Genomic DNA, 144,179 nt, shown 5'->3' on the forward strand with positions numbered 1-144,179 from the left:
CCTGGCTCCACAGCAATCCATCGCCATTTGACAGAGGGACAGAGCAGGGTGTAGTCACAGGCTGATTAGAGCAGGGACAGAGAATATACCTTATTCTTCATCCAATTCTGATAACAATTCTGATAACAATTCTGATTAATATTCTGATAACAATTCTGATAATAATTCTGATTACAATTCTGATTACAATTCTGATAACAATTGATAGAGAAGAGAGGAGGATAGAGGAGTCTTTTTTTTCAATATTTGGCACTACAAGTGCTTTAAGGTGTCCCCCATTCTTTTGCATTAATATTTCTGGCTGTCAAAAGTCCTATTTGTCAGCAGTCTCCAAAAATAATTTTTAGCACTCCCAAGTGCTTTTGGGGTGTCCCCCATTCTTTTGCCTTAATATTTCTGGCTGTCAAAAGTCCTGTTTGTCACCAGTCTCAAAAAATAATATTTAGCACTCCCAAGTGCTTTTAGTGTGTCCCCCATTCTTTTGCATATTTCTGGCACCAAAAGTCATATTTGTCAGCAGTATCTAAAACAATTTGTAGCACTACAAGTGTTTTGGGCTCATAATGGATTCAAAGCAGTCCACATATGAGCAGAATCAGCAACCAGGTTCTGTCACCAGTCCTGATGGTAGTGTTCCCAGTACGTCATCTGGGAAAGGCGATGTCAAACTACACAGTCTTTTGAAATCAGTCCAAAAAACACACACCAAATTTTTTTTTACTGTGTTGAAGCGAAAAAGAAGTGTAACTGAGGAAAAGTTAAGTGCAGATAAAAAAAAATTGCCAATATGCCCTTCTACACACGCAGTGGCAAAGAGAGAATGAGGCCTTCACCTTTGTCTATTAGTGGCAGATCAAAAAATGTTACTGGACCTACAATTGGTGCACAACTACTGTTATGCGTCAAAGCCAAGCTGCAAGATAACAGTAAGGCATTAGAGGATAATGTTTGCTCTGAATCACAAATGACACCAATCCCTGTGGAGAGTCCATCCAACAGTGGGATGTCTAATCGTGAGCATTCTGTTAGTGTACCCATAAAGAGGGACCCTTTCAGCAGTTCTGCTGATGTGTGCCTGAGCAGCCCGAGTGTAGCCGGTGATACCCAAATTGAGGATGCCACTTTGGAAATAGAAAAGGATGAGGGGGAGATTTGTGGAGGTGATGAGGGTGCTAATGAGGATGTTGATGAGGATGAGGTTGTTTGTGTCAGTCCTGCAACAGTGGCAGCAGTTCTGGCACGTGACAAGAAAAAGGCCATTGTCATGCAAGGCTATAAAACCGATCCACTTCTTATGTGTGTAATTATTTCTACCCCAATCCAGACAACAACTGTATAGCCATTTGTAGTGTATGTCAAGCCACAGTCAGTCGAGGGAGGGACCTTAACCATCTTGGAACCTCGTCTATGTTACGCCATTTGACGAGAGTTCATAGCAAAGTGTTGGGAAAAGCTGAAAATTCTTCCAAAAAAATTACAAGCACTCCATCATCAGCTAGGACCCTCCGCTCACCGACATCCCGGCGGCTACAAAATACACCCACCACACCATCCACATCAATATCCTCAGTAGTGCTCGGAGTTAGCCCTGCATCCCAATTATTAAGGCTGGATGACTCTTGCACTATTATTGATTCCTCTGAAGAAAGCGTTAGTCCCACTGCTGCTGCTGGGGGTGAATCGTCAGCCCAGAGGAAGGCCAAGAAAAAAAGCAGTCCTACATTTCAACAATTAACTGTGAAACAATCATTTGCTAGGGGAAGCAAATATGACAGCAGTCACCCAGTCACAAAGCGAATCACAGACGCCATGGCTGCCATGTTAGTGTTAGATCTGCGTCCAATATCCACAATAAACGCAGCTGGTTTTTCACAGTTAATTGAGGTTTTGTGTCCGCGTTACAGAATTCCATCGCGACACCATTTTTCCCGTAAAGCTATTCCACAACTATACCAAAAAGTGTGTACAAATGTAGAGATTGCGCTTAAAAATGCCATTCTGCCCACTGTCCACTTAACCACAGATATGTGGACAAGTGGAAGTGGGCAAACCAAAGACTATATGACTGTGACAGCCCACTGAGTTGGTCATTCACCTTCACCAGCAGGAACAGCAGCAGCATGTACAGCACTACGTAACATTTGTCACAGGCAGGCCACTCTTTGTATCACTGGCTTCACTAACAGGCATACAGCTGACAATTTTTTACGCAAACTAAGAGATGTGATTGATACATGGCTTATACCACTTGGATTCTCCCCAGGATATGTCATTTCTGATTACGCCAACAATATAGTGCGAGCATTACCGCTGGGTGATTTCCAGCACATTCCCTGTTTTGCTTACACCATAAACTTGGTGGTGCATAGCTTCCTACGAACTAACGTGAGGTGCAGGAGATGCTTTCGGTGGCCCGTAAGATTTCAGGCCATTTCAGGCATTCGGCCACAGCATGTAGGAGATTGCAGCAGCTCCAAGAGCAGTTTAACTTGTCCTGCCACCAACTTAAGCAGGAGGTAGTAACTAGGTGGAATTCCACCCTGTACATGCTGCAGAGGATGGAGGAACAGCGCAAAGCCATCCAAGCGTATTGCAAAAGCCATGACATTGGGAAAGGAGGGGACATGTATTTCACTCTTGCAGAGTGGGGAATCCTTTCAGTGCTGTGCAAGGTGCTGAAACCATTTGAAGTTGTGACATGTGAAGTGAGTGCAGATTCTGCTAGTTTGAGCCAAGTCATTCCTTTAAGTAGACTATTGGAAAAGCAGCTTGAGAAACTGAGGGAGGAGATGAAAGCAAGAAATTCCGCAAAGTATGTGTCACTCACCGGACCGTGAGTGCCTCTTCCCGGACATTTAGGAACCGTGGCCGTCCACCATCCTGAGGGTCTGCGCATGCGCAGCCCTTTTCTATACTTCAGTGTATACCCCTTTAACTTAATTGGCAGATCAGGCAACCTCCCTATATTAAGCACCTGTGGTCACTACCACGTTGCCTGATCTTGGAGTCTCATTCCTCATGAGTCTCTGAAGGTGTTCCTGTATTACTTGTGTATTCAGTGCTGCTGATTCCTGTGGTTTCCAAACCACTTCTACTACTGTGGTTCCATACCACTTCTACCATCAACTGTGTCATCATGACTGTTTGCTGATTCCTATCCGCTGCCTCCGTGCACTACAGTCTTCTACACCACTTCAACGTTATTTTATATCTATGTGACTGTTTACTCATTGCTATCCGCTGCCTCCGTGCACTCCAGCTTTTACCTCACTCACCTGCTTCTCATCAAGTCTGTTTGCTGATTTCTATCCGCTGCCTCTGTGCACTACAGTCTCCTGCTTGCAACTCGCCTGTGTTCAACATCGTGACTGCCAGCTGACTGCTATCCGCTGCCTCTGTGCACTACAGTCTCCTGCTTGCAACTCGCCTGTGTTCAACATCGTGACTGCCAGCTGACTACTATCCGCTGCCTCTGTGCACTACCGTCTCCTGCTTGCATCTCGCCTGTGTTCAACATCGTGACTGCCAGCTGATTACTATCCGCTGCCTCCGTGCACTACACTCTCATCTCATCTTTGCTGTGTCTTCCTCGAGACTGCCGCTTTTCATTACCATCTGCTACACTTCGTGATCTACAGCTCCTGCCCTGCGCTGCACTCCTGTTTCCCATCGCTGTTGGTTCCTGTGGTTGCTACTGGTTACCTCCGTGTGCCGCTGAGTCCTGCCGCTGTGGTCAGCGCTATCGTCCATCTCCTGCTGATCCACTCTCCACGCCTTCACGTGTTCCACTGGCCTCTACCCTCCTGTCAGCATTGGATTTGTATCTCTTCTACTACCCTCTGCTGGATCATCTCCATTCTCCTGGGTTTCCTATGAGTCCAGTTCCACGTGTTGCTGACTCCTGTGGATTCGTGTCCCTGTCGGTCTACTCACCTGTGCGCTGCACCTGCTAGACCGCTGCTTCTCCTATCCAGGGACTTCCTATCCAGTCGGCCTCCAGCCGCTCAGGTACCGCTGCAATCCCATCTGACTGCTACTGCTGAACCACGGTATGCATACTTCTCATTGACTGTGCTGTGTATTGCATATCTTGCTGGACTGTGTTTGGTTCTCTCTGGAGTCTGCTATCCGCTGAGTCTATTGCCATCATTGACTGTGTTATCATTGTGCTGGACTACTTCAAGAGACTTTCTAGATTGCAGACCTGATCAGTCATTTACATATATATATACCTATATTGTGCATATTACTGTGGATCGTGTATAAGGTGCCTGTGTATATCCTGTGTTGCAGTCTTCCCCCGTGCACCTCCTCACATATATATGCAGTGGTACAACTTGCTGATGTCAGACCACTGATCCCTGTTTCCGGTATCACCTGTTCCATTATCCTCTCACATAGCAGTGGTACAACTTGCTTCCGCAGACCACTGACTACCTGGATACCTCCACTTGGATTCCATTCCTTCACTCAGACAGCGGTACAACTTGCTACCCGCAGACCGCTGACTCTCATCACCTCCTTGTTTCTGTTGGACATTCCTCCTCACTATAGCAGTGGTACAACTTGCTATCGCAGACCACTGACTACCTTCACGTGTCCTTGTCCATACAGTTCCTTGTGTATCATTACCTCATTATTACCAGTGTTGCTAGTCATAGACTTTCCTGAGCATCTCATCGGTCATCATTTCATGTTCCGTGATCACCCAGCTACCAGAGTACCCTATTACCATCTACATTGCTCTGGTAAGCCTACCATCTGGTGATCCCTGGGTAAAGACTCCTAGTGCCCGTGACAGTAAGATCAGGCCTGACAGACCCAGATGTGGAACCTACCGCCAAAGAGATGCTGCAACATCTGGTTAGCCGTGTGGAGCAACAGGATGCCCGCCAACAGCTGTTACTTCAGTGTTATCAGTCATTAACCTCCCAAGGAACATCTGGACAGACTGTGACAGCTACTACTGAAGCTCCTGTGCTTTCCTCCGTTTCCCCATTGCCATCCCAGGTGTCTATAGCTTCCACGCTTCACCTGCCTACTCCGTCAAAGTACGATGGAGACCCCAAAACTTGTAGGGGTTTCCTTAACCAATGTTCAGTCCATTTTGAGCTCCAACCTCAAAATTTTTCTACCCATCGTTCCAGAGTGGCCTATCTTATCTCCTTGTTTTCAGGACAAGCCCTGGCTTGGGCCTCCCCTCTGTGGGAGAGGAACGATCCAATATTACAAGATAGTGCCAAATTCATTTCTACATTCCGAAGTGTGTTCGATGAACCAGGTCGTGTGACCTCCGCTGCTTCCAGCATCCTCCGTCTGCGACAAGGATCTCATACTGTAGGCCAGTACGTCATTCAATTTAGGATCTTAGCCTCTGAACTTCAGTGGAACACTGAAGCCCTAGTTGCCGCCTTCTGGCAGGGGCTTTCCGATAAAATTAAAGATGCACTGACTACCCAAGAGCTTCCTTCGTCACTTGAAGATTTGATCTCTCTATGCCATCGTGTTGATATGAGATTTCGTGAAAGAGAGGCTGAGAAAACAACTTCTGCTAAAGCACCTTTTCGCTCTAACCCTCAATTTCGTCCAGTGTCACCCGCTGTGATTCCCATGGAGATTGGACGTTCCAAGTTATCTTCTGAGGAGAGGAAACGAAGAGTCAAGAATAGACTCTGTATCTATTGTGCTGATTCCACTCATGTCCTCAGCTCCTGCCCTAAGAGATCGGGAAATGCCAGGCCCTAACTAGTTCTGGAGAGGTGAAGTTAGGGTCCCTGGAGTCCTCTCCATCGTCTATGAAATCTAAAGTCTGCGCTTTTGATGTGACTATTTCCTGTGCTACCAAGACCTTTGAGTCACAGGCATTGATTGATTCCGGAGCAGCAGGAAATTTTATTTCCAAATCGTTAGTTAATCAATGGTCTCTACCAATGATTACCTTAAAAACTCCCATTACTGTGACGGCTATCGATGGATCACGTCTCATCAACGGTCTCATCACCCAGAGTACGTCTCCAGTAACCCTTCAGATTGGTGCTCTGCATCATGAAGAGATATCGTTTTTAATTCTTCCTGTTACGACAAGTCCGATTGTCCTAGGCCTTCCATGGCTTCAGTGTCACTCTCCCCAGATTGACTGGCGCACCCCTCAAGTCACGTCTTGGGGGCCTGAATGTCACCATCATTGCCTTTCCCAAGTCATTCCTCTCAAGGTACAGCAAGCTTCCATTTCAGCTATTTCACCGGGACTCCCTCCTCAATATGCTTCATTTACCGATGTTTTTGATAAAGCTCAGTCTGAACGTCTTCCTCCTCATCGTTCTTGGGATTGTCCGATTGATCTTCTTCCTGGCAAGACTCCTCCCAGAGGCCGGGTCTATCCACTCTCGTTACCTGAAACTCAAGCTACATCTGAATATATACGGGAGAACCTCCAGCGTGGGTTCATTCGACCTTCCACCTCGCCCGCTGGAGCTGGGTTCTTCTTTGTCAAAAAGAAGGATGGATCATTACGCCCTTGTATAGATTTTCGTGGACTCAATGCCATTACTATCAAGAACCGGTATCCCATTCCGTTGATCACTGAGCTATTTGACCGCATCAAGGGAGCCCGTATTTTTACTAAGTTGGATCTTCGTGGTGCTTACAATTTAATCAGAATCCGTTCCGGTGACGAATGGAAGACGGCGTTTAACACCAGAGACGGGCATTACGAATATCTGGTAATGCCTTTCGGGCTATGTAATGCCCCCGCTGTTTTTCAGGGCTTCATTAATGAGATTTTTCGGGACTTATTATATGTATGTGTCGTCGTCTACCTGGACGACATATTGATTTTTTCACAGGACCTGCCTTCTCACCACCAACATGTGGCAGAAGTCCTCTCCAGGCTACGGAAAAATTCATTGTTCTGTAAATTAGAAAAATGTTCATTCGAATTACCCCAGATTCCATTCTTGGGGTATATTGTTTCCGGAGTTGGTCTGAAGATGGATCCTGACAAAGTAAATGCTGTACTACATTGGCCCCAGCCAACTACTCTTCGTGCCATCCAGCGTTTTTTAGGTTTTGCCAATTACTATAGACGCTTCATTCAAGATTTTTCTTCCATTGCATCTCCTATTGTGGCCCTGACTCGTAAAGGGGCTAATCCTAAGCAATGGTCTACTGAGGCTATTCAAGCCTTTCAAACATTAAAAGAGTCCTTCTCTTCGGCTCCAATCCTTCGTCAGCCTGATGTGACACTCCCTTTTTTCCTAGAAGTAGATGCCTCTAATGTGGGCTTAGGAGCTATTCTCTCCCAACGCTCGGAACAGCAAAAATTCCACCCTTGTGCCTTCTATTCTCGGGGTCTCCTACCCGCAGAGAAGAATTATACCATCGGAGACAAGGAATTACTGGCTATCAAAGCCGCATTAGAGGAATGGAGATACTTGTTGGAGGGAGCTCGCCATCCGGTGACGATCTTCACGGATCATAAGAACTTGTCATATCTCCAGTCTGCCCAATGCTTGAACCCTCGTCAAGCAAGATGGTCTCTTTTCTTTTCCCGTTTTGAATTAATAATTACCTTCAAACCAGCTGCCAAGAACAAAAAAGCTGATGCCTTATCTAGAGCCTTTGCTACGTCCTCTGATATAGAAGAGGTTTCCAACCATACCATTCTAGACCCCAAATGTATCTCACTGGCTGCTTCATCCACCAAAACGCTACCATTTGGGAAGACCCTCGTGCCTTCTACTCTAAGGAGGAAAATCCTTTCGTGGTTCCATGCCTCTCGTTTTTCTGGACATGCCGGTGAACACAAGACTTTTGAGATCCTCTCTCGAAGTTACTGGTGGCCTTCAATGAGGAGAGACGTCAAAGAGTTCATTGCTTCCTGTGAATTATGTTCGCAATTCAAATCCTCCCGCAGAACCCCAGCAGGGTTGCTGCGACCACTACCCATTCCGTCCAAACCATGGACCCATATTAGTATGGATTTCGTTACTGACTTACCACCTAGTAAGAACCATAACACTATTTGGGTGGTAGTGGACAGATTTTCGAAGATGGCTCATTTCATCCCTCTGTCTGGTTTGCCTTCCTCGTCTATCCTGGCTGAACATTTCATTAAAGAGATCTTCCGTATCCATGGATGTCCATCTGAGATTGTGTCTGATAGAGGAGTACAATTCGTGTCCAGATTCTGGCGAGCCCTTTGTAAAACCTTGGGCATACGATTAGCACTCTCATCTTCTTACCATCCACAATCCAATGGACAAACCGAACGTGTCAATCAAGATCTTGAGACTTTTATAAGGATATTTTCATCAGCCAATCAAGACAACTGGGTAGAGTTACTCCCTTGGGCTGAGTTCGCCCATAACAACATGTACCATGAGTCATCATCCAAAACTCCATTCTTTGTGGTCTACGGTCACCATCCGTCTTTTCCGGAATTTCCTGCCCTCCCGCCCACCCAAGTTCCTGCGGTGGAGACTGTTTGTCAGACCTTTAAAAATATCTGGTCTCAGGTTAGAACCTGTTTAAAGAAGACATCTGTCAAATATAAATCTTTCGCTGATAAGAAGAGGCGGGCTATTCCACCACTAAAAATTGGAGATCGTGTCTGGTTATCCACAAAAAATATTCGTTTGAAGGTTCCATCCATGAAATTCGCCCCTCGTTTTATTGGTCCATATAGGATCATTCAAGTTATCAATCCAGTATGTGTGAAACTCCTTCTTCCTAAGAGTCTTCGGATTTCTAATGCCTTCCATGTATCTTTGCTCAAACCTCTTATTATCAACCGTTTTTCAACTCCTCCCTCAGCTCCGCAGCCAGTTCAAGTCCATCAGGAGGAGGATTTTGAGATTACCGAGGTACTAGATGCAAAAATTTCGCGAGGAGTCCTTCACTTCCTCGTTCATTGGAAGGGCTTTGGTCCTGAGGAGCGCTCTTGGATCAAAGCTGAAGATCTTAATGCTCCTGCCCTTTTGAAGAAGTTTTACTCCAAAAATCCGGACAAGCCCGGTTCCAGGCGTTCTGTGCCCACCTTTAAAAGGGGGGGTACTGTCACTCACCGGACCGTGAGTGCCTCTTCCCGGACATTTAGGAACCGTGGCCGTCCACCATCCTGAGGGTCTGCGCATGCGCAGCCCTTTTCTATACTTCAGTGTATACCCCTTTAACTTAATTGGCAGATCAGGCAACCTCCCTATATTAAGCACCTGTGGTCACTACCACGTTGCCTGATCTTGGAGTCTCATTCCTCATGAGTCTCTGAAGGTGTTCCTGTATTACTTGTGTATTCAGTGCTGCTGATTCCTGTGGTTTCCAAACCACTTCTACTACTGTGGTTCCATACCACTTCTACCATCAACTGTGTCATCATGACTGTTTGCTGATTCCTATCCGCTGCCTCCGTGCACTACAGTCTTCTACACCACTTCAACGTTATTTTATATCTATGTGACTGTTTACTCATTGCTATCCGCTGCCTCCGTGCACTCCAGCTTTTACCTCACTCACCTGCTTCTCATCAAGTCTGTTTGCTGATTTCTATCCGCTGCCTCTGTGCACTACAGTCTCCTGCTTGCAACTCGCCTGTGTTCAACATCGTGACTGCCAGCTGACTGCTATCCGCTGCCTCTGTGCACTACAGTCTCCTGCTTGCAACTCGCCTGTGTTCAACATCGTGACTGCCAGCTGACTACTATCCGCTGCCTCTGTGCACTACCGTCTCCTGCTTGCATCTCGCCTGTGTTCAACATCGTGACTGCCAGCTGATTACTATCCGCTGCCTCCGTGCACTACACTCTCATCTCATCTTTGCTGTGTCTTCCTCGAGACTGCCGCTTTTCATTACCATCTGCTACACTTCGTGATCTACAGCTCCTGCCCTGCGCTGCACTCCTGTTTCCCATCGCTGTTGGTTCCTGTGGTTGCTACTGGTTACCTCCGTGTGCCGCTGAGTCCTGCCGCTGTGGTCAGCGCTATCGTCCATCTCCTGCTGATCCACTCTCCACGCCTTCACGTGTTCCACTGGCCTCTACCCTCCTGTCAGCATTGGATTTGTATCTCTTCTACTACCCTCTGCTGGATCATCTCCATTCTCCTGGGTTTCCTATGAGTCCAGTTCCACGTGTTGCTGACTCCTGTGGATTCGTGTCCCTGTCGGTCTACTCACCTGTGCGCTGCACCTGCTAGACCGCTGCTTCTCCTATCCAGGGACTTCCTATCCAGTCGGCCTCCAGCCGCTCAGGTACCGCTGCAATCCCATCTGACTGCTACTGCTGAACCACGGTATGCATACTTCTCATTGACTGTGCTGTGTATTGCATATCTTGCTGGACTGTGTTTGGTTCTCTCTGGAGTCTGCTATCCGCTGAGTCTATTGCCATCATTGACTGTGTTATCATTGTGCTGGACTACTTCAAGAGACTTTCTAGATTGCAGACCTGATCAGTCATTTACATATATATATACCTATATTGTGCATATTACTGTGGATCGTGTATAAGGTGCCTGTGTATATCCTGTGTTGCAGTCTTCCCCCGTGCACCTCCTCACATATATATGCAGTGGTACAACTTGCTGATGTCAGACCACTGATCCCTGTTTCCGGTATCACCTGTTCCATTATCCTCTCACATAGCAGTGGTACAACTTGCTTCCGCAGACCACTGACTACCTGGATACCTCCACTTGGATTCCATTCCTTCACTCAGACAGCGGTACAACTTGCTACCCGCAGACCGCTGACTCTCATCACCTCCTTGTTTCTGTTGGACATTCCTCCTCACTATAGCAGTGGTACAACTTGCTATCGCAGACCACTGACTACCTTCACGTGTCCTTGTCCATACAGTTCCTTGTGTATCATTACCTCATTATTACCAGTGTTGCTAGTCATAGACTTTCCTGAGCATCTCATCGGTCATCATTTCATGTTCCGTGATCACCCAGCTACCAGAGTACCCTATTACCATCTACATTGCTCTGGTAAGCCTACCATCTGGTGATCCCTGGGTAAAGACTCCTAGTGCCCGTGACAGTATGTTGCCCTTGTCGATCAAGTATTTAATTCGCTTCACAATGATCCTCAAGTTATTAAGATCTTGAGCTCGGATCAGTACCTTTTGGCCACTGTGCTTGATCCAAGGTTTAAGACCTACATTGAGTCTTTGCTTCAAAATGAACGAGATGTGAACTTTTGCAAGGAGCTATTGCTCAGCAAGTTGTCCGCTGAACTGGGCCTTGGCTTGACGACGTGTCCTCCTTCAGTTTCTCAAACAGCTGCTGCTCGTTATAAATTGAATTTTCCCAAAAAAAGCAGGGAGGACGCAGAGGGCAGACCTGAACAGTTTAACATCTGGGCTGGTTTGAAGGATTTTTCAAAGAACTGTGTGACCTTGCCCATAACTCCATCCAATATGAGTATTAACATGCAAAGGATGGTGAAGGATTACTTTCAAGAGGTAATTGATATGGAAATATCAGACAGCCCGTTTCCTTACTGAGAAGAAAAGCAGGCCATGTGGAAACCCATGTACAAACTTGCTTTGCAATACTTAAGCTGCCCACTCTCCAGTGTGTACTCTGAACGAGTGTTCAGCACAGCAGGGAACAGGGATCACCGTAGAAGGTTACTTTCCAAAAATGTGGAGAAAATGATGTTTATAAAAATGAACTACATCTTCCACAAGGAAGGCCTTCACCATCCAAGACATCCAAGCACTGACTGTTCTCTAATGGCGGATTCAAGCGGCGATGAATTGATAGTCTGTGATGATGACGTACACACTGATGAGGGTGAGGATGAAGCTGAAGATGATGACGATAACATCTTTTTAAAACTTTCTATTTAAGTGTAGGGTGCAATCTACCCCCAAAGAGGAAAGGGACTTGGGACATTTCCATATCACGTACCGTCTTGAAAGGCTGCTGTTTGGGCAATTTCTCCTTAAGGGTAGGGTGTCATAGACAGAGTGACCCCAAACTAGCTTTGTCCATTTCTCTTAATATTGTACAGTCTATAACGGCTGAATTTTTTTGTATTTTATACAAGTAAAGGGGGTCCTAAAGAGACAGAAACCAAACTGGCTTTCTCCATTTCAATTAATATTCTACAGTCTATAACGGCTGAATTTTTGGGTATTTTCAACAAGTGGAGGGGGGCCTAGAGAGACAGAATCCAAACTGCCTTTGTCCATTTCTATTAATATTGTACAGTCTATAACGGCTGAATTTTATTGTATTTTCTACAACTGGAGGGGGGCCTAGCGAGACAGAAACCAAACTGCCTTTGTCCATTTCTTTACATATTTAAGTATAAGTGTAGGGTGTAATATACATCCAAAGACGATGGCTGCATTGCCAATATGCATAGATAGAGAGGAAGACAATCTGGTTTGTGTGTAGAATTAATGAAGGCCTACCAGGAATGAAACAGTTTTTTGGATAATTTATTAGCTTACGAATTACATTACTTATCCAAGAAACAGGTGGAGCACTAAATTTGGTTATTTTAGGCCCAAGAACATTGATTTTTAGACAAAATAGCAAAAAAAAAAACAAACAAAACCAAAACACGCAATGACGGTTTGGCAAAACCAAAACCAAAACACGGGAGTCAGTGAGCATCTCTAGTCAGTATACATAGGGTTTATTGTGGAATTGCTTATAAAATACTATGAAAAGGTTAGGAACCATTTAACCTCAAAATATCTATTGCACAAGAAGTTAGATCCATGATGTGTATGGTTACTCAAGGTGACTTCCTTGTTTCATTTTGTTATGACACACCCACTATTGTTGAAAGTTTATAAATTAGCCTGCAGCCCATTCATCAGTCTCGCGCTCTCTCTGAAATGAAAATGAAGGAGCAGGTTGTATGTGAACTGTGCTACGTATACTACAATTGCTGTAACTGGAAAATGTAATAAGTAAACGTCTAAATCCACAATTGGAATGGCCAATATACATTTATTCTAGAATATTAATTTAACAAATGGGGGCTACATCAAGGGATTTTCTCAGCTTTCTGCAAATAGATTTACATTTTTTGGCCTACCAACAGAGAGTGGAATCATCAAATTTATGGCAGCATTTTTGCTAGAAGGCCGAAAACTGCTCATGGCTGGAAGTTGATGAAAGAATTCTGGGATATTTACGGCAAAATCTTGTTCAGAAAAATGTATTCCAATTGTGGATTTTGTAGTAAAAATGTAAGTTTCAATTTAATTTCATATATTAAATTGTTCATGCTGTCACAAATCTAATATTAAGTAGGTCAATACATATACCAAATATAAGATATAAGATATAAAATATAAGATCTGATGTGCCAATCAGGAAAACTGTATTGTTTGATGTGAAGTGTATTTTCATGACTGTGTAATGTGTGAATTTGAAAGTACCAATAGACCTTACTTTAAAATAGCACTGTAATTGTAATAAGCAGTTTAAGTTAGGATTAGTTAGAGATTCCAAGATGTTTACTACCAGAAGAGCCACAAGGATCGGCCATGTTTTAGGAAAAGCATGGTGAAGATGCAATGATATATTGTGCAATGTATAAGACACTTTTCCTTTTGTTGGTATATTTGATAACAATATATTGTAAAGTATAAGAGCTACAAGTGTGTAAAAATACTCTTATTTAAGTTATTGTACAGGTAGAACTTAGAATTGGGACAACATGAAAAATGAGGAATTTAAAATGAGCGTGAGTAAGGATGGTTGGAAAGAGAGTGTGTTAGAGAGCATGTATCTGGAACGTTAGCTTATTAATACTGCTGCTAAATATGACTTTTGACAGCCAGAAAAATTAGTGTTTCACACTGGGGAATATGGGACACCCCAAAGCACTTGTATTGCAAAATATTGTACAGATAGATACTGCTAAATATGACTTTTGGCAGTCAGAATAATTCTTAAATTTATCTTCTTAACAACATAATAGTGATGATAAATAAGAAACAATACTTAAATTTTGGAGGTAGATGTTAGGATCACTTCATTCAGATCTTTCCTCCAATATGTGATGACATAACATGAAAAATAAAAATAAAAACACAGCATAGTGTGATATAGTAACAACAGATGACGTGGTGAATGTGAGGTTAACTTCAATCCAAAGCTTTCTTCTTACGTGAATCCACTCACCAACTACAAAGTATAAATGTGCCTTGATAAATTACAGATGGATATCTTAAGGTGTCTTCACCCAACTTCTTATGTGATAACACCTACAAGATACAATAAGGTGATAGACCTTGATTCAAATTTCTTTAAGGTCCTCCATAGTCAGGATCTTTCTCTCAAATAAACACTTTCCATATTTTGGATATAAAAGGAAAAAAGAAACGGATCTAGTGTGATACCGTTTAACTACAAGGATTTTATTGCACTACATAAAAAAGTGAAAAAACATAGAAACTGGATATAAAAACTGGACCATAGAATTGTGAGGGTCCCTACCAGATGTAGATGGATAAACAGCTTATAATCAACTTCCCTGGGGTCCACTTCACTGGTTGTTCAGTTGGTGTAGATGGGGTCCTCACAAATTTCAGGTCCAGTGGCCCTATTTCCAACACGTTTCAACCTCTCAAATTAGGTCTTTCCCAATAATTGGTCCCCAACCATTACCTGGTAATATGGAAGGCTGGTTGTTCAGTTGGTGTAGATGGGGTCCACACAAATTTCAGGTCCAGTGGCCCTATTGCCAACGCGTTTCAACCTCTCAAATTAGGTCTTTCTCAAGGAGAAAGACCTAGGTCTTTCAGAGGGAAGGAGCCCGATCAATGCTGCTGAGCACAGTCAGTTCAGTCCTCCATCCCCGGCGCTCAGTAATCTGTTTACTGAGGAGATCTCGTGAGGGAACTCTTGCGAGATCTCCCCAGTAAGGAGCTTACAGCGCGCCGGGGACGGAGGACTGAACTGACAGGTAAGCTCTTAGAGGGGGGGGCGGCGGGTGGCTCACATTGGGGGCCTCATGGGGGAATGGAGGCGCCCTTAGCCCAGGGGCCTCCATTCCCTTAATCCAACCCTGTCCCCATCCCTTAATTATTAGATTTGTAAGGGCTTCACTTCACCTGCAGAGAGAGACATGGCCAAGAGGATTTAAATTTTGCAACGTTTGGACTTGTCCTATAAGTTTTAATAGAACCCATGTTATGCCTCCATGTTGCATTGGTGGTGCAAATTTCTAAGGGCATTGTAATAAAATGTTTTGCACAAACACACAGAGGCCACACGTAATAACGATAAGCTCAACATTCCCTTACATGAGTCCTGGAAGCAATAAATTAGGCTAATGGAGCAGAATTTTAGGTGAAATACTGAAGTTCACCTTATTGAAAGGTTAGGAGATGGGACTTTGAAGCGACATTTTGTTAGGAACCCCAACAATCTGCACCACAATACCCGGAGTCTACTCTGAAGTCTGGTGTTCGCTGGAGCCCCTAGTGGTGGGGACAGACTTGCTGCAGACAACAAAGGGTCGTGAATTGCGTGCTGACTGTGGAGAACCCAGGCGAGTGAAGTGAGGGTCCAGCAGAAGTCCAATAGGAGATGGGCAAGCCAGCAGAGTCGGTATCCAGGCAGAAGATCAGGGGTCACAAGCAATAATCGTAGTCAATGTCCAGGCAGAGGGTCAAAAGGTCACAGGCAATCAAACGGAGTCAGGAAACAGGCAAAGGTCGGCAGTAGTGAATAAATCCAAAGTCAACAGAGCAAATAACAGGAGCAGGCTAAGCACAGCAAGCTGGAACTATAACCGGCAGGGAAGGATTGCCCTTCCCTGCCTTAAATACTAACCCTGGCCAATGAGAGGAAGGCAGCCCCGGGGAGCATAATTAGCCAGCTGGCTTTCTTCTTATTTGCGCATGCGCCCGGCTGTCCTGCATGCCTGGGCGCAGCGCAGGAGTCTGAATGCGTCCTGACCGTTGCCTTGGCAACGGCCAGGACGGACAGGAAAAGACGTCCCGGTCGTCATGACGACGGCCAGGACATGAGGGCGGAGAGTCTTGCCATCACCTACAAGTGGAGGGTAAGTATGCTCATTTAAGTGTGTTGGATGCACCATCCAAGTGCACTGGGACAAAACCAGGGCGTTTTGCAGTGTGCACCAGGTGTACTTAGTTTTTTTACCTCCACTGTGTCCTGGAGGATTTCATTAATCTAATTCATACATTTTTATTTTTTTACTTTTAGTTCTAAGAAAAAAGCAGCAGTATATAAAATGCCTGCACCTACAATGATATTCGTAAATGCTCCGCTGTAATCGCAGGTTATGCCCCTGTCACTTAACTCCAAATTTCAGGATGAAGTGTTTCTTTTCTTAAATAAAAGAATGACGTTTAAAACACTCCTTTTGTAATTTTAAATTTTTCTGTTCAAATGATCTTTGAATCTGCATGAATGAACAATAAAAATTGTGATGAGGGTTTGCACGACTGTATGTGCGCAGCGGACAAATAGACATATTAGTAGAGATGCTCAGGCTCGGTTCCCCGAGAACCGAACAAACCCGAACCTAGCAGATCCGAGTACCGAGCCGATAATGGGGACACAAGATCTCAAGTAATTGTTTAAAACCAGCTGCATTAATAGTCGATATTGGACGCAGATCTAATACTAGCATAGACGCCATGGCTTTGATCTGCTTTGCGACTGGGTGACAGCTTTCATACTTGCTAAGGATAGTTTAACAGTCAATTGTTGTAAACTACTAGTAGTCTTCTTATTGGTCTGCATCTGGGTTGAAGATCCACCCCCAGCAGCAGGAGCAGCAGCAATGGGCCTAACGCTCAAGGATTCTTCTGAGGAGTACTGGTTAGTGGAGGAGTCATCTCACATTAGCAACTTGGATGCAGGAATACCTCCGATCAGTTGTGAGGATATTGATGATGAAGGTGTTGGGGTGTAGATTGCAGGTGCTGGGATCTAGATGAGAGAAGGGAGGAAGCTGATGCTGGGCTGCTTGTTGTTATTTTTTTTAGCATAAGTTTCTGATTTTCCCAAGAACTTTCCATGAACTCGCTTCAAATTACGTAACATGGATGAGGATCCTAGAGGGTTAAGGTCTTTACCTCTACTGACTGTGGCTTTACAAAGCTACAAATGGCTGGACAACTGTTGTCAGAATTTGGGTAAAAATAATTCCTCACATAAGAGGTGGATTTTTTTTCTCTTATGCCCAGACATGACAATGGCCTTCTTCTTATCACTGGCAAGAACTGCTGCAGTCTTTGTTTGAAAGTGTATGAAAATAATATTGTGACCTGTGATGTGGTCAAAATTGACTGCAAATGACTTGAAATTAGTGTTAATGAGGTTAATAATAATGTAGGAACTAAAAAAGAGCAAAATTATGTGATTTTAGCATATTTAAGCTATTTTTCTAAAAAATACAGATCCAAAACCAAAACCAAAACACACGAGGGCGGCTTTGCCAAAACCAAAACACAAAGTTAATCCAGATCCAAAACCAGAACACGGGAGTCAATGAACATCTCTACATATTAGTGCACAAAAGGAAAATTGAAAATAAAGAAAAGAACTCGCCAAAGTACGTTTAAAAATCTAAGATTTTTATTCTCAGCCATAAAAAAAAAGTTCAATAAAATCACTGATATAAGTAATGCAAAATAGTTCAAAAACCTTCATACAAGTAACCACAAAGGCAAATAAAATCGCTGCATCCCTGCAATTTTTCTGCCCCCGATGAATTGCTTTAAAAGGGTTTTAAGCTTTAAATATTAATTTGACTAAATGCCCTCCCTTACCAATAATAACACTTTGGTGGAGGTTCCTCCTATAGGACCCCCATTATTTAGGATGGTATTGGCACTCCCATTTAGGGACATCCGATGATCACTTTCAGCACTACTTGGCTCTCTCCAGTACTGCATCTAACACTGTAAGCCTTAGAGCAGCTAACTAGGGGAGGCACACACATTAAAACACTATTAGTGTAAATTGAGGGGATTAAGTCAAATTCACCTTTAAAGACAATTTGTGACGCGGCCATGCCCCCATCATGATGTGACCAGCCCCCCTGTCTCAATGCCAGGTACTGAAATGTTGTGAGGTATGTGATTGGCTATTGGTTGCTGTATTTATGCCCATTTCAAAACTGAGGACATCCTGAGTGAGCATGACATGAAAATTGGTGCCCAAAAATGTGTCCTGAACATAGTTTAATGCAGTTTGAAAATGCACAACTTAATGTGTTTATTTTCATTTCTCATACTACAGTGAGTAAAAAGGTATTTTGATGTGCAAAACTTTTAAATATCTGTTTTTTTTTTAAAAGGATCATTGCATGGAGAATGAAAAATGGGACATGAGCCATTTTAGGAGGCTGGTACCACCAGAAGGGATAGTTAATATTACCTGTGCATCCCTATGGTCACATATGGAAACCTCCCCATTTTGCTAGTCAGTGGGAAGTAGGGTAGACACTTGATCTCCAGCACCACTTTTGGGGGCAGAAAACAGCTGTGCACCCTTCCACAAAGCAGGAATAACCCTTATTAATGCACCCTCTTCTCCTATTTATTTAAATAATCTTGCCCTACAAAATAAATCTCATATTTGACTGTTCCTGAAAAAGTAGGAGCACTCATGAGCCTAGAGTGTACTCTACAAGGAAAGCCTATAATCTACCCAACGCCTCCAAAACTTTTGCACCCCCGATGCCATCCTGTTACAAAAGAAGGCACATGACTTCACAAAAAAGCACTTGCTGATCTGTAATAGGATTCCAGTATAAGCGGTTCTATTCTGGTATTCTGTACTATTTTGATTGAAAACCAAAACTTAATAAAACTGTAGTTAGAAAAAAAGTGCTTATTTGTGGAGGCAAAGGTGTAGCTAGAAGATATTAGGCAACGTAGCAAATTTGTGCAGGCGCCACTAAGTCCATCACATCCCATAATACCGTATAATGCGCTAAGGGCCTAGCTACCAATCTGAAACAGCTGCCTGGAACTCGTATCCAATGCTTTAGAGTTGCCAAAAGCGATCACTGCCTGCAAAATCAATATGCAGCCAGATTGACGGAACACTTAGACGCACATTTTCTTTGGGGTTCCGGTACCCTTAGACTGCTGGTCCCTTTGGCTACAGTTACACCCTTGGACAAGATTCATGTGTAAGAATACTTTTGAGAACTTAACATCTATTTTCCAGGAAACAAAAAAAAAAGTTTTTAAGGAGAAAGAAGAAGCCATTATACAAAGAATGAAATTTTATACCATATGTCTGAAGTTCAGAGGAGGAATGTGGCCTTTGTTATTTACATAAAGGTGATTTCTTATAATCACAGTAATTGTTTGGCCATGACAGGATTCTTGTGAAGCCAAGGTCGATCAATGTAAAGAGCGACTAACTGTATTGGACAGAAACTGTGAATCCAAGATTGTTTAGAAATGTGTTACAGTTTAGTTTACCTACTTGGCTCTTATCTGACTCCTGAGATTTTACCTTGAATACTTTCCACAACCATACTGTCAAAACCTTTTTTCTGGTACCATACTGTACTTCATCACATCAATGGCATTCTCTCATTTTTCTTGACAAATGCTGAAATCACTCAATTTACCCATCTGTTATGCTTGGAAAACATAATTTATTGTCACAAAATACTTTATACCAGAATAACTTATCATAGTACAAACAGTTGTGAAGTATTCACTTTGAGATGCAAACTCGCAATTTTTTTCCTGGTGATAAAATGTAATTTGGCACAGGTAAAGTTCCAGGAATGCACCACGCGGCTCTCCTGCAACTGAGCAGAACAATGTTTTTCACCGATGGTGACATGAGAGAATGACAGAGAGCATGACCTGAAAGGACACTTCAACAGTTTATACAGTCATTATATACATTGAGCATCCAGCTTGGCACTTTTAAAGTCAATGGAAACAGGAAATCAGGGGACAAAATAAATGTTAAAAAATATATATACACAATAATATTTTCAAATGAAATTATCTTTCCAATGCAATATAAAGACACAATATAGATTTCTTACAGGAACCCCTGTATTACAGATCTAGAGTGTAATAGGACACATTCTGGCTGGTTAATACTGTAAGCAGGGCCGCATTTATGGCTCATTCACACATATGCATTTGAAAAATTAATGTGAACTTTAGATGCCCTTTAGTCACACTTTTTGTAGTACTTTTTAACATGTTTTCAATGCATTTTTACTAATCCAACCTATAGTATCTGTCAATCTAAGAGAAATATGTCATACCACGTTTTATTTTATTTTTTCATATGTGCCATTCAAATTTTAGAATAAAATGGTGGGAAAGAGCCCATAAGAAACCATTCATCTTATGTCTAACGCACTTTTCTGGCGTTATTTAGTGTCTGAAAATCATGACAACGTATAAGTGTGAATGAGGATTTAGCGTTATGTTGCCCTGTATAATTCTGTAGGCCACACACTCATGTCCATTTGTCCAACATCCCCTTCTTCATTTTTTACTAAGAAAAATCGGTGGATTGCAAAGACCAAGAAAAAATAATACATATTTATTAAAAAGAACATTAACATAATACTATGCTTCCCCCCAAACTGTACTGTCAGGGGCCTATGTGGTAACAACAGCCTGATTATAAGTCTTTTGATAGCTATTTCAGGAAATTTTAATGAAGAACATTTGCATTTATTTTATGGAGTATATTTTATATGCCTTGGAAGAGACCTTGATATTTTACCACATACTTTCCATCAGACTCAGAGTATGTTCCCAAATATTTCTACGGCACGTTCTGTTAATAATTTTATTTATTTACATTGATTGCACAATTACAGTGGAAGACTGGGGATTGTATAACAAAGGGGCTTCCCATTGATTTTCCATGTATGGGTCGAGTTAATTAATTGGTTTTACATTTATTTTTTCAAACAAGTTATTGCAATGGGAAAATAAGAGGTGAAAAAATCATCTCACTGTAGAAATGGGTGGTGTGACAGGTCATACCTTAGGCTACTCTGACAAACGTTGGCATCACTCGCAATATTGTAACCTGTCTCAGACAAAAGACTGCACATCAAAGTCTAGGGGGTATATTTACTAAACTGTGGGAAAACAAAGTGGATATGTTGCCTACAGCAACCAATCAGATTCTAGTTAGCATTTATTTAGTACATTCTACAAAATGACAGCTAGAATCTGATTGGTTGCTATAAGCAACATCTTCACTTTTTCAAACCTGCTGTTTAGTAAATATACCCTAGGGCTACACTTGTGATTTGGACAACATTATATGCAGCAAATCTCATACAAAAATCACATGCAGCTACTGTATGTGGCTGTATCTTTTTCTCTGGTTGTCTATTGTTTTCAAATCCAAAACCTTATTTGGGTATAAAAAATGGATTAAACTGAAAACATGTGTCCTATAATTATTGATATTAGTAATCCAGTTTTGTGATAAGTATTGTGCTGTTAATGGCAATGTATACTTTTATTTGAATTTTTTTAAAAAAGCCTTTTCTGTCATAAAATTAGTTTTGGAAAATACACAAAAAGCTACAGCGGATGACGCTTTATCTACATATCTTATCTCTCTTCCAAAGACAATACCATCTCCTAGCTCAACAATCCCTGACAGCCACCACCATGTGACAGCCTGGTAGCACACCTCTACTATTATGTTTGACTGTCCCATAATGCTTGGACAGTGAAATGCAGAATATTGATGGAAGAGGGAGACCAAGACCATCCCCGTGGTGGAGGCTGAACTAGAAAACAGTGGCATTTGCTGAAGAAAAATACAGAGTAAGTGTTGGAACTGAATCTACTGAATGGTAGATTCCAACCATATTCTATTTGAATTTTGTTAGAGAAGGGATCATGGTAACATGTGCAAAGCTGTACATCTCCTTTAGATATTCGGAAATGTGAAAATAAGAAATTAATTCAATCAAACCTGAAAGAACGGTCATCATAGCTGCAGCTAATCTAAACCTGGCAGCTAGCAAACATTTCACAAACATATTCAGGATCATGTAAAACGGGTCATGTCCTGATCCAGCTCAGTAAACAACTTGCTATATATTTGAAAAGGTTTTATTCTGCGCCAGAATATTTTGATACTTTGCCGATAAGGCAAATAAACATCATTGATATTTATTTCCACCAGCACTTGTAGCAAATGTGACCTTTTCTTGCTAAGATTTTCTGAACTTGATCAGATTACTCAATGCAAAGATATCCGACTGATTTATTTCTGTAAGGGTTTATACCGTGACGAAATCTGCACCCTGGACAGTAAGTGAGTTTCCTCCCACACTCTAAAAAACATACTAGTACGCTAATTGGCTGCTATTATATTGACCATAGTCTTTCTTGGAATGTGGGTGTGTGTTAGGGAATTTAGACTATAAGCTTCAATGGAGCAGGGACTGATGTGAGTTCTCTGTACAGCGCTGCGGAATTAGTGGCGCAATATAAATAGCTGATGTGATGAAGTATGTCTGGGGATCTGGGCACATGGAATGACATATGTAAACATATACATATATGTTTTTAAATCTTACATTAATATTTCTATTTATGAATGTACATGTTTTTTAATAAACATTGGATAGTAGATAGTTGCACTTTGGTATGCTTCATATTAAACCATTAAAGAACATACTCCTTGAAAACACCCACTTAGTAGGGCTAAATCCCAATAGGACATTATTAATTATAGGAGACAACATTTCAAAAAATAACCAGGACAAGTCTCCAGGTATGTTAGTATTAATAGCCCTTAAACATATATATTTATGGTTCTTCTTATCAAGCCTGCTTAAGAGATGCTTTCCTAAGAACTTATTGCTTGGTAATATTAAGGCATCCTAATATTGTTGTATTATGTATGAGTGCTTCTCTTTGTGAAATTGTTGATTGGGTTTATCACCTTTTAGGTTCATGGAAGGAAATACAATTAATGGTTAAACATAACTCAATAAAATATTTAACAACCTAAAACATAGTGTTCTTCAAACCTGTGGTAACTGATTGTTATTGAAGGTTCTCCCAAACAAAGTAAATCCTTAGACACATCTTTGTAGACAGTTTTGAGTTGCTAAAGTCAGATTACGGTTTATAAGGGGAAAAAATACTGGGGGTGGAATTTGTAAAAAGCAATAAGATGAGGCCCTGTATCCTCCAGCTGTCCATAGACAATGGCCAAATTGTTTGCATCTGTTACCTACACAAAGTGGAGGCAGCCAATCAGTTCATTAGGAACTAATGACCTCAAAAAGGCGCATCATGACGCATGCAGTGGAGATGTCCATTTTCTGGCCTGGACCAGTATTACAGACTATCATGTAACTAGGAACTGGTGGCATCACTGTGTCTCAGGGATGTGACTGACCTTTAATAGATGGAATTACCATAAATAAAATGCTTCCTCTCTTTTTCATACCAAAACTGGCATTATACTGAGGGTGGAGTTATGAAGAGCGTGGCATGTAATGAAACTCATATATTTTACTGCACAAGTAATGAGTGTGGTTTTATAAAGTTCAAAGTGGTATAAAGAAAGAGCACTGTATTGGCTCAGTGTGCAAAATAGCTGCCACCACTGTGTGTAGGCAACAGATACACTTTAATTATAAGTTTGGCGTCTGCCACTTGAGACTACTGTATGATTTTATGCAGGGCTGGATTAAAGTTTGTGAGAGCCCCAGGGCAACTAACTTGTGGAGGCCACTGGCAATAAAACTGTCAAAATTATAGGATGGTTGCTCCACACAAATTAAGAAGTGAGTGGGTGGGTGGCAGGGCATGGGGCACAGGAGCTGAGGGAGAGGGATGTCTAGGACACCCAGAATGCTTCCACTTCCATGTCTGCTCCGAGAAAAGCAGTACTGTAAAGAGAGCCTTGCCCCCCGCAGAGTCCACTGAATGAGGGGCATCATTCCAAGGGATTTGAGCGTGGGTAGGGTACTAGGATATGGTAATACCCCAAGATTGGGGAAACAGGCAGCAGTGGGGAAAATTATGAGGGCCCCCTGATGAGTGGGAGTTCCATGGTTGCCTTGCCCATAATCCGGTCCTGATCCTATCCCTTCCACAAAGTTCCATATGCTGTAGTGGCTAATATTTAAAAATAAATCAGGATCAAAAAGAGTAAACTTTCTACATGCATTAATTACTAAAAGGACAATACTGCCCTACATAAAATGTTAAATTTATTGTTGGGTGTAATCTTATAGCAAAAGTCTCAGATGCATAAAACCTAGATGGCATTTTGACACCAATAGGACTTACTGTGACAGCTTAAAAAAAGAATCACTAGCTTTTAATGTGATTTTTTTTTTGTCATTCATTACAAACATTTTTGGCAATAAAGACTAGTTTTATCCACCATTACTTCTATCACTTCCTGAATAAGTACTACGTTTCTTACGCTATTGCTTAATCTGACAGTACAAGACATTAACATATAATAATCCCCGGCAAACCTCAGCAATGAAAGCATAATTTCTTGGGGTTTTTTTGGCCTCAAATTAGATAAATTTGTTTTAGTACAGGTAGATTTTACTTGGACCTGACTACAAAAAAAAAGTCCAAGATTAAACATAAGAAGAGAAAGCAATATGGCATTCATAATTTAAGGCATTAATATTTTATATCATGCCCACGTTCTAGCTTATTTCTGTAAGTAAAGGCACATATGGTAAAAGCAAGGCAAACAGTTTTACTTATAAGCGAGTATTTATGCTCTGTAACATAAAATAAGTTAGTATCTTGGTTAAAAAAAGACATTAAAATTTACATGGCCTGTAAAGCCCGGTGGACAGAGTATCTTATGCATGTAAGTCCAAGTCTTGTGGGACTGGTTAGAAAACAGTCTGTTCATTGTTCTAAGGCAAAAACATGCTTGTGGTTGCAGCAGTCCCGAGTCCTCCGTTTTTGGTATAAAGACAATTTTCAGTCATTGAAATTGCTGAATTAGTGGCACTTTGACAGTCTTCACTTCTGATATATGTGATGATTTCTGGATGATGCAACTGGTGGTTCCCTGCAGTTTGTCTTTCCCTTGAGCAAGGTTCGTTAAAGCCATCGCTGCATTAATCTCCCGCCAGTAGGTCTCATCCTTGCTGACGCCTCTTTTATTAACTGCACTAGATTAAGTGAAAAATAAACACAATTGCATCAGCTTGCTTATTATTATTATTATTATTATTATTTATTTATTTATAAGGCACCACAGACTTCATAGCGCCAGATACAGTAGCAGGTAAGAAATAGATGAGGTAACACACATAAGTAGCACAGCGAGTAATACTATGGGGATTCACACACAGTGCAGGAAAAGACATGACAGGACGTACAAGGTAGTCAGACAGGCGTAGGACAATCGGTAGAGAGGACCCTGCCCACGAGAGCTTACATTCTAGAGCAGGGGTAGGGAACCTGTGGCTCTCCAGGTGTTGTGAAACTACAAATCCCAGCATGCCTTGCCACCTATCTGCTGGTTATCTACTGGCAAAGCATGCTGGGACTTGTAGTTTCACAACACCTGGAGAGCCGCAGGTTGCCTACCCCTGTTCTAGAGGGAGGGGCGGTGAGAGAGAGTAGGACCAACTGATAGAAAATAGAGATGACAGGTGAAGGAAGAGGAGGTGATGGATAGAATAGTTAGGAGGTGATGGATAGAATGGTTAGGAGGTGGTGGATAGAATGGTTAGGAGGTAATGGATAGAATGTTTAGGAGGTGATGGATAGAATGGTTAGGAGGTGGTAGGATAGGCAAGCTTGAAAAGGTGAGTTCTGAGCGAGAGTTTGAAGGGCTGAAGGTTGGGGGAGAGTGGAGTGAGGCGGGGTAGGTTATTAAAAACCAGTAGCAAAAACAGAAGTTAGAGGGTCATACTCATTGCTATATCGTTTGAGGATTGTAAAGGATTATCAGATATTCTACCATCTTCCAAAATAATTTGGCCTCCATTGTTACATTACAGTCAGCAGAAGACAAGGTAGGGCCCTCCAACATTTAACTGGTCGTTAGACTGTTTACCATGATTAGGGGGCTATGGCAAGTGTTTACAGTGCTGGCTAGACTTTAGAGCCTAGTGAATGGGGTTTAAAAAGGAATATAGCTGTGTTATAACTGCTATATGATGTCAGCGGGGTGTTTAAAACATTCACATCATGCATTGTGATAATAACTGTGCAATAAAAGTGTAGTAACCTGGAAGTGCAACTTTATAGTGTAATGCAGTAAAAATGCCTCTATTCTCTTTTTACAAAAAGGACATCATAATCACACAATGCACATCTCCACAGAAGGAGACTAAAGAAGGAAACATGGTCTTTATGTGTGCGGTAGTGAAATTCTTGCTATACGTCATGTACTATCTTAGCTTACCTATATACTATATTTTGCAATTCCATATTTAGATAGATAGATAGATAGATAGATAGATAGATAGATAGATAGATAGATAGATAGATAGATCATAGTTAGTTTGTATACTATCTTAGGCAACAAGCTAAATGTTTTGTGTCATATACCAGCGGAACGTTTTCATTTGTTTCCACCATACAGATGTAAAGCAGCTGACTCACCTTTGGCACTTATTTGGTCCAGATTCCAAAGTGTCTAAAATGAAACAAAATAACATATGGTTTATTTTTGTAAAATGCTTACACTGAATCAGATATAATTTATGAAATGAACATTGAGAACAATGTATGAAGCTCACCCATTCTTAATAACGCCACTAGGGGTTATATTTACTAAATTGAGGGCTTGAAAAAGTGGAGATGTTGCCAATAGCAACCAATTAGATTCTATCTGTCATTTTGTAGAATTTACTAAATAAATGATAACTAGAATCTGATTGGTTGCTATAGGCAACATCTCCACTTTTTCAAACCCGCAGTTTAGTAAATATAACCCCAGGAGTGGTTCAAAACTCTAGGGCATAAATTTGTTACTTTTATGGGATTATTTATTAGCTTTTGCAGAGAACAATAATGTGCTACAACCCCTAGCAACCAATCAGCTTACAGCAGCCACACTTATGATCGCTAACATCTGGTTGCCCTGGGTTACATCACAATGTTTTCTAAGAATACTATTTTATTAAATAACCTATATTAAATAATCTTACTGAGATACATTTTTAGTATAGCTAGCATCATGACTTTTGATTTAACTTTCCAATAATAATACAGTGTCACTGTGCTTATAAATAGCACCTAGTATTTTCACTATAGGCCATAATAAATCTACTATACAAATCTATAAACTGACATAGATTGAGACATCATGGTTGTATTGTAAAGAAGGGAATTGGGGGGCATGTTGTTCTTATCATTATACACAGCGTCATGATCAAAAATATGTCCACAGAAACAGGATTCAGGGCCTTTGATATAAAATACAAGCCATATAGAATAGCTGGCAGGAATTTTTTAGAAGTAAAGTTAAAATTATATTTGCAATAATGATCCAATTTTCCCCCCTTCCAAAACAGACTAGATAATTATCGCTGGAATTTACATACCTCCAATATTACAGTGCAAAAAGGTTTCAGACATTTGACCACACCCCTCATCTGACAAACCATTTCCATGTTTGCAAAGGACACCTGCCATGATTGACAAGTCTTGCCCATTTCTGACCCGCAATCAGGACTTTTGGAAATATGAATGTATATATAAGGGAGCTACAATATATATGTTGCACTGCTATGTCTGGACTTAGCTGATTTGCGTGTCCTAGGTCATGCCCCAGTGAGAAAAATATGCACACAATGTAATTTTATGATTTTGCACTCCTATTTCGCTCTGCATCTGACATACACACATATGCATACAGAATGCTTTGAACCACAAATTATCATTAGAGATCCCAGTGCCTCACAAAGCCTCACAGTGCCTCACTCGGCCACATTTCCTCACAAAGCCACACAGTGCCTCACAAGACCACACAAGGCCACAGAATGCCTCCCATGGCCACAGAATGCCTCCCATGGCCACATTACCACACATGGCCACATTTCCTCACAAGGCCACACAATGTCAGACTAGGTAGGATCAGCAGTGATTGGCAAAGATAAGTACATAATGTCATAAAAAAACTTGGCCATAAATATCTCCCTCTCAGAGTATGCAGAAAGGAGCAGAGAGGTATTCAGTCTACAATGGAGTAATACTGAGGACAATAGCTTGAAATATGTTAGAGAATAATTCCACCTAAATTGTACTTTATACCTAGCATTCCCACCAACAAGAATAACTTTCAGTTGAGGAGGACTGAATCCTACCAGCACAGTAGAGGATTTGTATTCACACACTGACAACTGGAAACAGCATTTGTGACGATATCCAAAGTGGGAAAGGATGGTCCCGCATTCTACTCAGCAAATGTCCCCTCAGCTTTTACTAAGTGATTACCTAAACCATGGCAGTCCACTAATAAGGGACTAAGAAACAGGGACCCTAGGTACTTTGACATGGACAGGAAGACATGCGCACAGAGAATAAGCACTTAAACTGGCCTCCGAATGCACACACTGGGAAACACATGCAGAGAAGGGACATTACCAGTGGCCTCCATCCACTAATTCTACCAACCTGGGTGTGACTACCAAGCAGTCACACCCAGGTGTCTCCTCACTTTTATCAGGTCCACACCTGCAAGCAAGACCTCAGCCAGACACTGCTTGTGTCCCCGTAAGGCCATTGCCCAGGAAATTGGCTTTTCGCTCCAATCACCTTGGTAATCCCTAGTCAGCACCAGAGCGGACCTCCCTCCACCCACAAGCTTGGGTTCTTATACCTCTATGGATTCAGACACTATAACTCTCTGGGTACCAAGCTTGGCTTCCCTGAGAATGATTACTGTTAGCTGAACTAATTGAAGAGGATAGATACTGAGTACAGGATCACTTTGCCCCCTATCCCTAGGTTCCATGCTGACTTGGTTCCACTCAGCCTGGCTGTTGGTTTATAGACATTATACCTAGTAAACAGAGGAGACAAAGGCCAGATAATACCCATTAAGTTATTGGACCTTGGCTAATTTTATGCAACCATTGAGCAGCGATGGCCCTTTTCCTCCCCTCAGGTCACCAAAAGTTCCCGGCCAATGCACGCATCATTCACACCAAGACAAGCAGCTGAGGCTCTAAAACAGGGGATACGAGGTAAGTACTGAACCCATAAGCACACTTCCATCCTCTTCCTCATACCCACTGGCTGCACTAAATCGATTTTAGATGGCATTTTTATGTATATGGTACTGATGAGGTTCATGCACCGCTAATAGCAACTGAACCAGTGCAGGTACTTTAAAATTTTTGTTCCGCCAAGGAAAGCACTTTTTTTTTTAATGCAACATGGATATTTCATTTTCTGTGTTAAAACTGATCATATTTTCACAGCATGCCTCCTATAAAACAAACTGAAATAGTAATTGATTCATGAAAACCACACATAAGTCTGTTTCTGATAAAATGAAATGTAATAGGGGAATAAAATAAGGCAGTACGTTGAATATTATCACAGTATGCATACTGGCATTGGTTTGCAGAGGTCAGGAAGTTCTCCATGAGTCCTGGACATAATGTCACTTGAATCAGCTTTTAGAGGACATCCCACTTTGTGTTATGCGTAGAAAAGGCAGTAAACTTTTACGATTAAGTCACAGACGTTTGCCACGTGCCAGGTAACTGCAATGTTTAGACATTTTTCTCTGTGATGTTTTTATGTGATATTTTCTACTGACACATGGAAGCTAAGGAATGTGTTTTCCACACATGTTTGGATTTTTTTCTTTGTGTTCTAAATCACTAACACCTTTTGTCTCAAGCAGTTAGAGTGTTTGGATTAGTAAGTTGACACGAGAGAAACAGGTCTGTGCATGCCACAAGCAAAAACCTGTGGTCACTGTACCTCCAGCTTTACTGGTGTGGATGTAGGCCTCAATAGTCACTTATAAAGGTATTTCTGTAAGTGTGAATATAACATCAGTCCTTGTTTCTAAAAAAACTTATGCAGTTGTCTAGGTTTAATCAGTTACATCAGGCCTGTCCAACCTGTGGCCCTCCAGGTGTTGTGAAACTACAAGTCCCAGCATGCCCTTCCAGCTATCAGCTGGTTGTCTACCGGCAAAGCATGCTAGCGCTTGTAGTTTCACAACACCTGGAGGGCCACAGGTTGGACAGGCCTGAGATACATCATTGTATGTGTAGACAATGGACAATAGGCCTATTATATTGAAGATGGTTAAGTTCAACTCCTGATATATGATTTGTGTAATTACCAATAAGAACATTATTAGTGCTGATAAAATAATTGTTTTCTCAGTTAGGCTGGGTGCACACTACAGAAAGTTGCGACCAATGTGTTATCTATAATGATTTTACCAATGACTAGAAAAAAGAGTCCCGATCAGCATGCTGATTTATGTGTACACACTATACACATTTTACAAGATTTACCTTCATCTGAGTTCTTCATCTGTCATAACGATTGGCTGAAAAGATCATGACTCACTGAACGAGATTTTTAATTCAGTTTAAAAATTAAATGAAACGGTACGATGTCCTATGGAATGATAATCACTCATCGTTGGACACTAATTGGGCTGAACAGTCGTTTATCATGTGATTGGCCCAATAATCAGTTGAAATCCTTGTAGTGTGTACCCAACCGTAATCCTTATTATGCACGTTCTCATTTTTCGTTTATTTTCAAAATATAAATATGTGTAATTTCATGGGGAGAGAGTGTTTTGTAACCTGACAGGTAAGTGTGTTAGCGTGAGTAATCTCCTTGGTACGTAACCGATTTCCAAATAAATTTCAGTCATTGTCACCTTATAGACTCTGGCTCTTGATCTCTTCCACAATAGCCATCTCAGGCCAACATCTGAACAATCTCAGATGTTGAACAGTTCTGGCAATCATTTTGGGTCCATGCACATGCAGTTGGTGGCTAACTAAGTATAAAATTAGCTAATTGTCAGAAAGAATTACAAAATGTATTGATACCTAAATCTGCAAGGCAGTGACCAAACTACGGCCACTGGAGTGAATGGAGCTGCCCAGAGATTGTTTTTTAACGAGGATTATCAGGTTTTTCTACATTTGCATTACAACAGATCAAGAAAGAAGAAAATACAATTTAATTTTCTAATTAATAAAGTGGTGAATTAGGGTTATTGGCTATAGTGTTGTTGTTTTTTTACTATATTTGGTGCAATGAGCATGGGTCTTAGAGACCTCTACATTTTACTGAGGCAACTGGGTTGGCAAAGTTCCCATTCCAGCGATCCCAATTTTGTTAATTACCCCAGAACCCATAGCGGATGGGGGCCAGGAAGACACCTGGTACATTTCAACAAAGGTCTAGTAGCTTTCGCCAGGTGGAGCATGCTGTTGTTTGATGGGGTCTTTTCTGTTTAGTTATAAGGAGTATTTTTCACTCTGCTTTTCATGCCTACTCTCTCTATTACTGTGCACTCATCATAGTGATACAGTGATTGTGTCATTATCTGGCTCATCACTACATGCTTCCTCCTGCATCTGAAGGAGAAGTGCTGGTTACAGGACGCAAAGGGCATCAGAGAGGACAGAATACATGGAGCCACCCAGCCAAAAATAAAATATTTTATTTATATAAATTCAGTAAAAAATTCCCCTTCCCCTGCTGCCACCTACTTTCTTCCACTTGAGGCAAGATGCTCATTTCATCTCATAGCAGAAACTCCCCTTATTAACTGAACCCTAATGCAGTCAATGTAAGAAACGATAGATAGCACCACAAGATTTTAACAAACAACGCACTCAACTTGTCCCAACACAGATTTGCATGCCATGCGTAGGTCATGCATTTGGCATAGCACATGTCTGTACTATACAACCTAATAAAAAGCATATGCAGTAACAAAAAATCATAACAACCAATGAAAGGATGACCAAGGCACATAATGATGCTTTTGTAAAACAATTTTTGCCTGTAGCCTAATTACTGAATACAATATAATGTACGCTGGTGACCACATAACTGGCATAGGCCGATGAAAGCATGGCAGGGATGTTATATTTGAATTAATGGATTTAGACAGCTTTCTCCAAAATATTTTTTCTGGAGAGAAGATAGCCATAGTAATGAAAGAAAAACACACAATAATATTTGGTTAATGATGACTGTGAACATATTAACTGCTGATATCATGTAAAGAACCGCAAACCTCTGTGGGCTGCGATTTACCTAAAACAATCTAAAATGACGTTGATGGTTTTCATTGTGAAGAAGATTCTACTGTTGAAGATGAATGATGTAGAAAACATAAGGGAGTCGATACCATGTTTCCACAATAAATTAATGTACAGGTTTGTGTAGACCAGAAAGTTCCAAAAAGCCAGAACAAATGATGTAATGGTTCCGCTCAGCTTAGTCCTTCACACCCACATGATCACTGAGGCAAAAGAAACAGGGGCCTGATTCATTAAGGATCTTAACTTGAGAAACTTCTTATTTCAGTCTCCTGGACAAAACCATGTTACAATGCAAGGGGTGCAAATTAGTTTTCTGTTTTGCACATAAGTTAAATACTGACTGTTTTTTCAAGTCCCCTTAAGACTCAGATATATTATTATTAAGCCCAAGAAGAAGGTGGGCAGGTAGTGGGAGAGCAAAATTAAAAGTGGTGGACAAAGGAGGAGAAAGGGCCCTGCTCAAAGGAGCTTACAATCTAAAGGGAAGGGTAGACACACTGAAGACACAAGGGGGCATAATCAATTAGGTCCCAGGATCACGGTTAAGCACCGGAACAGGGCACAGGTAAATCCGTGGCACCTTATGGTCCGTTATTGCTGTACCATATTACCATCGGTAATGCAAACTTCGTGCGTTACGGCTACCACGGAACCTAATTGAATATGCCCCAAGGGGTGAAATGGGGACATGGTCAAACGGAATGAGGAAGGGGGAAGAAGAATGAGAGGGAGAGGTAACCGACAAGGCAGGTAGTTAAGTAGATGAAGTTTTAAGAATAGGTGGGTTTTTAATGTCCATTTGAAGCTGCATAAATTGGGGGATGCTTTCATAGAACAAGGGAGATTGTTCCAATGAAGGGGGGCAGCGCAGGAGAAGTCTTGAATACGGGAGTGAGAAGAGATAATCAGAGGGGACTAGGGCGATAATAATTGGCCGGTCATAGTGGGCAGGATGCAGTGTGAATAGAGATGAGGTAGATATTGATAGAGTTGTATGTTAGTTATTTCTTGGACTGTTTATTTGTTTTTTCTCTACTAATTTATAGCTGTGTTTTAGTGATTTCTTTAAAAAAAATATGTTATTTTAGCTCTATCTATTTAGCTCTTTCTCTTTTTGATGGGTGTTTTGTATGAAAACACAATAAAAGTAACATACCATATATAGAAGTCAATTTGTGATGCAATCCTAGAGGACAGAATATCTGCATAGAATGTTCTCATTTCATCTACCTTCCATATTCCATAGACACAATGCTAACTATTATTACTGCATTTATGCTACAATTACTTACTCATTTGGAATTCCAAGGAGAGGGTTACATCCATTCTTTTATTCTTGTTGGTTGAAATAGAAGACAAAAAGGTACACCAAAAACTTAACAGCCTGTGGCTTCTTATCCTCCTACAAGTTTAGACCCTGTAACAATATTTCCTTGGGGATTTAAGACTTAGGGCTAGATTTACTAAACTGCGGGTTTGAAAAAGTGGGGATGTTGCCTATAGCAGCCAATCAGATTCTAGCTTTCATTTTGTAGAAGGTACTAAATAAATGAAAGCTAGAATCTGATTGGTTGCCATAGGCAACATCCCCACTTTTCAAACCCGCAGCTTGGTAAATCTAACCCCTAATGTAACATTTCCCACTCCATTGTGGGACTAAGTTCCAGGAGCTATCTTTGTAGAGTGATAGATTTGTTAATCATTTCACCTTTTCACTTTTGTATCATATCACTGACGAGTGATTCAAGTGGACTGAAAACTGTTTAGAATATATCTATTCGAGATCACAGGGGTGGTTAAAAAGACCTGCTGTTGTGATTTTATTCTGCATCAAGTTTATTCTGCATCAAGATTATCTACTATATAATCTACATAATCTACATAATTTTAAACTAATAAAACCATATTTAATTAATTAAGATTCTGTTACACTAAGCTTTTACTTACTGCTATAAACAGTTGCACTTTAGTAACAAGCTAAGTTTGGGGACACTTAACACATTGTACACACGGTATTATATTTGGCGCCAGGGAATATTGTTGAATTTCATTGTTTTATCTTCTGAACAGTATGGATATCTGTTTATCCTATTCCTAATTTCCTATGAGAAAGGTTGGATACTTATTTCTATTGGCTATTGAGTAATGGCAGTCTATATGTATACCAAATGGAAGCGCTTTTTCTATATGTTTTTGTTATATTAATTAACTGTCTCTTTTATTTACCTGATTAACTTTATACAGCAATAGTTATGGCATATCTGAGTCTACATATGGTATGTTACTTTTATTGTGTCTTTGATACTTTGTTTATACATTTTTAATCAACAAAGATAACTCACTTTGCTGACTTTTCAAAGCAGCTTAATTAGTACCATTATGTCCGTAGTAAGATTTTAATGATTGGAAACTAAATGGCTAATTAACACTGGTGTCTAGAGATGTTCAGACTGTCCACAAATAAAAAATCCAAATGTTTTCACAAATCACTGCAAGAATTTGAAAATTCACCGGAATCTCTTGACTTGAAAATCTTGATCGATTCAAAAACTTGAGAAAGTCGAAAAGGTTTGATATGTTCAACCTGGTTCAACCATGTTCCAACCAGTCAGCACATGATTGTAACATGATTTTTTTGGGGGGTAAATGGTAAACCTCAATAGCGAAAGCAAAGTTCCCAATTTGAAAACAGAAGTGTTTACAGCTTGCATTAACAATGTTAAAATATGTTTTATTGTCTAAAAATATTATTTAAATAGTGTTTTAAAATAAAAATATTAACACTAAATTTAATTTGAACAGCAAATACAAACCTTGAAAAGTGCAACTCAAAGAGCAAACCATGACTGTGAATGGCCAACCTTGAACAACAAACTGCAAACCTTGAATCATGGCCTATAGATGATTGTACCCAGAACAAGTAAGGGGCCTATCGTACCCAGAACAAGTAAGGGGCCTATCGTACCCATAACAAGTAAGATGCCTATCGTACCCATAACAAGTAAGGGGCCTATCGTACCCAGAACAAGTAAGGGGCCTATCGTACCCAGAACAAGTAAGGGGCCTATCGTACCCAGAACAAGTAAGGGGCCTATCGTACCCAGAACAAGTAAGGGGCCTATCGTACCCAGAACAAGTAAGGGGCCTATCGTACCCAGAACAAGTAAGGGGCCTATCGTACCCAGAACAAGTAAGGGGCCTATCGTACCCAGAACAAGTAAGGGGCCTATCGTACCCAGAACAAGTAAGGGGCCAATCGTACCCAGAACAAGTAAGGGGCCTATCGTACCCAGAACAAGTAAGGGGCCTATCGTACCCAGAACAAATAAGGGGTCTATCAACAGGTGAAATTCAATTGAACTTTGAACTGTTTGAAATTTGACTGCTATACAACTGCTTAGCACAATATGGGAAGCCATACCCCCAATAAAGTTTGAGAATGAACTGCATAGATTGGCTTCTCCCTATGCATTTCTCTTACTCAAAGACAGAGACCCTGTCTACGAGTAAGAGCAGATAAGCCTGTACACTTGTCTTTCCATGCAGGGGTGTTAAATCCCATCGCTGGACCCAATAGCGAAATTTGAGGGAGGAAGCCATGGAATGCCTGTCCTTCCTCCAGAGACCCCACTCTGCTTTCCTGGGCATGTGGACAGTGAAGCCCCATTTGGGATTTAAGTTTCTGATAACTGTTACCAGATATGTTAATTTCATGTACTTGCACATAACTGGCCAAAACATAATGTGAAAATGATGTAGAATAATTTTTCTACATCATTTTCATATTAACATGTTTCCTTATATGGGACATAACACCTGACAACAGCTAAAAAGCCATTAAAAGCCATATGCAACCATGCCAGACAAATGTATGCCTTTGGTAAACCCAAAACCAAAACAGTAGAATCAAATGATCTATAAAATTATGTTGATATTAGGGACAAGGAGCAATCATTTTGGAGGATAATTTAATAGCAGGGCCAGAACTATGTCACCAAAAACCATATATTATAAGTAGGGAAATGTTTTTTTAGCTCACATAATGAGACACAAACACAGGATTTTCAAGTGGGAGGAGATAGGACCAGCACCACATTACATTATTATACACACGTATAGCACATACAGTATCAGCACATGTTATTGGACACACAAATAAATGCTAAGACATATAGCAGCTATACAGTGCACAGTCAGTAACCCCTGCTTTACAGTGTGCTACATCATAGAGCTAATCAACCACAGTTTGTTTTTAATGGAATAATGGAAAGGCTCCTCTTCCTCTCACGCCGCTCCTCCTCTGCCTTCCCTCTGTGCCTCGTCTTACACTGGCTTCCCTTCCCCTACAGAATCCTTTTCAAACTCCTCACCACCACTTACAAGGCTCTCTCCCACTCTACTGCCTCCTATATCTCTAACCTCCTCTCTATTCACACTCCTGCCCGCTCCCTGCGCTCAGCCAATGATCGTCGCCTCTCCTCCACTCTTATCACTCCAGAATCCAAGACTTTTCCCGTGCAGCCCCCCTTCACTGGAATGACCTCTCTTGTTCCTTCCGTCTCTCTCCTACTCTTTGCTCCTTCAAACATGCACTGAAAACCCACCTCTTCCTTAAAGCCTACCAACCATCCACATAGCCCCTTCATCTCCTCCACTCGCTCTCCTTCTCTCCCCCTTGCCTCATCTGGCTCCCCTTGTGCCTGTTCTGTTTACCCTCCCTTAGGATGTAAGCTCACATGAGCAGGGCCCCCTTCCCTCCTGTCTCCCTACCTGTTCTTCTGCTCCGTGTTTATTGCATTAGCCAGCCTGGAGTTTCTGAAGTATTGGTATTTTTGTTTATTGTTTTGTACTGTTTCACCCTGTATAGTCTACTGTTTGTACTGTGTACGGCGCTGCGGAAACCTTGTGGTGCCTAACAAATAAATGATAATAATAATAATAATAATAATAATAATAATAATGGCTCTACAGCAGATACCCTGAGGGGAAGTCGTTACACTTGGAATTCTCCCTAACAGCACTGACACATATATGACTAGTGTTAGTGTTATTTAGAGACAATAGATTTAATTATTAGTGTATTTTACACCCCCATAATGAGCAATGTAACAAATCCATATTTTAGGATTTGTCCAAATACCATATACTGTCACAAAAAATTGTAAATAATCCCAAAGTCTTAATTTTCATGTTAAAATTAAGAAGAGGTGGTGTTTGTCATACTGTATGTTGTCCAGGACACCGTTTATTAAATTGAAATGAATCCTGCTCTGCACAGCGGAGTTTCGGCACAAGCTGTCGTTGGGTCCTGGAGTTCTATCAGCCTTTGCTATTATTGGCTGATAACTCTCCGTTTTCTGTTCTGCACTGAAACTAGACAGACTGCCAATTGGAGGTCAATGCGGGACAAGAAAAAGAGTGCATAGAGTCAATAATAGCACAGGTTAACAGCCGCTCCTGGAGAAACACGAGTACACTCGCCACAAGGAAGGTGTTCTGTATTGTACTTTAGCCACTAGTTATTTATAGTACACTGAACAAAAATAAAAATAAAATTCCTAGGCGCTGAATATAATCAAACTAAATCCCACAAGAGCTGTAATTAATAAGATGAAGAAAGTCAGCTCCTTACAGAGGGGGGTGCAACCTCCCTTAATGATACTAGATATAGACAGTTCATAGAAAAACAGTAAGAAGCGCCAATCTAACTAAAGATCAGTAAATAATGCTTATTAAACTTCAGTACACTCGCCACGAGGAAGGTGTTCTGTATTGTAGTTTAGCCACTAGGTATGTATAGTATACTAGCCACCAGGAAGGGCTTTGTAAATCATACTGAACCTCAACGTTGATACATCCACCTTGTTTTATTTTCTAACAGCTTTATCTGATTTTTTCAGTATGTTTCTTTCCTTTTTTTTTTGCCACTTCTCAACTGGCAGAGGCTGTGGACACGGAGCAAAATACAGACGTGTTTAACGGTAACAGATGCAGCTCATAGTAAGATGTGTGTACGCGGCTCATTAGAAGTTGCTGTCAAACAGCAAGAACTGGGGATACGCACGGTACCCTCCATATGTTCCAGGATCCTATTGTTCCGTACCTCAGTGTTTCTATTGTTGCCGCATTACAAGAAATAAAAAAATAAAAGGGCTCAGAGAACAGCAAATGAGGAAAATGTGTCCCTAAAACAGTTGCTGCATCGCTCAAGTAACTGAAGACGTTTGTCAGCAATAGTTGTTAAAGGAGAGAACTTTCCCTCTCATTAGAAGCAGACACTGGAGAAAGCCTTTCCAAGGTCAGCGGGTTTTGGCACAGCTCGAAAAATCTGTTCACTCCAACTTGCTTATGTTGAGCTGTGTTTACGTAGACAGAACTTGACAAAATCTGCCTCTGATTATGCGTTGCACTCATTTGTGAAGTGGTGTTACACAAGCTGCTAACGAGCTTGTTGTAAATGGAAAATTATATCTGAAACACACATCATTCCTATGTGGGAGAGCATTGCACAACATTATATAGTAAAACAAAATAGTATTATAGAAAACACTATTGAAAATCACTGGAAAATACCATATTTTTATTGTGTGACGTGTTTAATAGGTATTTTGAAAAATCATGAAAAACAAATGAAGAAAGGCAAAAGTACTAACAAACAAAATTAAAAAAAAATGCCACATTGTGCAATTGTTGTTTTGATTATGATTAACCAAAAAAATATTCAAGAGACAAAGACCATTTTATGGAAGAGTGCACACAAGTCTCACTTTTATTGCAGAGGATACATCCTGTATACAGGTAACAGGTACATTCAATATTTCTGAATCTTGTCTTCCCTTTTTCTGATCACTCTCCTGGCAACATATACCCAAGCTTCTACCTGTCAACAACAAGTATCCTCAAACAACAGAACATACATCCCCCCACTCACACAACAGAAGGGACAGTCAAACATTCAAGTAGGAAGTATGTCATGAACACTACTGCACTCCTTGGATGAGTATCCAGGAAAATGGTAACTGGACTTGATACAGGACAAAAAGCTTAGATTTCAAAGAAGGATGTGTCAGTTAAGTTGCAGTAATAAAAACTGGTCATGCATGTTCCTGTTAAATCCACCAAACCGAATAACCAATTTGTACAGAGTATGTCTTTTTTTATTTCATAGTCAAGCCTGGTATAGTCTATATTTTTTTTGGGTAAAAAAAAAAGTGTTTTAATTTTTTGGGCATAGTTGAGTAATTCTGTTTTTATTTTTGGGCAGTATATAGAATAAACAAGGCACAGGGGTAGATGGACAGACAAAATTTAGGGTGTAATGCTTCTTGCCTATTGTTTGGTGCAATATTAATTTTGTGTGAGACATTTTTGCATGAATTTGTGACACCAATAAAAAGGGTGACAGCCAATGGTTTACACTCCGTCAACGTTTGTGGGGTGTGGGGGGGATTAATTTTTTTATTTCATTTTTAAAATGTTTTAATGTTTTATATATTGTTATTTACTTTTTATTTACTTTTTCTTTTTTACTTTTGCTTTTTAAGCTTTTTAGAATTTTCAACCAGTGGTTCAGTGGGACCTCTCCTCTGCCCCTCAGCCTTGTAGAATCACTTGTAACAGTGAACGAATCCACTGTGATCTCTCACTGCTAGGATACAGGGGAGACCTATTTCGAGTTACTACCCTGGCGACATTGCAATAACTGAATTTCCATAACTACACCAATGTGGACATTTCACTTCCATCCTGGGGACACAGCAATCATGTGGAGACATTATTATCCTCCAAAAACATAATCACACTTCCTATTCTATTTCCTAGGGCTTTGCTCACGTCTTTCTTAAATTACCAATCATTCCTTCATTGGGTTCTGTTAAAAAGTCTTTAATGCAAGACATATCACTTGTTGCATAAATTGAAACGGTAAAAATGTCAAAACTTTTTTTCCCTAAGGAGTTAATCTTGAAAATAGGATACACAAAAATGACATTAAAATTTGGGCCAGTTTCAATTAAAACACTTTGAAAAAATGCAACAATGTACATAAAAAGTAGATACATTTAAATGTATGGAACAGCATCTGCTATACGGGATCAAGGGACTTGATGTTTTCTTTCACTGGAAATTTTATTTTTTAATTAATAGTAGCCAGATTTAAGGGAAACATTGAAAGAGTGAAAATATCTATCTAATGGGAACACCAGTATTCAGGAATTCATTGAAATCTTGCAAATGGATTTTTTTGCCAGCTCAAAATTTAACACTATGATTTCCAGGCTAGATAAATAAAAAGTAGGGTAGAAAAGAGGTGAGTTTTGGAACAATTGAGGGACCAAAGCAATCCAAAGTACACAGCCCCTAGATTTAGTAAAACGTACTCAGCCTATGCACATCTAGTACAAATAATTGAGATTTATTGAATGTGAAAACATAGCAGCCACTATTAATTGCAGAATATCTGTCATAATACACCTCTACTCACATCCATCACTTCACCAACACAGACATTTCTGTACCACAATTAGCTTTTTTAGCTTATACCTGATTTAATTACTGTGTTATTTGGTAATATTTTAAAGTGCATTTTAAAACAAAAAACAAATCAGTTCATAAATGGAAATCTACAGCAGGGGTCGTGACCCTAAAGTTGTAGACTTGCTTCAAAATTAAAAAGTTAACAGACTTCTACTGATTGTGTGCTTGGGAGCCAAGTCAAATGGCTTATTTCCAAAGAGATTATTTTTGTAACCTACAGCATTAATCACCATGACCTGCAATTATCAGTGCTTTTAGTCTACAAAGGGACGTTTTACATGATGGGTGTAAAAATGAGTCACAAACAGTAACCAAAACATTTCCGTTGTTATAGATGACCAAGAACTTAAACGCTAGAGGAAATATCATGTCCATTTTATTAAATATGCAGGCTCCGGGATGATGAATGACCTAACAAATAAAATGGTTTATTAATTGTTGGACATAAAATACCATATAGTAGAACCTGTGTTTTTAGCAACCAATTGACTGTAGATGGAGTTTGAAAGACAAATGTTTTTCCCCTTAGTTATATACAGCAATACAGAGTGTTTAAGGTCAGCCATAGACAGTGCCTGCACCTAAATTATCCATGATTTTGATTATCCAGCTTTATTTTTCCCAATGTTAGAACAAGTAATTAAGATGTCACTGTACCAATTTATACTAAATGCATTCCCACCATGGACAGTTGATATGATAAATTGGGTCAGGAGTGTGTAACCTATGAGAGAGGATGAAAGAAATTGTCATTCTTACTTTTAAATAGAATTTCCACCTAAATGACACATATTTATTATTACATGTTTTTATTTACATGTGTATTTATTACTGTATATTACCTTAGTTATCATACCGAGGCATTAACTTCTCTTTTTCTTTTCTGATTGATATATTTGAAAATGGAAAACCTTGTAATCTATGTGTTATATTGTGACATTGTTGGATATTTAGCTGGCTATATGCTTTCAATAAACAAAGTTCAAACAGAGGCATTGACTTGTAAAGCCCTACACCTTATTGAGCATTGTGTTGAAACGAGTTCGATAACACTTTAACCAGCCTGTCGGTCGTTTCTCACATAATGTGGATTATAGCAAGTACTTTTTATAGTCCTTGCTTTTGTTCCCCAGCTTAACAGAGTACAACTGCAGTGTCTAATTACACGTGAATAAGAGGACATTGTAGCTCATTGTAAATATGTATATTAGTTATTGTATATTGTTGATGTGGCAGTGAGGTTGCTATTCATTGTCCTTAAAGTGAAGCCAGGGGGGTTATGGGTAGGGATCAGGTTGCAAGATACTGGTGAGGGGGAAGGCTAATTAGTATCCATTGTTCTCACAAGATTACTCCAGATGTTTTGTCTACAATCTGCCAGGGGAGGTTCTGTGAAAGTACAGCTCATCTCCACTCCCCTCTCCAACCGCTCTAGTCCAGAACTCACCAATGTTTAAAAAGGAGAGGCCCAGGGGTTTGCCCAGGGAGGGGAAAGCACAGGCCCGAAGTTTCCATGATTCTGTATATTTGTGCATTAGCAAAATTATTATGTCCAACTAACACACTAACTAGTATCTCCATCCTAAGCAGGAAAGTTGGGCTTTTTCTACAAATATTTTTAACCATGTTTAAAACATGTGGGTAACCTAACAACTCACTGATGGGAAATCAGTGTGAGGGCCAAAATTCTATTTAGTTTTTAATCAATATAAGTGTAAAGATGCAACAAAATTATAGTGTGATGGTAATTTTTCCACAAGGTGAGTAATTAATGTTCCTGGGCCTGATTCATTAAGGAAAATTAAGTATAAAATTGCGTAAGTAGTCTCCTGAACAAAACCAAGTTACAATGCAAAGGGTGCAAATTATTTTTTTATTTTGCACTTAAATTAATTTTCAGTGTACAAAAAAGCTATCAAGTATATGTGCGCTACATGAAAAAACAGACAGTATTTAATTTATGTGCAAAATAGAAAAGTAATAGTTTTGTCCAGGAAACTACTTGCTCAATGTTTTACTTAACTTCCCTTAATGAATCAGCCCCCCTGTGCCCCGTGTAGAGATTTCAGCCAATCCAAAAAAGCAAAACGTTTTTTAATAGAAAACCAATAAGTTCTCCAGAGCTTAAAAACTATTAAGGGAATATAAATTATTTAAAATGTTAGAACACAAATAAAAATGTTGATTAAAAAAAAAGTAATCTCTATTGTGATTGTATCCAGATATGTAACTCAATGTTACTTATATGACGTTAAGTTAACTTAGTTTTGTGCTCGTTGACATTGATATTGGTGCACGATAAAAATAATATCTAAAAATATATAAGCAATATAATAATTGAATCTAAAAACCACATTATTAATAAATATAAACCACGATAAACCCTATTAACTCAGTAATATTTAGTAAGTTACACTAGCTCTAATCCATAAATAATATAGAAATTGTTCAGGCATGAATATTGTAAAATTCTATTACACACGCAATGTTATACAAAAACATGTCAAAACCATATAAGTATAAAAAATTAGAGGAGACTATAACAATAAGAGCTGTAATACTATAAATAAGAGCCGAATCACAGAGATATGATACAGATTAACGACCACGATCAGCAGTCTGTATTATAAATCATTTGCAGCGGATTACGCTGACTTAGGTATGACAAATATCTCTGCATAGTCTAGCAACAGTATCAGTTTCACAATTACTGTATCCATCTACTAGCTATTACACTGCCATCCATAATTTTCTATAGAAATAACAATATATATATACATCGCAGAGAAAAGTTTTTAAGTCATCTCTCAAAATTAGACAAACCTTAATTTACTTGCTACAAATTATGGAACGGTATAATTGATCCCAGTATATTTTTCAGTATAATATACATTTATGAAGGTCTGTCTTCAATCCATTCTGGATTTAGTAGCCAACATTAATAGCCAATATGAGTATAATATTGTTGTTGAAAAAAGATACTTAAGGAATTATATAATGTATATGATTCAAAGCCATAGACCTATTCCCATTGAACCAATTCCCCCTGCAGTACAAATTGTAGATGTTTAGTACCTCTGTCATTTCCTGGCTTCTGTTAAATAAGACCCTGGATTTGCTAAAATAACTGGAACTGTTGCCGAATTCTTATGAGCGACTATGATGTTACTTTTTAAATGTTCCAGAAAGTTTTCCGTACACCTTTCTGCGTTGACTAACACTCTTACACTTTTCTTTCTGTCTATCTTGCCATCATTTAGACGCCACCGGTGCCAACACGTAACCGGCTTAAAATTGTCTTAAATGCATTGGCCAAAAAAGAGGACTCAGACATCTTATTATACGCTGTATAAGTTGACTTCATGTTAATTACACTTGGTTTGAGGATTTTTATTCATGGAGTGTCGGAAACCTACATTAGCCGATGTATGAATGGCAAAAATGGTGTTTGTTTTTCCTGTGTTTCATACTTTTATGAAATTATAGTAATTTATTAAAGCCTACATTTGGCTAAAGCCTGTGGGATATTTTGTATTTTGGATGTAGTACAGTATGTATAAAAGAAAAACATGTTAATGTGTGGCTATCATTAAATCAAGCCCTGAAACATGTTATTTGCTCTGGAAAATGTCATTAAAACTTAATGTAATGTATAATGTAAAACCTAATGTAGTGTGTAATGTAATTAAACTTTGAAACAGATTGTGTTGCAAAAAATGTGTAGTTGGAGTATATAGAGCCCTAACCTACATAGAGTACTAGTGCTCTGTGTTTGGTGTACGGTTTGATCATATGTACTACTGAGTTATTACAATAGATTGTAAGCTTGCGAGCACGGCCTTCTCACCTCTTTGTCTGTTTTACCCAGTTTGTTTATTAGTTTACTATGTATGTCCGCAATTGTAAAGCGCTACGGAATATGTTGGCGTTATATAAATAAATGATGATGATGATGATATAGGGGCTCAAGTAGAGTAAGGGAAGGAGCAGCGGAGCAGGCTGCACAGTAATGATTATACTGTTGTAATCCTTGTTCACCTGCCTCCCCTCCACAGAGGGACGTGTAAAGCAAATATGGAGGTAAGACATACATAGATTCCATAGTTTGCAATGGCTTTGTTTACACCCCCTATCTTAAGCGGTGGTAGTCAGTATTCCGACAGTGATATCCCCAACACTGTTCAGCGTGATTTGAACATTCCAAAGGCTAACAGGGCGACATGCCAGAAATACAAACTTACCATCACACACACATACACAACATTTCCGACCCTATTACAATAAACTGGGACTACCGAAAAGGGCGACAGTTGAAATTAACGTCACTTCAAAACGCGATTCTGACATTTCCGGTTTTAAAGCAGCAATGCACAGACCCGGCGCAGTGTAATCTAATCAAAAGGGTAGGTTTACGGTTAGGCTTAGGGTTAGGGTTAACATTGGGGTCAAGCGCCGGGTCCGTGCATTGCCGCATTAAAACTCGTAAATTACATCAATTTCAATTGTCGCCCTTTTGGGTAGTTGCCATTTATTGTAGGCGGGTCGGAAATGTTTTGTGTCTGTGTGATGGTAAGTCAGTATTTATGGCATGTTGCCCTGTTAGCCTTTGGAATTTGCAAGTTGTGCTAAACAGTGTCTGAAATATCACTATCGGAAAATCCTACCCCACCCATCTTAAGGAAGTTGGGCAGTACATCATTATAGCATACAGGTAACCGTAATCTTGCTGCTAAGTCATTCAGTAGAATGTTTGCTTTCTCCTTCATAAAGTGGTATAAGATCAATGGTCAATCAATCTAAACAGCAAATAAGAAAACACAAAAAATCTATAACAATAACCATAAGAAGGAAAGACGGAGAAAACTCATGGTCATTTGTAAAAGATCTAAGCAGAAATGAGGTTTTTTTAAATATTTTACTACATTATCCCTGCTAAGCTGTAAATGGAGTTAAATAGTGAAGTCATTAGAAAATCCATTGTATAGGGTTACACTGAACTCGTTACATTTTACCTTTTTTACATTCACTTCCAGTTATGCAGTCTAAAAATTAAAAAGCTCAAAGTTTCATCTACTAAGAACTCCACTGAATTTTTGCATTAAGAATCTTTGTTTAGCACAACCCAGCAAAATACTTTTTCGAATGAGCTCAGTTTTTATCACCATAATTTCCAGAATGTCCAGTTTAGAGGAAACCGTACTTGAATTTAAGATAACATCAAAACATTGTTTGTAAGACACATTTCTATTCTACAGTCACCATAAACAACAGTGATAGGCAACCTGATATACTCCAGCGGCCACATGAGCGTCTCTCTGACCTACCCTTAATCTAAATAATAAGTTAAAACTACATTTACTCAACAGACTGAATGGTGGAAGGAAGAGGTGGATGAAAGTAGGCAATGTACAGTAAAGCATGTCAAGGTCTAGGCATCTTGTACGTACGTGTTTCTTAGCCGTATCATTTACACCAGCTACTTGGCAGGTGTATGTGCCGACTGATAGTGATGACTACACTTATACGTGCCCCTAGATAGCACAGAACATGTGTATGGAAGTAAGAGAATCTATAAAAGTGGATTGTATGTACAGCACACATTAAGTTCATTCTGATTTATTATTATTATTAATATTATTATTTTTTTATTAATGATTATAGTATTATCACTTGGCAATTTCTTTTATACATTTTCTTTTAGCATGTGTTCTGATGGGACTTTACGTTGCACATATGCATGTGCGTATCCTGCAGCCTATTCTGTCTATCTACATATGGTAAGTAATGTATAGCCAGAGTGTATGGATAGCGTGATTTAAATGGAAACATATCTTGAGATCTGCTTCTATTTGAATACAGCCGTACGTGCGTACAATATACGTGTGGTTTTTTTAAACGCACTTTGTGACCACGTTGCATTTCGAAGATGAATCAGGCTCATGATGCGGAAATTGTCTGCTCTGGGCAAAGAATATGATCAAATTCAGTCTTATTGTCTACTTTATGACCAGCGAAGCTTCTCCTCTTATTTAATAAGACCTGGGGTCCAGGGTAAAGCATAGAGAGCAATAAAGCAGAAAGTAAGAGCTGGGGCTGATGCAGCAGGAAAAAGGAACGATAAAGCAGGAAGTGTCTGGGGAAGTCATGGTGGGCTACCTGTTGCCCACCACCGACATACAATGCACCAGTATATCAGTCATAAGCTGTCCTCCTTTTGTGTTTACTTATCCGGTATTAATTTCCCTGAACTTTCATTCTTGTTTGAGACGGTTTGTTTACCTGGTGTCTTTTTTATGTTTTTTTTTTAATTCTTTATTTAAGTCAACAATAACAATCAAAACAAGACAAAAAAAGATGAAGACACTGCTGTATAGCCCCTATTTTACAGAATCATTGACTGAATATTCCATAATTCAATTAAATAGAAACAATATATTAGAATTGACCAATCCTACATATGACTCATTTGTGCAACTTTTAGAAGGGAGAGATGAGGAAAGACATGGGTGGGGGAGAAGTGATGGGAAGAGGGGGGGGGAGTGGGGGGGGGAAGGGGTTACAGGCGTGTTTTTATGGGTTTTTAAATCTGTCATGTATTTGGTAATTAAACCTAATGATTGTGGCTAAACTTACTCATCTGCAGCATTGTTTTTTTTATTTCTCAAGAAAAGACTGAAGCAAGAAGGGAACACCCATATCTGTTTATATAATTCTTCAGAAGTTCTTGTTATGCTTGAGTGAAAGAGAATTCAACAAGTCACATGTGCAAGTTAACACTAAGAAGCTAAAAATAGGCAAACACATCACACAAATGCATTGTAGAACTCCGGATAAAACAAACAGTGCAGTAGGTGGCAGTGCCTGACCGTAATCAGAGCTGTAAATACTCGGCAGCACCAGTCATTTCAGTGTTTAGCCTGATTTGCTGCAGTGTTACACAGTCTGATCCCAGTTCAGGTGTACAATGACTGACAAAGACTACACTATTATAATACAATCTAAGTGCAGAGTTCCTTCTTTATACCATCAAACACTCAAGAGGGGATCAAATCTATTATTTATTAGTTATCATCGCTTTCTGCATTGTGAAGCGTAGAGCAGGAGGAGTCTACTTAAAGGCGATTTGCAAAATCGGCAAAAATAATCCCCACTGGTTTTCATTCGAGCCTGAAAACCAGCGAGTGAGATACCCCATTCATTTCAATGGACAACGCATTTCAATGGGTGCAGAAGCCCATGAAAAATACATTTTCAATTGAAATGAACATGAATATGCTTAGTTAAATATATATATATATATATATATATATATATATATATATTTATAAGCTTATAAGTTATACATTTATACGGAAAAAAAATAAAATGAAAACTTATCATGGATCTATAAGATCCAGCAAGCCCTAGCAACAAGTCGTGGCTTACTGGGACAATCGCCAGAATGCCTGTCATCCAGAAAACACTGGTACAGTTTCATAATAGTATTTCATTGCTTTGCCATGAATTCTGTTGTTTATGACAGGGCTGGAGGTCAGTACCTGCTCAGTCAAGCACGACGATCAGCAAGTCAACACTGCTTGTGATTGGCTGAGCTTTTTCCATTCATTTCAATGGGCAATGCAATTCAATGGGCTTTCAGTGGGCTTTCTGCTTCCCTGGAAAATGCATCGCCAATTCAAATGAATGCAAAAAAGATGATTTTGCTCAGCACAGTAAAATAATCAAAATCACCTAAAATTTAAAATAAATAGGTTTTTAATAGATTGGTGATTTTGGGGGATTAATCTATTCACTAGGAGTTAAGAATGTCACTGAGGCATGAGGTACAATGTGACACATGCCTCATTGAAGCTCCTCATCACTAGTGAAGCTGCATTCTCATGAATATTGGGTTAGATCACACAATGGCTGCCTCCACTGTGAGCAGGTGATGGGAGATGATGTAGGTGATAACACAACACAGTGGGATTCTACTGCTAATGTGAGAAGATGTTATACGATTATTGAGTAGACATCGTCTTGTAGACTTGTGTACCTGCTTTGCATCTATGTTAATAACACACATGACACTCCAAAAGGAAAATGTGTCAAGACATCTGCTTTAAGGAACAGGACACATCAAAGTAAAAACACAAGCCAAAGTTCTTGTGCAAGCTACTGATGTATCTCCCTGCCAAGGAGATAAGATAGCGGCTGGAAAACATCTTCCTCAGCATGATACTCAATGGAATTGTGGTTGTCATCCAAATAAGACTGTGTGTTCTGATGTTAGAGAGTACAAAGAAACCTGACAGTGACCCTGGAGTTAATATAAATAGAAATAACATCTTCTATAGCTGTATTCCTTGAAGAATACCAGCCTCGTGGACAGCTCGCTAATTTTGAATAGCTATGGCACATGTATGGTTCCCATGGGTATACCACTTTTTCAGAAACACATTTTATACTGGGTGCCATAGCTATAAGAAGGACATCTCTGAGGTTGTTCATGGATTGGGCTCTATTGTATTTAAACTTACACTTGAACATACCTGTAAAATACCAATTGACCTTTTTTTAGATAGACTCTTCTCAAATCACATTATCCCTCCATGGTGAACTGTCCCTTTTTGGTGTGATGTACAACACTTTTTCGAAGTGTCGGTTCTAAATGTAATAGAATAGCATCCGCGCTTTTATTATGTTCATGTTATTGCTTTTTTGTGTTTTTATAAAATTCTTTTACTAAAGCACTGCCTTGTGAGAAAGCAGAGAAGAGCGGAGGTTTGTAATTTTGTGCAGAATAAATAAGTGTTTTAGACAACATAACAAAGAGAGAGAGTGAGAGCAAGTATGATGTGTGATGAGATTAGTGTCTTTATACCGCCAATCACGTATATAAAATCACTCTGCCATATTAAAAACAACTACCACTGACAAGATTGTCACATCTGGACGTATACAAAAGTCCATTAAGCCACAAGATTGCAATAAAACTATTGTTAACTGACAAAGCCCAATCTGTACTTGTTTGCAGATAACCATCTGACATAGAAATCTATACAACACATTTCTCATGAATATTATAGGTATAATATATAGAATCTAAGTACAGCACAACCTATTCCACACAGACAAATGATCGCTTTAACAACAATTACTGTATATTTTGCAGTTATTTTTAATGTCCACCTCCTAAAGTCTGATGGGTCATATAAAAAAATGCTTTAATTAGTGTTTCAAGATGAATCACAGGTTCACGTTCAGGAGTTAATTCCAGGTTTGTACAGCAATAACGCCAACCTGCAGCATTCACTGTATCCTCCCTCCTGCCAGAAATCACAATCTCCGTAATCAAGTAACAGAAGTATATAATGAAGAGACATAATTATCAACTTCAGCACTGTGTTTTCCAGCAAACAGGTGACAGCTATCAAATGGCCAGTTGTCTGAAATATGTAGTATATTGGTGTATGTTTCATCACACTGCATTCAAGCCAACAACTAGCAATCTACAGAGAATTATGCATTGCTTACTAAACCAGCGGTCCAAGTGGAAATTTGGAAGTAGCGGTATGGAAAATGTAAGTGAATGTAATTTGATAGTTTTACAATGAAGGCAGTAGGAAAAGTGGTGGTATGGCGTACCACAGTATACCAGCCCACTTCCACCACTGTTCTAAACATTCTCTGTTATGATGCAATAGTATACAGATGAAGCAGCTTTCTTTCAGCCATGATTTTGTACCACCCCCTGCCCCGCAAAGCACAGTCGAAGCACTAGATGGCGCCACAGCAACCTACCACCTCGACTGTATTATAACTGTACGGGGCAGAGTTAAGCGTGAACAGAATGATGGCTATTCCAGGCGACTGGTACTCAATCACACCAGTGTTCTAAAGGAAAAATACTCCATATGTAGGTTAAGAGAAATATGACTAATTTTTAAAATGGTTTTATTTTATTTTTTTAAAAAATCATAATCAAAACTTCTGGTAATAACAGGTTATATTTCTCAGACACACCGCCCTGGAAGGTTTCACCTTTTTTGCCAGGGTAATATCCTAGAAATCACAAAGGACACAAATCTATATTTGGCTAGACCATTTTTCAAGCCACACCAGCTATGAAGGGCAGTACTGTGTTAGATTAATGTACACCACCACAATTTGAAGTTATCTTACTATTAGTGCAAAAATATTAATTGTAGAGCACAGTACTGCAGGAGTGGCAATCGCCTCTGCTGTCACAGGCCAGTGTGTGCATAGAAAGGATCTATGTACATTGGCCAAAAGAACAGTGCTAGACTGTGCACATTAGAGAGGTGACATTTCTCCCAGTGACCTGTGGCCATAAACATCCATGGATGATCATCTTTTAGCTCAATGGCTGTTACTGGACTACATTTCCCATCATGCTTAGCCAATGACTGAAAAATTGGATCCTGCCCATCCTTGGACCGAGCAGTCTCACACTTGATGAATAGAAACAGCACTGATGCATTCTGCATTCCAAGTATTAATTCATATAAAAAAAATAGCCCATCCAAAATTTCAATAAAAACATCCACCACACGCTTTTTTTTTAAACAGTCTGGCACTATATTGTTTTTTAACACTGTGATTGCTTTGTTTTAAGCACAAGTAATTTGCCCCTTTAGATTTATTAAAGCAGGCAATAAATCAGCATTCTCAATTTTCCAGTAGAAGGTTTCTCACTGTCTGAAAATTGTTGGCAGGGCCAGCACCTCGCACGGTCAGCATGTACAATTCACCGACTCTATATATAGACGAGGAAGTGCAGACAAATTCCACAGACAGAACCAGAGAAATTCTTCAGGGAGACCAAAGGAAAAAATGTCAGCTACATCACAATTACTCCCTTTTCTAGAACAGCTCTAAGCCCGCCAAATAATCCCACATCCATTAGACTTTATGTTGTAACGTAATTTCCTTTTAATGAGTGTGGAATTCCAGGCAGAATCTTAATTTCCTTCCCCTTACAAATTTCCCCAGGAGCAGGTGTATTCCTCTTTGTAATTACAAAGTAGCCAAATCATTTTAACTTAAAACTGCTATGTCTAAGCACATTCCTACTGTAATATGAGATCTATGGCTCTGTCATAAGCCCCCCCTGTGAACACAGAAAGTGTGCGGTGGACGAGTAGATTGCACATAAAACAATTAAAAAATGTTTACATCAAATATAAGGATATTCTTAAAGTGACAGATTGCATTTATTGCCAGAGAAAAACAAACAAAAAAAACCCCATGTTCCATATTTTATATTTTAGATCCGTCGAAAAATGTCTAAGCAAATGCTACCAGATTTTTTCCATTTTATTTTATCCAAAAATGGGAATGTTCTGAACAAATGTCATCTGTAAGATAAATAATGGAGCAAATGGAAAAGAAAATTAGGGAATAATAATACGTATTTAAGTCATTTTTGGGATGGTTAATGGTGTTTTCAGGTTGATTGTATTGTCATTTATCTCCTTTAGGAATGTCATTTTGGATGACAGTGATATTGTGATTAATGCAGTAAAGTTTGTAAGAATGAAATTACGTGACTGTCTACTGCCCGGTCATGCTTTTTTTTCCCATTGTTGATTTGGAAATGCATTTCTTATAATTCAGGCAATGTACTTCTGGTACATTTAAAAATATGCCATTCAGGATACATTCGTTTATTGCACAATATTGAAAATATGCCCCAGATTGTAAAAAAATATATAATATTATAAATGTTAAAACTAGTTAAACACAAATGTTTAGGCTTTAAATAAGCCATGAACAAGAAATCAATCCGTACAACAGTTGTTTAGGTTCCAGGTTGTACCTGGTCGTATCACAACGTTTACACCACCATTTAAAAAATTTAAAATGGTAAAATCGAATCCATCCAATTAGGCAACAGTTATATTCTGATCAAGAGCTACATAAAATAGAAAACACTTTAAGATTATGAAATACTTTTAATGGTATCACTCTAATTTTAACGCAGAGAAATGCCAATATTTATAAAATATGTAGCAACATTTAAAGCTGAAACAACAAAACTTATTATCAATTTAGCCAGAAATTGCAAAACATGAATTAAATATATTTAGGAGACAGGCAGATAAAGGTAGGTTTAAAGATAGAAATAGAATGTTCTGTGGGTCATGTACGGTCTACTGATTGGAGGATACTTAAAAGTTCAAATAAACCCTACTCTGATGAAAGCATAGCATTGTCCAAACTGACTTGGTATGCTGAAGCATTAAGATTCACCTTCACTGGAGATAAGGGGCCTAGCCCAAACCCTGAAAAACAGCCCCATACCATTATCCCTCCTCCACCAAACTTCACAGTTGGCATAATGTAGTCAGGCAAGTAACGTTTACATCCGCCAAACGCAGACTCACCCATCTGACTGCTAAACAGAGAAGCGTGATTCGTCACTCCACAGAACACTTTTCCACTGCTCTACAGTCCAGTGTCGGTGTGCTTTACACCAATCCATCCGACTCTTGGCTTTGGTCTTGGTGATGTGAGGATTGCAGGCACCTGCGCGGCCATGGAAACTCATTCCATTAAGCTCCCGTTGCACAGTTTTTGTGCTTACATTAATGCCAGTAAAAGATCAAAACTCTTCACTTATGGAATCAGCAGACCATTGGCGACTTTTACGTACCATGTGCCTTAGCAATCGTTGACCCTGCTCTGTGATTTTACGTGGTCTTCCACTTCATGGCTGAGTTGCTGTTGTTCCTAAATGCTTCCACTTTCTAATATCACCACTTACAGTTGACCGTGAAATATCCAGCAGAGATGAAATTTCACGAACCGTCTCATTGCAAAAGTGGCATCTATCACAGTACCATGCTTCAAGTCACTTTAAACAGAAGTGGCCAAATATTTTTATCCCTATGTATATATGGATATATATATATATATATATATATATATATATATATAAATAGAAACACAGGCACTCCCAGTACTGAATGGCAGAGGTATCTATCCCAGGGTCTCCATACATAAGGGTGGGCTCCATACATAAGGCCCATTTCCGGGTCTTCTAAATTACCTGTACAAGCATTGGTAATCAGGAGTTGCACCTGAAAGGTGCTGTTAAAAGGTTGATAGTCATTTACCTCTCTCTCTCAGACCTGGGGAAGAGGGTGGATGCCTCCAGGAGACTCTGCAGATGGTGAGCAATTACCTCTATATTTAGAATGTGTGTGACACACATGATCCTTCACAGGAGAGAGGGTGTTCCTGTGTGTTTAGTTAGCGCCGGACAGGCAAGGTGTTTATTTTGATTTTTTTTTTCCTCTGTTTAATAAAACTGGCTGACCAGTTGTACCGAAATCACTGGGCTTGTGTGGCTATCATCTACCCCAGGAGATGTCACCTGTTCCCCTAACATGGTCACAATGTATAAATATATATAAATATATATAATTTAATTAATAATATAATTAATTAATATTATAATTAATTTAACTTAATTCTTTAGATGTATTGTTTAGAAGAGCAGATTGCAAAACATTGGATATGTTTTCAGGCTGAACTTTTCTTAACTAAAAACATATTTACAGTATTAGACCCATGTGGGACATCCAAATGAAGCAGAGTTGCCCTGTACGTGTCTATGCTAGAAGAGCCAGAGGACTGTGCGGACAGCAGAGTGTTCATAGTTAGAACACTGGCTAGTGGCCAGTTACTGTAACAGTCAAAACAACCGCTGTTCGGAGGAGCTCTCACAAGCCTTGTTAACATGGGCTAGGAATATAAAAAGACAGAGCTTACAGTATAAAACAAGGTGTGTCATCGTTGCTAATAGAAATACAATGATACATTTTGTTAGCTGTAGCCCAGTTTTACACTGGGGAACAGTCATTAACAAACATTTGTGATTTTACTGCCTACCTGGTATATGTCATCATCAGAGTGATTTTCAGAAGTTTGTAAAGAAACGTGGGGAGGTGCAGATGAAATGTTGGACAAAAGAGCTCAAAAGAAAATGAAAGGACCTCTAACAATGTATATGATAAGTACTGATCAGTGGTTGCAAGTAAAAGCCTTGGCATAAGTACAACATGAGTAAAACATTTGACAATAAACACCTATAAGAGAATGAATTCATGATGCCGGTTTGAAACATTTCTTCTATTTCCCAGCAAGTTGTCTTGTGCAGAATATTTTAAATATAATGTGACAGGATTATCTTTTTCAGATCACAGTTTCTCTTTATGGAAAACCACAAGGATTTTTGCAATAATTTCTTTTTAACCTACTTTTAAAGCACAGCCATTGCCTACACTCAATGGAGGCAGCCATTTATTAGACTGAACCAACATTCCTTGGGAATGCAGCCACTCTGTGCATTTTGGATGTCACTAGCTTCTAGAACATTGATCAAAATTGGTCCTCTCCATAATATGACAACCTCCACTGTGTATAGGTGATGGGTACACTTTAAAGATGCAAAAATATAGAAAATGACTGCCTGTAAGTAAGATACAGGCACTTCAAGGCACTGGTGTTAAAACTTTTTCCAGAATGTCTGTGACCCATTGAGATGGACCAGCATAACATACCTCCCAACATAGTACCTGAGTTAATTGGGAGAACATGATCAGTGCGCACACAAGAAGGGCCATTGGGATCTGGTCACACAATGTTTGGGGCGTGACACTTCCCCCAGGGTCATGCATAGTGCTTTCAAAGAGCTAGGGCAGCACAGCAGCCTAGTGGTTTGCACTTATGCCTCACAGCACTGAGGTCATGAGTTTGATCCCCAACCATGGCCTTATCTGTGTGGAGTTTGTATGTTCTCCCTGTGTTTGCGTGGGTTTCCTCCAGGTGCTCCGGTTTCCTCCCACACTCCAAAACATACTGGTAGGTTAATTGGCTGCTATCAAAATTGACCCTAGTCTTTCCCTGTCTGTCTCCATCTCTGTGTGTGTGTGTGTGTGTGTGTGTCTTTATTAAGGAATTTAGACTGTAAGCTCCAATGGGGCAGGGACTGATGTGAATGAGTTCTCTGTACAGCGCTGCGGAATTAGTGGCGCTATATAAATAACTGATGATGATGATGATGCTCCCAACACTCCTCTGATAACAAGCTTTGAACCACCTCCCTCTCACCATGGTGTAGACATACCTTCCAACTTCCCAGGAGTTGGGACAAAGGCACCATTTTTTCAGGAGGCAGACAGTCCTCCCAATCAAGACTGTCCTATTTAAATTTGGACAGTTGGGAAGTATTCAAATACTTTGAAAGGTTGGTGGGGTCATTTAAAAATGTTCAAGCCCAAGGAGTAATAGTATTAAATGACAGTCATTAGGGTACATCTATAGTAATATAATGACGACAGATGAGTTTGATGGGTTTAGGGAGACCACAAAATTACTAAAAAATGTTAATTGTTTCTCTCATTACTTATCTGTTCCTAATTTTACAATCCAATTTTTTTTGTTTTGATCTCTATCACACAACATAATTTTAGTGTTGATAATTTGACAGCAGCATATCAATTACACATAAATATCAAAGCGTTACGTAGCCGAACAATTTCACATCTTTACATGATGAACAATTCAAAACTAGTCTTCTATAGAAATCTGCAAATCAATTTGATTTCTTGGAATGAATGTTTCTGCCACCTTCCAGTTCAGAAGATTTGAACAAACAACCGACAAATGTGATTATAATACACTTGTCAACACAGCTCTGAATGCCAACTGTCTCCAAGATAAAGGGGTATTGCACCCCAAAAAAAATGGGTTGACATTATTTTGTGATACTTCATACCGCCATTTCTTTTGTGTGTGTACAGTCGTAATTTTATGGAATATATTGGCAATATCATTGAAGAAAACACAATGATCATAGCCTGTTTATATGACTATCATCATCATCTATTTGTTTATATAGCACCACTAATTCTGTAGCGCTGCACAGAGGACTCACTCACATCAAGTCCCTCCCCCAATAGAGTTTACAGTCTACATTTTTTAACACAGACAGACTAGGGTCAATTTGATAGCAGCCTACCAGTATGTTTTTGGATTATGGGAGGAAACCAGAGCGCCCAGAATAAACCCACGCAAACATGGGAAATACAAATTCCACACAGATAAGGCCATGGTCGGGAATTGAACTCATGACCCCAGTGCTGTGAGGCAGAAGTGCTAACCACTGACCCATCATGCTGTCCATAATTAGTATCACTTGTAGTGAACTGATTAAACACGTAAGTTTATACAAAGGTAACACTGTATAAACTGTGCGCCGCATATGGGATGGGAGAACATCTATAATGCGATTCCATTCCATATAGAAAAAGAACCACAAATACCTACTAAAGCAAAAAATAAAAATTATAATCAAGTCCTCATACCATATACTACACTAAAAGAATTACATCTGCATCTGTACTGCGCTGAATCTCTCCATTCTACTATTGTAATAGGACTACTTAAAACTACCTTTTAGTGAAAAATCTATAGACGGTAGGAGTTAAAAAATGTCATTATTTGGTGTTGTGTCATTACACAGCTGTTATTCATCCACTGTACTCCTGGTTCCAACCCAATATTATTGATATAACCTGTGACTGGAGGGTAGAAAAACACCTTTACTGCATTTGCTACGAGATGCCCCATTAATCGATAATTTGGTTTGCAAGGAAGTTAAAAAAAAAAAGAGAAGCCAAAAAAATTCTTGGCACATAAAATGGAATTATTTCACTCTTTTTACTTCAAAAAATTCCCACAAGGGCTCAGTTAACAAAAAACGTTAGTTTTCCACTGGAAAAGACAAAGAGAGGTCTAGCATGCTCCGCCACATGCTAAAGCACACAGTAAAACAGTCTATACTTTCCAGTCACGTTTGTGGAGTGGGCTATTTATTAGCTGTTTGGCTGCCAAGTTCCACTATTATCATAACTATAGAACATTTTTACTAAAACCAAATTATATTTAGCTGTTCAGTCTGAGAACTGCCGCTTTCAACCATGAAAAAAAAAAAAGTTCAATGGAGTGTCTTAATAAGTTAAATGTCCGTGGCGGACCGTATATCACAGAGAAGTGCTTCCTACACTTTTAAATCTTGCGTTCCGCTGCGTTCTGCTCTTTATTCAAAACTGTAAGATCTTTTGTACATGAATACAGTGTATAATGAGGTGGGAGAGATCAAATATTTTACTAGTAGAATTTGAGGATCACAGTATACAGTATTTGGAGCTGAAAAAAGTTTAGCGCATTAAATGGGTCATATAATAAAGGGACACTAACATGGAGGGAAAAAAAATGAATCCTCTGTATTTAAATGTCTGCTATTACAAGTCGGCAGCATCCATAAAATAGGTTGTAAATGTTGCTCTGTTGTGACTTGTAGGAAGCCTTGTGTTATCCCAGCTCTGTGTTTGCAGATGACAGTGGTAAGAGTAACTGAGATAAGTCCTAAAGTGACAAATCTGAAAAGAATATTAAAACTTTTTACTCGTGAAGACTAATTTAGAAAAATGTTGCAACCAATCAGATAACAGCCCATGTTTGTGACTGCGTTGAACTGTCAAAAGCTGATGTGTGAATGGTTGCCATGGGTTACAGCATATCATCGCTCTAATGATCCTATTTGCATGGGATCATTTTAATAACAAGCTCGCTGAAATAAAAAAAATTGTCACCAGATAAAATCTGTCTACTTGTGTATAGGAAAAATATTTTTAGAAAATGATTGATAATGTCCGATATGTGTGTGCAACATAATTGCATTAACCATTTTATTGTAGCTAATCCTGAATATGTGCATAATGGGGATAAAAATAAGATCAAAATGTCAGGTTATAGCACCTTTTTTTACTCCATTACCTGTGTACCATATAGTACTCCTGGGGGTATATTTACTAAACTGCGGGTTTGAAAAATTGAAGATGTTGCCTATAGCAACCAATCAGATTCTAGTTATCATTTTGTAGAATTTACTAAATAAATGATAACTAGGATCTGACTGGTTGCTATAGGCAACATCTCCATTGTTCTTAAACACACAGTTTAGTAAATATACCCCTTGGTATGAAAATATACCTAAAACTGGCCTAATATTTTATTGATTGTTTTTACCCAATCTAAATAATGTTAACATTATCCATATCATGTCAACTATGTATTTTTTAAATAAGATGTATTACAATAAAATATTTTGCATTGTGTATAGATTGCCACACATATGGTGATTTTGTCAATCTGTCTGAATTTGTCAAAATCAGAACAAATTTCACCAGCAAATTAAACACAGATCAAGGAGTTCAATGATCAGACAAATAACTACATCCTAAGGTGTATCTTAAGACATACATTGGAATATTCCCTATGTCTTCTTTTTTAAACTGGTAGAACTTGATACTTCCGTGCTACAATGAGTCACTTTTTCTGGATAACCACTGCAAAGACACAAACACACTGCACTATTGTATTAAGATAGACAATAGTCTTCCTGATTCATATTTTTTTCCATATGATAGCCTCAGCTATTGAAATACCCCTCCTGGCTTTCTGGTGGCATAAACAAAATTATTATTCTCATATTGAAAGTTTTACATTTTTACTTTTTGCTTCTCTGATTTCTCACATTACACACTGTCTTGTTCTCTACTGCAAAGTATTCTTATTTCTAATTATCCCAAAAAATGCATAAATCAAAATGTCCAGAAGCTCCCAGATTAATTAACTAAAATTGCATTAAAATTCCAATTAGCTTTTATCTGCCTAGTACCATTATACAAAGAAAGTAATTTTCTTGCTGGTGATTATAGTTTACTACAAACTTTGTGCCTAAATATAAAGTTAGCGAATAAATCCTAATGTCTTTAAGACCAACCTTACTAGTCACTTGTTTCAAGAAAGTATTCAGAGATACCCATAGCAGGCACTACAGCTACACCATTCCTGCCATATCTCACATTACATCATCATCAGTTATTTATATAGCGCCACTAATTCTGCAGCGCTGTACAGAGAACTCATTCACATCAGTCCCTGCCTCATTGGAGCTTACAGTCTACATTCCCTAACACACAGAGACTAGGGTAAATTTTGACAGCAGACAATTAACCTACCAGTACGTTTTTGGAGTGTGGGAGGAAACCTGAGCACCTGGAGAAAACCCACTCAAACACAGGGAGAACATACAACCTCCACACAGATAAGGTCATGGTCGAGAATTGAACTAATGACCCCAGTGCTGTGAGGCAGAAGTGTTAACCACTGAGCCACTGTGCTGTTCTTCAGTCTATAAATGGCTTCTATTTAGATTCAGGAGGCACTAATACAGTAATCTGTATCTATTTCCACATAACCTTTTTTATCAGATGCATCAGGATTCTCTGAAAACAATAACTGTGTCCTGTTTAGTTGTTTCCAATCAAGTAAAGTTTTGTCTTCCACCAGGGCTATTGTGTTATTGGCTGACCAGTGTAGACTATCCAGAGAGGGCTCATTTTGAATCCATCATTTGTTCAGCCCCCTAATTATCCAGTAATGTCCAATTTGCCTTCATGTCTGTAATTTAATTGGTTATAAATCCAGTCATTTGGAACAAACAACTAAATTCCATAGTATAGAGCCAGGAAAAAATACACCTAATTCTTACTTTAATTTATTCTTAAACGTTAACCATGTAAAAGCAAGTGCTTCTTTTAGAGTTAAGCCCATGTAAACTGAACGTCTGTCAGTTAAAACCAGGCTTATGAGAAAAAACATACTACAGGGCTGCGTTGGCAGCCATTTCAACCCCGCAAAGTGCGTGTTCTTAGAGGCACTTCTATTTTTAATTCTTCCATTTCCAGAGTGTGCCGTTTAAATAAACCAAGGTTACAACATCATGAGTACGGGACAAAACGAGCTGTTAAAGTGTCTCGTTATAAGGCTAAGTGTCTTGGGTTTACAGTAATGAGACCATTTAAATGACATCTTGAAAGCAAGCCATATGAAAAGATTTATTGCTGTCGTAAGATCATAATTAATACAGTTACCTGAAATGCAAAAATAAAGAAAACACAGAGAAATAGGAAATCTAACACCATGCTGAGTTTTCATAACCTCCTAACAAAGGTTACAACAATAATTACTAGTTGGTACCGTAATACAGTCCATGAACCACATCTGTCTTGTGCAAGTTGGCATTGCACCAAATTGTTAGACTATTAACTGGTTTCTGCTCGGTACTGAAAGGCAGCAGATGTTTATTGACATGTACTGAACACACAAACAGTTTGTAACACGTTTGCTGTTCTGGAACTTGTACTGAATGCACACTACGCAGGCAATTAAGACATTTACATAGAACTGTATTAGTTGTGCTTAGCACAGCTGCTTAGTTACCCACAATTCTATCCGCAAGACCAATGCCAACTTCAGTGCCAGTTTATGAATCCAGGGATGACTGGCAAATTTGGGCCTGTGGGGAATTCATGCAAATGGCCAAGACACTAAGTAGTAGCCCCGGTATAGACATGAACATGATTACTCTTTAACACAGTGGCGCATGCAGGGGGGGTTTCTGGTTCTCCAGAAACCCCTCCCCTCCGCGAACCAACGGTACTGTACAGCAGCCGTGGCGCTGTCAAAGAAGCGTCCGCGGCAGTGCTGTATTGTAGTATAATACAGCACTGCCGCGGATGCTGCTTGACAGCGCTGCGGCTGCTGTAGAATTCAGACGCGCCGAAATGGAGCTGCAGCTCCCTCTCGCAATATTATTATTTTTTCCGGGGGGGGGGGGGGGGGGCGGAAACCCCCCCTTCTAAATCCTGCGTTCGCCCCTGTAACAGTACCATATCTGAAGGATGCAAGTCTATACAATTTAATGAAATTAAATAAATTTACATATGCAATGTTATTGAATATGGCCCCACCTCCTCTTCACCTCTTCACACAACATGGGATTATTGACCTACTTTTATTATTATAGGATTACCTTTTATTACTGTTGGGATGCTGAGCTAAACTCAAGAATATACGGGAAGGGGGGGTATTCAATTAAGTGCGGAGAGCCTCCTGAACGGGCGCGTAGGCACTCAGCGTTACTGCAACATCGCGGATTTCACTTCGTCACCCCATCCCCCCCATAGGGTTACTAGGAGAAATCCGCAATGCTGCGGTACCGTATTAACAGAAAAGGTGCACAGCCGCAATGTCCGAATATCACGTCTAATTGAAGAAGCCCAGTCAGCAGGTCATGTTTTCCATGTGTCCGCAGCTCTACAAGTGGCGCAGTAGCTGCCCGGCTCATTACTCACACTGCATGATGGACGATGCATGGTCATCAGTCAGGAGCAGGCACAGGGAGTGCACCGACTAATGTGGAGCTGGCTTATTAACTCCGAGCTGTGTGTGCACCATACCACTAGTGCTCACAAAATGTACCATGATATTTCCCCCACAGACTTTCCAAATGCCAGCCCCCTTGCTGATCCTGCTGAGCCCTTAATATCCATGGACCACATAGCAGTTGCATGGGCTTTTATGGCGATAATTACACCACTAGGTATGATTTATAGCGCAGGAACCTGTAGGTACAGACTCATTTAAAACCTTCACATTATTCCTTGGTAGAAATGATTGTGCTACATTGGTATCATAACAGTAAGCATTGAGGCTGGTCATTATTTGTTATGAAGATTTTTGGGGCTTTGGGAGGCTTTATATGGTCTATGATGGATCAAGAAAGAGGGATAAGATTTTTGTATAATTAATAACGTGGGGAACAAGTGTTTGGGGAGCCTTTATTCAAGTAAAACCTTTTAAAATTGTTTGTGTGTGGTTTTCTTTTTACGCTGGTATAATGGGCAAGGTTTTATTTGCCACTCTAGTGGTCCCTGTCTTGATACTTACATCGGACCCCATAGCTCAGGGGGATGGAAGGGTCACAGCGCTTTCTAGCACAGGGTTGGTAGCCTCTCCGAGGCAATATAGCACTGGGACAGGTTGAGGACTTAGGCATGCTGTACTTTAAACATTGCTGGTCCTGTGGATAGATGTATGGGGTTGGTTGAAGGACCAGTCCCTATAGAAATAATGTCTTATTGGATGAGAGGGGAGCTCCATCCTCTACTCAATTGTGATGTGTTTGCCACAGCTCCAGCCCTCACTCACACCTGGGGATCGTCCTTGGTGAGAATGTCCCTCTGCCTATCTTTCCAGCCCGCCCCTTATAAACATGTTTGGAATAGAAAACTCTTGGAACAATGTAAATGAAGATGATCTGGGATAAGAATAGTGCACATTAGGGGCCTCATTTAGAGTCTAACTCATTTAGAGTCGGACGCAAAGTCCATTTCAGGCGCATCCTGCACATTTTCACTGATGGGCATGTCAGCAAGCAACAGTTCCCTGCAGTTCTGTCTGTTTTTCAGGCGCAGTGTACACTTGCAACAGCTTGCGTCTCAGTACGAGGGAAAGAGCGGAACACAGAGTTATGTAGGCGTGACCATGAAAAATTTAGATACTATGGGCGTCTACCTGCAAAAACTACCCTAGTTGGATCAAGACACACGCGGAACACACGTGAAAAAAGACTGAAAAAGTGCGGCAGGAATTAGGTGGCGCAAGTAGTTAGCTAGCCATGGGAACTGGTCGCAGCTTGGTAGGGTATTACGAGTGGGACGCAACTGCGGTTGCATGCCACTCGTAATACCCTACCAAGCTGCAGCACACTCCCACTCCTGCTCTTTCATGTACGTCTTAGACGCACATTGCATCCGACTCTCAATGAGGCCCTAGGACTGTCAAAATTCAGCCTCTGGGCTCATTGATGACTTTCATGGTACATGCAAATACTAATAAGATGATGTGTTACTTCTAAAGGAAATCTTGACTATACCATCATTTCTTTCAACGGGGTAGAAAAAGTAACAGTGTCAGATTCAGGAACCAGCCATTCAAATCGACATTCCCCAATATTTAGCCAAACAAAATTGAAACATACCCCCTATTCTGTACAAACCATGCCCCCAATTCACCAAAAGCATATTCCAATCCACCCAACCATGTTTCTTCTCTGGTAAAATCCCGCCCACATTGCTGGAAATACTGCCCCTTTAAGGATCCGCAATTTGGGAGTATTAGGAAATATGAATCTGTAAACCAGCAGGATTATTCATGAAGCCAGGGATAAAGGACTAAGAAAGTGAATTTTTAGGCACATTGGCTACCTGTCTCCTGAGATTTATCCAGCCCTGGCATTTATACTACACCCCCCGCTAGTATAGCTCATCCTTATTGCCAAGCTATAACTTTTGAAGTAAACATCTCTCATAAACAAGAACTACCATTCTTCAGCAAGAGCTGGTCAAGTTTCAGTATAATAACAGTTAAACAGAACTGGCCTCACAGCAAGCTTGTGTCTGGGTCCCGATATTAGAATGTTGGACTGCTATGTTGCATGGAAGAAAGACTCCAGAACTCAAAAATTTGTATTAGTTACATAAAGACCATATGCTTAATCCCCATGTACACTAGTAAATTATACCCAGCCTCAAGGCATATGATTGGATTTAAAATAAAATAAATCATTGTAATGAGCCATTTTTACCAGTGTAACTAAATAAAATTGCTAAACATGCCAAACAACAGTGCACCACCGCAACGCGCCTAGGGGTTAATGTGTATCCAGCTAGGATTTCACAATAGCCAGTGCTAGTGAAATTAATAAGTATTCTATTGAGAAAAGGGCAAGTAAGGGATAGCAGACAGAAAGCAGGAACATCCAACCACAATAATGAGAGCTAGGAATTCCACCCTCACTGAGCTTTTTCTATTATACATTTGAAACAGATTTCAAAGACATTCAATAACAGGACATGGATGTTTCCACATAATGTGGTATTTATACTGCTTCATACTGCTTGTTATATGCAATTATGGAACAGTACCCTTTGTGTTTTCTGCATGCAACCACTTATACAACTCTCAAGATGTCAGGTGTCAGCACTAAATAATACTATTAGATGAGATGAAGAACTAAAGTGGACTAATAAATGTCAGAACGCTATTAATCTGTCAGTAATCAGGGGACATATAGATAAGAAAAATTACAGAAAAAACATTCTTTCTTTGCATTTGTTTTTTATCAACTTACCAGCCGACCCATACAATTGATTCCCAAGAAAGTACACTTATTATTATTATTATTTCAATATATAAGACAGCAATATTTTGCACAGCAATAGGAAAACGCTAGGTACTGGTGCACAGATATAGAGGTACCGATCATGGGCTAACACATAGGGGCTGAGGCAGAGTAAGCCCTACGCCAGTTTTCACAGTGTGTCTTGCGTGAAATCGCACTGCACATGCCCAGAAAGAAGGATCCAACATATCTGCACATGGAGTTTTGCGCCACTTACGTCAGCCCACGTCTGGAGAGGAGGGATGGGGGTGTTCTAATATAGGCTGAGTACAACAAGGGCTTGTTTGTGCAGCTATAAATTAGAGATGTTCACTGACCCCCATGTTTTGGTTTTGGGTTTGGTTTTGAATCTGGATTAACTTCGTTTTTTGGTTTTTGATCCCTATTTTTTCCTAAAATCCATATTTTTTTCTAAAATCACATAATTTGGCTCTTTTTTTGTTCCTACATTATTATTGACCTCAATAACATTAATTTCCATTCATTTCCAGTCAATTTTTGCCAAGTGACAAGAGCACTACTACTCCTCCTGTTTCTGTATGAACAATGGCACTGAACAATGGAACTGAGAAATGGCACTGAAGACTGGAGAGTGACAAGAACACTGCTACCCCTGTTTCTGTATGAGCAATGGCGCTGAACAATGTCACTGAGCAATGTCACTGGAGACTGAAGAGTGACAAGAACACTGCTACCCCTGTTTCTGTGTGAGCAATGGCACTGGATCTCCTGGGGAGGAAGGTACTTATGGAATCCAAAACTCGCGAGACCAACAATGACGTTTTGCTTGATTCAGATCCGAGGATGCACGAAAGTACTGAGCCGGCTAGCAAGCTTACTCGGATCCTCTAAGTTCGGGTGGGTTCGGGTTCAGAAAACCGAGCCCGACCATCTCTACTGTAAATGGATGCAGACTGGTATATCTGCCTCTACAAAAGAAGTATTATTTGCGGATGGTCAGGCGCAGGTGCAAATAGAGGATGATGATGACAATGGTCCCTGGCACTTGCGAACCACTTGTGATTGGCTGTTTGCGATTGCGTCACTGGGCATATGTTATGCTTTTGTGTGCGCGTTTAAGCTATTTTTTCCCTTGTACACAAGGAAGGGAGTTGTTTCTTCTGTATTAGAGAGTTTTTTGCAGTTTATTGTTTAATGCCCACTAGTGAGTGCATTTGTTGCACATAAGACACATGGCTAAAAACATGGATGTAAACGGGACGTGTCTGTGACATGTGGCTGGAGCAAACCAAGCACATACGCTACTGGTGCCACCCTGCACAGATCTTAAGAATGGCTCAACATATGGGCAAAAATGCCCTATTTTACATCTGTCTTTGGAGCGTAAATTAAAGTCTTTATTTACAACAAGTATGAAATAAAATGGACACAGATTATATTCACTGACTGCATTCTCAGCAAAGGATTGTGCTTACAGAGTTCACTAAAAGGACTAAAGAACCCTAATTTTCTGTGCACTCAGTGGTGTAAAGTGTGCACATGGCCTTACACGCATCATGTTCATATTGCCAACCTATAACTCAGTATTTTCCCTTTACATAACCATACTCCTCATTTTATTTCTCTCTGCTAAACTTTTATTTTATTTACTATGAGAAGGAATTGGTCACTAACATAAAATCTCACCTCTCTGAAGTTATTTGTGTGTTAGCAATAAGAGCTACCCTCCTACTACCAGCAATTATCTCCTAAGAGCACCGTGGCAGGAGTAATTTTCTTTATAAGACAGTAGAATGTCTTTGACATATATCACCTCCTTCTCATTTGCATATAATTCCAGGAGAGAATGTGAACTAATAACAAATAGGAAGCATGACGTTTGTATCATACAGAGGTACAAATACTACAGTGTCAGTTTCAAAGGAACCTCACATCAGTGCTGTGGAAGAGTCCCATTTACCTCTATTCCTCTCCTCACATCCTAACACTGTCACATGTAGCCCTGTTCTCACTATGCACAAGATCAGCACAATTGTTTACTGAAATTATGTTTGTTGCTGTGAAAATTCAGATGATCTGACTGGCTGCATGTTAAGAAACTGCGGACTTAACAGATGAGTAGGTGCTAAAGATTAAAATACTATAAGGTGTTAAGATCATAGTCAACTGCACCATAATAAATAGAAACAAATGGGTTATATTTAATATATTATTCAACTACGAAAGAAGAATTCAAAGAGACACATGACTTTTTATTTCTTCTGATTTCTAAATGCGAACAATATTTAAATTGTTCCCAGGCGGTAAACAGATGCACATTTTTGGCTGTGCCAAGAGTGTAAATGTTATAATACAGCGTGGGACAAAGGGGAAACAATGTGAATCTCATTTTGTCTGTATATTGATTTACTCACACAGCAGTCAGATTCAGCAGCAGCTGCTGCGATTAGACGGACGACATAAACGGTGCAAGCTCTTGCATTATATTGGTAATGATGTAATTAGACAGGTGCGGTGCAGTGTCTTCATTTGAAATGAAACAGATCTGGGCACGGATGTGAATTTAGCAATTGGGAGATAGAGCAGAGTTTTAGTGAAGGCCCTTTGAAATTCTGCTACATGGCCCAGTAAATAGTAGTCATCAATGGAATTAAAATTCCATCTCTACCATGATCAAATAGAATGCCTATATGGATTTATGCCTATATGCCTATATTTCTGATGGTATCTCTCCCCGATAAATTATCCCAAAAAATTTTCGTCTACCTCCCCTGATTGCTGGCGAGGCTGCGGGCAAAGAGGTACTTTTCTTCATATCTGGTGGTCCTGCCTTAAGATCTCCTCCATGTGTGATAGGGTCGGGAGCCTTTGGTCTTCCTTCCTCCAATGCCCTATTGGGAAGGACTCATGGTCCTTCCTCCTTTGTTATGCTATCCAAGATGTCGAACCTCCCTCAGTGAAGATGGCCTCTCAGGTCCTGGCCACGGCGCATTGCATGGTAGCCAAATCATAGAAGCTGGGTGACCCTCTCATAATCTCCCATTGCTCTGCAAAATAAGGCCCCCGGGGCGCCTACCTTCCACCCAACCCCTGTGCAAACATGGTCATTTTGCTCCATAATCCTCTGCATTTAGCCACAGATACACAAATCTATGTGCACGTTGGGACCATTGCTGCTTTTGCTAATGCAGTGGCCTTATGTGCTACGTAAATTACTTTCTGTATGTTAAAAAAAGCAATATTCCCTTGGTCTTTTAATTACAGATAAGTATATACTGTAAGGACATAATGAAATGCCCTTTATGTAATCGTTATGTTTCACATAATTCAAGTACATGTTGCGATGAAGGAATGCTATTGCACTTTGCCTTCTATAGCTATATTTATTTTAGCTGACCTCATTCCAGCGTCTGTTCTGCCTCCACCCGTTCTTGGATCCATTTGCTCCTTTTTTTGTTTTAGTCACACTCACAAATCCAAATACAGCATATCCACTTCTGCACCCACATCCAAACCACACCATCCATTCCACCCTCAATGGCGTGCCAAAGACAATCTCAGTCTGGAACACTGAACCTTCCCAGAACTGCCTGGGATCTATGTTTTCATTTAAGCCATTCTAAACTAATTTAACCGATTTCTCCATCCAATGGTTTGGAACAGGTGGAGATGGATTTGCTTATATGCTTCTGTCAAGAGCATTGCTGTAACATTCGAACATGATTGTGATGTTCCTCTGACATTCCACATATCCTTCTATTGCTTTCAAAATGCCTTTAGACAAGACTGACAAGTACAACTGATTGGTGCAAATTAAGAAGATTTTTTTTCTGCAGATCTAAATGCTTGACTTGTTGTGGCAACACATCTGATACGATAAATCACATTTGTTTAGTAGCTATGTGTCCTAGGAATACAGGGAGCATTGCTATGTTCTTCAAAGACCGAAGACTCGGCCCCACAACCAAGCTGACCACATTCATGGTTGTTCCTACTATCTACAGACACGGTGTAAAGTTACAAGTCACAATAATAATAATAAAAAAGGACATTTCTGATTATTTAGGCTACGCCAAGTCATGCAACTGCTTAAGTATTGTTGTTATAAATCAATTCAAAATAATAATAAGTAAAACATTTTTTTTAAATGATCTTGGTCACTGTGCTTAAGACCAGGGAATTGGGTTCACTGGTGTATGGTTCCTGGTGGAGCCAAATGCATGGGTAACTTTGTAAAGAGGTACAAAATGACAAATTGGACATGGCCAGTTGTTCTTGCCGAAGTCACGTAGCATCTTGCTATCTTGTTCAAAGATGGCTGTTTCGCCCTACCTTAATTAGATTGTTCATATGAAATGATTTACGCTTTTGTCTAGAAAAAACATTAACTAACAGTAACTACAGACATTTGCAGTTAACCGACATGTTTGCTCTTTTTTCAGAGATCATCATCATCATCATCATCAGCTATTTATATAGCGCTACTAATTCTGCAGCGTTGTACAGAGAACTCACTCACATCAGTCCCTGCCCCATTGCAGCTTACAGTTTAAATACCCTAACACACATATACAGACAGACAGACAGAGACAGGCTAGGGTCAATTTGATAGCAGCCAATTAACCTACTGGTATGGTTTTGGAGTGTGGGAGGAAACCGGAGCACCCGGAGGAAACCCACGCAAACACAGGGAGAACATACAAACTCCACACATATAATGCCATGGTTGGGAATCGAACTCATAACCCCAGCGCTGTCACTGATTAAATCAGAAAACGGCACACAAGAAATGCAAGTAATTAAGAAGTTAAATTATAATATCAAGTTTATGTCAAATATTTTGAAATCTAACTCTCCCCTTGTTACTCCATGGTGCATATCTGATTTCTAGGAGTGAATAGTTTTTGTGCTGGGAACATTGTGTCGGAAGCCTAAAACTGAGCAATAAAAAAAGAGCAGGAGGCGGGGCCAACATTCTCCATTGTGGCAGTATAATCATCACAGAGAAAGGGGTACTAGGAGAGGATACCCACCTCTCAGGTATAGGGTAGCAAAGAAGATGAGGGTGTTATTTTTCAAAAATGTAAAAAAGTTATCAATTATATCAATTAAAAGATATGTAGCTGAATTAATAGTGATGATATGATACACACCTACAGCATTTATATGGGTTTTGCTTGAGTGTGGTTAATGCAGTTTGTGGGGCAAAATAGCAGCATAAAAGTAAATTGTACACATTCAGATAACATTTATGTATTGGACTTGTGTGCATCCGCTTTACTGTATCCATTGGTTTACATTTCTAAAGTTCCTTCTGTGCTTTTCAACAATATATCTATATCATCAGGCAGATTTGTTTATTTATGGTCACCCGAGCCATGAAGCATCTCTGCTGTACTGGACTGAATTGTGTCTAGACAGCAGTTATGTGTAATATCCAAGGGCAATAGAGATAAACAACTCAGAAAGCAGTGTATTTTAGTACAGCTTGCTGGAGGACATGTACAAGTCGATAAACTAAAGTTATCTGAAGGCAGAGAAGCCCTTTCCTGTCTTTTGTCATATCATTATATGGAATGACTTTGTTTTTCACGCATTAATAAACTATTGGGGGTATATTTACTAAACTGCGGCTTTGAAAAAGTGGAGATGTTTGACTATAGCAACCAATCAGATTCTAGCTGTCATTTATATAGTGCATTCTACAAAATGACAGCTAGAATCTGATTGGTTGCTATAGGCAATATCTCCACTTTTTCAAACCTGCAGTTTAGTAAATATACCCCCTTGGTCTTTTTTGTCAACATTTTAAAATGACCTAATTTCCTTAATTAAAGTCTGCTATAAAGTAATATTTCATCATCCACAGTGCTTATAGTACAGTGAATACAGTAGATTAATACATTTACATAGTCAACATCACCCAATAGGTGACTCTTTCAATGCTGAACAAAACACAGTTTCCAGTTTATATAAAAAAAACTTTATTATGCAACATAACTTATAACAGATCCCAAAATCCAAGTAATAACTCATAACAGTTAATGCAAAATATAGCGTGTGTTTTCTTTGTGCAGAAAAAAACAAAATAACTATTAGATATAATAATTTCATTCAACTGCCCTATTGCTAACAATTTTTGCAATAAAATATTGCGCATATCAAGCCATACATTTCTTATAAATATCGTTTGGAACACACTGCACAGAGATGATCCAAAATAAACATCACGGGCCACAAAGAAATTGAAATATTGAAAATATGTTTATATCAAATTATAGCACTTTAACTTGAATCAACTTAGCCATATGGGCTCATGAAATGTTTAGCTACTGGAATATGTAATGTAATCCAGTTTATCCATTAACATATAGTTTGGGGTTTGTTTTATTTCGCTTTCTTTTAATTCATTTTTCATTTGAATAATAGCAATAATAAGTGTTAAGCAATAAAATAACATAGGTGCGCCTGGATTGAATTATTATTTTAATATACATTGTTACTGTTGACACGAAAAATATAAAAAATATTCACATTATTAATTAGGTTACTCACTGTGACATTACTACTTAACATGGAGTAACTGGTTTATTTATAGAGAAAAAGACCTTCCAGACAAACACTTTTACAATAAGAGGTCTATTCACAAGTAACGGAGTGTTCAAGTCAGGGATTTTGAAACATGGTTCCAAGTTAATGGAACCATGTTTCAAAATAATGTTGTTTTATGTCCAGTCATAAAGCTATTTGACTAAATGAATGACTAGTAGCAAAATTTAAATGACATGTTCCAAACATTAATAGCCACAGACTATAATGCTAAAACAGTGGCCATTTACATCAGTGGTCAGGGAACAGGGGTAAATTACCCCAAATGGGGTAAAGGTGAAATTCCTGGGGGTAATACTGCCGATTCACATGCTGTCAGTTGAATTGTAGATCCCTTTTTTAAATGTGAAACTGCTGTTGTACCAGAAGAGCCTCAAGGGTTGGCAGAGGCACTTCTTGAGCTTCGATGCAATAATGAAGCACGTATTACATTTGAAAACAAAGCAGATCTGTCATATTTTTGGATGTCAACAGCTGCAAAGGCATTCAAAATTGCACATGAGGAGGCAGTCAAAAAGTTGCTGCCTTTTGCAACAACCTACCTTTGGGAACAAGGATTTTACACTCTAACGAACATAAAAAAATAAGCAGAGAAATCGATTGGACGCTGAAGACTGTATCCAAATTGCTCTGACATCAAAATGCCCCAATATTGATGCTCTCGTATCAAAAATGAAGCAACATCATTTCTCCAAAACCTAAAGTTTTGAAGTTGAAGCTTTCAGAGAAATTTTGAATTCCAATAATTAATAATATATGATTTCCTTCCTTTCAAATCAAGGTGGTAACATTGGCGTATCTAAATATATTTGGGGGTAAAAGGTAAAAAAGTTCCCTGACCCCTGATTTAAATAGAGATGCAGTAGAATTCAACTATAATATTGCTTTCATTTCAAATTCCTTATGCCAAGACTGTCCAACTAATGGCCAATAGGCCAGATGTAGTCTCTAATGGCTTTGTTGTGGATCATTCTTGGGAATGTATTACTATTACTGGGATAAAGATAATGAACATAGAAGTCTATGGTAAACTTTTACATCATTGCCATATATCTTCTAACAGTCCCAGTTTTCATGGTTTGTAGTCACTTCTAGCCAATCGGGAGTGTTACCAGGTGTTTTGCCTTAAAATAAGGACATAAGAAGAGCAAAGTTCTTTAAATAAGTAATTTGTTCATATATGTAGCACAATCCTTTTAATTTTCTAAGTTCAATTCTCATAACCACCTTTATAGATGTTGTATAGGGTATCCTCCCTCGAGGATAAACATGTTGTAGTTACACGAAAATCTTTTTGTTTAATTGTCACTGTCATTAACCCCCAAGTGGGCCTCAAACCTCAAGTGTATGAACCTTAATGTTAAGGGTCTAAATATTCTGGAAAAGAGATCCCGGTTCGTTAGAGACTTAATAGCCACAACGATAGATGTGGCCTTTATACAAGAGACGCATTTTAAGCTAGGGGCCGAACCCCGGTTACGCAACCACCATTACCCACATATATTTACATGCTGGTGATTTACAACATTTCTCTACTTACTACGATGCTATCATGTTGAATAGGATTCTCGAATGGACGAGAGAGAGGGATCAGATAAACAATGGGTGTGGATTGAGGACATGCACTATGAACACAGATTAAATTCACTCCTTGGCAATCATCATTCCCCACCACCAAGCAGCCAACTATTGCTCCTATTCTGACAAAATGGTCTAAGCTACAAAATATCCCAAACATCTCAACAAAATACTCACCCTTGACCCCACTCTTGGACAACCCAGACTTCCTTCCCGGTCTCACAAAACAGGCCTTTCACCGATGGATACAGGCGGTGGTCACTCGCACCGGCCAGCTGGTGGATGCCTTAGGGGTCATACCTTTTGCTGATTTGCAGTCGAAATGGGATTTATCCAATATAGACATATGGGGATATTTACAGATGAAACACTTTATAGGCTCCCCAGGGATTCATGAGATGGCAGGGCGAACACTCACACAATCTGAGTCCCTCTGTACATATCCCCAACACCCAAAACATACTCTATCTCCCATTTATAGCATATTAATTGAACATTCCTTCCACAAATTACAGAGATTCATCAACAAATGGGAACAGGAGTTGGGAATTGTTATATCTGAACAAGATTGGAGCTACAACTTCCAATGCCCTCGAGTCAATTCTGTATGTGTGCGAGTGGTTGAACGCAACATAAAGTGTTATCTCGGTGATAGCGGTGTCCCAGCACCTAGCTAAAATGTTCACGGAAACGCCAGATCTTTGCTGGAGATGCCAATTAGAACAGGGCACCGCGCAGCATATTTCGTGGGCATGTTCATCTCTCAGACCCTTGTGAGATACAGCTGTACTTCTTTCAAATGCAATCGTGGGTACCACTTTACCAAACTGTCCGACTTATTGGCTGCTAAATGGTTGGTTGCAAAGAATGGTTTGAATGGTTAGACTTTTACATGTCCATGGACGACTTGATTTACTCCTCAGGTGATAAACATAGGGTATTCTATCTATTATGGTTTGATTGGATGGAGTTCAAGAAAACCGCATTATACACCTAATGGAATAAATAAAGACCTACCCCCCTAACTTACCACCTTTTCCCTCCCTGTCTTCCCCCTTCTTCTATCCCCTCTACAAAAAAGTGGTTAGGCAACTGTGCATCTTTTGATAAGTTAATCCGCATAGAGTATAGCTATGTCCGAGAAGCCTGTTGTTAAATATCTAAACGCATTTTAAAGAATCATATTACAGGCGCTGTTTGATATCTATATGTTGTTAATTGACAGATGGCTAAAGATAATAGTTGATTGTATGTATAAGATTGTTCAAATTTGTATAAGCTGCACCATTTTCAATAAAAAATAGAATTTAAAAAAATTAAATAAAAATAAGGACCTAATGGGCCCAATTCATTAACGCACACAAAATGTGTATTGTGCGTTTTTTTTAAAAAAACGCAGGCACACGCACATCCGTATTCAACTAGAAGTGGATCTGAAGAAACATCTCTTGTTGAACTACAGGTCTAGGTGTGCTCTGCAATACAGCACTTGCTGTATTGAGACAGACACAATATACTGCAGGATACATACAATACATATGTGCAATTTAAAGTCATAGCAGAACGCACAGAAAAATAAAATATTCGATTATTGTCACCTGTTAATAATATAGGGCCTAATTCATTAAATATCTTAACTTGAGAAACTTCTCATTTCAGTCTCCTGGACAAAAAAAACCATGTTACAATGCAAGGGGTGCAAATTAGTTTTCTGTTTTGCACATAAGTTAAATACTGACTGTTTTTTCATGTAGCACACAAATATCAACTTTAAATTTCAGTGTACAAATAAGCTATCAAGTATTTGTGTGCTACATGAAAAAACAGTCAGTATTTAACTTATGTGCAAAACAGAATACTAATTTGCACCCCTTGCATTGTAACATGGTTTTGTCCAGGAGACTGAAATAAGAACTTTCTCAAGTTAAGATCCTTAATGAATCAGGCCCATAGTCATTAATGAGAAAACATTAATGAATTTTTTTTTGCAAGCAATACATCCATCTAGCAGAATGTTCTACTGTACATACAATACATTTTTACAGTTGCTCTTTATTGCAAACACAATTTCTAGCGTGCATATCAATATCACTCGGCACTTGATACGGCTGAAAATCACATACCTTAGAGATGCCCCAGCTTGCTCGAGCTTGGCATGCCCTTACTGTAAATTGCCTACATGAATACGCCCCTTTCCATCCCCATTCCACCCATGAAACCGTAGGCAGTTGAAAGTGTCATTTACATTTGAAGATGAATTGCCTACACCTGCGTTCCCTGGCCTATAGTTACTTTCAGGACATGCGCAGTGCCATTTAAAGCAAAATACGGCACCTATTGGCATTTACGTTCCTTAATGAATCAGGCCCAATGTTAATATCCTTGCAATCCTTCAGCAAAGAGGTACAATAAAATAATCTGAACAGTGAATCTTGAATATGGGCCTGTTCAGTGTATGAGAAGAGAAAATGTCACTGATTTTATTGGATGACTGAATTCTTAAAAAATAAACATCTTAAATAAATATGGAGGGGGTTTGAGTCTCATTCATCTCAGGAACTGTTCTGTACTCAAGTTAGTATACATGCTCCATTGAGCAAGCAGTACAGTTCCCAATTCAACACTTATCCTTGGGAAACGTTTAGTATTGTTTGAGAAAGGTGAATATATGATTGATAAGACACTGTATACTGAAAGACAGCATTGGCTCAGATGTGGGGGACTGCTATGGCCCTATCTATCTTATGTACACTGTAACCGGTATTAGCTATAGCTGCTGTTTAGTTTTTTTCTATAAGTAGCATCCGAACAATGGTTAATTTTTCCATACTGTGGATGGAGCCAAAATGATATCCACAGTAGAGTGTTATCTGGGTCTACTGCCAAAGTACAGGATCCTATCAACTGCAGTTTTGGGCTTTCCTCAGATGTCATCCTTGCCCAATTGTCCAAAGTCGGATACTCAACACAATTGACCTAAGGGTGCACATTGGAGGTATGGTTTAAGCTTCTTGGGTTGTAAAACTGTGTTATATCAAATAAAGCATGATGGAAGTACAGCTGCCAGTAAAGTGTGATCCCACCTCTAACACCAATGTGCCCAGGCCTCAATCCTCTAAGAAGTGTGGTACAAGGTCTGTGAGGAGGTTAACAGGACCCTGGGAGCACCGGAGCTACTCAAGAAAACTCACAATGAATAACTTTTATCCAGACCAGTACAATTTTAGCTAAGGAGTTTAAAAACCTTGTTTTACGTAGTAGTAAAAACACAGAGAGATATGATCCCAATAGAGAAAAGCTTTTACATAACATATGACAAGTAATATAGAGACCAAAATCCCACTCCTGCCACCAGATAATTTGTTATACACCATAAAACCTGTAAGTGCAGGCGGGAATAGATGTGGAAGGAGCTCATAAATACCAAACTAATATATGACCTAAAACTAAACTCTGCTATAGAAAGACAAGGACCCTAATCTGGTTCTAACTAAAAGTGAAACGCTATTAAGTTAAACCAAGCTGAGTGATGTCACAAATAATTGATTACGACAGTGGCTGTTTTATTACCAAGACTTTTCTGGGCAAAGAAAACTAAAGGACTGTCCCAAATATCAGATTTTTATTTCATGCCTTTTATTTGCTGGATATTTGTATTTCAGACATTGATATATTTTTTTTTAAACATAATTAGTTGTTTCTCTTTCCTGTGGTGGAAAATAAAAAAAATGGTTTATACTATAAAGCTGATACTGCCAGTTAGACGTACACTGATACACTGAAATTATTTTCCTCTAGTATAAAAATAAAACTCTCCAGTTCCTATTTGCTGGTAAAATGTTGCATGTGTCCTTAACGGCTTCACTTGTCAATGTCAAAGCTCATTTGAGTCAGTATTTTAGAATGCTGGCTGAACATCTCCTTATTTAAGCAATATACACATGACAACAATCAGGTGTGTTTTTTTTAAAACATAAATAACTGTGGCAGGCTATGAGAAGGATGTTGGTGTTTACCATATTCCCTTATGTTTCTGGACTACCAGTGAGCAGGGAGGTTTGGAAAGCCACTCTGAGCTCTGTTTGCACTGCTTCAACCTCATTCTTTCTGCCCACTGTCACATGACATACTGAGAGCTGTGAGTCTGTGTCTGTGTTGCAGACTGACTGCGCCTGATTCTGGCAGCTATTTTTTGATTGCTAACCAGAAAGCTTCTGAAAGGGAGATAATGATTTATAGGAGGACTGCTAAGAAAAATGAATAACATATACATTCTCAAAAGATACTTAAATTGTTATTTAAAGAAAACAAATACATATCTCTTTTATGGAAGTGCTACTTTACACGATCCTTGCTCTACAAGTAGTAAGAAACAGCAGAACTGGATTGGTATCAGGTATTAAAGTTCATCCGTCCATACAAAAAGCAACATTTTTGGGCCACACAGGCTCTTTTGAAACCTTTTTTTATGGGTGAATAAACTTTGCTTACCCATGTGCTACTATTGTTCCTGCTACTACTATAGTGTGACAGAATGACACAATTGCGTTTTATGTTGAACATGCCATTATGGAAATGAACACAAGTAACGTAGACTTACATTATACAATGAAAGCAGAAAGATGACATTTACAGCCTGCAAGAAGCACCATCATTCCACAGGAATGCATTGACTTCCCTTTGTAATTCCAATAAAGGGCTTTACTAAACATTGCTGTCTGTATTGCCATGTGTTGCTTCATCACTAACTAACACCACAACATCTATGTTCTACAAACTCCTACAAAAAATTGTGGTACAGCTATTTCCAGCAGAATCAATAGTATATTGCAGTGGAGCATTCATTGCTAGAGTAAGTATGAAGCACAACTGATCCACTATCCAGTACAGCAAAAACAGTAGCAAAACCTGTAGCTGGTTATAAACACACATACATAACATAATTATTCCAGACCAATGATGCAGTTCTGTTGTAGGATATCAAAAAAGGAAAATGGGAACACCCCTATACCTGTATCTAGGGGAATTATTGGGCGCTTTAACGGGTAATATAAATATTAATAATCATAAAAAGAGGATATTATAAATGACCTATTACAATTTTTCTATAGGCCAAGGGGTGAATACCAAAACTTTTATTATATACAATAAGGATAATGGAAGCAATGAAATGGCAAAATAGACAGAAAAATAGTTGCCCTGTTTCAGATTAGTGTTTTTCTGTTTCAATGTTTTAAAGTTTTCTTTTAAACTGTTGTAGAATATCACTGGGTCAGTTATGTACTGGTACAGCTGTGTTACACATGAGCAAAGCCATGACTCATATCACTTCCATAAGTCCCATTTGTCTACCGCCTTTGTTAAATAACCATTAGTACTGTTTAGTAGAGCCGTTCCCAAACTGTGCGCAGCCACTGTGATCTCACAGGGATGCAGGGCCGGATTAACCATAGGGCTAACTGGGCTAGAGCCCAGGGGCCTATGGCATCCAGGGGGCCCTTGAAAGTGCTCAGCAGCAGTATTGATTGGTCGGGGGCGGTGGCGCCCCCGGCGCGATCAGTGCTGCTAAGCACTTTCACTGCGGTCCTTGCCCGACGTGCTGTAGTCTCCTTACTGAGGAGATCTCGTGAGTCTCACTCTCACGAGACCTTCTCAGTAAAGAGCAGGGAAGGAGGTAAGTGCCGGGGGGAACGGGAGCTCGGATCACGGGGGGAGGGGGCCCTCACGGGGGAATGGAGGCCCCCTTAGCCTAGGGGCCTCCATTCCCTTAATCCGGCCCTGCAGGGATGCCATGGCCAGGGATGGTAGTAAGCTGGGTAAGCAAGGAGGGGGACTAGTTGGTAATTATTTTGGCTTAGGGGTGCCTAAGGGTTCCTCGTATTGAGAAATTTTGGGATCTACTGGTATAGAAGCTACACTAATTGTTTCTTGTGGACACGAGGCAGTAAAGATGACCTATGTTGTCCATGTTTAAGACATGTGCATCTAAGTAAAGTGCGATTACTTTTTTGTTGCTTAGATTTAGGTGCATCATGTATTGTGAGACAATGAGCAAAGCAATGGTCTCCCAAGATGACAACCTCAACACCAAGTGATAAAAACAACCCAATGTGCAAGATTTTGCCTTGTCACACTCCTCGGTCATTGAAATGCAAGGTGTGTATGTCAAGTGCATTAGTGCAAACTTTAAGTTAGTAACAGATGAAGCAGCATTTATTGCAGTGGATGGCAGGTCATGGCCCAGAATGATATCTGTGACATTATTTTGGTACCACAAGGAAGCACAGATTCTCCACTTTATTCTCAGTCATGGTGCACCATGTACTGCAATAAACACTGCTCCATATGTACAACTAGTCAGCCTGCCAAAATGTGATTTTAAGCCATCTGCAACTATATCAGTCATGCCAATCTCACATTGCAAATTACACTAAGGGGTATATTTACTAAACTGCGGGTTTTAAAAAGTGGAGATGTTGCCTATAGCAACCAATCAGATTCTAGCTATCATTTATTTAGAGCAATCTACAAAACGACAGCTAGAATCTGATTGGTTGCTATAGGCCACATCTCCACTTTTTCAAACCCACATTTTAGCAAATATACCTCTAAGTATCTCTTGTTGTATTTATACAATTCTGTTTGAGGGAGGCAGCCATCCTCTGCATTATTTTAACAAATATTTTCTTATCCGCAGATGTAGATTTTACCTTAAGATCAAGTAAAAATAATAAATGATGGCAAAGATGACTCTTCTTTCCAGAAAAATACTATGCTTATAGCTATTTTATGCATTAATATACAAAGTGTCAAATGTGTCACCTTTTTTGTAAAAGTTTATTTCCAACACTACATTCGTTACTTTCTTTCTATGTGATTAAACCTGGTTTCAACAGGTCGTAAAGCCGCGCTTGCAAAGCCGGGAAGAGGCAAAAGGTGTAAATTTCCGCTGGGCGATAATAATCTTAGAAATTAGGACTGCAATAACGCAGAACAGTTTGCAAATCAAAAGTGTTTCTAAATGTAATAGTTTATTTTGTACATCATTCCTGTGATCTCACTGTCCAGACTCCAGACCTTAGTAATAAGTCCCTAATGGATTCATTTATACTAGAACTTATTGCTGGACTCACTCTGCGATTTAGGAACCACACCTAGGTAGTAATATGTGTAAGCGCAGAAACAGCAGCAATAAAGATTTAATGATTCAATCCTGACTGGCATCTTCCCCAGCAGATCCAGGCATTGTCTGAGAAATGGTATTCTATGCGTGGATCTGCAATTCATAGTGCTTATGGTATAAGTGTGTAGGGCTCCCATGTGTCCTGGTATTTCCAGACAGTTCCTGTTTTTATCATGCAAAATCATTCACTGACAATGCCTATTTTCCTATAACTAGGAAACATTATGGACTGAAATTATACAGAAAAGTTTCTATAAATGTTCTTACATGGGAAGATGGGGTGGATGTTATCCCATAAGCATACATTTAACATCGTTGTCCTGTTTTTTATTTCAAAATATGGAGGTCCTAGTGCCCCAGTGAGTCTATTATATTACACGGACTTATAATATTGTATTACCTTTCAATATAAAGGCAAATGGTTTACTACTTTCATTCTGCTGTACAGGAAAAGCAGACATGGACATTTTCTCTTCTTAGAGCATGTTGAAAAGTGTCTAAAAATGCAGCTGTTGTAAAGATTACCGCTCTTATGTTCAGTGTATTGAACTTTAAGGTGCATTAGGATGTGAACAGGAAGAAGTGGAGGCTTGTGGGTAATACGTTACAAGCAACACTCAGGTACAGAGCTAGATACAAACTTCAGGAATATATAGGACATCCACTAAGTCAGTGTGATGTTTTATCATGACAGAAACATCAACTGTCATTGAACAGAAAACATCTATTGTTAACAGCATACTTGCCAACTCTCCCGCAATGTCCGGGAGACACCCGAAATCCGGGTAGGTCTCCCGGACTTCCGGGAGAGCAGGCAAGTATCCCGTATACCGGAATTTACCTGCCAAAATGACGCAATTTGTGGTGAATCGCATCATTTTGGCCCCGCCCCCGCGACAAAATGACGTTTTCGTTGCGGGGGTGGAGCCAAAATGACGCAATTGACCGCGCCGCGCCGCCTCCTGCCCTCAAACCATGTCCCCTGCCTGGGATCTCCCGGAATTCACCTGTCAAAGATTGGCAAGTATGGGTAACAGTAAATGAGAATTATGTGGAAATATGTATATGATCATTAGTTCAAGCAGTGGCAACTGACAGAAGCTTCCTCTATACCATATATGTACAGGCTATTAGTACGAAATGCTCCTCATTATGTGAAAAATAGCCTAAATTAGGCACATTAAAGCTCAATCCAGAGGATATAATAATTGAGTTGCGCTGTTAGATTATGATGGCTTGAAACAAGTCTATGATGACCATTAAATATTCAGTCTTAGTATAAAATGACTCTCTTAGGGGTCTATGTATTAAACTGCGATCACCTATTAAAACAGAGAAAACATTAGTTTTCTCCGTATAATGGCGATTGCAAAATATATGAAGGGTTTTTGGCAAGAAAATCTCCTGCCATAACCCAGGTAACATTTCTTACCTCAGCCCCCATAGATTAATATGAGGACTGTGAAGTTTTGCAATGCATCAAGTTGAAAAGCTTTGCATTGTGCAGCAAGGTAGCGTCATCTCAGGTTGACGCTTCCTGTCATTTTCTATGGGATTCAGCTGAAGCCTCTCCGGTATTGCTGGATCCCTCGCTGTGGAAGCGCTATGCGGATGCTAGGCTGCCATAAAATAGGAAGAACAGATCGCACCAGAGGCGGGGACTTCACCAGGGCTCCCAGAGTAGTTCCGGCATGGAACACTTCAGCAGTGCTTAAATATGCATCGCTGCGATATCAGCCATGCATATTGACTGGCTCTGCATATTGTTAATGCATAGACTCCTTAATATGAAATAAATTCCGATTGAGAAAGGTGAATGGGTATTGCAGGTACAATTGGAATCATTGTCATACAATGATTTCACTACCGCTTATGACTAGTAGATGGCGCTGCAGGGCTCCTTTCTGCACAACACTGCACTTTCTAGGTTATTTAATAGTATGATTAATATACATATATAACATATTTTTCAATGTGCCTCTCTCCAGCCAGTACACAATTGACTGCTTTTTGTTTCCCCCAGTTATTTTCCACTTGCTTTAATTTGTAAAGTTATATTGCACCTGTTGACTACACATAATGGGGACAGCTATTTTGTCAGCTGAACTAACATTCATGAGAATGCTGCCTATTGTTCTACTAATAACCACTGACATCACTAAACGACTAAGCGGTATATTTACTAAACTGTGGGTTTGAAAAAGTGTAGATGTTGCCTATAGCAACCAGATTCTAGCTGTCATTTTGTAGAATGCACTAAATAAATGATAACTAGAATCTGATTGGTTGCTATAGGCATTTTTACCGTCACTTATTTAATTGGCAGTTACCTGATAATGATAAAATAAATTGAAAAAACATGAGCATTGCTCAAACTGTTCCTAGAAAAGTATATATGAATCATCACTACCTCAATGAAGGTAGAACAAAAAAGTCCTTGGAAAAAAATGTCTATGCACCTCCCGCAAAGTGTGGAACATCCCTCTAAATCTTGTGTTTGCATTTATGTAATCTGCACTCAACAGGGAACTCTCGATTCAATCAAATCCAATCACAGGGTGCAAACTTTGGCACCCCAGCAGACGCTGCCATCTTAGCCTGTAATTTAATGAAGTAGTAACATAGAATTTGACGGCAGATAAGAACCGCTTGGCCCATCTAGTCTGTCCAATTTTTAACCTTAAACCCTATTTGATCCATTATTCTTTCTAAGGATATCCTTATGTCTATCACAAGCATCTTTATATTGCACTACTGTATTAGCCTTTACCACTTCCAATGGGAGGCTATTCCACTTATCCACTACCCTTTCTGTGAATTTTTCCTCATATTTTCTCTGAACCTACTTCCCCCCAGTGTCAGTGCATGTCCTCATGTTCTAGTACTTCTCTTCCCCCCAGTGTCAGTGCATGTCCTCATGTTCTAGTACTTCTCTTCCCCCCAGTGTCAGTGCATGTCCTCGTGTTCTAGTACTTTTCTTCCCCCCAGTGTCAGTGCATGTCCTCGTGTTCTAGTACTTCTCTTCCCCCCAGTGTCAGTGCATGTCCTCGTTTTCTAGTACTTCTCTTCCCCCCAGTGTCAGTGCATGTCCTCGTGTTCTAGTACTTCTCTTCCCCCCAGTGTCAGGGCATGTCCTCATGTTCTAGTACTTCTCTTCCCCCCAGTGTCAGTGCATGTCCTCGTTTTCTAGTACTTCTCTTCCCCCCAGTGTCAGTGCATGTCCTCGTGTTCTAGTACTTCTCTTCCCCCCAGTGTCAGTGCATGTCCTCGTGTTCTAGTACTTGTCTTTTTTTGAAGAATGTTTCCCTCCTGTACCTTAATAAAACTCTTGATATATTTGAAAGTTTCTATCATATCCCCCTTTCCCTTCTCTGCTCCAAACTATACATATTAAGATCTGTTTGTCTTTTCGCGTAGGTTTTGTACTGCAGACCATGCACCAAGGAGTAACTCCGGTAAAAATGGATGTTCATGTGGAAAAGCAGCACGTAGGTCAGAAAACAACCTCCGCGATTTTACACATTTACACATTCAGAAAGAAGCATTTTCATAGTTTTTGTAGTTTAATTTTTTTTTTTTTTTAAATGACTACAAAATAAAGACAGTTGTAGCAAACATGGAACCACCAATATATTAGTAAACACTGGTAACGCATCAAATCTATGGGGGACAACAGAACTAACATTCTGACTTTCATAGTAGAATAATACATTGCTTCCATGTATTTAGCATCCACAATCAGGGCGTCTTTCCTATAGGGCACAATGGGCAGGTGCCCGGGGGCCCTGCAGCCCAAGGGGGCCCGTCGGAGGAAGCCAAAAAAAAAAAAACCTGGAAAAAGAAAAGAAGAAAATACTTACCGTGCTGTCAGCTGGAGATCCCTGGTCTCCTCCTCCGTCGCGCTCGCAGTGCATGTCGGGCGTGACGTCATCACGCCCGCCCGACATCCATTGCGAAGTGCGACGGAGGAGTCCATGGAGGGAGCCGGATCCCCAGCTGACAGCACGGTAAGTATTTTCTTCTTTTCTTTTTCCAGGTTTTTTTTTTTTGGCTTCCTCCGACGGGCCCATATATATAATCATTTTTTTCTTATTTGTATATATAGGGGCCCCGGTGCACTGCTGTGCCCGGGGGCCCAAGATGGTCTTAAGAGGGCCCTTTCCACAATGACCTGCACTGAATGAATTGACATATGTACAACTGCTCATCATCCCTTCTCCTGTTCTGTATTCCTGGGGTGCAGTAATACTAAGCATCTGTTCTTATTTGGTATGATCTCTGATTTTAGATTTATTGAATGCTTGTATTTATGAGTATTGAATGAAGAATGGGTGCTGTCAAGTGGAGCTAGTGGATCATGTGCAGTTTACTAATAAGTCTCCCTTACAGTACCTGTAATTATCTGCATGGCGCAAGACGGAGAGCTACATATAAACACACTCTTACCTGAACGGTAGACGAAATTGCCTTCAGTTTCCGAAGATGAAGGGGACACAAGCTCTTCTTCAAACTCATTAGAGCTAAATGACCCTGAGTGGTTCCTCTGCCTTGTCTTTTCCCTCATAACCGCGTTAGTGGCCATGACATGTCGTAAGGAGTCATTGAGATAACGGTGCAATAAACTGCTTTTGTATTTCGGAGGGGACACGTAATCTTCATTGGTACTAGCTTCTGCTCTCATCCCTGACTTGATGACTGAGCTCTGGTTATTAATCACAGTATGATGGATGGGCTTGTCGTATCCTTCCTCATTAGCGTGACTCCTGGGATCGTTCTCTCCATCTGAAAAATGAGGAAGAGGCGTAAGGATTATAGTGTCCTTTACACCAGAACTTTATGCCACACATACATGCAGTGCAATAACCTAGATAAACCTACCAACAAGACACTTACTTTCATTGGTTAACTTAATTGTTTATCAATCAAATCGAACTGCTGAATGGTTGCTATGGGTAACGGCACATTTGTAATTTGTTAGTAAATAGCTTCCACTAAGCTTGCGACTCTCAACCTCTTGTAAGTGAATCCACTAGGGACTAGAGATATTCGAACTGGCTGCAAATAATTTCTTGAACTCACTGCAAACTGTTTTTCAAACTGGTTTGTTGAACCGGTAAAAACGTTTTCTTGAACTTCTTGAAATTTAGACCAATTTTTTTTTTTAAAAAATCAAACTATGTTTGATTGTGCTCAATCATATTTGAGCAGGTTGACCAATGTTTGAATGGGTTCGCACATGATGCGATTTGCAAATTTCAAACTTTAACTGCAGTAGTGTTCACTGTTCAAATGAAAAAAACATTCAATTCCTTTTCTATTATTTAGATATATTCAAAAAGTATTTACAAAATAAAAAGATTTAAAAATACAAATTTTAATATGGACGGCGAACAAGGTACCTCGAATTGTGAATGAAATCTGCAAATTCCAAACTGAAAAATGCTTCAGGCTTTTAAATATAATTTAATTTAACGATTTACTTTATCAGAAATGAATAACAAATACACACAAAATCATGCGGAGTACTTACAAATCATAAATAAACCTAAGAAGCTATGAACGAGTGAGTGGACCTTGGTAGACATTTACCAATACTTGGTAAGAAACGGTTGAAAAATTTAAATTAGCAAAAGGGAAATATATATATATATATATATATATATATATATATATATATATATATATATATATATATATATATATTATATTATATTCCCTGCTTTTAATATAGAACAGTACTTGGTATAGCATTAATTACGTGTTTGGAGAGTGCAGAGTATCCCTGTTTTCTATGTCTGTTTTTGTTTATACAATGTAAGTCCCATGACTCTTGCACCCCATTCTTTACATTAATTAATTTCAACTTGTGTCAGGTGAGTCCCAGATCTCCCATGGCTGCTAGTGCTTGGGAAAGACTTGCCTTTAAAAGCCGTGTGCAGAGAAGCCTTAAGCCCAGATAAAATAGCATAGCATTTGATCATGTTAGGACTGACCAGAATGGGAAGAATTTGGCGTCAGCTGGTCAGCTCAACATAAATTGCAATATGTGGAACTAGCATTCCCTGTTTTTAATATAGAACAGTACTTGGTATAGCATTAATTATGTGCTTGGAGAGTGCAGAGTACCCCTGTTTTCTTATATATATATATATAAATAAATAAAAAAAAAAATATATATATATATATATATATATATATATATATATATATATACTGTTTTATATAGTAGTGTTATAGTAGTTTTATAGTATATATATTTATTCATTGAGACTGATGGCTATCTTTATGTTTTTGTATACATCTATAATAGGAATTGTTTTATGTTGCAATATTATTGTCAGCATTATACTTTTTTCTTTTTCCTTGAGCTCAAGTGATACTGTGTAATCTGTGTTATTTTTTTAATTCATGGCATTTTTTTTATATACTGATGTCACGGGTCTCGATACAAAGTGCCTTTTATAGATTAGCTATAAGCGCTGTTCTTCGCTATTCACTGCACAACAATGTGACTGATATTGAAGTCTGAATGTGATGAGCCCAAAAGGAGGAGAAAAGCCTCAGCAGCAGAGGGTTTAAGGAAGGATGATTGAGTCTAACTAGATGTATATTTCTGAGGTTGATGTAAGAGAGAAGACCAGGGTGACAGAAGCACAGACTAGGTAGTAAACATGTGGCTCAATCCCAGGTACGGTCGTGTCCTTCACGGTCTGTATTCTTGTGTTACAACCTTTACTAAGACGCTCCATTTCTGTACCAATAAATATTCCCTGCTGGCTCCCAGTAATTGTGTTTTTTAGACTTATTTGTAACGTGTCCTTCACAGAAATTGTCCTCATTTTCTTAGAAAGTCTGGCTAGCCTCCAGTATAAACATAAATACTGTCTATAGGCTACCTCTGCGTAACCCGCATGCAAGGAATCAAATATCACTGCTTGTATTTTTCATGTATGACATTTCGAGCTCCTCTCAAATATACTACTGCTGCTCTGTTGCAAACCTTTAAGTAAAGTTAAGTGTTCACAGATTACAGAAATGAGAAATGGGCGTTATATGCAGGACCCAGAAGTGTACAAACACGGATGGAAGAGCAGCACATTCACATTCATATTTACCCTATATTTGCCATGGGAGGGCAGCTTTGCATAGCTATCCATTGGCAGGAGGAAGATTTGGACGAAGTGAGGGTTCGCATATATGATATGGATTACCATTCAGCCATTGCATCTATGTATTAGTACATAGCGCCCTAATGTTTAAGTGGAATACCTTCAAAACACTGGTTAATTACGGCACCAATTATCAACAGTTATTGGCCAATGATAATAGGAGATTTAAATCATCAGCTACTCAAATGATAATAGTATCTTGCCTATTGCTGGAAACCTCGGTAAGAAAACCACAGACCTCCTGTTAACTGGTTTCACTTTCAGGCACGGTTCTTTTACCTATGTGTTAGGAACATGGACCACCATGAAAAATCACCACGATTCTGTCTTTGCAATAGTGTCAACTAATAAATAAATAAGAAGTCCCCAAATAGAAGTTTCAGACATAATCTGGGCCAGAACCCTCATATTGCACATATTGAAACAGACAGGTCTGCAGAGCTGTGAACAGGCGAGGGCTGGGAGAGGGATGGCCGGGGGGCACACAGGCGGCCGCATCATATGACAGGGGATGCAGCCGCATCCCCTGTCATGTGATGCGGCCGCCTGTGCGCTGACACGGCCGCATCTGATGTCATCAGATGCGGCCGCGGGGGGTAACCTATGTTTTTTGCATCCGGGGGGCGGCCGGCTGGCCTACCCCCCGGACCTAATAGCCGTCTGACCCAGCGGCCCGGGGGCCATTGCCCCCCTGACCCCTGGGCCAGCCCGCCCCTGGCTGTGAAGCTCCAGCAATACAATTCCACTGAACGCCCCTCCATTCAGTAACTGAAAGAGTTTGCGACTGAATGTTGCAAAATTGTGCGGCCAAACACTGAAATAGTGTTAAAGATTTTGCTCATCCTCACTTAGTAACTTATATGTTCTACGGCACCCGGCTCCGCTTATAAGGTTCTATTTTGTAGTTGCCCAATTTCTTCAACACTACCCTTGGCGTCGAAGAACAGAGACATGGGGGAGTGTGGAGAATTTTCTAAATGTTTATTTTACTTTTGTGCTACTGCAAACATCTTATTATACACCAACAGCAGCCATCCCATGACCATAACAATAAGCCAACAAAAAATCATAACATGTACACAGGGCCGGATTAACCCGAGGTCTAACTGGGCTATAGCCCAGGGGCCTCGGGCATCCAGGGGGCCCTTGACAGAATTCAGCAGAATTATTGATCGGGACAGGGGCGGGGGCGCCCCCCGGCCCGATCAATGCTGAGCTCTGTCACTGCAGTCCTCCTTCTCCGGCGCTCAGTAATCTCCTTACTGAGGAGATCTCGCGAGAGTGTCACGAGATCTCCTCAGTAAGCAGCTTACAGCGCGCCGCGGAAGGAGGACTGCAGTGACAGGAGAAGGTAAGCGCTTGGGGGGGGGTTGGGGGCGGCCAGCTAACATGGGTCCATTCTGCTAACGGGGGGGCCTCACTGGGGAATGGGGGCCCCCTTAGCCCAGGGGCCTCCATTCCGTTAATCCGGCCCTGCATGTACACTATTCAATATTACAGTAACACTGCACTGTAATCAGTGGTCGAAGTGGAAATTTACAAGTGTCGGTATGGAAATTTAGAAGAGACGGAATGGAAATTTAGAAGTGGCGGTATGGAATGTGATGGGAATGTAAGTGATTGGAATGTTATAGTTTTCCAATGAAGTCAGTAGGAGTAGTGTAGGCACCGCATACCACCGTATACACCCCCACTTTGAATACTGACTGTGATGACAATTGAACAAAGCATCCCAAGCAATGATGGTGATCTTGTTTTATCCAGTAGAGAAATCCTTAAATTTTCATGCTTTAAAAACTACAACAATTTTATCCCTTTTTTATAAACGAAATGGGCATTTTACCAGAACATAGTTAACACGAATGTAAACAAACCAACCTTCTGAACAGGAGTCATCGCTGCTGACACTTAACCGCTCGGCATTTCCTTGTACATATTTATTATATAACTTTATCCGCAAAGCCCAGCTCAGATCCGGTTGTCTCACAGTATTTTTGAGTCGACGTCTTGCATTTGCAAACCAATTTGAAACCTGAAAATAAACCATGTGTTCATTGAGGTTATTCACAACTTGGCTACATCCGTAAATAGCGAGCTAATGTACAAATACATTATAAAAAAGGAATTGTGAGTAAAGACGTCCAAATCCTTATTACTAATAATTTGAGATTTGACATTAGTACATTAGAAGGTACACATTTAGATAAATAAGACACTTTTACAAAAATACAGAGGCATCAGACATTGAAGACCCTGTTGTTAAGGCAATGACAGATTACCCATAAGGAGGGGAGTAGCCTTGGCGGAGCAAGTGCTCTGGGTGCCTACAGCGAAAAGGGGCGCAGACCGGGGTGATTTGGCCCGGCGCCACCTGCAATATTTTTTCAACTGTTAGTAATAGAGCACCGAGGTAGAGCAGAAATAACACTGCAGTAAGACTCGCCAGCTAGAGCCAGCAAAGGCTTCCCCATGCAAATGGCATAAGTAGTATGGAAGTACTTATACAGCCACAATACCTATTCTGTTATCAGATAAAAGAGAAGCATTTTATAATGTATAAAGGTTTTTAAATATTTTCTATTTATTTTTAAAATATATTTTACCTATTTTATTTACATTTTCTTTCCACTTTAGTGGAAATTAACGGCCAAATCTGTCATGTCAGCTTAAAGACTGACCTGGCTAAGCAGTAAGTTCATCCATACCACATCAGGCCAGTATCGGGGCAGCTGGATATCGCTGAACGGCCCAGCTATATTTCTTTGATAAATTATGGTAATAAGGGATTTTTTATCGCTGTGATAAGCGCTAATAAATAAAATCTTGCACATTACCACAAAGGTGGTGTAAATGATAAATAGGTCCCTATATCTTTGAACTTGAGCTCTTGCTTTTAACAGACATAAAAATTCATAATGCATGCTACTTTAAACTACCGGCAACAAAACTGCATTGCTATAAAAACACAAATAATCGATAAATAATTTTTAAATGTAGTTCTATTCTGAGAGACCTTAAAATATCTTGTGATTATATAGCATATTTACTTTGTATAAAGGTTCTTACATGGATGGATTCTGTTCCCCTGCTCTGTTCCAGAGAAGCTGCAGAGAAGAAGCAGACAGGGCAGAATACAAGCTGAAAGGCGCTGGTAGTCACCATTCCGAGTGAGATTATTCCGACACTATAGCGACATAAATATTCCAAAGACTATGAGGCGGACATTTAAAAAATATAGATTTACCAACAAACAGACACAGAACATTTTCCGACACGGGTCCTATCAATTGCGACTACACAAAATGCCGGCAGTTGAAATTTACGCAATATAAAATGGCTAATGCAAGCTAAAGGTTAGGTTTAGGGTTAGGATTAGGGTTAGGATTACGGTTAGTGTTAACATTAGGTAAGGCGCCGGGTCCTGCCATTGCCACTTTAAAACCGGAAAACTCAGTGTCGCCACTTTATGTTATGTGAATTTCAACTGCCGGGATTTTTCTGTAGTCTCAATTGATAGGACCCGTGTCGGAAATGTTCGGTGTCTATATTTTGTTAATGTCGCCCTCATAGTTTTCAGAATATTAATATTAATGTTACTATAGTCATTGTCAGATAATCTTAATCAAAAAAACATAGCGAACCCCTTGCAAGGTGTGTGGTCCTACAGTCCAGTGAGAGTTGAACAAACAGTTTATTAGTAGAAAAATGTAATAAATAAAATGAATAAATGTGATAGCAGTCATTGCTTCAACCTGACTGTCCTGCATTTGCAAGTCATGTACTTAATTGTGTCTACTCTACTGGGAATCCCCACAAAGGACCAAAACTATGACAGAGAGCAGATAAAGGTCTAGCAGTCATAAAACTATGTTTAAAATATATATTCACCTATGGTAGGAACAAGCAGACACATGTTTTGAGGTTACAGTCCCTTTAAAAAAACATCTGTACAAAGGAGAAAACGCAATAAACGTGTAATGAGTTTTACACTAATGAATCAGAACAGCCTAATCCGTGGTTACATGTGCACCTAATAAGACCTCATAAACGTGAAAATGACACAAGCAAACCCAGCAGATAGTCTCTTTAAATCGTCTCCAGATTCCAAAAAATGATCAGCTAAAGAGAAAAACTAAATTACTCAGCATTGCTCAAGAATATTGTTTCCATACATTCCGCTCTCTTACATCTGTATCTGGTACTGGAATTTTACACCATATTGGTCACATTATATTTCACTTTTCCAAGCTAGTAAATAGTGTCTTGAAAAGATCACTTAGTAGTAATAACATCTCAGATCTGTGTCATATTATGTCAGGTGATCCACATACTGTCTACAACCTCACATTGAAGCCTGTGACTTTAAAGCTGACTAGCAGGACACAACAGTTGGACAAATGAAAAATAAGGAAAAAAATTTCAGCATTAGAAAGTTCTCAATACTAGTGTTGGCTTACGGTTGTATTGCGCTGGTAAACTTTCATTTGAGTCTCTAACCATACAAAGCAAAGATTCAGGTCTTGCATTAGACGACGGGTGATATCAGACCCACAGAAGAAACATATCTACAGCAAGTAGTGTAGGTAACTGTGACATGCACGGGGTGAAAACATTTTTGTCATTCTCAAGTCTGCCTTTTAAGTTAACTGATATTGCCTACATGTGCTGGAAATTTTAAAAAAAATCCTCTACACTCTTTATATGGTGATCATTACACTGGTAAATAGCCTGGAAAATAACGTGTACACTACACAATGGGGATTATTTCATAGGCCAAAGCTGCAATATCCCATAGCAATCAACCACCAATTAACATTTAATGATCTAGGGCCTGATTCATTAAGGATCTTAACTTGAGAAACTTCTTATTTCAGTCTCCTGGACAAAACCATGTTACAGTGCAAGGGGTGCAAATTAGTATTCTGTTTTGCACATAAGTTAAATACTGACTGATTTTTCATGTAGCACACAAATATCAACTTTACAATTCAGTGTACAAATAAGCTATCAAGTATTTGTGTGCTACATGAAAAAACAGTCACTATTTAACTTATGTGCAAAACAGAATACTAATTTGCACCCTTAGGCATTCTAACATGGTTTTGTCCAGGAGACTGAAATAAGAAGTTTCTCAAGTTAAGATCCTTAATGAATCAGGCCCCTAGTGCACAAACGGAGGTGCAGTATTTCCTGCAACTAAGGTTACAAAATCACAAGGTTTCTAAGCATTCCAACCATTGCTGGTTGGAATGGGGATAGACCTAGGCATTCCTTACTTGCAAGGTGCAAGTTATGCTTTCACATATAGGAAACCAAAAAAAATGAGGATTTGCTTTATCAAAGAAAATATTGTAATGATCTGGTAGGAGCAGAAATTCTGTATATTTAAAGTTGCGTCTGAGTTCCTGGGAGGCCTCAAATGGGCCTTAAACATCCACCAAGATAAGGCTGTGAAGGTCCTGGTTATTATAAAAAAGACCATCTGCCCGAAACAATTTTTCTTCTTCTGGGACACGGTAGTTAACAAGACCCATTCCCATTATATTAAGAGAGTGAAAAAAAAATATTTTTTTAAAAATGTGATTTAATAAAAGATTCCCCAGAAAAACGCCTAGTTAAATGAAAATAAAATACACAAATCACTAGATCTTGTATTTAAGACACCTTGGGGTACATTTACTAAACTGCAGATTTGAGAAAGTGGAGATGCTGTCTATAGCAACCAATCAGATTCTAGTTATCATTTATTTAGTACATTCTACAAAATGACAGCTAAAATCTGATTGGTTGCTATAGGCAACATCTCCGCAGATTGTCTGAAAATGTGTTTTCAAAGCCACCCTGCAGTATAGTGTTCTGTGTACTATGCAATAAAGTTTGTGAACTTTACAGGCAACGTTGAAATTGATGCCACGCAAACACTTGTCGGAAGTGCATGTATACTGGTCCATTTGCTTATATTATATTTTGGACTGTCAGTGTTAAAGCAAATTTCCAGACTTCAAGAACACACGTTTGATGCCTGATCGTCACCCCGGTGTGTTATTAAATTATTGAATTTTGATTACTTTCCTGATAGAAACTGTATGAAATGTCAATGAAAATCAGTACATTTGTACTAGTATTAATTTGTAAGAATATCACAAAAAGTATGTAATGTTTACAGTTGTTAAGTAGTAGGTTGTCTATAGGCTGTTATATAAATAGTATAATAGTATATAAGAGTATAATTATAACTACTCAGAGAAACTGTTAAGGGAAGCAGGAGATAACTACATATCATGTAACAATATACACAATTATATCCACAATGGTAAGGAAGAATATTAGAATTACACAGAAAGTGACCAGCAAAATATTTATAAACCCAGTATGCTGAAGTCCACAAATTAATTTCTCTCTGGGCTTAAAAACTCATTATTTTAATAGGAAACAATTTTGTTAACAGCCATGTTCTGCTTCCGTACATATTACACCAACAGATCTTAAAAAGTAATTAGCATAATCCAGGGTTCTGAAAGTGAAACAGGATTCTCATTTTCTTCACATTAATGATGTAATTACAAGACACAGGAAATACATCTACAGGAAATTGGGGGTGAGAGAATCTAGACAGTAATGTACAAAACAGGAGGATACAGCACCTGTAATAATGTATCTGTCACTGGCAACATTCCAGGAACACTTCACTTGTCTGATAGTCAATATACGTCATTCTGAAAGGACATAAAGCCAAATTCTCTCCAAACTTGACCTGACAAGAGGACGTGGTCATCATTCATTAATTTGTGTTTTAAAATGGGTGTCCTCTTTGGGACAACTCTCCCTCGTTATGACCTGTGCCCTCTATGCAGCAAATAAAGTTGCTCAGTGCACCATCCCACAGAGCCTTACCCAAGCTTACCTCTACCACCAAAACAGCCCCCAGCAGGCCCGGCGCTCCCATTAGGCAAGGTTAGGCACTTGCCTAGGGCGCCGGGCTCTGGAGGGCGCCACAGAATGAAAATTACTTTAAAACTGTGCGGCGACCGCCGACCATACCTGTCACGTCCGCCGCACAGCTTTCAGATACATCCACGGGGAGGGGGGGAAGAGGCTATTGCTCACCACCGCCGCCTCTCTGCTCCGTCTCCTCCCCTCCACTCACTGACTGTCGGGCCGTGACATCATCATCATGGCCCGACAGTGTCAGTGAGTGGAGGGGAGGAGACGGAGCAGAGAGGCGGCGGTGGTGAGGCAAGGTAAGGAAAGACGGGGGGAGGAGGGCGCCAATTTTTGCGGGCGGGGGGCGCCGATTTTGACAAAATGCCTAGGGCGCCATGGTCCCTAGCACCGGCCCTGGCCCCCAGTAACAGTAACCACCCCATCTGCCTGAATCCGAGAGCTGGCAAGAGCCCATTAATGACATCCATCCAGTCATCTTCAACGGAGCTAAGTAGCTTCCATATTCAGTGCTGGAAGAAGACTGGATTCTGCCCTCCTGTACTGTGGGTTCATAGCATAGATAGGCTTACAATTTAGGTAATAAGGCAGTGGAGGGATCCTCATAACAATTTTTTATTTGCTGCATTGGGGGAGAGGTGATAATTGGTTCAGGGGGGTTTCCAAAACTGGATTACCCCTTTAAGAGATGAAATATGAAACTAAGTTTCCGCTCATATATCTGTCCTTTAGATGTCTAATTATGTAATATGTTCTACTGTTTTCATGCCAATTAATGTGACAGAAGCCCTGAAAACAACACTCAGTGACACATTACAACCATGAGCACTAAAAAATGTTAAAGCTATAGACCCAACTCATAGTTGTCAGTTTCTCGACCACGGTATAAGGGACGAGTGCGGGGATCATTACAATGCGATTTGCATTATCAGAGCCCCAAACACGCTGCGCAGCAAATTTAATCACGTCATCAAGGCTCCTCCCACTTTCCTGAGAGTCTGGGATAACTCCCTTAGGAGTCTACCAGGAATGTAGGCAAGTATGTCCCCACTCCAGTGGTCGAAGTGGGCTGGCATACAGTGGTATGCTGTACCAGAACTACTCCTACTGCCTTCATTGTAAAAATATCAAATTCAATTAATTTACATTTTCCTTAACGCCACTGCTAAATTTACATTTTGGCCACTGCCCCACTTCACATACTTTCTGTAACAAATCACCCACTGAAACAGTCATAATTCTTTAAATTACATCCTGGATCACTTTTCTGATCCAATTTTGATCATACAACAAACCCTGCTATTCACAGGAAACCACATAATCCAATCGTTTTGCAATATACTGCAAGAACATTTTACCAAATTCATTAGAATATACAGTAAATCCTAGAGTTACTTTTTGTATGAAATGTGATAGGGTCTCTTCACAAAAAATGACCTATAGAACTAAACTTTGAATGAACTATTTTGCATTTACAGAACTTGGAGTATAATCATTCATTTGTGTAATCACTTCACCCCAACCTTATTTGATTTCTTCTTAAGTGCAAACTTGCACTACTGAGTTTGAATGGGGAAAGACTGGTGCTCCTACCATCCCTTGGCCCCAGGTAACTGTCTGTTTATAAGAAAGTGAAGGTCACGGAGGTTGGATGTGTATCAACAACTGCTCAGCTTGTTTCAAACGGGCAATAGTGACCATGGTATATCCAGTAAACGGCACATACCCATAAGCAGTGGTTGAAGTGGAATTTTGGAAGTTGCGGTATAGAAATTTAGAAGTGGTGGTACAGAAAATGTAATAAATGGAATCTGATAGTTCCACAATGATGGCATGAATTAATGTATCACTGCCCATAAGTATAACTTCACTACTATTTTTTTGTTTATGTCTTTGAATATCTTTGAAGAGTGCATGTAGTACACATGTGCTATTACCCAAAACAAGCAATCAAATTTTAGCTATCACCAGCCTAATTAGAATACACTGGCACAATCTGATAACCGATTGGCTGCTATATTTTAAGCGCCCACACATTCTAGTCCTTGGAACGCAGAGCTTACATTCTTGCACATAGCAGACAGGGGAAATAATAGTTCATGACACACTATCTTTGATAATCTCTATGAATGATGCAGGCTTATCAGTCCAAAGGGGAAATTCAACTAGCTGCGATGTTCCTGTAAACAGAATATATTTTAATGCTGTACAATGCACTGAGAAAATGATGATGATGACGAGCAACCGAACTAGCGCTCTGCTTATAATTAGAGATTTGAGAATGATTCACAGAGGCTTTTTGATACTTTAGTAGTCATCTGGCCATACATTATGATTTGCCGTGCATGTTGTAGCAAGGATAAAAAATAGTAATGTGCACGCTATCCGGGAAGTTCCTGCTTATTTCAAGCTTAAATGATGCTTCATAGTAATTGCATTTGCAACATATAAAATAAAAGGATTTTGTACATGTTAGCAAGTTAGACATTAGTGTGTGATGGGGGTTTCTGATGTCAAGCGGACAAATCTGCTACTCATTCAGACCTGGAAGCATCTTCAACTCTGATACAACATAGATACGCACACACGTGCGCACATCTTTTTTAATCACAAGTTACGCTTATGCTTATGGGCAGCACAGTGGCGTAGTGGTTAGCACTCCTACCTCACAGAACTGGGGCCATGAGTTCAATTCCTGACCATGGCCTTATCTGTGTGGAGTTTGTTTGTTCTCCCCGTGTTTGCATGGGTTTCCTCTGGGTGCTCCGGTTTCCTCCCACACTCCAAAAACATACTGGTAGGTTAATTGGCTGCTATTAAATTGCCCTTAGTCTCTCTTTGTTTGTGTGTATGTTAGGGGATTTAGATTGTAGGCTCCAATTGGGCAGGGACTGATGCGAATGAGTTCTCTGTACAGCGCTGCGGAATCAGTGGCGCTATATAAATAAATGATGATGATGATGAATGCTTGCGTTCCACTCTGAGTTAGGACCAATGTGAGTATTTTGTTTGTGTAGCTAAGTCCTCACATTGCCAAGAGAGTCTACCTGTCTCTAAGCTATGGTTTACGACACATAATTGCCCATTTATTTAAAATGATTAAAAAATGTTCCACTGTTGTGCTATAGCATATTTTTTCAAATGTCATTTAAACATGGCATTTCCTTTAAATACAACATGCAAGTGAATCTCTACTTATACAACATACAAAAAGTAGTTGCTGAGAATTGCATCCAGAGAACTACAGTATATGAGAGTAAAATGAGAGTAAAATGCTTGCTGCAATTAGTCCATTGTAAACAAGACGATAGGGGAAATCAGTACCTATCTTATATAATTGAGTAATGAATGAACATAGCTCTAGATCAAACTTGTCAACTCTCCCAAAATGTCCGGGAGACTCCCAAACTCCAGGTAGGTCTCCCAAACTCCCAGAAGAGTAGTACATTCTCCCAAATCTGCCCACTTCCTAGTGAAGTGGGCAGATCGCAACATTTTACCCATGGGGGGGCAAAATGACATGATTTGCCAAGCCCCACCCCTGCATGGCCACCTCCCCAAGGGCCCCCCCGGAGTGCATTAATAAAAGGTTGACAAGTATGCTCTAGATGCCATATTTAAACAGGGTTCAAAGTGCCAAGAGTTGGAAAAAGCAAAATAAATGCAAATCCAGTATTTTTATTTTTACTTATTTTTTTCAGAATATTAACAGACACAGCAATAAATACATAATGAAAAATATTGCACTGTTCAAACTATTAGTTCCTCAGACCAGCGAAGCACCAGGTGTGTACTACAGACATTATATTGAAGATTTAGAAAAGAGGTCATGTACTAACAGTGTGCAAACTGTAAGGTAGTACAACTAGATGTAGGTTATTAATACACAATAACCAATGCAATATTTGCATGGAGCCTATTGTTTGCATAATGTTAATACATCACTCCTATATTAATAGACATGTTTTCAATACAACATGGATTGCAACATGTAGAATACTTGCAATTTGTGTGTGTAACATATTAGAACGTGTTATTTCATGCTGTTTTCCCTCATATGTTGTAGGTTGCAAAACCATTTGCTGGAAAGGTCACGTATTTGGAATTAGTTATGTGACAGCTCTGGGAATAAATATGTCCACATGCATTGAAAAAAATAAAATGTTTTGCCAATGACTTGAATTATAAGCATCTTGCAATGAAATGCTGTTAGGTAACACAATACACATAATCCATAAAACCATCGTTCATTTTCCACTGCAAAATAATTTCCTCAAACACAGAGGTCTAAATTATACAACTTACTTGATCCACGGAGACTGCAGTTAATCTATTATTTAAGTGCCAAAGAACCGAGTAACTGCAGAGAACACTTACAGTTTATTAATTAGGGCCACCAATGAGGGCCACATGTTAAAATGCTGACAAGCAGAGCAGATTGTTGGAATGTCCAGTGATTCAGTGTCTTAAATGCCCCAGATATCTATATTATACAGTAGATTTAACTTTTTTAAACTACAACTTCCAAAATCTTAAAGGACCACTAAAATGTATCAATTGTGCTATCTAAAAAAAGCTATGGATAATATTCACAAATATACAAGTTTCGAAAGCTGTGGTTTACAAGCAATCATATGCTGCCTTCTACAACACTTAATGCCCAGTGTTCTTTTAAAGTTCTATAAAACCAGGAATCAGCATTTACTAAAACATAGAGCACACCCCCTTTAAGGATGGGTAGATCCCTTAGTTAACAAATTCATAAAATCTGAAGACATGAAAAGGCCTGCTACTTCTCCATCAAAACCTAGTGATGGATTTGCTAAATCTTCTATAAAGGAACGTTGGAGGTGTTGCCCATAGCAACCAATCAGATTCTAGCTATCATTTACTAGAATGTACTAAATAAATGATAGCTAGAGTCTGATTGGTTGCTATGGGCAACATCTCCACTATTCCATTTTAGAAGGTTTACTAAATCTACCTCTAAGAGTTTTTCAAAGATTTTAAACAAGTTCTGATGTAATCATTAACACAACATTAACAGCCCAAGATTCATCAATGAAATAATTGTAAATGTTTTCAGGACTGCTTATTATTATTATTATTATTATTATTATTATTATTATTATTATTATTATTTTTTATTTTTTTTTATACATTTGGCATTTATTTGTAAAGCGCCATGGTCATGTACAGCGCTGGACACCAGGGGGAATACCATGCATATAAAGTGCAGTGACATGAGATGAGTGTGGATCACTTGGTGATAGCTAATAAGACCAGGGGGCAGCATTAAACACTGCTGCACAGTGAGCTGACCTTCCGCCGGGAGTCAGACGTAATATGGTTTCTCAGGACACAGTAAATGAATCCATGTGTGTGCATCTAATGTCATGATTTTATATACACGTTTTCAGAAGCTAACCATTACACTTCATCAGGTCTACAGCCAAGAAGGTAAAAAAAAACCTCTGAAGTTAAAGATGATTTTTACCAAATGTACAGGATTACACAACGTTGGGTGTAGTCTGCCGTTTGTCCTTCAGTGTCTTACAGAGCACCTAGCACTCTCATAGACATATCAATACTTTGTAAAACAGCATATGGGAACATTTTAGGTGAAGCTTTTGTGATGGATTTTTCTTTAGGAAGAAAAAAAGCAAGTATATTATGGCAGAAGGCCATGCTAATTTACTATAGGAAGGTCATAGTTAAAGGCCCCATAATAAAATGTTGGCTCTTCTATAGCACCCTGCTTCCGTACTTGTGCCAACAGATCTAATCTGCGCTAAATCTTGACGTACTGTATGTCTTTTGGCTGGGCGCTCACAATGTGGTTCTCAAATTTCCAAAACACTAGAACAGAGGTGTGCTGTCTGTGGATCAGGAGTCTGAGTGTCCCAGAATCATTTTATTCCCCATTGTCAGATTTGAAAAGCATTCTATTGGGAAACAAATTTAAAGATCCAAAAACAATGGTGCTGTGACACATGTCTCCAACTCAGTCACTTATCTTGCAGATATATGTTCTCTCTCTAGACCATTTGATCTTTCTAAGCCTATACAGCGAAGGAAAGTTATACAAAAAATATCAGGCAAAAGCATCAGAGAACAAATTTAAAACCCGCTAGACATTACAGGCAACATATTTATATTTAATGATTAAATATTTTTTCAGCTTAGTACTTAAGTTACTTATGCAGAACAATATTACATTGATGTTGTGGCACCACATTCTTTATGCATCTTACAGTGATGTCTTATTAGATGCTCTGACAAATAACAATCATGCTATATTTACCTGTACCAGAGTCATCTGGGACCCGAGTGCTAAGAGAATTTTCTCTGTCTTGGTTGGGTACGGGTTGTCCCGATGCTTGTACAGCCACTGCTTTAATGGCCGCGCCATATCTTGCAGCGCTTGCCGTTTATGCCTCACTTTACCGCTGGTCCCTCTTGAGCCGCTACAAAATAAAAGCAACAATCTTATTAAAGACTTGCTATCCACACATGAAACACATAAAATGGGTAGTAGCTGACCTGTCATGGTTTAATTTCTTCTACGATTTACGACTAGTTGCAAACATTCATGAAAAGGTATATCCCCCAAGAGTTTTAAGATTGACCACATAAGTTGATAAATTGGGAACATACAAAAAATACTACTGACCTGATTACATTAAATTTGCACTGATTCTCATGCTGTACAGTTGTCTGTATTTTAACAAGTCAGATAACCACTCACAATACAGGTCCCATGTGCTGGTGAGAATCTAATTTGCATACTCCAGCCATAGGCAAAAGACCAGAGAACACTTTGAAATATCAGACAAGTATCTGTCCAGGTGTTAAAGACATAAAGTGGATGTTGTAATTATATTGTCATATCTCACCCCAGTGGCAGAGTTATTTTTCTTTCTAGACTATTTACTTTTAAAACTTTAGTTATAACTTTTTAAAATTGCTAAATCTGAGCCCTGTTTCACTGCATGTCTCCTGTATGTCTTGATTCGCATTGATCAGTGCTCCCGTTGTATTGCCCCACTGCTAGAACACCTTTGTAACTCTACTGAGGACACGTGGACTATTTGTTGGCGGATACGTGGACTATTTGTTGGCGGATACATGAACTATTTGTAGGAGGATATGAGGACTATTTGTTGGAGTATATGTGGACTATTTGTTGAAGGATACATGGACTATTTGTTAGAGGATATGTGGACTATTTGTTGAAGGATACATGGACTATTTGTTAGAGGATATGTGGACTATTTGTTGAAGGATACATGGACTATTTCTTGGAAGATACATGGACTATTTGTTGGAAGATATGTGGACTATTTCTTTAAGGATACGTGGATTATTTGTTGGAGGATAAGTGGACTATTTGTTGGAAGATATGTGGACTATTTGTTGGAGGATACGTGGTCTATTTGTTGGAGGCTATGTAGACTATTTGTTGAAGCATACATGGACTATTTGTTGGATGCCTTTTATGAATTGATTGATACCATTGGAGCCCTCCTCTCTGATGAGTTATCTTAGATGTCATGTTGTGTATGGGCGGTGGTGAGGAGCATAGTCCCAAACCGTCTCTAAAGGGTGTCTTATGCCTTCTTAATGTGAGAAGTATAGGTATTAAATCAACTCTGAGTACATGATTTCCAGTCATCTTAGTAAACAAGTGTTTTACTTAATGGATGAGATGTGGGTAACAGGACCTGATGATGTATCTGGACAGACTTAGGGGCCAATTCAATTCTCAGCCGCAGAATGCCTCTAGAACAGTCGCTGCCATCCCATAGAGGTGCACAGGAAAATCTGCAATGTTGGGTACCGTAGGACCATGAAATACGTGCCCCCGCACCTCACCGAGAATTGAATTGGTCCTTTAGCTTCTAATGGAGCATAAGGATTTTAGTGATCACCAACTTACACAATGTCTTTAAGAGCGCTCTGGACCTGCCTCAGCTCTTAATGATGACCAACGCAAAAACTTCTAATGTCAAATATAATAAAGACTCTAAGTCTTTTCCCTAATTGATTGCAACGAAAAAGACACATTAATTGATTACATATGTATTCATTCTTTTTGCTAAGGTAGACAAAAAAAACACCCTGGTGCGATCAGTTGTCTGAGGAAATCACATGATAAATTCATTACAGACTATCAGTGTAGAATTAAAGTGTTTCAGCTTATTTCAAAATAAAGACCACTGTCAGGGGATTCATGCATTTCCAAAAGTGCTTAATCATCAAACATTCAAAGTAAATCGGAGAAAGGCTAGTGAAAAGCACTCATCAAATCAGGGGAAGGATATAAGATTTCAATGTTTTTAATATTCCCTGGAGAACTATGAAGTCCATCATCAAGAAATTGAGAGAATACAGCACAAGTGTGAATCTGTTTATAACAAGTCGTCCTCCAAAAATCCATTGTTCAAAATCCACATGAAATCTTTCGTACTATTTGCCAGTAAGAATGTTAGAGACCCGCATACCAAATAAAGACCAAATTCTATGGACTAAAGAAACCAAGATTGCATTTTTTGGCCTCAACGCACAACACTGCTCCATCCCTACCACTGAGCATAGGGGTGGGAGCATTACAGAAAAAACTGGATAACTTGTCAAATAGAGGGCAAAATGGATGGGGTATGACGTAGAAAAATCTTGCCGGAAAACCCGTTGTGGTCTGCAAGAGACGTAGGAGAGAAGATTTATTTTTCAGCAACAGAATGTAAGTATACAGCAAAAGCCACATTGGAGTGACTTAGATGCAAGAAATAAGTAATGTCCTGGAGTGGCACAGCCAAAGTCCAGACCTCAATACCAGTGAGAATCTGTTACATGATTAGAAAATTGCAGTTCACCATCAGTCCAACCTGATGACACTCAAGGAATGTGCCAAGCTGGCAGAGACTTACCCAAACAGACACCCAGCTGTAACTGGTGCTTCTACCATGTAAATACAAGAGGGGTGAATACTTATGAAATCAATTGTCTGCTTTTTATTTGAAATTAAATAATTGAACATTTTGCATTGAACATTGGTAATCATTTCCCAATAAATAAATTTTGATTCCGTCAGAAAATAAACTGTGAAAAATTCCAAGGTACAAGGTAACTTATCAGGTTATATGTGCCTTTGTGCAACTTTTACTAAATATACTGCTTCTTTCTGTGCTTTCAATAAAGTTTTTTAAACCATCTACACAGAGAGGTTTATAGTGATTATCCTAGCCTACAACACTGTTTGCACTGTGCTCTGTTCATTATACTGTATACAATTATATCCACAAAGCAAATATGTGTTGTGCCCCAGAGCATCTGAAATAAACACAACCTGATGATATGCAGTAAATGTGTGGATGAAAAGCACAAAAGGGAGAAATATAAAACCGACAGTGAAAGTTTCTACAAACCGATAACTTCATTACTGGTTGACTGGTGTGTTGTGTTATTTGGCTTTTAAGTCATCCGTGCTCATAGGGGTCTAATTTTACATTTTACAGCCCTCTTCTTGGAAAGATTTGTCATATAAAAAGAAGAGAAAGAAAAAGCAGAAAACATTTTTGTCTATAAAATATAAACAGCAGAGAACTCAATGAAACCTCTTCTCTTTCAGCTCGGGCATTTGGATTTGATGATCTATGGTATTTTCACTCTAACAGATGTGTTACAAATCACAATTTCAACAGTCCGACTGGCCCAATTTAATGCATTAAGGTTTTGGCTGATGCTTGATAATTTATGTAGATATGACAGCCTGTCACACACCTCATTTAGCTATAATTGGACCTAGTTAAAGCAGTCATTATTTAAACCGCTTACACAGTGAACCGCACAAAGTACAGGGGGAAGGTGCCTAAAGTTCCAAGATAAAAGTAGAAAATGTTGCTTTTGCATCAATTTCTGTTTATAAAGGCTTTGCTGGCCCTGGTAAATCAAGGGTTAAATGCTAGATGGTAGAATTCCTTTCTATCAGAGTTTTGCCGTGCGAACTTAAGCTCAGTCGCCCCTTCTGTGCCACTGTTAACACTGTTCTATCATCAATGTACCAATAGAAGAGCCATGTAAAATGCGTTAGCTTAAACAGGAATCAGTTTTTAAAGAAAATTAGCCTAAAATTGGCAATTACTTTGATAGAAAATGACAGGAGATATTCTACAATGTTACATGACTAAAGCGTTAAATATAAATAAGCAGTATATTTTTTTTACAACACTTCATAAATAATTACTCTTATATGTTATACTATATAACATTGTTATAGTAAAGAGGCTTTTAAAGATAACCTTTGCTTTCAATACTGTCATACTACATAACAGAGGCAGGCAACCTATACCTCTAAAGCTGCTGGGAACTACAGATTCCATCATGCCCACCAAGCCCAACATTAATAGGAAGGTTATTGCTTATATAAAAGTTGGACACAAACTGTGTTTTCTGTGTATAATTATTTCTGCACATGCCCACAAAGCACTAGTTACGTTTGCAGCCCTATGTCACGTCTGGGGCCATTTACGGACCCAGATGATTGAAGAGGCGGAACAAGGAAAGGAGTGAGCGTATAAGGACGTGTTGGAGCAAATGCGACTTATCTTAGGGGTAAATTTACCAAGCAGCGGGTTTGAAAAAGCGGAGATGTTGCCTGTAACGACCAATCAGATTCAAGTTATCATTTTGTGGAATGTACTAAATAAATGATAACTAGAATCTAATTGGCTGCTATAGGCAACATCTCCACTTTTTCAAACCTGCTGCTTGATAAATTTACACCTTAGACTCAGACCCTGATACGAGATGGAAAATTTGCGGGTGCTCGATCACTAGTGTAAGTTACGAACTGAAAGAAGGCGTCTTGTCCAACATACCCGTGTAACGTGTCTTTTTTTGGGATGCAATTTTTGTCTGCATTTTAGACGGAAATTGTATCTAACTTTACATGAGACCCATAATTTAAATTTTTATTTGTCTTCAAGATCACTTTAACACTATTTGAAATTTTAATTTTAATATGGAAAGCGAAGTCTAAAAACTATGCACTTATTCGAAGATGTTAAATGAAAGTGTCAAAACGCAGGGTCATTAGTATTACAGAAAACACACTTTCCATTATTCCTGTAGAAGAAATCCTGGCACCTTGTCTTCTGCATTGTGTTACTTGACAAAGTGTTGTCTCTTGTAGTTTTTTCTCTTCAAATAAAAGACTCTTTAAACCACTTTCACTACCTGGAATTTGTTACTGACATAAACTTTTCCTTGGCAGCTGACATTCGAAAGCATCTTTTGAAATTCTGGCTGAGAACCAACTACACATTCGGATGCCCAGACGTGAGTAATAAAATTCAACAGACTACAAATGGGAATTCCAGTAGGTGTCACTACAAGTCAACTTGAGCCACGCTAAGTGTGTTCAAGACCAACATCATTAAACATCATCATAAATTTTTAGAATTTCTGAAAACATCTGAAGAGAAGCTCTGGATAAATCAGCCGCTAATGAAAGCTGATCAACCAGCAATTACAGTGGTTATTTATCAAGTCTTGTGTCTGCTAAACACATTAAGTTGAAAGTATGAATATAATTTTATCTATTCTCTATGAGAGCTTTAAATGGCCATTTATGTTACATTGTTTTTCTCATTCCCTTACTCCAATTTTTGTTTGGCGTCACCACCCAAGGTGTTCTTGTCCAGGCAAATGATGTCACGTTTATAACTGGATATGTTGTTTTAAATGCAGGGTGAACAGACAGCAATTAATACAAATAACTCCAGCATCAAAACAGAGGACTGCAAACATGTCTGTACATCTAACAAAACATGCAATCTGTTATATAAGAATACATTAGATCAGGGTTTCCCAAACCCAGTCCTCAGGGCTCCCTAACAGTGCAGGTTTTCAATATCTCCTTGCTGGAGCACAGGTGTATTCATTACTGACTGACACATTGTAACAGATCCACAGGTGGTCCTAATTATGTCACATGTGATCCGGAAAACCTGCACTGTTAGGGAGCCCTGAGGACTGGGTTTCGGAAACCCTGCATTAGATATATTTTTCACTTTGGTAGATCAAATAATGATTAAAATTGAATATTTATCTTTTAAAGTGCACACAACGCATTTAGAATCCTTTTTTGGTAGTTTACATAAGAAATAAGAAAGGCATCATAGTATTTGCAGAATATCTATGCCCATCACTGACAATAAGTGCAATACTATGTCATTGCATAGGGCTAGTGGATAGGACAGGAAAGCAGCCTTGCACGTGGTATTTACTATGTTTACTATGATCATCATCATCATCATCATGACTTATTTATATAGCGCCAGCAGATTCCGTAGCGCTATACAATTGGGAACAAACAGTAATAAAACAATACTGAGCAATACATAGAGGTAAGGTGTCTCAATTTATAAGGAGACCTACTTAGGTTGAAGTGTGCCATTTTTCACAAGGTGTACCTCTCGCACGTCAAGTCTTAAACTAGTAAATTGGTGACTCAGGTTTTATTTCCTATTTTATTTCTAAAACTTATTTGTGCAACTTATTTTGAATTTCATGTTATTAACTGTTTTGTACTTAAGCCTTTTAAACATTTTTCGGATTAAATATATTTAATCTAGCATATTCTCTGTGATTCTTTGTGAATTTACGAAGCCAAGTGAGGCTCATGCTACATGTGTATGTGCTTTAAGTGTGAATCATTAATAAGTGCTTTTGGTGCACACAAGGACTCCATAGTAAATCCTTTGTGGTAGCAGAAAAGGTGTATTCATTGGTAAGTGACCAAGGTAACTCCAGTCACGGTCAGCTGTTTCAGATTGCTGTATCTGAGGCAAACTAGGACAAACTAGGATTTAAGTAAGTGCTAAAAATAAAATTGTTCTTCTCATTATGTGATAACCATTCTATCAATTCTTTTTATACTTTGATTAAACTAGTTTCTTCATATATAAGGGATATGCTGGTCTATTTTATAGTTTGGATGGACAGATACACATCCCCTTTTCTATTTCATGCTCTCTAAATTAAAGTTTTTGATGTACAAAATACCTTCTGTCTTGTGGCTGGTAAGTCTACAGCATAGAATGTATCCATATATTATACCCAAACATTAACAGACTCCTTCCACTGAGCACTGGCTGGAAATTCCAGTTGATGAGCAGACACTAAAAAATGCTTTGTATTATTTGATATATTTCTTCCATCGACAGCAATTTCAACCCCACAAACACAGCTTTTCAGCAAAGATATATAGATTACCCAGATTTTACGACTGATTCGTATTTCTCCACAGTGCAGTTTTAGTTCAGTAGTTAATCAAAATGATTGTGACCCCATCATACTTGAAGCTACTATCAACATTTACTGCTCCCTTGGACTAACGTATAGCTCAACATTATACAGAATATGACATGACATCAAATCAAAATGTAAAATACTCGTCTGTAAACGTAGGATTGCTGGTTCATCCCATATTTTATCCTCCTATGGTTGCCCGCCAGCCACCGGGGGGTCCCGTATTCTGTCTCAATCACCTCCTTCCCTAATCCACACCCCTCTCCCTTCTTCCCTCTCCTCCCCTTCAATACTACAAAAATTGTCACACCCCTGTATCTTCTGCTTTTGTTTAGCTCCATCTGTTAGATGCCAGGCCAGATGCTTGAATGTATCTCTTTACGTTATATACAGTGGGTGGAATAAGTATTGAACACATCAACATTTTTCTCAGTAAAAATATATTTAATGTGGCTATTGTAATGAAATTTACACCAAAAGTCAGCAACAACCCTTGCAATCCACAAACGCAAAGAAATCAAACCATAGATGTCCATAATTTAAGTTTTGTGTAATAATGTGAAAAAGTATTGAACACGCTTCCTGAAATTTATGTAATACTTTGAAGAAAAGTCTTTGTTGAAAACGACAGCTTCAAGACGCCTCCTGTATGGAGAAACTAGTTGCATGCATTGTTCAGGTGAGATTTTGCCCCATTCTTCAATGCAAATAGTCTTCAAATCTTGAAGGTTCCGTGGACTTCGTCTATGAACTCTGATCTTTAGTTCTTTCCATAGATTTTCAATTGGATTCAAGTCAGGTGATTGGCTTGGCCATTCTAGAAGCTTGATTTTCTTTCTCTGAAACCAATTGAGAGTGTCCTTGTCTGTGCGTTTGGGATCATTTGGGATCATTGTCATGCTGAAGTGTCCACCCTCATTTCATCTTTAGCATCCTGGTAGATGGCTGCAGATTTTTATCAAGAATGTCTCGGTACATTTTTCCATTCATTCTTCCTTCAATCAAATGCAGTATGCCAGTGCCGTGTGCAGAAAAACAGCTCCACACCATGATGTTCCCACCTCCAAACTTCACTGTTGGTATGGTGTTTTTGGGGTGGTATGCAGTGACATTTTTCCTCCAAACATGGCATCCAAAGAGTTCCATTTTGCGCTCATCTGACCACATTATATTCTCGCAGTATTTCACAGGATTGTCCAAATGTTGTGCAGCAAACTTTAAACGAGCTTCAATTGTTTTTTTCTTCAGCAAAGGAATCTTGCATGGTGAGTGTGCATACAGGCCATGACGGTTGAGTGCATTACTTATTGTTTTCTTTGAAACAATTGTACCTGCTAATTCCAGGTCTTTCTGAAGCTCTCCACAAGTGGTCCTTGGTTCTTGGACAACTCTTCTAATTTTTTTCACTCCTCTGTCAGAAATCTTGCAAGGTGCACCTGGTCATGGCCGGTTTATGGTGAAATGATTTTCTTTCCACTTCCGGATTATGGCCCCAACAGTGCTCACTGGAACATTCAGCAGTTTAGAGATCCTTCTGTAACCAGTGCCATCAGTATGTTTTGAAACAATAAGGTAGCGAAGGTCTGGAGAGAGCTCTTTGCTTTTATCCATCATCAGATGTTTCTTGTGTGACACCTTTGTAATGAGACACCTTTTTATAGGCCATCAGTTGTGGCTGAACGAGCTGGCAGGATTGCTTTCTAATTACTGATAGATTTCAGCTTGTGTCTTGGCTTTCCATACCTTTTTGCACCTTCCTTTCTTCATGTGTTCGATACTTTTTCCCTGTGTCATTTCACATTATTACACAAAACTTAAATTATGGACATCTATGATTTGATTTCTTTGCATGTGAGGATTGAAAGGGTTGTTGCTGACAATTGGTGTAAATTTCATTACAATAGCCACATTAAATATGTATTTACTGAGAAAAATGTTGATGTGTTCAATGCTTATTTCACCCGCTGTATATATGTCCTATACATTGTTGTTGCACCCTTTTTGCTTGTATTATAAACTGTCAATTTATTTTGCCTCCACTGTTCATATTTGGCCTTTGTATTACGAATTCTCCTGAACAATCAAAATTCTAATTCATAGTTCAAAAGTTGTAACAGTTAAAAAATTGAGACATTTTTACTATAGTCGCTCCCAGAAAATGTGTATCTCATGTTAGTGTGTGCTGCTAACTCTATAGGAAAATATAAACAAAAAAATAACGGTACATGTCCCCCATTTTTCAAAAAGTTTTGGATCAGCTACAACGTTTAAATGTTTGGTGTTTTGTGTCACTAACCTCTCTTGGTCCTACGCCAAGGCATGACTACTGTATTTGGACATGTGGAGCCTGATTCATTAAGGAAAGTAAGCAACAAAAGGAGTACATTTTATCCTGGACAAACCATGTTACAATACAAGGGGTGCAAATTAGTTTATTATTTTGCAGGTAAGGAAAATACTGGCTGCTGTTTCATGTAGCACATAAATACTTAAAAGCTTTATTTTTACATTGAAATTAAAGTTGATCTAGGATATGCCCAACCCCAACTATAAATCTGTCACACATTATAAATTTACCTCCCCCTGCAATGAACCATGGTTTTGCCAAGGTGCAAAGTTACTTCTTTTTTTGCTTTACTTTCCTTAATGACTCAGGTCTGTGGTATGTAATTGTAGCTCTGACACTGTTGTGGGACTACAAGTCATTTGACTGGCAGAGTATGCTGAAACTTGTAGTTCCATAGTAGCAACTCAACCAAGCCTTGATACCTTCACACAGCTCAATCACAGCCAATTATTTTCTCTGTAAGACGCCCTACTGCTTACTCATTGACAATCATTGTCTATTAACACATTTCTGTGCTCTCACCCTCGTTAAGGCCTTCCTCCCAATCCACAATGTCCATCTCATCTGTATACTCCATACCCCCTGCATAGCTTTACTATAAAGACACATCCGAAACCAGACAATTTTTCCGTCACCGTAAAAACACTGGTGATATACTACTAAGAGCCAAGATGTATTTTGTAAGTCTTTAAGTGCATTTCAATGATTATGCATTCACCAATCATACAACATTGTTGACTTGTACTCTATAAAGACTTTCAGAACTTTCACTGCACAGATTTATCAGATTCCAAATATAATTTACCAACCACTATGCAGTTTCCAGTCATGTAACTTTTCTATGTGCCTCATATCAGTTTCAAGTCCTCGGCTATCAACTAAACTGCTTTATTTCAAATCTGTGCTTAAAACCTAACTTTATTAGAAAGGTAGCCAATAAAAAATTTATTAAAGCAATGCAAATAAATATGAAGTAAATAATAGCACAGCAATGTTAAGGCTACAGGTGCATATTAAATCACCTATGTAAGGAAATGCACATTCATTTGCTAGGACTTATAAAAACATCAATAAGGTGGCTCTCCCACTAGCCGGACCCCACGGCGCTGCTACATGCAGCCATTTTTCCAGGAGCTCCAGCTTTTCTGTCAGCCACAGAAGAAAACTATGATGGAGTAAGAGATACGACCAATCACAAGCCACAGTCAAGAGACTACAGCTAGTGATTGGTCCTGTTACTCACCTTCGCTGCCATTTATCGTTGGTTAACAAACTGAATTTGCCGGGTACTGCTAAGGGGAGGGGCTACCTTAGGAGAATATTTTCCTCAGTGGTTGTTAAAGATTTATACACATGGGTGCCCATCAAACATCATACTTGCCAACTTTGGCAGTATAATCTCCAGGAGGGGCCTCCATCATGGGGGTGTGGCCACGCAGGCAGCGATGTTAGATCTGCTCCCTGTCAAACTTACTCAATATTGGCCTATCACAACAGGGGGCGAGGCCAGGATATTGCATTTAGCTCTGTTCCCACCCACTTCACCAATGCGGGGGGGTTTCCCTGTTCTCTTGGGAGTCTGGGAGTCTCCCAGACATTCTGGGAGAGTAGGCAGCTAGGTCATACATCACTCCTCTGCCTGTGCTGCTTTCCATTCAACTACACAGACACTACTTGTACTATTATAATATTCTATCTATGCTCCACTGAGCATTAACTTTACATTGCCGTGAGTATCTCTATGACCAGCCCTCACAATAATCAGATCCATCAATTATCCCTTTTTAAAGTTGTTAAGTGGCAGCAAAGAAAAATAATATTAGAAACAAATATGTATTTAAAGTGAATTTTGTCTTCTGCGACATTTCTATACTATTTCTGAATTATACATTTTTGCTACTGATTTAAACAGCGGAGGACAAATAATATGATATTAAGCTCAATTTAAACAACTTTCCTCTACTTACAGTAAAACACACACCTTCTATTTCTATTTGAACTTGTGGGATACAGTAGAGCTATATGATTATGCAGTTCTAAAAAAAATACAAGTATCTGGAAACTATCCTATAGTAAAAAAATAATATTGACATTAAGAAACAAAACTAGCAGCTGTAGCAGTAGCATTCATTACTAACAGGTAAAGAGGTTTCCTTAAGACTTTCTACTGAATGTCATGATTGGCTAATTCTGCAGTCCCCTGATTGTACGATATGTGTCAGGTTTAGTTATAGAAAGCAGTCATCCTGAACAAACCAACTTGCAGTGAGTGGTGCCGTGAATATCCCAGCATGTCTAAACAATCATCTTGGGCCCATCCAGGGGGTCATGTTCAAATGGATACATATTGCCTTTTGGCCTATAATAGACATTTCTACTTCTGTGCAAGGGCACAAAGCACTAGTTTTGAAAATAGTGCTTTGTGCAAGTAAGCAAAAGAAACGTAATATACACCCAAAATGCAATCTGCATCCAACTCAACATAATCCCCCAAGGTAATACCAAGCCACCTTATGTAAATTGTCTAAACTGATTTTTCCATGTGGGGCCATCATTGGACCACTGAACATTCACCACCAGGGTTTGTACATGCATATATATATATATATAGATAGATAGATAGATAGATAGATAGATAGATAGATAGATAGATATAGATATATATAGATAGCGAGAGAGAGAGATTATATATTTTTTGCATCCATATTTTTTTTGTTTTTTATTAATTCAAGACTTAAGTTAACATGAATAGGTCAACGCTCAGTCTGATGTAACCATATGTGAAAGCTCTTACCCAGGACGCCGATGTCTGGCATTGTCCTTCATTGAGACACTGTCTTGAAGACCTATGTCAGGATTGGGGCTTTCCATTCCCACTACGTATGGCCGAACTCCCCGTTCACGATCACTTGTGGCTTCCTCAAACAGGACTTGACCACTGATCTTATTGAACATAATGGTGTTCATGGTAGAGAGTCTTTGTTCGTGATTCCTGAAGAAAATGTGAAGTTCTGCAGTGGTGAAGAATCAGTTCCTATTGGAAAGAAGAACATTTAAGTTCACTGCTCAGATGCATTACTCATTAGTAAATATACAGTACACATAATCTAACACAATTATTTACACAGCAGTAGCAGAACGGGTTTTACAGTCATTTAAATTCATTGGATTTTCAGTACTATGATATGAGTGATATAACAGTTACCAAAGACTTCAATTAGAGATAGGAGCTAATCCAGCTACAGGGTGCACATTTGACCTGGAAAGACCACATTGTGATGTAAGGGGTGCATAGGCAGGTTTGTTTGTTGTTTTGCATATAGGGAGAGTGCTCTCTGCGTCTGCATGTAGCGTACAAATAAAGCTTTATTTTAACACTGCACTTTAGAGCTCTGCTAGCTCTGCTAGATTCTCCCAAATCAAAATCTGTCCTCTCATTTTAAATGTCCACCCACTCCAAACCTGCAGCTCTACATGGTTTAGCCAAGGTGCAAAATTGTACCTAGTTGGGCTTACTCATAACACAAAATAAGGCACAAAAAGAAAATGACCGACACAAATTAATCTAAGCCAAAGGTTCATATTATACAGCCCCCTTTTCCTCCATATTACTGAAGCATGCATTTGTACCAAAGTTCCCTCTAAGACGGTGAATTAGAAATTATTATTATTAATATAATTATTATTATTATTATTATTATTATTATTACTAACTAAGTAAGAAAAAAGCATCAACATTTCAGAGAAATAAAAGAGTTAAAACATTACTCCCCTAAACCCTCAGCATACCGCTTTTTCTAGAGAGTGCTTAACCAAGTCCAGATTTAACTCTACCAAGTCCAGATTGTTAATTTTAGAGAACAGCGAATGGTCCAAGTGTTAAGTACAATAGTATTACTTAGTAGTACAATGGTATTACTGGATACTGTAATGCTACTACAAAGGTATCACTGTAAAGTGAATTGGTTTTCTTGGAGATTGCTACCGTATTAGTACAGTGCTATTACTAGAGTGCACTGTCACTATGGTGCTACTAGACAGAATAGTGATTTTAATTTTCTCCAGGTTTGCATGGCCTATAGCAATCCCTTGCTTTGGAGCTACAACTCGTAGCCTGCTCTATTACCCAACAACCACAAGTTGCCTGCTTAAACTATAAATCAAGGTCGTCTGTGTGCTAAAGGTCTGTGTTGCAAACAAGTGGCATGGGGGTAATACGCAGCCCGCAACAAGCTCACCTACAACCCTCTTGAGCAATTTCACTTTTCCCTTTAACATGAGAGTGCCAGTCTGGGTCATTCACACAACCTGTTCTGTAATGAGATGGTTCTATCTTCTTATTTATTTGCCAGTAACAATGCTCATTCCTACATTAAATTGCTGAACATGTTGCTTTGCAACTGTGGCGACAACTATAACAGGAGTTATAATTGCAACATGTTGAGTGATCAAAGGGTCACATGTAAGGTCCTTAAATCTATCACTTCATAGACAGCACTATAATTACCTGAAAAGCAGGATGCTTATTACTAGAGCTTACATTATTACTACTGGAAATCCAATTGGTGGAATGGTACTGTTTGCAAATAGCATAATGTAGAGCCCATTGCCTTGATATTATTGGGGAATGCTGATGAAGGGTGACAGACTGTACAACAGTCTCACGGAATCTCTTCTTACCCTGCCTACATCCCGTGTCTAAGGTTTCCACCACCATTACTCAAAAGCCTTATGTTGACTGAGGGCCGAGATTCTTTTTAATGTAATAAATCAAAACTGAAGAGAGTACAAGTGAATTATAAAAAAAAAAAAGGAATGATAAGTCGTGAAAAGAAAAAGAAGGCAGTTCAGCTCGCCTGGTGTAATTTGGGATTTGAAGAGATTTGTCTGGTTATTTTATAAATTGGGTCCATGCGTAAATGGAAGGAGTTGCTATGGAAAAACTAGTAAAATGCAACCATCCATGGTTAGGAATGCCCTATTTATATCACAGCCTGTCTTCCAATTACTGTAATGTGCGAGAGAGAGGACACACAGTACCACAGAGTAAAAGAATGAAGTGGACAGTGTACAACCAAGATAAATGCCGAAACAATGCCACGATTTGTTCCGCTCAATTTACCTCCACCCCAGCCCCTTCTTCCTCGCTGCGTTTACAAATGTGCCAGAAACTGAAATGGTGGAATTTATTTTTTAATGAAATTAAAAAGTTGTGCAGAGTTAATGCCTTGTTTTTGTGTCTCAAATATCAAATTCCCTGTAATTAACCACAGACATGTTCGATCAGTTCTAAAGAGAATTATTGCAATTACGGACAGACAGAAACTAATATCTTTCCAGAGCACAAATAAATGTTGTCCTTCATACAAAAAGACTGGCGTCCAGTAAGCCCCAAATTGTCCAAAAAAGCAGGTGGGACTATTGTTAACAAATGAAAATGGGCATATATATATATATATATATATATATATATATATATACACACACACACACACACACACACATAATCTATTCACAAATATTATACAATAAGGCATAGTAATAATGATGAACAGTAGCTCCTAGAGAGTGATAAATTCAACCCTTGCTCATTTAGATTAATTGGACAAATAATCTACTACTAACCTGTAACATAGTGTTAGATTGCGAGCTTTGCAGAGCAGTAAACTAAAATGAGTTATACATTATTCGCAAGATATAACACTTATTCTGGTATCACACATTTAACTGGAATGCGTACATAGAAAACTGCTGTACAGTTCACTGTGCAATGAGTGTAACTGACACATATGGCAAAATAATTGATCATTTGAACAAGCAGATAGAAAGATGATGTATGTGACAGTTTTAAAAAAAATACTGAAATATATTTATTTAATTTTATTCCATTGTATTTATATTAAATCTATAGGGTTTCTAAAAATTATAAAATTAACATTTCAATGAAAGATTAATTATCATGTTAGGGGGAAGAACAAAAGGATTCTTTATTTAAAGACAGCTGCAACTAATAATTACAGTAGTATATGAGATATTTACAAAACAAACATTTTTATTAGCAATGCAAGTAAATGATTTGCTACCATAATACAATTATTTATGTTGATGTATAATATTTATATCTGAATGCAAAGACATATGCAAAATAACCTTATACATTTGACATAAATATCAGGTATTTGTAGTATGGGATTTGCTCTGGGTCTGGAAATCTCAATAGGGGCAAACGTGGAGTGACTGGTAAGATATGATGCAAGTTTACATGTTTCTAAGCAGATATTTGTACCTACAGTAAAGGACTTTCAGGACAGACAGAACAAGCTATATATATATATATATATATATATATATATATATATATATATATAGTTGTGTTCTTATTGTGAATGGTGGATTGAATATCCCAACTTCCTCACTAATGTGCATTGATCTCCGTGCCCACTACAATAATATAGTTCATATTTTTCACCCAATTATATCTGAGAAAGTTCGTAAAACTGATTTGACCTATATGTCTAAATATTAAATGTTACTTTAGTGCATATGTATCAATGAATAATTATATATCTTAGGTATGCAACAAAATACCTCAATTTTCAATTAAAATAACTAATTAATTACTACTAAATACTAATTACTAAATAGCTATATTCGATCACAAATATATTAAAAGGGGGAAATTTTGTGTAGACAGAAAAGCTAAAAAAAATAGACCTCGTCTGTCCTCAATACCATTTCATACAAATTATTATTATTATTATTATTATTATTATTATTATTATTATTATTAATAATAATAATAATAATTTAAAATAAATTTCTACAATGGTATGTTTTTTACACCATAAAAATGTGACTATATCACTGCCTAATTTTTAGTATCTGCACTTGTCTGACTTGTGGGGGTGCATTTACCTTTCAGAATCTACATAATCTAGACTCTTACTGTTAAACATAAAGACTGCTTGTCATTTTAATGTGTTACCTGATCTCGTGTTTTACAGTAAAGGTAACCATGCTGATACTTTATAAATATGTACATTTATGAAGGGCTTTGTAGTGTTCACAATTCCAGAGCAGGTGGGCTCTATTCTTGTTAATCAATTACAAGGGAGAGAGACATAAAATGAGTATCTGTGGAATTAACAGTATGTAACTAGAACTAGGACAACCACAGTTTCAATTTATTTTTGACCAGGCGTAAACAAAAATGATTGGGGAAAATCAGGACGAATTAAAATAATAACAGTAATTTGGGATTCTACTCGGAACACTTAAGTCCAAATTCCATTGAAGAAACAAGCAAAATTCAGCACCAAGTATATATTCCACAGAACAGTTTTGAAACTTTTTCCCAGTTCTAGCTTGTGTATATGCATGTATATAAATATATATATATATATATATATATATATATATATATATATATATATATATATATATATATATCAGGTGAGTAGATTTCACAAAACTTCACAGTTCACAAAATGCTGCAAAGATGTCACAGGAAGTTAAAATAAGAGTCCATCAAATAAAAAAAAAATTGTATTTGTTATAACTGATAATATAGGTGATAAAAAACGAATAAAGGGAGAGAGGGGCAATTAGTGAAAAAGAGAGACAGATAGAGACAGAGAGGGATACAGATAGCTGCAGAGAGAGAGACAGAGAGAGGCAGAGAGACTTTTATATGAGTGTATATGGAGATTTATAAAATAATAATTAGCTGGATGAGACTTTGCATTCTTGTATCACTGTTCTGTACATACTATTACCATAAGAAGATAAGTATTTTCTGCACTTCCCTGTGCTGCTGTGCCTTAAACCCTAATTGCTACTACTGTTATGAAGTGAATAAACAATGTACTGTCCTACAAGTCACCCCATCAGGCAGCCCATGCCCCTAGGTGTAGTGTGCAAGCCTCTAGCCGCTGCAGATCTCTCTGCATGTAGCTATGGCTTCCTTCACTCCAGATGAGCCTGCGATGCCTTTGATCATTCCACCGCCTGGGAAGAGCATAACAGTATTTCCAGTGTAACAAGAATTGATATATTACAGTGACCTTCCTTCATACACTACCATCAACAACCTGCTGCAACGTCAACTCCCGGATCTCAGTGTGGTTTTACTGTGTTTAGATTGAAGTGGAGCAACATTAAAGGGTGGCCACTATAAATATTTGCAGGGATGTAATTCAGACGTTATTTGTCTGTTCTACATAAAATATGAGCAGCTGTCTGAATTCCCCAGTCTGTTCTACCGTATACTACAATAACATCAACATGACTTTATCTGTGTACCCTTCCTACTCTGCAGCAATGTGTGACTTCTATTTATAGGATCCAACTCGCTACTTCTAATGCTGCTGTAACTTCACATATGTGCAGGACATTGAGACAGTATCCAAGCCTACGATGCAGGACTTGGGCATACCTCAGTCATTGCAGTCTCCTCTCCTATATTAAATGTACCGTGCACCAATAGCAATATAGAAGTATATCATACATTCTAAACAGATTATAGTTCGTTGCCTCTGCCAAATATGTCTCATCAAATGATTTACTGCATGTTCCTTAATACAAGTATCAAGTTACCTCTACAGATGACAAGTATATATACTATAGCGAAAATAAGGCATAGGCACATGGGGAATTATCAGCTGGTGAGAACTAGGTGTCAGGATGTCCTACAAGCCAAAGGCTGCCAACGCTTGCTGGGACTTTTAGTTCTATAAGAGCAGGAGAACCATAGGTTGACTAGTTCTTGGCTAGATTGTTATCAGATGGCATGTGTTTAAGGTTTATAGCAAAAAGTACTTTATTTTGGAGAGGAGAGTCTGTCTCTTGTACCTTCTAATAGAGATATTCGAGCTTACCCTGGAGAAACAGACCCCAGCATGCTATCCAAGCAAAGCACGTTTTAGACAAACAGCAGATTCATTCAGAAATAAGCGTCCAAGCTATAATCCATGTTTGTATATATCTCAGCGCATATCACGCTTGTATAAATCCCAGTGCAGATCGTGTCTGTATAAATCCCAGTGCAGATCGTGTTTGTATATATCCCTGTACAGAGATCCCTCATACCTGTCAGTCTGAGATCTATAGGGATCACGCTCCTGCAGATTTATTGACATTTTTTTTAACTAATGTTAATATAAAGATAACTTTCATCATTAGAGTGCGGATTTCATTTTTCCATTAAAGTATTTGTATGGCAGAGGGTAAAATAAATAAACGTGGTTCATAAAAAAAATGATGTTATTAATTGTGAAACTAATCTAGCTATCCGATTATATAATCGGTACTCTGTAGCATCAATTAGCAGCTGCCATTAAGTGATTATTACATGCATGTTAAAATAGTGCAATTTATGAATTAATTAATCAATCATGCGCTAAATATTACAAGACAAACCTGGTATTAGTTGCTGTCCACTTGGTTAGGTTCAGGAACTGTCGGTGACCGGTGGTCTAAGTTTTAGCTGTGAGGGTCTCCGGCCAGCCTTGGTCCAGAGGGTCTCTCTCCAGCCAGGTTCAGCCCAAGGACTGGGGAAGCAGCACAATGGGACAGGCGGGTGTGAAATAATCCAGTTTGTCTTCCTATTCCCATCCCCAGTGTCAGCAGCACATGTTTCCTCCACTGTCTATCCCCCAGCTCTAACCACACGAACCGCGGCAGCCTCTCCTCTGTTCTATTTACCAAGCCAGGGGCTGGCGAGCCCCGCAATGCGCATACACCAAGCGGCTCATGTTATCCAGCTGTGAAGCGCAGCCTGCGAACATCGTGTGCTCCCCATATACAGGTTCCGGGGCAGACAGAAGGGAGGCGTGTGGGCTGTTGTAAGGAGGGCTGTGTTATGTTACTCGCTCTATTCACTGCATACCTCGTTGGTTTTGGGCACAGAACACAGGTACAACCCCTACCCTGAGAGCAACAAACTCAGAAGACTACAATAGTGACGGAAAGTATGTTTCTTGTTCTGCAAGATATTTACTGAATGTAACCTATACAGGGGGATTGGGTGCCCTAATTTCAAAAGGAAAGCAGCATATTAATTCAGTTCAGACTGAAAAGCAACGCAGTGATTTATCACACATCTCTCCTGCTACAGCACAGTATGTAGATTAGAGGGAGAGTGTACCTAATGCCACTGATAGGGTTTACTATATGAGAATGCATTATTCAATAATAAAAGAAACAGAAACAGGAGTAATACACATATTCAATATATTCCGCTGCATTTCATTGCATTACACTTTTAGAGGATGTATTTATTTACATAGGCACGAAAAGCACAAATGGAAAATCCCATTGCACCCAATTACAAATTGGCTTTGATGAATCAAGTGCAATTTGGAGTTATGCAATAAAATGTCAAATTGGTTGTTAAGTGTACTGCTCTTATTTATTTTGCCCTTATGATAGTGTATAATCCCAGCAGTTAGGAGACTACTGTAACACACTCAACTGTCCTCTCCTTGCACTCCTTGTGATAATAAACATGTGCATTACACATCATCCTCTTATGGCACTACCTGTCAGACACTCACAGTCATTTTACTGCACTACCTGTCACACACTTACAGTACTTTTACTGCTCTACCTGTTACACACTCATGGTTCTCTTACTGCACTACCTATCATACACTCATGGTTCTCTTACTGCACTACCTGTCACACACACACACACACAGTACTTTTACTGCACTACCTATCATACACTCATGGTTCTCTTACTGCACTACCTGTCACACACACACACACACAGTACTTTTACTGCTCTACCTGTTACACACTCATGGTTCTCTTACTGCACTACCTGTCATACACTTACAGTACTTTTACTGCTCTACCTGTTACACACTCATGGTTCTCTTACTGCACTACCTGTCATACACTCATGGTTCTCTTACTGCACTACCTGTCACACACTTACAGTACTTTTACTGCTCTACCTGTTACACACTCATGGTTCTCTTACTGCACTACCTGTCAGACACTCACAGTCATTTTACTGCACTACCTGTCACACACTTACAGTACTTTTACTGCTCTACCTGTTACACACTCATGGTTCTCTTACTGCACTACCTGTCATACACTCATGGTTCTCTTACTGCATTACCTGTCGCACATTCACAGTCATTTTACTGCATTACCTGTCACACACTCACTGTTCTCTTACTAGAACTTGTCACACCCTCCTCTTACTACATTAGTTGTCACTCTCTCATTGTCCTCCTACTGCAACATCTGTCACATACTCATCGTCCTCTTACTGAACTAACTGCACCCAGGGCCGGATTAAGGGAATGGAGGCCCCTGGGCTAAGGGGGCCTCCATTCCCCCGTGAGGGCCCCCCCCCCCTGTGATCCGAGCCGCCCCCAAGGCACTTACCTCCTTCTCCTGGCATTGCAGTCCTCCCCCAGCGTGCTGTACGCTCTTTACTGAGGAGATCTTGTGAGAGTGAGACTCACGAGATCTCCTCAGTAAGGAGACTACAGCGCGCCGGGGAAGGACCGCAGTGAAAGTGCTCAGCAGCACTGGCCCCCGCCCCTGGCCGATCAATAATGCTGCTGAGCCCTTTTAAAGGGCCCCCTGGATGCCCGAGACCCCTGGGCTGTAGCCCAGTTAGCCCTATGGTTAATCCAGCCCTGACTGCACTATATACCACACAATCACTGTCCTCTTAAAACAACTGGTTTCACCCTCCTCTTACTGCACTACCTGTCACACACTCACTTTCCTTTTCCTATACTATCTGCCAACACTGTCCTACTGCATTACCGTTCACTCACTCCACATCCTTTAACTGTTCTATCTGTTACACTCACTTTCTGCAACTGCACTAACTGTACACATTCACTGTACTACATTTCTTGTCGCACTGTTCTATTACAGCATACTCTGTCACACATCCACTGGCCTTTTACTATAATCCATCTTTCATGCCTACTAATACAACTATTGACACCTCAACTCTCCTCTTATTTCACTGTCTGCCACACTTTCACTGTTGATTTAATTCAGTACCTGTCACACACTCAGTTTCCTCTTATTATAATCTGTTACATTCATCTCATACTACTCACAGTCATACACTCTGTCCTCTTATTGCATCTGTAACACAGTCGCCATCCTCTAATTATCCCTCACACTCATCATCTTCTTACTGCACTACCTGTCACACACTCATCATCTTCTTACTGCACTACCTGTCACACACTTACCATCTTCTTACTGCACTACCTGTCACACACTCAGCATCTTCTTACTGCACTACCTGTCACACACTTACCATCTTCTTACTGCACTACCTGTCACACACTCAGCGTCTTCTTACTGCACTACCTGTCACACACTAAGCATCTTCTTACTGCACTACTTGTCACACACTCAGCATCTTCTTACTGCACTACCTGTCACACGCTCACCATCTTCTTTCTGCACTACCTGTCACACACTCACCATCTTCTTTCTGCACTACCTGTCACAATCTCACAGTCACCTAACTGCACTGTCACACACTCAGCATCTTCTTACTGCACTACCTGTCACACACTTACCATCTTCTTACTGCACTACCTGTCACACACTTACCATCTTCTTACTGCACTACCTGTCACACACTCAGCATCTTCTTACTGCACTACCTGTCACACACTACCATCTTCTTACTGCACTACCTGTCACACACTTACCATCTTCTTACTGCACTACCTGTCACACACTTACCATCTTCTTACTGCACTACCTGTCACACACTCAGCGTCTTCTTACTGCACTACCTGTCACACACTAAGCATCTTCTTACTGCACTACTTGTCACACACTCAGCATCTTCTTACTGCACTACCTGTCACACACTCACCATCTTCTTTCTGCACTACCTGTCACACACTCACCATCTTCTTTCTGCACTACCTGTCACAATCTCACAGTCACCTAACTGCACTGTCACACACTCACCATTTTGTTACTGCACTACCTGTCACACACTCACCATCTTCTTTCTGCACTACCTGTCACACACTCACCATCTTCTTTCTGCACTACCTGTCACAATCTCACAGTCATATAACTGCACTGTCACACACTCACCATTTTGTTACTGCACTACCTGTCACACACTCAGCGTCTTCTTACTGCACTACTTGTCACACACTCAGCATCTTCTTACTGCACTACCTGTCACACACTCACCATCTTCTTACTGCACTACCTGTCACAATCTCACAGTCACCTAACTGCACTGTCACACACTCACCATTTTGTTACTGCACTACCTGTCATGCACTCAGCATCTTCTTACTGCACTCCCTGTCACACACTCACCATCTTCTTTCTGCACTACCTGTCACAATCTCACAGTCATCTAACTGCACTGTCACACACTCACCATTTTGTTACTGCACTACCTGTCATGCACTCGCCATCTTCTTAGTAGACTACACTGTCACACACTCACTGTCCGCTTCCTATAGTGAATGCTACATGCTCATTACTGCATTACCTGCCACACAATCACTGCCCTGCTACTGCACTACCTGCCACACAATCACTGACCTGTTACATTATTTAATTGTAAATATTACTTGTAAAATATGTGGGTGCGCATTAACACTTCTACTGAAATATTCCTATTTGTCTGCCTCGTGCATAGTAGAGAGCAGTGCAACTGTACACATTTATTCCAGATTTTGCATCTGCACCCATGAAAGCACTTTGCTTGACCCTTTGAAGGTTTGCAGGCTCAGCTGAAAATGCACATGGTAGAAGTAGTAAAAATGTAATTTCAAATTCCACTCTACTGACAATTTAGAAACACCCCCTTCATTCATTTAAACGTTTACATTTTTCTCTAGCATGGTAGCGCAGTGGTTAGCATTGCGGACTCATAGCACTTGAGACTCTAGGGGATATATTTGCTAAACTGCAGGTCTAAAAAAGTGGACGTGTTGACTATATCAGATTCTAGCTTTCATGTATTTAGTGCATTCTACAAAATGACAGCTAGAATCTGATTGGTTGCTATAAGCAATAGCTCCACTTTTTCAAACCCGCAGTTTAGTAAATATATCCCTAGGTTCGATTCTGACCAGGGCCTTATCTGTGTGTTGCTTATGTGGATTTAATCTGGGTGCTTCAGTTTCCTCCCAAGCATACTGGTTGGTTAATTGGCTTCTGACAAAATGGACCCGAGTATGTGTGTATAGGGAATTTGACTGTAAGCTCCAATGGAGCAGGGACTATGAATTATTACAAATTCCCTGTACAGAGCTGTTTTATGATTGTCGCTAGATAAGTAAACAATAATAAATAATAATAACATATTATGTCTTAAATGAATTATGATATTAAGGGCTTATGTGGACTATCTACATACCCATATGCAATAACAAAATTATGTTTTGTGGGAGAGGATTGAAGAGACACAATCAGGGGACATTACCTGTTTAATGAGGGGTACAGAGTGTTTTCTCCCCACAAAATGATTTGTCTTTTCCATGTTCTTGAAAGGTGCAAATGACATTCCTTTAAAATTATTGGCTAATGGCTGGTTTCAATTACTTCAGTCTTTTTGCAGGGGCAAAAATGCTCTGCAGCCAATACTAAACCAGGATCACCACCTCCCTACACGGACTCTTCATCACAAGAATTTCAATAAAAAGTTAAATTCTAGCAAAGTGAAATTTGTGGCACATAAAAAGGAAGATTTATGCTTTGTATTTGTATTCACACACTCATTGTTCTCTTACTGCTCTGCTTGTCACATGATCACTGTCTTGTTGCTGTACTGCTAATAACACACTCACTGCATTGCCTTTCATACTCACATTCCTCTTACTGCATTACCTCTCACTCACTGCCCTTACTGCATTCTCTCACACTCACTGCCCTTACTGCATTCTCTCACACTCACTGTCAACTTATTACTGTACTACTTATAACACACTCACTGTCCTTACTGCCCTACCTCTCTCACACACTCACTGGCATCCTATTACTGTACTACTTATAACACACTCACTGTCCTTACTGCCCTACCTCTCTCACGCACTCACTGGCATCCTATTACTGTACTATTTATAACACACTCACTGTTCTTACTGCACTACCTCTCTCACACTCACTGTCATCCTATTACTGTACTACTTATAACACACTCACTGTTCTTACTGCACTACCTCTCTCACACTCACTGTCATCCTATTACTGTACTACTTATAACACACTCACTGTTCTTACTGTACTACCTCTCACACACTCACTGGCATCCTATTACTGTACTACTTATAACACACTCACTGTCCTTACTGCACTACCTCTCTCACACTCACTGTCATCCTATTACTGTACTACTTATAACACACTCACTGTTCTTACTGTACTACCTCTCACACACTCACTGGCATCCTATTACTGTACTACTTATAACACACTCACTGTTCTTACTGCATTACCTCTCACACACTCACACTGTCATCCTATTACTGCACTACTAATAACACACTCACTGCACTGCCTTTCATACTCACATTCCTCTTACTGCATTACCTCTCACTCATTCAATGCCCTTACTGCATTGTCTCACACTCACTGTCATCCTATTACTGCACTACTTATGACACACACTCTACACTATCTCTCTCACAAACTCACTATTCTCCTACTGCATTACCTCTCTCACACTCACTCTCATCCTAATACTGTACTACGTATAACACACTCATTGCCCTTACTTCACTAGTTCTCTAACACACTCACTATCCTCTTACTGCACTACCTCTCTCACGCTCACTGTTATCATATTACAGTATTAGTAGTACACACTCACTGCCCTTACTGCACTACCTCTCTCACACTCACTGTCATCATATTACAGTACTAGTATTACACACTCACTGTCCTTACTGCACTATCTCACAAACTCACTATCCTCTTACTGCATTACCTCTCACTGTTATCTTACTGCTGTACTACTTATAACACACTCTCTGCACCATATTTCTCACAAACTCACTATCCTCTTACTGCATTACCTCTTTCACACTCACTGTCCTCCTAATACTGTACTGCTTCTAATACACTCACTGTCCTTGTTACTTCTCACACACACACTGCCATCCTATTACTGTACTACCTATAACACACTCACTGCACTACCTCTCTCACACACTCACTGCCATCCTATTACTGTACTACCTACTATAACACACTTACTGCTCTTTTATTAATCTACCTAGCACATACTTTTATCCTTTTGCTACACAATCAAACACCCACATCTTGTTGTTTCAGTGATTGTCCTCTAATTATACTGTCACTCACCCGGGGGGTCATGTAAATTAGGAAGCAAAGTGCGGTTTTCTGACTTAATACGCGTTTTATTTCTACACATGCCCAAGTACGGTTGCGGTCATCTTGCCTTACGACCACTGACAATAGAAGAGGCAGATTAATATGTAACTACCGCTTTTCGTTCATTCGTTTCGTGAAACCAAATACGATTCAACCGGGTATCTATGTCTAGAATGCTCGGGGCAGTGTATAATCATACAATTAGAATAAAACGAATATTACAATTGGATTTTCAAAATCTATTGATGTGGATCTGAGCGGCGCTGAAGAGTATTCGTTGGCTTGAATTTCATTAATGTAACGATATATCGATTTATCAAGAAAAATATAAAATCTGACAATTACATGTCAGATTCGTTAAAGGATTAATCAGAAAAACTGATAATCGTCTGTGTCAAGTTCAAATTAATCATTTCTCCTAGAACCATAATTACATTTCGATTCGTTTTATCAGAACGGTGTCACTCTCACCAAAAGTTTCCCCTCGCTCTCCAGAAACTTGTTTATTGGTTTAAACAGCAACAATCTAATGTTAAAATTATCATTCAGCTTTCTATACTCCGACAACCGTGAAACAAACTGTATATATATAATTTATTCTATAAAATATTAACTCATACGGCATCCCCATATTATATCCATGATCTATAGCATAGTCACTGGCTAAATAATGCAGTGATGACCTGTCCCGACATTTTTCCAGTGGTAATCATTCAGCAAACAGGCGGTTATGGTATAAATGATGATATAATTAGGGTTAATACCATATTAACGCTTTCTGTTTGATCTATATCAATGTACAAGTTGCATTATAAGCGTATAAAGACAGAAAAATGACTAAATCTCCCCCCAATCTGGACTTTCTCTCAAGGATCATATACTTTGTGTTTTTGTAGAGATTGAGAAAAAAATTATAAAATATGTTATTTATAAAGAAATAAGACCTACCCGGAATTAGACGGGAGCTGTAGACATCGGGATAGTTCTGAAAGAGCCGTGAGCTCCACTACACTGCAAGTCTTTCCAAACCTCCCCTTCACTCCAGCCCTGCTCTAAAATCCTATTTTCTCTAATTAGAGCCAGGCTGAAATGAAAAAGAATCCTGTTTCTGCAGTTCTCCTATAAGATAATACATTACGGAGGGGGGACTGACGGTTACTTTTATGGTTTATGTTAAAGAAAAATTGTGGAAAAAGTTAGATAAACATAGACAGATAATAATGTATCTAATTTTGCAGAACAATTAATGGAGAGTAAGGCTGCATTGTGCAGTATGTCAGTAAGGATTAATTTGTTCAGTCATGATATATGATTGGTTTTTGGTTAATTACTGTGGAATGTGACCTGAAATCCATCAGTAGTTAATTTTTATAGAACTATTTTCAGGCCGATAAAGAACATAACTCTACACAGTTTATATTAATATTTATTGTACCTATTGTTAATCGGTATTTGATTCCAATAGGAGCAGCTCATTTAGTTTATTGTATGTGCAGCTGTAGCAGATACGTTGTATGATATGGACTTTACAGGATTTTTATATATGTCCATATTAAAGGTTGCATATGTCGGATACACCTGTTGCTCCCACAAGTTAGCTATAATCGGAGGTATGTATGTAGTACTAGAATCTAAGTAACTCTGAAGAGGATATCATCTTGCTAAATAACCAGTTCTTAAGAGGAGATGAAACATTAGCTCTCTGGGTGGGTGGTTGAAAGGTTATTTTTTTTTGGAAACGTTTTGATATTGCTATGGTGACTAATGACAATGGTTTTTAAAAAAATAAAATAAAGTAATGGTGAGGTGTTAATGGAATAAACGGCCCTTTCCATATCATTAACAGGTCTTGTTTTTTTTATAATTACACTAACATACTGAAAAGTACAAACGTTCAATTTAAAGGGAAGGTGATCTATTTCGGGGATCCTGTTTTAGGTAATGATTTGTACGCTATAATACATCTGCATTAATACAGTACAGAGTGTCAGGTTTTTTTTCCTTCCCACTGGAAATTCTATAATTATAAATTTAGTCATTTACACCCACTAAGTTACCCTCACGGATACTGTTCACCACTAGACAGCACTGGTTTGATGGTTGGCTGAGATCCTAGACCTCAATGCTCAGACACAGCACTTTAAACGGAGCAGCCAGTTCTTACTGTGTCACCTCGCCTATTCCTTCATACTAATCTTCTATCTGTATAATGAATTCCTATTTATGAAGCCTAAAGTAGACCTAAGGGCATGATGAGGTATTGTGTATTTCTTAAAGGAACTAGAAACGAAATATCACTATATACATTAAAGGGTTAATTAGCACAATATCACAGCAATCCATAACTACCAGTCAGATATTAGCTTAAATTGTTCTGATCAGACTAATAAAATTTGATTGGTTTCTATGGTTACGCACATCAATCTCTTTCCACCATGTTGTTAAATAAGCTCTTTTATGTTCTGAACTGTCCCATGTCTTCAATAAACAAGGGTTCTACAGTATTTGAGAGACACTTTGCAATCCCACAACAAGTGTTGCTTAATTATCAAAACTTAATTGTCAACATGAGTTATTGTTTATTCATGATCTGTGGAGGATGTTCCATTTGCGTATGAAGACAAAATTATAGTATTACCCACAGATTAATAATGGCCTAAACAGAAAACAAAAGTGAAAATAAATAGGATACAGATTATGTTTAATTTTAAATATGACTTGTTTAAGCAATTTAAAATTGTTTCATTTAACTGAAATTTAAAAATGACAGTTTGGTACTTTGATATTAATGTTAGTTATTAGCTGTTTGTTTTTATAGAACACCATTCTCCCAGTATGTTGTTCCAAAATTCGTCCTCCACCTCACCTTTCCCTCACAGCCCTGTTAATCTATTGTCCAGGTCACTGCTCTTAGAGAATTTTGAAGAATACTGCACCTCATCCAATCATCAGAGACTTGGCAACTTGCTCATCTGCATATTTGTCACTAGGGAGTCATCTGTAACTAATCTTTTACATTTTTTGTTGGGTTTCTTATTGGTATCCTCTTCCAGCTCTGGCCTTGGTGGTGATCTCAATAGACATGTGAATAAAACCATGAATCATATAAATAACATATCCAAATGTCAGCGCTCTGCAAATGACAACTATTATTTAGATACTTGTTACTGCAGAGTTGATTAAAGCTCTTCTTAATCTTTTTTCACTGTGCAGAGTTGCACTGAACAACATATTCTCAAAGCAGACCTTCAAAGTCAAGTGCTTAGATAGAACGGTTAATTATTTAATTTACAGGTCAATACTGCCACTTTTTTTGTGCCATTGATACAATGTAACTTGAAGTGTGACATCACAGCAGCTTAGTGGTTAGTACTTCTGCCTCACAGCACTGGGGTCATGAGTTCAATTCCCGACCATGGCCTTATCTGTGTGGAGTTTGTATATTCTCCCTGTGTTTGCGTGGGTTTCCTCCGGGTGCTCCAGTTTCCTCCCACACTCCAAAAACATACTGGTCGGTTAATTGGCTGCAATCAAAATTGACCCTAGTCTCTGTGTCTGTGTGTGAGTGTGTGTCTATATTAGGGAATTTAGACTGTAAGCTCCAATGGGGCAGGGACTGATGTGAGTGCGTTCTCTGTACAGCGCTGAGGAATTAGTGGCGCTATATAAATAAATGATGATGATGATGAAGTGAATAGTTATATATAATCCAGGCTATAATAAGAGCATGTCAGCACATTACACATAATTATTATAATAACTTTAGAGAGTAAACGTGGTGCAAACTTTGTGAAGCTATAGGTGGAACATAGATGGGTAATATATATATATATATATATATATACATATATATATATATATATATATATATATATATATATATATATATATATATATTGTAGAGCCACGGTGCTCCTCTGCAGGGAAAGTGGCAAGGGGTAGCACAGCAAAAACAGCCTTATGGGTGGCAAAATGTGAATCCTTTCCCTATTCCATTCAGTTTCGCTTGGATCATTGAGTACTGGCTGCTGCTCCTTGGCCTGATTTCACACATGGAATGTGAAGGGATTTTCTTTTGCTGTGTGCAGAAATTGGGACCACTGGAACTGAACAGAACAGTTTTTATTCCGCAACATTGGATCCCCAGGCTGTAATTGTCAGCATACTTGCAGCAGCGGTGTGGTGAGCCTGTGGCCACCATTTTTATTGAATGTAGTTATATTTTAATAGTAAAATATTAATACCAGTTTATTTGCATGTGCATATACAGTATGTTCCGCTGCTCAAAAGGAATTAAAGAGATAGCTGCATAGACAACAAATAAGATTAATTTACATAGCATGTACAAAGAAGCCACAAAACTTATATGAGACAAGCAGGATATCATTTATAGGTCTAATCCCCCAAAAGTATAACAGTGAAGTCATGTTTCAAACTGCTTTTGGTCTTTTTCCCATTTGTGTGATGAAACATTGCTCTCTTTTTTAAATAAAATCCAGGGGCCTGATTCATTAAGGATCTTAACTTGAGAAAATTCTTATTTCAGTCTCCGGGACAAAACCATGTTACAATAGAAGGGGTGCAAATTAGTATTCTGTTTTGCACATAAGTTAAATACTGACTGTTTTTTCATGTAGCACACAATTATCAGCTTTAAATTTCAGTGTACAAATAAGCTATCAAGTATTTGTGTGCTACATGAAAAAACAGTCAGTATTTAACTTTTGTGCAAAGCAGAATGCTAATTTGCACCCCTTGCATTGTAACATGGTTTTGTCCTGGAGACTGAAATAAGAAGTTTCTCAAGTTAAGATCCTTAATGAATCAGGCCCCAGAGGAGGGGAACGATCAACTCCAGTCTCCAAAAACAGTGCAAAACTCAAAGTCAGAGGCTTCCTTTTAGGACACATTCTTCAGCTTTGCCATCAGGAGGAGTCTATGGAAACGTCAGTCAGGTACGAACCAAAACAGAACCAAAACACCACACCATACCACCTTCACTAGATTTTGGGTAAAAGGCCCATAAAAGACAACTGCACCTCCTCCATCTATCTATAGTTCCATTATAAAATGGTCCCAACATCAATGATACTTGCCCATCCATAAGACAAGAGTAAAAAGTGTCCAAAAGTGCCCATGACAAAGTACCACATGAAAGTACCATATGAATTGACGTGTTGTCCACGCTATCAGTGAGTGTACGTCATTCCCGGGTCGCCACTCCTGGTACATATGGTGCCTTGGGCTAACCTGACTATTACACTGGTGTAGGATGGGACCAATAAGGATTGTCCTTCTTGTCTCATATCAATGCTGTGGCCTCTTCTAACAATGCAATTGGATTGCGGGGCCAGCACCAAGCTGGATTTCTGTGCTGAGTACGGTAGTGATGTGTACTTTGTCCTTTTACTTTGATTGTTTGGGATTGAAACTGTTTGCAATTGTTTCTCTCAGGCTTTCTGTCAACATTTCACTAGAAGACCTGCTGAGGGTACCATCATAGGGTCAGATGTTGAGTTGGATGTTTGTTTTAGGGTAAATTACAAAAGTGTGCACTGTGCATGTCCACATAGAGTGTGCCTACATATGCACAATGCAGAATTGTCTTCATCTGACAGTCCCTTACAACTGGAGAGGTGGAACTGGGGAGGGAAGGGGGTGGGTCTAACTTAGGCTTAGTACAGTGAGGGCGTGTTCATGCAAATGCAGCTGAGAGAGACCAGCACAGAGATGTATATATGCTTGCCTGGAGCAGTATCTTTTCCACCTGCTCGAGAGCAAGTGCAAATGCACACTTATGATGATGGTGGTTGTCAGCACTAGCTAGCTGCTTCTGATTGGCTGATTGCAAATTCCCCTCTGAAGCTGAGATGTGCTTTGATTATAGGAATTTGTGAGCGTCATTTCTTTTCCTACTTTCAAAAGGAACAAACACAGAAACACGTAGAAATGGCAGCTCCCTTGCTTGTTATAGCAGTGTGTTGGGGGATTTTTCTCTGTATTTGTTCCTTTTAGGATAACCCCACCCTTTCAAGCACCTGCTATAGCCTATAAATTGATTGAGCAACTTTCACTTCTGTAATGTTTGTTTGAGAGGTATGTTGGTGTCAGTAGCTGAGGGGGGAGTGCTGCTGCTGTATTGCCATTTGGAGGCTTCTGGGGTATCTCTTGGTCAGTTAACTCTCAATTAAAAACATATATGTATGGCCCAAATATATGGGACTCACACTGTTCAGCATTAGGACCACCCTATTAGCAAAATCACCGTGGAGTGGTGGGTGGCTTTAACATACATTTGCAAATGTGTGCGACTGAGACTTTTGCATTTTTATGTACAAGTAGAAATGGCAGCTCCTTTGCTGGCTATAGCAGTGTGCTGGGGGATTTTTCTCTGTGTCTGTTCCTTTTAGGATAACCCCACCCTTTCAAGCACCTGCTATGAACCTATAAATTGATTGCGCAACTTCCACTTCTGTAAAGGAAGTTACAAATGCCTTACTTGCTTAAGAAAAAAATATTTTAAAATACATTGAAAACAAGTAATACTGGAGAATCCTTTTTGACCATTTTACAGCAGCAGTGGAAGAACTACAGGTAATTCTGCCCCTGAACTCCATTAAAATTAAATAGAAGCTTAGTGTGGTGCAAAGGGTATTCCTATAAGCAAGGGAGCCCCATGGAAAAATTTGGGTAGGGACCTGGCAATGCTGAACTAGTCTCCCAGGACCTCACTCTGCTTTTTTGAGCGTGCAACTCAGAAGAAGCCGCCATTCTGTTCTTTTTTTTAGGGGAAAGGCGGAACCTCAGAAGGGGGAGGGAGGTGTTTGAAGTTCCACCTTACAAGACTTCCTTGTGTGTTGTGTGTCTGCCAATTGCTACCCTTCGATACTAAGCACTTGCTGACAACCTGCCTCCTGAAGTTGCTGGCACCTCTCGTACTTTCTGAATTTAAATCAAGGCCACCAATAGAGCTACAGGGAGGGAGACATAGGAGCCCTGGGATATTGGCAGGGAAAGAAGGGCTGGGCATTTTGAAGGTTTATAGCGCCATTCTGCTGCTCTTCAAATTGCTCTTCATCAGGAGAAGAGCTGTACTGCGCTGTCACTGACTACAGCTTCCAGTGCTCTGATTTGTCAATAGTGTTAGACAGGAAACTGTACAAACTGTGGACTGCTTTACCACACCTCCTAAAAGTCCTTATTTTGGTGGGACTATCCCGATTTGAGGACCCCAAAAGGGGCATGGCCTTGTGATAATATGGTTGTGGTTTGATCAAATCTGGATGAGGTTTTGAAAGACTCTGCATGTGTTTAGGACGGACGTGATAGGAGCTTATTTATATCCAGATTCTGTTGTTTTGAAATGTTGGGAGGTATGTTATACAAATTACAAACCATATTGGAGTTTGGAACTTTTAACACTAGCCACCAGATTAAAGGTCTGTACATTAGCCACCAGACTAGTGCATTATTTTAGTCACTAGCTACCAGATTAGATGTCTGATTTACACACTAGCTATCAGATTTAAAGTGTGCTTTATTCACTAATCACTAACAGTATAAGTCTTCCTTATACAAAAGTTACTAGATTGTAGTTCTTCTTCATATACTAGTGTTCAGATATGAGGTCTGCTTTACAAGCCTGCTACCAGACTGGATGTCACAAGACTAGATTCCTAATTAATTTTTTAGCCAGATTAGTTGTGTTATATACTACCACCACATTGTGGTCAGCTTTATATACTAATCTCATAATGGGCTTTGCACTGTACAAATGTTCCCCGAATGAAATTTGCTTTGTATGTTATTTCCCAAAATTCATTCTATATTATAGTCATGGGAATGAAGGATGAGCCAAATGCTGGTGGAAAGCGCCCCCAAATTTTTAATGGCAATGCTGGTTCTGATTATTGAGCACTCAGAGACCAAGTTATCTCAGCTTCACAGACTGGTAACATTGGATCCCAGAAGACATACTAGGGGGTTAAGGTCTCGGTCGGACCTCCAGTTAGTGTATGCTGGGCACCCCTGCGCCGTTTGGGATGAAACCAATGCAAGGTGGTCCAATTGGATCCTGGCCAGGTTTTAGGGGGTTAGGTTCCAGGAGCTTGTTCTGAGCCTTCCACTGGATAGATCTGGACAAAAACTTCACAGACTGGTAACATTGGATCTCAGAAGACATATTAGGGGATTGAGGTCCCAGTCGGACATCCCATTTGTGTACGCTGGCCAGAACTTTGACCCAGGGAGCCTGTTCTGGGCCTTCCACTAGATGGATTTGGTTTGTTTATCCGGTCATGCATTCAGACACCGCTGCACCAATCAGTATGAAACCAACATGAGTTGGTCCAGTTGGATACTAGCCTGGTTTTTGGGGGGTTATGGTCCCTGTTGGATCTCCCGTTGGTGTATGCTTGGCAGAACTTTAACCCAGGGAGCCTGTTTTGAGCATTCCATTGGCTGGATCCTGACAAAAACTTCACAGACTAGTAATAATGGATCCCAGAAGACATACTATGGGGTTGAGGTCCCAGTCGGACATGCCATTTGTGTACGCTGGTCAGATCTTTGACCCAGGGAGCCTGTTCTGGGCCTTTCACTAGATAGATTTGGTGTGTTTGTCCGGTCATGCATTAAGACACTCCTGCACCAATCAGTATGAAACCAACATGAGTTGGTCCAGTTGGATACTGACCTGGTTTTAGGGGGGTTATGGTCCCTGTCGAATATCACGTTGTTGTACGTTGGCCAGAACTTTGACCCGGAGAGTCTGTTCAGAGCCTTCCACTGGATGGATTTGGATGAAAACTTCACAGACTGGTAACCTTGGATCCCAGAAGACATACTAGGAGCTTGTTCTGGGGGTCCTGAGCCTGCATTCGGACACCTCTGCACTGATTGGGATGAAACCAAGGCAAGGTGGTCCAGTTGGATTCTGGACAGGTTTTAGGGTGTAAGGGTCCTGGTTGGACCTACCGTTAGTGTACGCTGGACAGAACTTTGACCCGGGGAGCCTGTTTTCAGCATTCCATTGGATGGATTTGGACGAAAACTTCACAGACTACTAATAATGGATCCCAGAAGACATACTAGGGGGTTGAGGTCCCAGTCGGACCTCTCGTCGGTGTATGCTGGTAAAAACTTGACATGGGGAGCCTGTACTGGGCCTTCCAATGGATAATTTTGGATGACATTTGACATAACGACAAAAAAGACACTGGGCAGCCACCTCATGGGTGTATTGGAAGAGCTGCTAAGCTGCTTATTATTTTTAGAAGGTTAACGGTTTCATCCAACTCATTGATAACTTAATCACTTGAAACCTGGGCAACGCTGGGTACTGCAGCTAGTATATATGTGTGTATATATCTATATCTATATATATATATATATATATATATATATATAAAATCACACAGTTGGTATGAGTACACACTATTGTACTACGTTACGAGCAACATTCTGGAACATTTACATATATATTTGCAGATTTCGTTAGTATCTTTATTATATGATCCAACATTCCAGCTTGTATAAGGGCTCAGTGGTCCATCTTTCAGTGTTGTCGATGGATTAAATTAAGCAAACATTCTTTCTTGAAAGATCATTTGACCACCGGGGGAGCTGTTCCACTGGATGCTCTCAGTTTAGCTTGGCCAGGCAGACAATGTAGCAGCTCCCACTCGTTATAGTAAATTCAAGTAGCTGAATAAATAAGGCTCTTTGTGCAGAATACTTTAAGCTGATATGTTTTACTGAATGTTTATAGAAAACTAAAGTGAAAATAACCCTATATAAATAGGACATGTTTCCCTGTATCAACAATTCCGACACAGTTCCTTGAAAAGTGGTTCACTGTGACTCATTTTGAGAAACTTACCAAAAATGTTACAAGTAAATAAACAAATTGATGTTGATTTTAAGCACCTTCTTTTTTTTTTTCAAGAAAATCCTTCCGACTCCTTCTTTTCTGGTGTTGTACATAGAAGCTACTCTTACTCTGCTTGGATTTGATCCATATTTTAATGTCTCTGATGCCTCTGATGCTGCTGGGTTATATGTGGCTCCTGGATTCTTCCTGCGCTAATCATACCTTGGGGCTTCTAAAAATACAGTGCTGAATGAATGTACACAGTGCATCCCCTGGACCCAGTTCCTGTCTGCTCTATATATGGGCATATTGAGCAGCACGTCTCAAACAGTTGTTTAGGTGTCGTACGTTGTGGTGTATGTATGTGCAGTTCAAGGTGAGAACTTCCAAACGTAAATTATAGGAGTATTTTATGAACCAGAAAACAACTAGATTCATTATTTTTATTTATATATATAGCACCAATCATATTACGCAGAGAGGTACAGAGAAGGCTATTGATTTACTTCAGTCCCCGCCCCATTGGAGAAAACACTCTATTTCTAAATTCCCACTGTCATTCCAAGGGGAATTTCATTTAGCTCTCCACTCACTCAAGATAGCTACCCCCCTTGAATGACAGGTGAGCAGAGTTTCACGTGGCTTTCACTTAATTTATCAAAATCTGTTTATATCAGTGTGTGTATGTTCATACTTGTATGTATTTATAAAGTATATATAAGTCATAGTTGCCTACTGTCCCGGAATGTCCGAGAGACTCACAAATTTCTGGGAGTCCTCTCTGACTCCCGGGAGAGCAGGGCAACCTCCCGGATCCCAAAGAGTTTGTAAAGCTAATGGGGGGGAGGAGCTTAGTGATACGATTCACGCATCATTGTGCCCCCCTCTTGCTGTTATAGAGCAAAATGGTGATACCGCTTAGGGGGTGGGGCTTAGTGACAGGATTCTCTGAGCTCCACCTCACACGCCCACCTGTCTCTGGACCTCCCGGAAGAGAAAAATGTAGGCAAGAATGATATAGGTGTATGTCAGTGACTTAAATATATATGTATGTCAATGATTTTGCGTTTATATGTCAGTGACTATGTGTATATGTGTTTATAATCCACCACCATTATTTGCAAAAATACTAATAGTTAAAACATTTTTTGGTTATAGTGTTATCAAAAAAAAAATAGTGTTGCCTGTACCTAGCCTCAGAAGCCACACCATGTGTAGTTGGGCAGTATTATTGTTACATGGGGGCTTGCGGGGGCTGTTAATTTTATAAGGGGGCTCTTAATTAAATGTGGGGTCTATCAATGTAAAGTTAAAAGATATTCTACTAATGCAACATGTGGTCTCTCTTAAATGTGGGGGCTAATAATTTAATATCAGGGTTCATTTGGAAATATTCTCATTAAATGTAAATGTGAAGATTTTAATTTTGGGTAATTTGGGGTTTGGTGTGAAGAAGGCCTATTTATTAAACATAAATGCTGTTAATTTAATTTTCAGGGCTGGGAGACAGGAGGAGTACTAATAATTTAGCCTCTCCTACAGCATGAGGCCACTTTCACAATATTCCTATGGCCACTTTACCTTCCCGGTCAGACTGTTTGAAATAAGCAGAGCAGTAATTGAAGATAAGAATACAATCTGTGTTCTTTAACTTAACGACTTAAACTTCATCAAAAACTAAGGCTAGGTACACACTGAAGGTTTTTCAGCCAATTATCGGGCCGATCACCTGATAAACGACCGTTTGGCCACATATCGCATTAGTGTTTATACTTACACAATGATCGAGAGTCGTTCCAAAGTACCGATCATCGTTTCATTTGATTGCTTGTTCTCTTTGAAAATATCATTCCAACCGCCTCCGATCCTGCAGTGTGTATGCACTCAGGATCTCCATACAGTTTACAGAGTCATGATCTTTGCAGCCGATGCCAGCAATGAACATGTCCTGGGGCTAGATTCATTAAGGATCTTAACTTGAGAAACTTCTTATTTCAGTCTCCTGGACAAAACCATGTTACAATGCAAGGGGTGCAAATTAGTATTTTGTTTTGCACATAAGTTAAATACTGACTGTTTTTTCATGTAGCACACAAATATCAACTGTAAATTTCAGTGTACAAATAAGCTATCAAGTATCTGTGTGTTACATGAAAAAACAGTCAGTATTTAACTTATGTGCAAAACAAAATACTAATTTGCACCCCTTGCATTGTAACATGGTTTTGTCCAGGAGACTGAAATAAGAAGTTTCTCAAGTTAAGATCCTTAATGAATCAGGCCCCTGATGACTAAATGTAGAGAGTGCTGTTGGTTGAATAATTCGTCCATACGTTCTGAGACTGAATATTTTGTTTCAGAGTCACAGTAGGTAACGAAATTTATAATATCATTGTGGAAAGGTCAAAGTTTATTTCGGCGGTTAATCAGTGTGACAGAAATGAGTAACTACTGTGCTGTCATTCTCTAAACGATTACAGGACCAGATGAAGAGCACAGATCTGAAGGTAAATCGTGTATAGTGTGTACACATGAATCGGCAGACTGATTGGAACTTCGGTTGTTTGTAAAATCGTTAGTGATAACAAATTGGTCACAAGTTTTTGTACTGTGTACTTAGCCTAAGAACTTAATTGTGGGTGGAGTTCTTTCAGAGAAGTTCCAGGAGTTTGTTTAACTAAATGAAGAGCTAATCACAAAACATAAAACACTTATTTAATAAATAAGTCTAAGGAGCAATGTAAGAGACAGTGTAAGAGGCATATATAACCAGATGTGAAAGAGGATGTTTTATATTATATTACATCCGTTACATACAATCCTAACTTGTACTGACTGGGGCTCACACATATCTCTGAGAGTGGGCGGTATTGGACTATTTATATTGAGAACAAAGATAACTCTATTACGGAAATGTTCTACTCTGCCTGTCTTTTTTTTAAAATGTGAACTGTTAACATGTAAAGGTCAACAAAGTCTGCAGTATTACACTACTGCTAGCAAGACAGTTATTTATGTATCCGAGTCAACGACCTGGGATGTAGACTGAATTATCACAGAAATATTGCAGTGTGTGTCCAATGGTCAACTTGATATTATGAGTGAACAGAGCTCTTCTGACATTCAAGGGAAGGAACATAATATTGTTTTTATTTATGAAGAAATATTTTTTTCCCAGTTTAGTAGAACTAAATAGCATTATTTGCCACTTTATTTTTCTTCACATTATATAGACTTTTAACTGATTTCAAATGGGGAAAAAGCGACGTCTACTTGCAGCCTGATTTACAGCCTATTCTGTAGAGATTTGGCAATTATGTTCTGCGAATGCATTTTGGTGAAGTGAGAATTGGTGTCCCCTTTATGACCTTAGAATAGGAAATAAGTTGTAAGAACTCTCTTCGTTTCCTTTTACCAGATGCTAAAAACAATATTTGTCCATCATTTGACTACAACTGAGTATTCGCCCCTGTGCATCATACTGTAGAGATGTATTTTAGAGGTACATTTAGGTAATGATGAGCACTGGTGTTTATCTCTATTCATGTTTGTGGCTACTTGGGAATATACTTGATAACAAGCCTCAGCTATTTAAGAGGTGCGGACAATCTCCCTCTTTGCTAAGTAACCTCTAAGAGTAATTTGGTTTGGTTCTCTGTGCCTCAGAAAACCTGGGTTACTGCCCGGGCCGAGGCTGAGTGTGAACGGGTCCACTGCATCTACCCGGTTCAGATGACCCGGAATTGAACCTGGGACTTTTGCAGGGTTATTCCCGGGTCCAACCTGGGGAGATGCCAATCTGAATGGTGAGACCCGGGTTTTTAAGCCTGGGTCTCACTGAAAACTATTGAATGGTAAAAAAAAATAAAAATCAACATCCCAAGAGGAGCCAATCAAAGCTTCTCTTGTGATGTTGCCAGGGAAACTCGGGCAGACTTGGGTGCAGTTTGAACCCGGTCGACCCAGGAATTTGCTAGGGTGGGAGGCTCTGTCATCCGGCTCTATCCCGGGTTCATATACCCGGGATATTGGCGGGGGCGGCAATGTAAACGCAGTATTAGTGTTGACGGAGAACGATTAACAGTGGCCTCATGGGGTTGAAGACTGAGACTGGGCACAAGGTTCAAACAGCATAGTATGGGAGGTGTGTACAGAAAAAAACACCTGATTGGACAGGTCTCACAGCCATCTGCCTAGATGCCACATTTATTCCACACCTCCTGTCCTAGCAAGTTAAAACTTTGAAAGAGAGAAAATCATCCAAAGCTGAAAAGTTTCAGCTCCTCGTCTGTCAGTCAACACTGAGATGAAGCTGCTATAAGGCAATGGTATGGCCATGGGGATGGAGTCTCACTGATGTGAACTGAACTGTACAAAACAAAGAGGTGGATGACCCAAGGTGGAGAGCCCTTTAATCAAGTCTAGGACTCTACCCATGAATGGCTGCTTGTAGCCTTGTTGACTGTATGTATGTACCTCACAAATAAAATATCTTGAGTAAATATAATTGCTTTGGCAAATAAGAGAAAGTTGATCTGCAAATAGGTGTCCTGATAAACCGAATTAGGTGTAACGATAGACTAAGAGACGCAATAGGTGACAAAGCGATATTAGAAGGTATGCTGTTAGTACATTGCTCTACTTTATCCCAGTATATTGTAAAAATATCCCTATGGGAATTTATGTCAAAGAAAAACTTTCATTCCCTTTTTATAAGAAAATGTAACTCAAATTTAGGATTTATTTTATTAAGAAAAATGGCACCAGAAGCTGTTTTATCATCTTTCGAATGATGTGTCTGTGAGCTGCACAACATCTACGTGTCTAACAGCAATTTCCCTTAAGCTCCAAACCCCTGTTTGTTTGTGGGATAAAGGATGAATGAATTTATGTTCGGTGGGGTTCCGATACTTTTATACTGTGTGTAACTATAGTCTGAGTTTTATAATGTGAATATTCCTCTCACACCTGTGTTTTAGTGTTCTCTTGGCAATAGAGGTTTTGTGTAAAGACAGGTCAGACTTACATAATATCCTATTCAGCTCACATTTGCATATTTCCTAACTGGGGGTGTAAAATACTTCCCTTTAAGTCATCGGTAACACGTGCGCTATAAAGATGTTCTGTAATTTGCCAGGATTTAGAAGACCTTGGAAATGTAGCCTGCTGTGGGGTCTACGTGACAGATTTGTGAGGCCTTCATGTAGTTCTGTAGCTGCTAAATGAAAGTTTTTCAATGGATGAAAACAATCTAGACCCAAGGTGCCTATAAACTTGCCAACTCCAGCATGAAAACAGGGTTTCACAATTAATGAGTTAGCAGACTACATACCTACAGCAGTTCAAGACACAAAACACATATTCATACTGTAAATTCATTATTCCAGATATTATGGTTTGTTGGATTGCAATATCTTCATGTGCTACTACTATATGTTGTTCTTCACATTAGCAGAGATGACCTAGTCATTTCCTATAGTATGTTTAAATGCTGAAGGGCCCAGACTGAGCCCAATGACACAACAGGACAGGATGGTCAGACGTTGTAATCTGGTTAGCCAATTTTGTCATTATTGACCAAGTTGGGCTGGCATCTCTGTATAAAGCCATAAGAAGACCGTCCTTTCTGAGCATAACAGGAACAATCAGAACTTTATTGGTCTGCATGGAAACTGTAGATAGCCAGATGGTCTGCATTATACGGTCATTGGTACTCCTTGGTCATGGGTCCTGTATAATTCAGTGATTCAGCTCAATGGGGATTATTTCTATAAAATGGAGCAAAAGGACTAATTTTATAGACATCATCATGGGGGGTATTCAATTGTTTCTTTTAACACGCTAAAACCCAAAAAAACGAGCGCTCTAAAAAAACTTCATATTATACGGTAATTTTGCGCGCGCAAACAGTTAATACGGTACTTACTCGCTGCCAGCGGGCTGAATTTCAGCTCGCTGCTCAGGGAGCTGCGAGATGAAATTTAGCGAGTAATTACCGTATTAACGGTAATATTTTTAGAGCGCTCGTTTTTTTTTGTTTTAGCGCGTTAAAAGAAACAATTGAATACCCCCCCCATGAGTATGATTCATTAAGGAAAGTAAGGCAAAAAAAGAGTAAGTTTTCTTCTGAACAAAACCATGTTACAATACAAGGGGTGCAAACTAGTTTGTTATTTTGCACATAAGATAAATACTGGCTGTTTTTTCATACTTGATAGCTTTATATTTACACTGAAATTTAAAGTTGATCTATCACATGCCTTACCCCAACTATAAATCTGCCATCACATATTTAATTTGCCTCCTCCTCCAATGCAACACAGTTTTGCCAATGTGCAAAGTTACTCATTTTTTTGCTTTCCTTTCCTTAATGAATCAGGCCCCGTATTTTATTAAAACTGGTTAAGATTAAGTTTATTTGTAAAAAAAAAAACCTATATAATGTATGTCAAATTCTATAAAATAACATTACCATTCGTGGCTCAGGAATTACCCCTAACAGCAGCTGTAATACTAACTTCTCCCTGGCTGAACAGGATGCAGTATGAAAGTAAACAGCATTCATGGGAGAGTCGTCAATGGTGCCGATTGGTGAATATGTTACCAAGATCTACTCTTAGGAGACAATGATTGAGTTTAGAGATTTAGGACCTCATTTAGAGTCGGACGCAAAGTCCGTTTTAGGCGCATCGAACAAAAAAAAGCACTACCACGCGTGTGCAGCAAGCACCATATCCATCTGCATCTTGGACGCAATTAACACTTGCGACAGCTTGCGGCTCACTACGAGAGAATGGGAGGAATGCAGAATTGTGAAGGTGTGACCATGTAAATACATCCTAGTAGCAGTGAGGCGCAGACCCAACACACGTCAAAACAGGGCTAAAGCTGTGCGGCAGGATTTAGGTTGCGCAAGCAGTTAGCTAGCTGCAGGAACTGCTCACAGCTCGGTAGTGTATTAAGAGTGGGATGCAATTGGGGTTGATTGCCACTCGTAATACCCTACCAAGCCTCGGCACCAGGGCCTGATTAAGGGTTCTGGCCGCCCTAGGCTAATACGGCCGCAGCGCCCCAGGCTGCAGCCTGGTCAGCCTAGTGGTTGATCAGGCCCTGCTCGGCACTCTCCCAGTCCTACACTTCTTAGACGGACTTTGCGTCTGACTCTAAATGAGGACCTTAATGTCCATGGTCAATAAAGAGATATAGGGTTTCAAGGACAGGAAATGTGTAGATGATTGCTGAACTGATATTTGGCTTATGACTGGCTTTATATCTGCCAATGTGTGTAGCTCTGCTCTCCACCGAATTAGACCATAAAGTAGCGGTCTGTTGATTACTATAAGGAGCGTGTTACCATTGCTCTCTGTATTATTTCCAGAGAGACATACCACAGTCAACTCTTTGTAAAGAGCAAAATGAGTGCTGATAATACATTTCCTATGGTGATCAGTAGATAGGTAGGCTGGACTTAGAAGTGACATTTTACCCACTACACGCATTCTCAGATATAACTATTTACCCATAAAGTTAGGTACACATTGTTTCCAGAGGCAGTCTAGGTACATGTACTAGAAGACAAGGAGACACACCTGCACACATCAGGCAGGCAAGCTGATCCTCAATTTTTGCAGTTTGTTAATGACCCTCAGAGAGAGTAAAAAAAAAAAGGCGTTTATGAAAGACAAGTATTACTCATACAAAACTGTTGAAAAGACAATGAAATATGTCATGCATTTACTGTAATTGATCTATCAACTGTGCTAATGGAAGACATCCCATTACAGGATGGATTTATTGGGCAGAAGGAGTCGGTTAGACATTTAAGGCACTGACCATATAACAATGAGAGTAAGAGACAAATTTAAGACCCTGTTTAATGACCAGTACC

The 144,179-nt window shown here is 39.4% G+C and overlaps 1 protein-coding gene across 2 annotated transcripts; it reads right to left on the bottom strand.

Moving 5' to 3' along the window:
• Nucleotides 1-19,604: 19,604 nt before the first annotated feature.
• Nucleotides 19,605-119,707, bottom strand: MKX (mohawk homeobox). 2 transcript variants are annotated; one of them, XM_075212013.1, is made up of 7 exons: nucleotides 119,473-119,707; nucleotides 112,850-113,089; nucleotides 100,699-100,861; nucleotides 89,331-89,484; nucleotides 84,730-85,065; nucleotides 26,586-26,619; nucleotides 19,605-25,141 (listed from the first exon to the last, which is right to left on the bottom strand). In XM_075212013.1, exons 2-7 carry the CDS (start codon nucleotides 113,020-113,022, stop codon nucleotides 24,952-24,954), a joined length of 1,050 nt encoding a protein of 349 aa, XP_075068114.1. In that variant the 5' UTR covers nucleotides 113,023-113,089; nucleotides 119,473-119,707; the 3' UTR covers nucleotides 19,605-24,951. The 2 variants fall into 2 exon arrangements, with proteins under 2 accessions (XP_075068114.1, XP_075068115.1); XM_075212014.1 differs by having other exon boundaries at nucleotides 25,051-25,136.
• Nucleotides 119,708-144,179: the final 24,472 nt, after the last annotated feature.

This window comes from Mixophyes fleayi, chromosome 5, assembly GCF_038048845.1.
Source record: "Mixophyes fleayi isolate aMixFle1 chromosome 5, aMixFle1.hap1, whole genome shotgun sequence".
NCBI classification, from domain to species: domain Eukaryota; kingdom Metazoa; phylum Chordata; class Amphibia; order Anura; family Limnodynastidae; genus Mixophyes; species Mixophyes fleayi.

Coding starts and splice junctions, on each gene's coding strand:
- MKX (XM_075212013.1), bottom strand. CDS start 113,022: ATGAACACCATTATGTTCAATAAGATCAGTGGTCAAGTCCTGTTTGAG. Junction 26,620..84,729: donor CAATTTCGTCTACCGTTCAG/GTAAGAGTGTGT, acceptor GTTTCATTTTAG/ACACTTTGGAATCTGGACCA. Junction 25,142..26,585: donor GGACCAAATAAGTGCCAAAG/GTGAGTCAGCTG, acceptor CACTTAATCTAG/TGCAGTTAATAAAAGAGGCG.